At 49.2% G+C, this 139,290-nt stretch overlaps 5 protein-coding genes across 17 annotated transcripts; 2 read left to right on the top strand and 3 right to left on the bottom strand.

Annotated features, from left to right (window-relative positions):
• The first annotated feature begins 27,454 nt into the window (after positions 1-27,454).
• Positions 27,455-80,751, top strand: TNRC6A (trinucleotide repeat containing adaptor 6A). 6 transcript variants are annotated; one of them, XM_061600091.1, is made up of 24 exons: positions 27,455-27,691; positions 29,590-29,637; positions 39,614-39,704; positions 42,413-42,434; positions 52,535-52,879; positions 58,150-60,747; positions 62,730-62,894; positions 63,216-63,400; positions 65,014-65,094; positions 65,843-65,894; positions 66,468-66,610; positions 67,599-67,748; positions 69,525-69,656; positions 70,312-70,440; positions 70,515-70,604; positions 71,663-71,894; positions 73,190-73,321; positions 74,111-74,269; positions 75,581-75,721; positions 76,554-76,673; positions 76,902-77,120; positions 77,592-77,662; positions 77,773-77,912; positions 78,660-80,751. In XM_061600091.1, exons 1-24 carry the CDS (start codon positions 27,687-27,689, stop codon positions 79,036-79,038), a joined length of 5,829 nt encoding a protein of 1,942 aa, XP_061456075.1. In that variant the 5' UTR covers positions 27,455-27,686; the 3' UTR covers positions 79,039-80,751. The 6 variants fall into 6 exon arrangements, with proteins under 6 accessions (XP_061456075.1, XP_061456073.1, XP_061456074.1 ...); XM_061600089.1 differs by lacking the exon at positions 27,455-27,691 and adding an exon at positions 30,246-30,441; XM_061600090.1 differs by lacking the exon at positions 27,455-27,691 and adding an exon at positions 30,246-30,441 and having other exon boundaries at positions 76,557-76,673; positions 78,660-80,750.
• Positions 80,752-80,909: 158 nt separating this feature from the next.
• LOC133371984 (mucin-1-like) lies at positions 80,910-98,846 on the bottom strand. Of its 3 annotated transcripts, XM_061600095.1 has the most exons (11): positions 97,880-98,817; positions 97,463-97,771; positions 90,382-92,754; positions 89,663-89,775; positions 89,086-89,144; positions 88,247-88,395; positions 87,605-87,767; positions 87,297-87,488; positions 84,240-84,470; positions 81,906-82,050; positions 80,910-81,386 (listed from the first exon to the last, which is right to left on the bottom strand). In XM_061600095.1, exons 1-11 carry the CDS (start codon positions 98,673-98,675, stop codon positions 81,312-81,314), a joined length of 4,605 nt encoding a protein of 1,534 aa, XP_061456079.1. In that variant the 5' UTR covers positions 98,676-98,817; the 3' UTR covers positions 80,910-81,311. The 3 variants fall into 3 exon arrangements, with proteins under 3 accessions (XP_061456079.1, XP_061456082.1, XP_061456080.1); XM_061600098.1 differs by lacking the exon at positions 90,382-92,754 and having other exon boundaries at positions 97,880-98,846; XM_061600096.1 differs by lacking the exons at positions 80,910-81,386; positions 81,906-82,050; positions 84,240-84,470; positions 87,605-87,767 and having other exon boundaries at positions 87,348-87,488; positions 97,880-98,830.
• A 351-nt stretch (positions 98,847-99,197) lies between these two features.
• Positions 99,198-104,128, bottom strand: NDUFAB1 (NADH:ubiquinone oxidoreductase subunit AB1). The gene is made up of 5 exons (XM_061600099.1): positions 103,897-104,128; positions 103,527-103,646; positions 102,667-102,754; positions 101,219-101,328; positions 99,198-99,385 (listed from the first exon to the last, which is right to left on the bottom strand). The coding sequence occupies exons 1-4, from the start codon at positions 104,071-104,073 to the stop codon at positions 101,237-101,239; spliced, it is 477 nt and encodes a 158-aa protein (XP_061456083.1). The 5' UTR covers positions 104,074-104,128; the 3' UTR covers positions 99,198-99,385; positions 101,219-101,236.
• A 2,210-nt stretch (positions 104,129-106,338) lies between these two features.
• On the bottom strand, positions 106,339-120,718 carry PALB2 (partner and localizer of BRCA2). 2 transcript variants are annotated; one of them, XM_061600192.1, is made up of 13 exons: positions 120,452-120,718; positions 118,830-118,889; positions 118,614-118,713; positions 116,635-118,320; positions 114,619-115,349; positions 112,910-112,984; positions 112,185-112,346; positions 111,502-111,587; positions 110,020-110,184; positions 109,748-109,864; positions 108,725-108,812; positions 107,984-108,132; positions 106,339-106,668 (listed from the first exon to the last, which is right to left on the bottom strand). In XM_061600192.1, exons 1-13 carry the CDS (start codon positions 120,641-120,643, stop codon positions 106,422-106,424), a joined length of 3,858 nt encoding a protein of 1,285 aa, XP_061456176.1. In that variant the 5' UTR covers positions 120,644-120,718; the 3' UTR covers positions 106,339-106,421. The 2 variants fall into 2 exon arrangements, with proteins under 2 accessions (XP_061456176.1, XP_061456177.1); XM_061600193.1 differs by lacking the exon at positions 107,984-108,132 and having other exon boundaries at positions 106,555-106,668.
• A 186-nt stretch (positions 120,719-120,904) lies between these two features.
• On the top strand, positions 120,905-127,640 carry DCTN5 (dynactin subunit 5). Of its 5 annotated transcripts, none has more exons than XM_061600219.1 (6): positions 120,927-121,093; positions 122,076-122,144; positions 122,680-122,798; positions 123,162-123,273; positions 125,854-125,956; positions 126,103-127,640. In XM_061600219.1, exons 1-6 carry the CDS (start codon positions 121,046-121,048, stop codon positions 126,198-126,200), a joined length of 549 nt encoding a protein of 182 aa, XP_061456203.1. In that variant the 5' UTR covers positions 120,927-121,045; the 3' UTR covers positions 126,201-127,640. The 5 variants fall into 5 exon arrangements, with proteins under 5 accessions (XP_061456202.1, XP_061456203.1, XP_061456199.1 ...); XM_061600216.1 differs by lacking the exon at positions 120,927-121,093 and adding an exon at positions 121,146-121,754; XM_061600218.1 differs by lacking the exons at positions 125,854-125,956; positions 126,103-127,640 and adding an exon at positions 125,560-125,843 and having other exon boundaries at positions 120,905-121,093.
• The last annotated feature ends 11,650 nt before the right edge of the window (positions 127,641-139,290 follow it).

Below are 139,290 nucleotides of genomic sequence, written 5' to 3'. Positions count from 1 at the left end.
AAACAAATGCATCAAAACTATAGCAAATAAAATAGCATAAAACAGTAACGTAGCCATCTACATCTGGAGCAGCAAACTGCAGAACAAAAACGAGGAAGAGGGGTCATTCTTGGTCCAGGATCAGCCTGTCCAAGTTGTGGCACCGAGATGCAGGAAGGCTCCACACAGTTGGCAGCGCTGCTGTAAAAACCCAAGAGAGGCTCCAGATGGCTTGTTGCTTGCACCCCTCCCAGCGTTGTGGTCTCTTTTTACTACCTCCTTGATCTGGGAGGTGTTCCTTGGGTTGGGGGCTTAGTCATGTGCAGGCAGCACATTCTTCCCTCCACATTGCTAAGCAGGTTGCTGTCTGGGCTTCCTGACACTCCTCCTGTGAGCAAAATGGCTGTTTCGTAGCAACGCTAAAGGGCTCCTTGCCAAGTCTGCCTAGTTAAGATTAAGCATATGCAGATTGCCCCCTGGTTTTCAGCGAATGGCAACTGCATACAATTATTTGTCATGCTTTGTTGATTGGCAACGAGAAGACCGTGTGAGAATGGGACGTCTTCTTCCATTGGATTTTTGCATTCATGGTTGTGGTGGCTGCTGTGTGGAAGACGGAGCAACCTTTTTCAGGGGCTCTTGCCTTAGAATTCATAGGGACAAGGACGTTGCCTTATCCCAAGTCAGACCACTGTTGGCACTGACTGGCATCGGCTCTCCAGGATTTCAGGCAGGGGACGTTCCCAGCCCTACCTGGAGACCTTCTGCAGGCAACTGCCACTGAGCTACAGCGGAGAAGAGGTGACCTTAGGCATCACTCTTTGGGCCTAAAATGATTCATTGTTTTGCCCGTCTACCTCATCTTACTCCGCCCACTCACCCACTCGCTGCCTAGGATATGTCTGGACTCTGATTTACAACTGATTTAATTGTAGTAATAGTTGACTTTTATGTATGAATCTAATCTGCTAGAGTTTGAGGTACCCAAATACTGCTATTGCAGTGGAGCTGCTACTGTACAAGTGCTTGGCCAGCTCCTGGGTGATTTAATTCTTCCCTGGAATAAATGTACATTAGAAGCCAAAGAAGTTGCAGAATCATAGAATTGGGCAAGATCTTGGAGGTCATCTAGGTCCAGCTTCCTGCTCAGTGCAGAGCCTGCAATACAGAATGAGACAGTTGTCCTACCTCTGCCTAAATACTTCCATTGCAAGAGAGGCCAGCAGCTCCCAAGACAGCCTCTTCTCGCCATTGGGAGGAAGTAACAGCCGGGTGCCTCGGAATATCAGTTCCTGGAGATCAGACGTGGGTGAGTGCTGTTGTGGTCATGTTACGAGAAGGTAAGAAGAGCCCTGCAGCGCTGGATCAGGCCAAAGGGGGCCTATCTAGTCCAGCCTCCTGTTCTCACAGTGGACAACCAGTTGCCCTTGGGAAGCCCACAATCATGATCTGGGCAATCCGCAAAAGTGGCCCTGTTATAGGTGCCACATAATACTGTCTCCACACTTGTGTAAGAAATCACCCTTTTAGTGTGGCAGCACCTGCACTTTGGAACTCCCTGCCTATTGGCATCAGGCAGGTGCCTGCCCTGTATTCTTTTTGGTGCCTGCTTAAAGCAAGCCTATCCAGACATTGAGATGTTTATGTGTTTTCATCTCTTTTTAGTTTACTGCTGATCTTAGTTGTCTTTTAAAATGGTTTTAATTACTTGTTTTTAACTTTTAATTGATATTTTTAATAATTTCTTGTAAACTGCTTAGAGGTTTTACAATCAAGTGGTATATAAATATTGTTAAATAAATAAACTAGTACCTAGGAGATAGTTGGTTTGACATGACTTGTGTTCCATCAATCCATGATGGTTCTTAGTAATCAATATTTCATGTCCCGTGTTTGAAGGGGCAGGTATACTTTTTTCCCATTTCAGATTTTTTCTAGCAGTTCGGATATCTTGGGCTCTCAGGGTACAAAGTTTAGAATTCTTGGTCATGGCGGATGACCCTAACCATTTCAATACCACCATGAGCAACTTGACCAAGGCGGTCAGTCAGAGGGGCCTACAAATAATATGCCTCCAGGTTATGTACCTTCAGTTAAAGGCTAGCCACTTGCATAGGCTTATTTACCCAGAAGTTAAATCCCATTATACTGAGGACTACAGCCTTTGCTTTCTAACTGTACAATTCCCTTCTCTCAACCATAAATTATGATTTCAGTGTTTTGAATTTGGTTCCTCCCTGAGATGCTCAGCGTGTTAGCCGAGCTTTTCATGTAGCTGAACCTTATTGATTTCATCATTAAGACACCTTTGTTCTCCACTCTACCTTGATTAAGGAGAGGGGAATAGCCATCTATAGGCTACCATTTATTAATACTGACTTTAAAATGGGGGCGAGTTCAGTAGTGCTGGAGGGATGCATCTCTTTCAAAAGTGATGACAAGCTGAGAGCACATTGATCCATGAAGCAATCACCTTTGGACTTTTCCTTCCAGCACTGGCACTCATTCTCTCTGTATGGTAAGCAAACTCCCCTGGGTGCAACGACTGGGCACCCTTGCAGGCAGAGAGTTGGGTGGACTTGAGAGAAGCTAAGGCAGGCAGGCAGACGTATGGGAAGGAAGGGAGAGTTCCTTGCTATGCAAATAGCAAATAGGAGTTTCCAGGTTCATCCCCCCCCCTCGAGCTTTCTAACCACAGAGGGTGCTTTGTTACTCTTCAGTAGTTAATGATAGAAAATGGGCCTGCCTCCTGTTTGGGAATCCATAGTGCTCAAGCCATGAAAATGCCCAGAGCTTGGTATCTGTGGTTACATGCGTCTCCTCTGGCAATGCAGAGATGCACTTAGACACAGGAAGACAGGAAGCTGCCTTATACTGAGTCAAACCACTGGTCCATCTTACTCAATATTGTCTACACTGACTGGCAGCAGCTCTCCAGGATTTCAGGCAGGGGACACTCCCAGCCCCACCTGGAGATTCCAAGGACTGAACCTGGGACCTTCTGCATGCAAAGCAGATTTTCTGCCACTGGGCTACTGCCCTTCCCTCTGGCCTCCAGCAGCGCTGCAGCCAAACTCTTTGCGCTTTCTCTAGAATTCCTGTCTGTGGCTTAAGGGGATCCACCACTGAATGGCATGGACTGTGTAGCAGCCCACCTGGCCCTTCCCCTCCCTCCCAGAGGCACAGAGCAGCTCATCTGGGCTGACTGCATGCCACGTTCTGCTCTGCTCTCTTGGATGTTACACACCGCTCTCCAGGCTCGAGGGAGAGAGCGGCATCTTGTCCAGGTGGCATCACGCTGGGTCTCACGGAAGTAGCAACGGCCGGGTCAGCTGCATGCCATTGGCTTCCTCTGCGAGGGACAATGCTCAGGCGAGTCTCCCGGGACAAGAGGGAAGGAAGCCACTTCACATGCCATGGTGCCCGAGGCAACCTCACCGTGGCCTAAGCAAATGCTGCTGTGCCGGATGCCAGCCGTAGATCCCTTCGTGCCACAGAGATCCATTGGTGGGTGCAGCCCAGGATTTCTCTGGCATGCTTCAGCTGCCTCCCTCTCATTTTGCCCGCAGAGCAAGTAGAAGCAAGGCACCCTCTTCATCTCGCCCTGCTCGCCCGAGCCCATCGCAAAGGTTTCCCATTGGAACGGCCACCCCTGCCTGTCAGGCTGTTGCTCCAGGTGGCAAGAAAGCAGCTTGGTGCCGCAGTCCCCGGCCTGCCTTTTCAGAGGCAAGCAGATGATGTGCCTCAGCTGGGCATGTAGCTCTTGCCACCTGAAGGACCTCATAGCAAACTGTCCCTCCACGTGCTCCTTCTCAGCCCCTGCAGGGCACTTTCTGGGCTCCTTCTCTGAGGGCATGTTGCCTTTTTCCAGCCTGCTGTGTCAGCCATTTGGCTGAGCTGCTGTTGGACCCAGTTCAGTCTTGTCAGTCTGGTTATTGCTTATTTCCCGGGGAAGGGGTGTCGTAGCTCAGTGGCAGAGCAGCTGCCTTGCATGCAGAGGTTCCCCACTTCAACCCCCGATGGCATCTCCAGGTAGCGCTGGGAGAGACTCCCTGCCTGAAAGCCTGGAGAGACGCTGCCAGTCAGTGTAGACAATAATGGCCTAGATGGACCGGTGGGCCTGACACAGTAGAAGGCAGCTGCCTTTGTTCCTTCCTGACTTGCTTCTGCCCTAGACTTCCATGCTTATCTTTGAACAATTCCAAGACCGGCTCCTACAAGTTCACTGCAGTCTGGGCTTCTGGCTCCCATTCTCAGCAGCCCGCTTTTTCAGAGCTAGTCTGTGATTGTGCACAGGCATTCAAGATGGAGAGCAGCATCTGGAATTCCAGCATGCTTTAAAAAAAAAAGGTTCCCAGTCCCTGTAGCTGCCAAGTAGGCTCAAATGTGTGCAGACAGCAGCAGATGAAATCTCAGAAGCTCTCTCTCTCTTTCTCTCTCTCTCTCTCTCTCTCTCTCTCTCTCTCTCTCTCTCTCTCTCTCTCTCTCTCTCTCTCTCTCTCTCTCTCTGTGTGTGTGTGTGTGTGTGTGTGTGTGTGTGTGTGAGAGAGAGAGAGAGAGAGAGAGAGAGAGAGAGAGAGAGAGAGATTTGCAGAGGCCAATAGCTGGAGGCTTCTGCCTCCTTTATAGCTTAAACTTCCCTATGAAAAATTATGCAAACTGAGACTCAAGATACAAGTCTGCACTTAATTTATGTCATGTAAACAGACTGCCAAATTTAGCTTGACTGTGCAGGATTCCACAGTCCTGCTGAAGTGTGTGTGCCGGGGGGGGGGGCTCTCTGCTGTGGCACCTCCACTCTTCCCTTTTGTCCTGCAATGTTGGTGCTGTAAAACATGCGGAGTTTTATTCAGCAGCACCTGAAAGGTAGACGTGGATTACAAAGCTTGGCTGCCCAGTGCAGAAGAGAGTGAGGATGCAGCCAGCCAAGGAATGCACGCCTGCCCCAGATGGGCAAGGTGTGCTTGCTGAGTGCAGCATGTCAGGGTGTCGCATTAACATGGAAGGGGGTTCTTTCCTTCAGGTTGAATGGGAGCATGTCTGGGGTGTGTCCTTTTCAGTGCTCCATGGAGGAGGTTGTCGCCTCACTCTGACCAAGGGTCCTTGCTCTCGGGCCGGAAAAAGTCTGTCCATTTTGGTTTCTCTCTGTTTCTCCTTGTTCCAGTCTTAAGTCCCCCACATTTCCATAGCAGTATGCGATTTGTTTTAATCCTCATTAAAATTCATCAGCATTTTAGTGTGAATTTCTCCTTAAATTTTTTGAATGCAATTTTGCCCAATATGTATATATTTGCAAAGCAATTTTCTCCAATACAGTGAGTTTCTGCATGTTATTTTCACCAATATATGCATATTTATGCATACTTTCCCCAGTATATGCCCTTTTGTACACATTTCCTGGCTGGAGAACTTCATTGCAAAATACGGAGAAGAGCGACTTTTGAAGGAAGGCTGTGTTTTGGTTCATGTATTGCTTTGGAAAGTGCAGGTTGGAAAGGCTCACCTTTAAATGCAAACTGAATTGAATTTCTCCCTCCCAGATGGCCTGGGGCTCTCCTAAGGATGCCTGGCGGCTCAGTAACCATAATTCGCTGGGGGTCCTTGGAGTCATCTGGAGACTTGGACTGCCACCACCTGGCAATAGAGGATCCTCCAGGCATTGGGCTGAGGCAGAACGTGGAGGCTGACGTGGGAAAAGAAACCAGTTGTCCATCTGAGGAGTGCAGCTGCCCACTGCATGTGCTTACAGGTTAGAGAGAGGGTGTGGCATGTGGAGAATTCCAAGGGCCAGGTAGAGAGGTCTGGAGGTCCGCATTGGTCCCAAGGAGGCCTCAGATTCCTCACCCATGTTACCCACACAAACCAGATGCTCTGCCCCTGAGCGACGACCCTTCCAGACAAGCTTTATTCCCTCCACCTTCCTAGTGAGGTCAACCTCCCCCCTTTATGGGAAGGGCAGTAGCTCAGTGATGGAGCAACTGCTTTGAGTGCAGAAGGTTCCAGGTTCAGTCCCCCAATGGCGGCACCTCCAGGCAGGACTTGGACAGTCTCTGAACGCCCCTGCTGCCAGTCAGTGTGGACAGTGCTAAGCTGGGCGGCCCAAGGGCCTGACTTGTGGAAGGCAGCTTCCTCTGCTCCCCTAAGGCCAGAGAGGGAGAATGGGCTTGCTGGGAGCAGAGAGGGCCTTTCCCCACTCGCCTCTGGTCCAAGAGGGTTTGCAGGCAGCTCACGTGGGAGGAGGAGGTGCGTGCGTGCCCTGGGCACAGCGGCCCCTCTTCGGGGCTGCTTACAATCCCCTGAAAACACTCTTGCCAACATTGAAGCTGTTTGAATCCTGCTTCAGTGTAGACGTTCAATGATGTTCAGGTGCTGTTGGTGTGCCTGGAATGCAGATGAGCCACCCGGTTTTTGCCATGCAGCAAAGTGCCAAACCAGACTTGTCCTGAATGCCAAGTAATTGATGGTTTAGGGCACCCATCCCCAACCTGGTGTCCTCCATAAGTTTGGGACTACAACTTCCATCAGTCTCAGCTTCCTATCACTGCACGGATGGGCTGGGGCTGATGGGAGCTGGAGTCTAAAACATATGGGGGGCACCAGGTTGGGGAAAGTTGGTATATGGGGTCAGATGACTTTCACTGAAGCTATTCCCCAATTAGCTGGACTAATTGAGGGGTGAAGATGGATGTCTGTGACTCTGCAGCTGTGAACTTTCAGCAGCGTCCTCTGATCTAAATTGTCATTGAAAGCTAGATAGTAATTCTGATTATTTGCTGGAAGACTGGTTTATTGTTCATTGATATACCTTGAGATAATATGCTTACATCTATTATGTTCCATACTCTTGCTTCCCTTCTTTAACAATTTTTTTACATGTTTGGGACGTTATACGAATACTACTCCCTGATTTTGGAAATATTAAAGGTGTTCAGTTCTGTCTTCTTGACAGTGTAGAAACAGATTAAGATTGGCATACACGTGGGGGAGGGGAGCAGGGACCAAATCTTTACCAAAAATCTCCTTTGTTCTCTTCTGAAAGGAGAGCTCTCCAGCACTGCAGACCTTCACTTCCCTACACAGTGCTATCTTCTCTTGGCTTTAAGATTTTTTATTACCATTTTTTATTGGGGACTGAGGTGGAGGGGGGTTTGTAGAGCTGTTTAGTCTGGTCAGAGACCGAGGTGTCAAGTTGCCTCACATAATTAGCCATTAGCACAAGCTGCCTGTGCGCCTTTTGACAGAAGGAGGGGAACTGGTATTATGGAGTTATGCTCTGCCTGGTATCCTTTGTGACAGATTACAGCTTGAGAGCGCCACAGCGCTGCTGCGGACGACAGAGGCGTTAGTTTAGTGATCAACAATGGACGGTATTCAAATGGAGCTGGCACCAGTCCAGGGTGCAGTTTATGAGAAATCTAAGACCCGGGTATTAAATATTCATGGGTAGATTCACTGGCATTTTTCTGGCTTTTTTGGTCATACCTCTCCCCCCCACCCGCCCCCTCAGGAGCAATTGCTTAATTGCAGAGTTAAATGCAATCTTCATAAATGAATTCATTTACTGACACTCTAGAAACCATGCACATTTTTACAAACATATACATTTTAGAGTTGATTCAAGCAATTGGCAATAGCACTTCATCAGAGGGGGGGGGCTTTGTGTGTGTTTTTTGCCATGTGACTGGTGACCTTGATCACATGACAGCCCAGACTGATGCTAAAGGCAGCATGTGACTCTAAGAAGCTATGTGAGCTTTAAAAAAAATGAAATACAAAAATGTAAGCAGCTCTGCCCTCCCTCCCTCCCCCCCTTCACCTGCCCGCTTATAGTTCCATCCCTCCCCAGTTTTTAGTCTTAAAGGACCACCTGGGCACAGTACACCTCCCAGCCATATCTTGCCTGCGCCATGAAACTCCTGCCCTCTCTGTTTCTCTCTCTCTCTCCCTGTGCTCTGCACCACCCTGTTTGGTAAGTTAACAGATACTTTGAGCAATTAATTTACGCAGCTTTTCCCGGAGTAACTTATTAGCATGCGCGATGCACAGTTGGAGTGGAAATGTGTGTGCTGCCTTGTCAAATGAATGGGAAGCCACCCACCCCCTCTCCAGGGGAAGCACAGCTGCTGTCCAGCCACTGGCAGCAGCTCTGCTGCGGAGGGCACTTTGCCCGCTGTGGTTGCAGCTTCAACTTGGGGATGTGTGGGAAGAGGGGGAATGCCTTTTTCTTTCCATTCATTGGTTTTTTGGGGGGAGTCCTTTGTGCAGTGCAAGTGGGTGGGCTCTCGCCCAATGCGTGGTGCACTTTTGTGCTTGGATGTCGTCACTTTGAATTACTTGGCTTGCTGCTTTGGGAGAACATTTGGGGGGATGGCAGGGGAACTTGGGTTGCATCCAGATGGTGCTTATTCGCCCAACTGGCAGCTTCTGCAGATGGTGGCAAGTTGTTCTGGCTGCGGGGGAAGTGAGGAGAGAAGATTCGCATTTCCTCCCCCAGCAGTGGAATGTCAGTTTCCAGACAAATGCTTCAGCATCAAAGCAGTGCCACCAGCACCCAAATATCCAGCTGATGTCCTGGCACAGAACTTTTTGTGACGTTCCCCCACAAAGGGTGGGAAGAGCCACTCGTTTTTCTCCTGAGGTTTTAGCCCTTAACCTAACGTGCCCCCAGGTAGCGGGCTTGGAAAGACGGCTGGCCAGAAATTGTGTTCCTCTCACTTCCCAGGTCAGCCCTTCATTAGGATGCAACTCCACTGTCATCTCTGTGGAGACGGTCGGAGGGAACGGAGGAGTCGGCTGACTGAGCATGTGGTGTGGCTGGCAGCCATGCTCAGAGGAGGGCAGTCTCAGGTGGGCTTGTGAATTATTGCCCCAATGCACCTTTTGTTTCTTTGTCAGTAGAGAAATCTGGAAAGGAGAAGGAAATTTCATCAGGAAAACTACCTTGCTCCTTCCTGCACCAGCAACAGGGACAGGGAGTGGGAGTCGGGGAACAAAGGTGGGTGCATCCAAAAACCCATCTCCCCTCATTCCAGGATTTTGGCTTAATCCAAATCTGATGCACACCCCAGCTGGTTGTCACAGTTCCAGAAAGTTTTGTTTCCTAATGCTTCTCACCTCCAGCATTTTATCTGGAGCTCAGGGCGATCACCTTTGTGCAATATCATTCCTGGAGAGGGAAAGACAGGTGTAGATTTTGCCTCCAGTAGTTGCAGCACCAGGTTAAGGTTTTGCAGACGTACATATCAACATTTCTGAGTGCTATCCTCACAAGCAGCCATTCCAGAGTGAAGCTTCTCTGCCATTTTCGATCCAGAGACTGTATCCCTTTTGAATGCCAGCCACTGGGAAGCGCAGAGAGAGAGCCACGTATTGCTTGCAGGCTTCCCATTGGGGCATCTGGTCGGCCACTGTGATAGCAGGATGCTGGACCACCTGGGGCCCCTTTGGCCTGATCCAGCAGCCAGGCTCTTCCTATGTTCTTATATTATTTTCAAAAGAAAGTTCTTCTTCACACAGTTCATAGTTAATCTATGGAATTTGCTTCCTACAAGGCGCAGTGATAGCCACCAACTTGGGTGGCTTCAAAACAGGTTTAGACAAATTCATTGAGGATAAAGGTATCAGTGGCTACTAGCCAAGATGGCTATGTCCTCCCTCTGCTGTTGCAGTTGCTGCAATCACAAGTGGAGAGAGCACTGCTTTTGCCTTCAGGTCCTGCTTGCGGGTCTCCTGTTGAGGTGTCTGGCTTGGCACTGTGAGAACAGGATGCTGGACTAGATGGGCCCCCTTGGGCCTGACCCAGCAGCGGGGATGTTTGTTTAAAATATTTGTAAACCACTTTATGTGTGAAGATTTCCAAGCAGTGTATAGATATAATAAAGGCATACAGTAAAAAGCCGTATAAAATAATAACATGCAATGCATTCACAGTAATCATGACCACAGAAACAAGTGATATACACAACCAGGATTAATGGTCAGGGAGCCCCTGAATAGAGAAGTAGGTTTTTCTTAATCCTGTGCATGTCTACTCAGAAGCAAGTCCCATGGAGTTTAGTAAGTGTGTATGGGATTGCGGCATGCATAAGGAGCTGATGCAAATCCCAGTTAGTTAAGACTCTTTGGCGAAGCTGCTGTAACCCAGCGAGAGAACATCTAGTGATCCATAATAACTGAGTTGATTATTTCCACAAAAGGGAACTAGCAGAAAGTATTATTAAGGCTAAATGGTCAAAAATGTAGTAGGTCAAGTCTTGCTGAAGAATCAATGGAAACGTATGTTCTGTCCCACTCAGCTTTCAAAGTTCTCCAACAGTCTTGGTAAGTAGGTGGATAGGGGTGGTAGACCTTGTTCACCTGGGCTTTTTCAAAATGCGTTTGGCAAAATAACTCACCAAAGACTCCTGAACAAACATCGTCAGTTTGGGATGAGAGGAGCCATTCTCTGATGGATTGGTGACTAGTTAAAGGAGAGAAAGCAGATAGGGCAAATTAGAACTAATACTTGTTAATGTGTTCATAAATTGTCTGGAATTAGGAGTTAGCAGTGAAGTGGTAAAATGTGCTGATAAAGTGGTAAATACAAGCTGGGATAGCTAAGAGCTCCTAAAAGATCTCTCCAAACTGGGGAAATGGGCATTAAAATGGTAAACACAGTTCAACGTAAGCAGTTGCAAAGTGATGCACATTGGGGCAAAAAATCCTAACTTCACATATCGTGATGGGGAGACTGACCAGGAAAGAGATCTTAAGGTCAAGGCTTGAGAGTTCAATGAAAATGTCAACGTCATGTATTGTAGCTGTGAAAAAGGCAAATTCCATGTTAGGGATAATTAAAGAAGGTACTGAAAATAAAACTGCCGATATCACAATGCCGTTATACAAATCTATGGTGCATTTGGAGTGCTGTGTACAGTTCTGGTCACCTCACCTCAGAAAGGATATTGTAGAGTTGGAAAAGGGGATGGACTGACTCCCCTATGAGGAAAAGTTGCAGCCAAATGCTTTCTAGTTTAGAGAAAAGGCGAGTCAGAGGTGACATGAGAGAAGTGTATAAAATTATGCATGGCGTGGAAAAAGTAGACAGAGAAAATTTTTTCTCCTCCTCTCCTAACACTAGAACTCCTCAGGGTCCAATAAAGTTGAATGTTGTCAGGAGTCAGGACAGACAAAAGAAAGTACTTGGCTAAAGTTTGGAATTTGCTTCCCCAAGAGGCAGTGATGGCCACCGACTTGACGAATTCATGGAGGACAAGGCAATCAATGGCAACTAGCCACAATCACTATGTATGTAACTTTAAAGTTGACAATGAGGACACTGAATTTGTCAAGGATTATCAATACCTCGGCGCAGTCATTAACCAAAATGGAGACAATAGTCAAGAAATCAGAAGAAGGCTAGGACTGGGGAGGGCAGCTATGAGAGAACTAGAAAAGGTCCTCAAATGCAAAGATGTATCACTGAACACTAAAGTCAGGATCATTCAGATCATGGCATTTCCGATCTCTATGTATGGATATGAAAGCCCATGGAGAAAGTCATGCAGTCTTAGCCCATGGAGAAAGGTTTTAATGAGAAATGTCAGAGAACTGCCTTTTAAAACCAATGAAGCCAAATGTCAAAATCTAAAGAATTTTGTTAGGGAAAGGGGGAGAGAAAAGAAAGGAAAAGGGAAGGTGACACACAGACAGACTCACAAATAAAACCAAAAGAGTCATTCTGATATAGCTAGTTACATGTCACTTGCTTGAGGAGAGTCTTGGGTTTCAGAGAATATGCAGTTCCTTGCAGAAGGAGGTTCTGAGAGAGGGAGAGGGAGTGACTTTGGACTCCTGATCAGATGTTTACAGAAAGACAAAAGCTGAGGATAAATCCTCACATTTTGGGGGGAATCTGAGACCAGTAAGAGCCAGTCTCCTTCCTAAAATGGATTGGTGCTTAGCCAGTCAGATGTCTGTGGTTTTTGTGGCCCACCAGAAAATCACTGAGAGGCTAGTTCCACCTCCCTAATGACTCTGAACTTACAACACAAAGGCCTGGCCAGTTCAGAGCCCTTGAGCCATTGCACAGAAAGGCTTAGCTGGAGGATGTGTATTCAGAAACCATACAGTGTGATGGTTTTCTATTCAAGGGTACCTGCCGGGGGTAAGAAATCCCAGATGCTCTAGGTGGCATTGTTGAGCTGTATCCGGATATTGGAGTTTGTCCCTCTGGGGAACAACAGCAGGAGAGAGCTACTGCAGTGGCATCCTGAGATTGGCAGGCCGTTGGTCCAAGAAGGCCAGTACAACCCACACTGACTGGTAGTGGCTCTCCAGGTGTTTATTATTTATTTATTAATTGTCTCTCCCTCCCTCCCTCCCTCCCAGACAGGGGTGTTTCCTCAGCCCTACCTGTTGATGCTGAGGATTGTACTTGGGACCTTCTGCGTACAAAGCAGGTGCTCTACCACTGAGCTACAGCCCATCCCTTTAGGAGCAGAGCAAGCCTACTTTACACCAGGTCAGACCATTGGTCCATCTAGCTGACTGGCAGCAGTTCTCCAGGTTTCAAAAGACAAGGGTGTTTTCACACCTGGAGTTGTCAGGGATGGAGCCTTTCTCATGCAAAGCACTGAGCTACAGCCCTTTGATAGTAATGATCCGGCTTTTTTGTGGCTGTGTTTTGGTGTGCTGAGTATGGAAATATAGTGTACTATGATGAATGTATGTGGCTTGGTTTAAAATTATTATTATTATTTATTAAATTTATATCCCGTTATGCTATAGGATTGTGGGGTTGGTCTGGATGATATCTGTGAGTCGCCTCCCAGCTGATAATTCTGTGCCTGCAGAGATGAAGCATGCAGTTTTTAGAAGAACAACGTGCTGTGCTAGTCAAAGTAGTTCCTTTCATAAGTTAATCATTCTGGCCAAGCCAGACTGTGAGTTAATGGGCTTGTTGAGTGGCTAAATTACATACCAAAGGATGTGGTCCAGAGCAATCCTGTTGCTATAGGAACTCTGGGAGGTGAGTGATTTTCTCCCCCTTCCTGGGGTCAGGAGGTGGTTTGTGTCTGTTAAAGTTAGTCTTAGGTGAAGCTGGGAGCTGGAAACACACAGAGGCTTGTCTGTCTGTCTGTCTGTGCTGAACCCAAAGCTAATGGCTTTGGGAAGTTCCCTAGAAACCATATGGGGAAGCAAGATCTGTTAGACTGTTAATGCTGTGAACCCCTCCATCTTCCGCCCTGGTTGTATATATGTACAAATAAAACCATATATCCTAAAGTCACCACGGTCTCCACTGATCTTAATTCCAAGGAAACCAGACCCTGGGTAAGCACTGGGACCACTGAGAGACTGGATGGGCACAACAATATGTTTGTTATACATTGTCCTTTTTGTATTTTCGTGTAAGTCACTTTGAGACTTCTTTAGCGGTGAGAAGTAGTGCATAAATTTAATAGACCAGGCTAACTAAACTGTGGCACTCTTGTCCTGCTTGTGGACTTCACAGAAGCTTCTGGTTGGCTGCATGAGAACAGGATCCTGGTCTAGATGGGCCCCTTTTGGCTTGATCCAGCTGCAAGGCTCTTCCTATATTCCTGTTTACTGATCATCAACATTTGCTTTGACAGGGTGTCTCCTTTGTCAATAATCAACATATTCCGGTACTTTAAACAGGCCTGGCTTCTGGGAAAGACAGCCTGCTGTTTGCAAGGGTTTGATAACGAGACTCTTTGCTGTGCAGCTGATGAGGATGAAGCCTGAACTGATATATTAGAAATCTCACTTCTGCCTGCACTCTAGTTTGTAGTTGTGAGTTCAATCCCTAATCCAGGGCTGGTCTCAGTGGTTGGTATCCTTGGGCAGCTGACAAGAGCCCGGCACTGTGGCAGGGCCCACAGCTGATACATGCCCTGCGCCCCACTTACATTTCCTCCCCCCACAGCCCAGCACTCCAAGCAGTGTCAGGCGGCTGAATGTAGCTGCCCTTTTAATCTCCCACAATGCCCCTGACCTAGCATCACTCGGGGGTATTGTGGGAAATTCCAAATGTGGCTTGGCCCAGATGCTGGTGCTGTTTGGAACCACCTTAGCCAAGTATGTCCAGCAGGACCTACTGCCAGAGGAGGGGGGCGCTTTGCCCAGCCCCCTTCAAACCTGTCCTAGCATAAGGGGGGAGGGAGGGAAGGAAAAGTCTGCACTTAATGAGACAGTGCAGGATTCCTTCCCTGTTTCTGAATACAGCACACCTGCAATCTGATCAAGGTAATCAACCTCCAACTTGGATGTAATGAAAAGCCAGTTTAATAAAGTTGGCTACCTGTTTTTTGTCTGCTTGTTTTTCACAGGCAGGTCTAAGCAGGCGTGTCTCTGGATTGGAATGAATGGAGCCCAGTTATGAGGGGGATGAGAGAATCCAAGAGGCTGATCCCACAGAAGGCAGCAAATGGGGGGGGGGATGAATGAGCTGCCATAATCAGCGGCGAGATGCTGACAGGCTGCAAGCTCTTTGTGGTAATGAGGTAGTGCCCAAATCAAATTAACCCGCGCTGTTAAGCACATGGTGCAATGCGCTGCCATTGCATTCTGCCGCCACTGCCATTCTCAATCACAACATTGCAGTGTGACGCAGAGGTTCTGGGTTCCATACCCAGCAGGGCTACATCAAAGGCGTTGCTGTGGCAAGCTGAATCGCCACACTGAGTCTGCCAAGACCCAAGTTCAGATCCCAGCTCATCCACAAAGCTTAAAGTGCCACTTGTTCTCTCTCGGCCTCATCTACCTTGCAGGGCTATTGTGAGGATAAAGAGTGGGGGTTGGGAACTATGCATGCTGCTCTGAGCAGCTCATTAGAGAAATGATGGATTTAAAATGTAATGATGTTTTGTCTTGCAATAAAACAACTGCCAGACCTTTACAGATCTGGCTCTGTCATGAACAGGTTGCCAATTGACCAGAAATAGACTTTGGCTGCATACACACCATACATTTAAACCACATTTTCTCACCCACCCCCCATCAACAAAGAATTCTGGGAACTGTAGTTTGTCAAGGGTGCTGGGAATTGTAGCTCTGTGAGGGTAATCTACAGATCCCAGGATTCTTTGTGTGTGGGGCTGGTGTTCTTCAAAAATGTGCTTTCAATGTATGGTGTGGATGCACCCTTTGTGTAGTGGGTGGTGGTTGTCTGGTTTTTGTTTGCTTTTTTTGCAAGGCTGTTTTTTTTATGAGGATGATGATTAGTTTTAGCTGCACTACTTTGGCAAGTAGGAAGGTTTTGCACTGGCATCCTCCAATAGACCATGCTAGGATCCATACTCTGAGATATATCCCCAGAACTGTTCTGGTTTCTACCCCCCGACACCACCTCGGAACCAGAATGTTTTAGGCCGAAAATTCGCTGCATTCAACATGTTAAATTCAGGGAGAGGGATGTTAAAGGAAAGCTGAAGGTAAGAACTTGGCTTATCTTCTTATCACTTAACCTGGGACATCCCCACCCGCACGCAGGGCAAGCCACTCTGAGCTCAGTGGAGAACGAGCCCGGCAAAGAAGGGGCTGCAACTGTTGCTGTGAACAGTTGCTCTTCCTCCACCTTCACTGAGCTGTGATTTGTTTTTGTTCATCATTGTTAATAATCATTTCTCCCCATTCATGAATATTTGAAAGGCCAAAGGATGCAGGCAGAAGACCAGGAGCAAAACAGGGAAGACAAGAATCTCCATCTAGCTGCCTTTTGTTTAATTGTCTTTCCCCCCGTTGCATTCTTCTCTGGTTTTGTGCAAAGGCCTTGATGGATCTTAATCTGGCATATGGGTCAAACACATGCCCACATTCTCATGCTGTGCAACGTGTCAAGCCAATGAGGCACACGTAGGTCCCATGTGTGGTTCAGTATTGTACGGACACATTTGGAGACGGGCTACAGCCCAGTAGAGTTGGCAGAGCATCTGCTTGCAGAAGGTACCAAATTCAATCCCTCGCATCTCCAGGAAGGCTTGGAAAGATTCCCCACCTGAAGAGCTGCTGCCAGTCAGTGCAGAGAAGACTGAGCTAGATGGACTAGATAGTCTGACTCATTATAAAGCGGTTTCCTAGGTTCTATGCTTTCCTCTGATTCATTATTGTGTGTGTGGCCACACATATACCTATAGGACAATACCAGACTATTCTGTTAAGCTGTGTGTTGTATGAGTGGAGGAACTACCTTCCTAGTCAGAACAAGGAAAGATGTGTGCCTTGCTGAGATTCTGGGTGACTCCAGACTGCTTCTGTGTTGCAGAAGAGATTCAAACACATACCAGAACTTTAGGTTTACATAATTAAAGTGGGTTAAAGCATTCTTTTGCTTCAGTGCAACAAATCCACTTTTTAAAAATAATCGACTTTTAACTGTTTGGAAAATGATGGAGAAATGCTTTGAAAATGAACAAATGATTAATAGGAAAACATATAAACAGCCCACAAGCAAATCAGGATGAAATCAGGATGAATGCTGCTCATTGTCATATGACCACCCTGCAAACAAATCGGAATGAGTTAAAGAACAGGTATAATCTAACCTCTGCATAAGCTTTGTGTGAGCAAATTGGGAGGAATGCTGTATCAACAGGTCATCTGGAAGAATAAGGACACATCTGTTGCTGAGATTCTGTCATATCTCTTCCTCTCCAGGGGACAACGGCATGGCCATGTGTAGAATACTATGTGAAATTTTATCCACCTTATCTTGAAAACAATATTAAAAGAATGAGGAAGAGGTGCCAAAAAAGACAACAGAGTCTGTGCTCGTCTGATATGTAATGCGAGTTCCAAAGGGTAGATGCTGTGACACCAATGCCTTTTTTTATTCCAATGTTGTATGGAACTATCCTGATGAGATGGTACCTACAGGAGGCCGTCTTCTGCAGAGTGCAGTGATCTGTTGGGTATATAAGCAGTAATATCTGGTAAGATCCCACATAACCCCCTGTAAGTTTCACAGCTGCAAGATGCAGGCTGGCTTTGAGCCTCTGTCCTTATTAGAAGTTGACACAAGTCTTCAGATTTTGGCCAGGCTGGCTCTTTGACAGGGGAAGCAGCTGAAGATCCTCTCTCTGAAAGGTCAGCCACGAAATGGAGGAGGCTGTGGAAGCATTCTGCGTTGACCTAGCCAGGGACAGCCAAAAGTGCTCAGCGGGTTGCAACGCATTTGGGAGCAGAACGCTCCAGCAGAGGACACCCCCCCATGAGAATGTATCTTACAACAGTGCACTCTTAGGAGATTGGTGCTTGAAACAAGGTTAGTGCTGATGTGCTCAGGACCTGTTTGCGTCCTTCCCACTGGGGCATCTGGTTGGCCGCTGTGAGAACAGGATGCTGGACTGAATGGGCCACTGGCCTGATCCGGCTGCAGCCAGGCTCTTGCGATGTTCTTGGAGATGGTTGAGCTGTGAAAAGGAGTCGGTGGCACAGGATCACACTCCCTTGCAGGGGCCCAATTCACCAGCCCAACCAGCTTGTTGTAACCCAAAGGCTCTGCTTACTTTTTGTTTGTTCCTCTCTCCCTCTTTCTCTCCTCCCCTCCTCCATCTTGTAATGGAAAGAAGCCTGCAGAATGCTTCAAAAATGGAAGAAAAATAAACCTAATGCTTTTTAGCAGTTAACGGAGAAAATGCTGCCTGAGCAACTGATGTATAATTCAGGAAATCCCCAAGCAGTTTGAATATTTAAATTATATATGCTCAAAGCCCATAAAGATATTCGAATTGCTTCCTTCCAAGCCCCTCCCCTGCAATAGCCCAATGTTGCAGGTCCCCTCCCCTCCTTGGAATCACTCTCAGGAATGCACATGTGGACAGACAGATACACTCTTGTTGAATACATCTCTATCCCACCTTTCCACTCAACTTGAGCACATTACAGTATTGCCTCCATCCTCCTCCCACCACAGAAGTGGAGTTTACCTGCAGAAACATGCCTGCTAGTGCCAAACATCAGCACTGTTTTTTAATAAAACACATTATGCGCTGCAGCTTGTGCCAGAGGGTTGCCAGGGTGGCGGCTGAAGTAGCCTCGGTAGCAGTGGGGCATCCTTGCCTGGGCAGAAGAGACTGGCAACTGTCAGAAGCATCAGGTCCTGATTAGTCCCTGGCTTTGGGCCAGCTGGCCTCACAGCAGCACATCTGCCAGCTGCAGGTTGCCTCCATACCTGCCGGCTTGCCAGGCCCTCCTCTCTGTCCTCTCAGTGCCACCTTGGGCTCAGGTAGCCAATCTTGCAACAGTGAAGCTCTTGCAGAGGAAAAGTGCATGCAAAACATTTGCTTAATGTTAAGTTGTTAAGAGCCAGAAGGGTAGGGGGAAGGGGATGCTCAGAACTGGTTGAGATTTGAGGCACTGCTTAACTTAGAATGAGTTATTTATGCAAATTATTGCAGAGATACTTTATAGATCTCTCCTGCTCTGTGTCCCCAGCCCCAGGCCCTTCGTGAAAGGGAGCCAGAAATAACATTAGCCAAAGGTCTAAATATTGCAGGCAAGGCCTGTTTTGAACACAGGGTAGACACACACTTACTGTTCTGCCAATTCGAGTGCATCTCCATCTCCCTTTTCTGAAAAGGGCGGCATATCTGGGGAATGCAGAGATCATTCCTTTATTTTTGGAGTGTCTCCTGATTGGCACTTGACCACTAGTGTTCACTGGTAGAAGGAATGAAGGACCAGCCCTGGGTCATGTAAAGCATTAACAGGGAGAGTGCATTAAGTGTGTACAGCGCATTTCCCATCACTTTTCACCACTGAATAATCACTGCTTCCTGCCACACATTTTGTCTTGCATGGAAGGGGCAGAGATTGCCTCTTCATTCCAGCCTGCTGTGTTCTTTGCCTGCCTGCAGGAGGAGGCAAAACATCTTCTCTTTGCGTGCACATAAATGCTGTCTTTTCCACTATGTCTGCTTCTATGGCTCTTGCTTTTTTTTTACATGTTGCATCTTCTGCTCCATTCATCTGTTCTTACAGAAGGCTGTCTAGGTTCACAGGGCATTCAGGTGTGCCTTTATCAGTGGCTTAAAAGATCCCAGAGCTTTCCACAGCTTCAGTTTCACCTTTGACAGTGACAGAAGGTGATGTTAGACCTCTGGGATGCCTCCAGGTGCATGCTTAGTGTGGGATGGGTGCTCCTCATGCATGTAAAGTTTTGGGGTTTTTTGCAGTATCCGTACAGCATTATTGCCATAAAAATGCCAGACCATATTACCTTACCCACATTTAAACCAGAATTACCCTTTCTGGGGAAAATCCAGTTAGTTAAAAAAACAACGAAACCTGTATTCAATTATCTTTTTGCAATATCTGAATGGCCTGTTTCAGTATTAAGCCCCCATCTGGAAGCAGCCCTGACCACTTTCCCAGCATCTCTTGCAGCAATCAGAGAACACTACAAATCCACGTTGGCCCTTGCAGAATGTGGCCTTCCTTAGATACAGATTCCCACCTAAAACATACCTGATCTAATCTCACAATACCGGAAAGCTGCTGTTTTGCTTCTAAACTGAAATGCCTTTATTTATTGCAACTTCTCCTGTTACAGATAACAGGAAGGCATTTTGGATGGGAAAGGGCATGGCACGCAAGGTTGTATTTACTTGCCCATCAGGACTATAATTTCAAAAATGGATCTGGAAAGATGAGAGAGATTTCAGGCTGTGAATGCATAAAAATCTACCAATATTCTGAATGCATACAAAAGTATATCTGTATGCCTTCTATGCCTTGGAGTTCTAGTCCAAACTCTCTGTGTCACTTTGTTAATTTTTTAAACCCCTCACAGTGTTATGTCCAGATGAATGTGTACATGTGTCATGTTGGAAGCAGATCACTTTGGGGTTCAAGTTTTGTGGCAGCCTTCCCCAACCTGATGCCCTCCAGATATTTTGGTCTACAACTCCCATTAGTCCCAAGTATCCTATGGCCATGCCGGCTGGGGCTGCTGATGGGCTTTAAAACACATTGGTGAACAAAGGAGTATTGGCCCCAGCCAATCCGAGGGATGTGTGTGTGTGATTACTTTTTCCCTTTTGGGATCAAAATGAGAAACGCTTTGCTGGGGGGTGAGGGGGGGTGGAACAGGTGCTGTCCTCTTCTCAGCTAGACCTGACCTGGAGAGATTTCTGAAGCAGAGGGAAATTGTGTCTTTTGTTTTGAGGAGTGGTGGACAGTGTTGGAAGAGATTGAAACAGAGAGGTAACCTATTGCTACATGACATGTAAATGAATCTGGCTCCTGAGTGAAGGTTTGCTGGAGGGAAGGAGGGGAGAGTTTGTGCATGTACCATGAGTGTGCAAAGAGGCCGCCCTTGAATGAGGATGCGGCAGTCTGGGCACATAGTTATGATTTCCTTTCAAGAAAATATCTCATTTTCCATAAAAGCCAAAGGAAGATTTCAAAGACTTCCCTTCCTCTGTTCTTTTTGCTCTGCCTCTTTTTTCTTTCCCCACAAAGAGAAAAGCTGGTGAAAGCCTTCATGTTAATTCAAATAAGATAAGTTAGGTGTGTAGGGATAGCAAGGTGGTCCCTGAGCTGTTGCCTAGCAACAAGGTGAACGGAAGAACCTAGACCAGGCCAGGGTCCATCCAGGCCCACGCCCAACAGTGATCAGTCATCCTACGAGGCAGGTGTGATCCCAATGACCTTGTTTGTTCCCGGCACCTGCTCTTTGGTGGTAGACTGCTTCTATAAGGGGAGGCTCCATTGGGACTGGGGTGCCCATCCTCCTCCTCCAGCAGCCGCCAGTGCTGCAACTGGGCTCCGTGCCAGCATTCCTCCGCTTGCGGAAGGTGCTGCTGAGCCCAGCTGGAGTGAGCAGGTTCTCCTTCTCCCTGGCTGGGCCGCCTTGGTCTCCATGGCAACCTGCATTCCCTTCTGCAGGGCTTTGCCTGCTGCTGCTTGCTTCCAGACTCCCCCCACATTTGTATTCTGCTCCTTTGTCTCCTGTTACGGATTGGCAACTTGCCAGGCCAGGCATCCATTTCAAAAGCTGCCTTTGTTTTATGGGCAAAATGGCTAGTCAGGATCAGGAATGGCCGGGAGCCTGCCATTGCTGGTGAAGAGCGCAAACCCCTCATCTGCAGCAGGATAGGACGTAAGCAAGGCAGTCACCTGGTTAAGGAAATCTTAGTTTATTAATCCTATGGGCTTTAATTAATTGATTGATCCAGCCCTCCCTAAGGTGGCGCCCTCCACATGTTTTGGAGGATGGGAGCTGTAGTCCAAATCATCTGGAAGGACCCCGTTTGGAGGAGGCTGGATTAATCTGTCCTGAACATTTGGATGAAATTTTAATAAGCTGAATAAAACAAGGGTTTTGGAGAAACAGGATTATGTGTTTCTCCTAAGGTAGCACATACCATCTGCATGCTTTTTGGCTTGTAGCCAGCTAAGTCCTACTCAAAGTAGTCCCAGTGAAAATAATGGAACAAGTGTAAACTTTGCATTCAAAGCTCAGAGGTCTTTGCATTCAAGTGGCATATCAATTTTGTTAAATAAAATGTGCCTTAATTTAACGTGTCTGCTCTGAGTAGGAACTAATACTGGCTGTAACCCTTTATAAGTCAGTCCCTATATTTAAAACAATTAACCACTTTTAATTGCACGTTGCAGTTATTTTGGGGCACTTTTGTAGTCAATCAAATGACTTTTAGTTAGATTAATTTTAAGCAAGTCATCAGTGATGGCTGCTGCAGTGCTACTCACACTTCTCTGGGACCAAGAAGTGTTCAGTGAATCATAAATCTGAGTAAAGATCAGAGGATTGTGCTCTACATATTTATTTTAAAAAATTGTATCACACTTGTCAACTGACATCTTCAAAGTGGCTCACAAAATGTAACATACAAATTTGCTAAAAACAACAGCCTTCAAAATGTAACCTATCTATAAAAACAACACACGCTTCCATAGCAAACAAGACATCAGCAACCCAGAGGACCACTAATAAAAAGCTTTAATGCATCTGAATCACAATCCACCAAATACCTGGGAGAAGAGGAAAGTCTTAATCTGACTCCAAAAAGATGTTCAGTGTTGGTGCCGGGTGGGCCTCGCTGTGGTGAGCATCCCCCAGGTAGCCGGGTGAGGGGTGAGCAGAAAAGGACCCTTCCATTGTTCCACTTGTGCTTCTTTTATGAGGTGAAAGGCACGAGAGAGGAAAAACTGGCTGGCTGTAGCAGTGACCTTTAGACCTAGTAGAGCTAGCTATTGCCTGACAGCTTTTCCCTGGGCAGGCCAGGGCCACCAGTTTTGGGAAGTGTGTTGTTGTGTAAGGTGTCCTCACAAAACACTCCAGAAATTGAGGATCAGGAACAAGTACTGATGGGAGCAGGGCCATGTAACCCTTCACCTGTCTGCCACTGGCCCACTCAAAATTCTCCCACCTAGATGCTTTTCCATCTGTGGGAGAAAAGACCCTGGGACCCTGGACCTTTTCCACTTTGGGGAGAAAAACAATTTTGACTAGACAAACAGCAGGCAAGGAAAGAGTTAAGCAGCAGCCCTGCCCCACAGGTCAGCCTTCTCCTCCCACTTTCAGCCCCTCACCATCATGTGGAGTTTGGCCCTTAAAAGGGAAGCATTACATTCTCATTTCACTAGTCCTGCTTTGGCTCTGCTGTGTAATTAATGGTGATCATATTGGAGATGAACCAAAACAATCATAGGCTCTCTCCAGGCTTGGCTTCTTGTTTTGCTTCGGCAGCAGAATAGGTGACCAGGCTGATCCATACTGACTCAGAAGTAGGGAGCACTCTGAATAAGTGATGGGGTTTACTTCAGAGTTCACAGAATTGCAACCAAGGACCGTTTAATCAAAGGGCTGGCATGAGATTTTCCTCCCTCACCCCATCACTTCCCCCCCATTTTTTTGTGGCTACAGCCGTGCTGAGGAGCAGGCTCCAGTTCACCCATCAGCGATTTCTTTGGCTTTCTCTCCTTGGCCCCAACCAAATATGGGCAGGATTTGTTGCACATGATGAATCACCCACTTTGAACATTCTCCGAATGGATCAGGGGCAAAACAAATCTCATGTTAAAATTATGCTCATGGCTTTGTGTGTTAAGAACTTCAACTGCAATACAACTGATTCAGATACAAATCAAATGCATTTCTGGAAACAATCCTGTTTTGCTCCTGGCTTTTCCATTGTTCTGTCCTTATGATGCTAGATGTAAGCAGCAACAAATCAATCCCATTCCCTTGATTTTCCCCTGATGAGGAGTGTCTAACGCACCAAAGCTTTAACTGCAAATTGCAGATATAGGAAGTGTGTGTGTGCGCATGCATGTGTTGGGGGAGGAATAAATGTTTTGCTTGATATGCCTTAAGTGTTCTGCGAACCATATGTCCTTTGCATTTACATGCTTCTTTTGTATCCTGTAAAATTCTTAATTCAAAATAAATCACACTGACAGCTGATGATGGCAGGAATTATGTGATTATGGAGGGGAAGAGCGACTGATGTGAAAGTAATTACAATAGGAAATAGGCTACGATTAAATACTTGTGTTTCTTTCTCCTTTAGATTCTTTTCTGGCCATGATATTTTGACATGGGGTTGGATCCAGACTAAGCGATTGAACTTAGTCTTCACTGAAATCAAAGGAGAAAGACAATAAGGAATTAACTGAAGTCCCATTGATTTCAACCCATTTAATGTCATCAGCTTGCAAAGGAGCTCAACAGCAGCTCAGCTCTTGAGATGCCTCCAGACTATAACTTTGGGGTTCACGTGCACACCTGAACGTGAGTTTTGTGCAATTAAAGTAGATTAAAGTGCTCTGTTGTTCTAGAGCAACAAATCATTTTTTTTAGAAAAATGACTTTTGCAGTTTGGAAAGTGATAAAGGAAATTCACTAGAAAGTGGGGGATGAACAGATGACTTAATAAGAAAACACATTAACACCCCCACAAGCAAATCAGGATGAATGCAGGACGCATGCTCATTGTTATATAACTGCCCCATCAATAAATCAGAATGAATGCTCAAGAAGGACCAGGCATTGTGTAACCTCTGTGTAAACTTTTTGCAAGCAAATCAGGATGAATGCTTAACAAACAGGTAGTCTGGACGAGCTCTCGGTCTCAGACAAGGGAAACCCACTTCACTTCCAGTTGAAATCCCTCCTGGGCTATGAAGCCTGCTGAGAGACGTTGACCAAAGAACGCTCCCTCTCCCTCTCATAGCCTAACCTCATAACCGTCACAGGATGGCTGTGAGGCTAAAAGATACACTCTGAGGCTGTGCTTGCTCTAATGGGAGTCATAGTCCAAAACATCTGGAGGGCATCAGGTTGGGGGAGTCTGAAATAAACAACAAGGCTACTTGCACTTAACAGCAGTAATTGTTTAGAAAATAAATTGCATTCCTGAATAATGCTGGTGACATCCACAAAGAAATTTGCTTTCTTAGAACTTAACGTTTTGAAACAAAGCTTCAGAGCAACATGTAGGAAATGGTGATAAGCTCTCATCTCTCTGACAGGTTTATGTGCAGCAAAGTAACAGATTAATGTGACGGGCAGCAGAGAGAGTAAGCTTAATTTATCTAGATGTGTCATCTCTTAGAAGGTGGAGGAAGGAACAAGGGGAACTGCTATCCTTGACCTAATCCTGACCAATAGGGAAGGAGTGGAGGTGGCAGGAGCCCTGGTGGAGGGCAACAGTGGAATTTGTGTCAGAAAGGCATTGAGAAACCAAACACAGTTGAACATACACCATGGCCTTTAGGAAGGCTGATCACATACAGCACAGACAAAAGTTAAGTAAGATGCCACCATCAGACTTTCTGAGGGAGAAAAGGATGGCAGATTTGGAAAAATGAAATACTGAAGGTACAACAACAAACTATTCCAACAAGGGCATCTGCTTTGCATGCAGAAGGTCCCAGGCTCAATCCCCAACATCTCTAGGAGAGCCACGGCCAATTAGTGCAGATTACAGTCCAGTTTGCCTGATGCTGATACCAAACACAATTCGAGATGATTAAGATCGGATTGTGAGCATCTAGAAAAGAATGCATTGATTCCCAGGAGCCACCATGGATTTAATAAGTCATGCTGTAACAACTTTTTTGCCTTTTTTGATAGAGTTACTAATATGCTAGATTATGGGAATGCCATGGTCATAATGTATCTTGGTTTCAACAAAGCATTTGGCAAAGTTTCCTATGGCATCCTTCTTGACAAGATGGTACAATGCTGGATGATGCTACTGTTGGGTGGAGCCACAGCTGCCTGAGCAACTGTACCCAGCCAATGCTCCTTGATGGTTCTGTGTTAACCTGGAAGGAGGTCTTGAATGGAGCGCCAATGGGGCTCTGCCCTTTTGTCATTCAACATTTTTATAAATGATTTGACAAAGAGGGCATGCTTCTGAAATTAGCTGGACTGCTGTTATGCTTCCTGCATGGGGCTGCCTTTTCAGGTGGTACAAAATTAGGCTTCCTGGTTACTGGTTGGTCCCAGATGGTCAGAAGAACATACAACACCTCTGTTATACCAGCTGCACTGGTTGTCAGAGTATTTCTGGGTTTAGAACAAAATACTGATGATTACCTTTGAAAGCCCTGAATGGTTTGGGATCAGGTTACTTAAAACCAGCTGCCTGGATTTCTACCAAACTACCTGTAGCTTAAGATCTGCTTCAGAGGCCTTGCTTTAGGTGACTTTGAAAACAATCAGTTTGGTGGGCACACAGAATAGGCCCTTTACTGCATTGGTTCCCATCCTTCCAGGGCCTTGACAATTCAGGTTTTTACTATGGCTTTCAGTGGATGGTGGTAAACTGAGCTTTAGAAATGGTGCTGTGTTTTGCTTTTTTTGTGTTGAGGCTATCCTGGATTCATATTATGTTTGTTCTGGCCGCTTAGTAATAATTGAAGTAGACAATTGGCTTTAATTTATATTTCATTGCTTATGCTTTGACATGTATTTTATAAGCTGCTTTGGGAAGATTTTTTTTTCTGGAAAAGCCGGTTCTTATAAATCTATTAAATTAATAAATGATATGTGTGCAGCAGTAGGTTACAGTGGACAAACTGGCCTCTCTTTAAGGCAAAGGCTGAACAGTCGCAAATTGGACATAAAGAGCAACACTAGGAAACCAGCGAGTGATTGTTTTAATCTTCCTGGACACAGTGTTGCAGACCTCAGAGTTGCTGTTGTTAGGAAGGTCAAATCGGGTTAGCCACTGTGAGAACAGAATGCTGGACTGGATGGCCCTTTTGTCTGATCCAGCAGGAGTCTTATGTTCAAAAGGTGGGGGACACATGGAATGTGAGACAGCTAAACAGAGTTTGTACAAATTTGATTTTATCTATCAGGGACTTAATGGAGAGCACGGTTTCTGTGCAGGCTATATACATGACATATTACTACAGTGCCTTTAATAAGAGTTTTTGGATGTTGCTTCTCTGCCAGCTTTCAATTTATTTTCCCCACTTCCATCTCAGCAACTGAGGACGTTGGTGAAGAGAGTTTTTACTTTGAAAAATCTTTAAAAACTGGGATATAAAAATCTTAAATAGAATAAGCAGCAGCAGGTTGTCACTTATGAAACCTTATGCAGCTTTCTGGTAAAAACCCAATGTTTCAAGATGCCCTTGGAGACATTCTCTTTCTTCTGGTAGACCAATGCAGCTTTCCACACAGTATGAGCCAGCCAAGGTTTCTTCAGGAGTCGCACCCTTGTGGCCTTAACTCCTTTGAGTGGCCTTGTCTGAACAGCGGCTGTGGCTTGTGGGGTGCATGTGGGTGTAGGGGGGAGGGTGCATAGGTATGTGTGGGGTGCATGTGTTCCATGTGAGGGATGGGTGTACGTGTGTTTAGGGGGATGATGCACATATGTGGGGTGGCGCGTGTGTATGTGTGGGGCATGCATGTGTGCGCAGGGAGGTGTGCGTGTGCATGAGAGACAAAGAGAGAAAGGGTGCACTTGTGTGGTGTAGGATGTGTGTATGCATGGCTGTATGCGTGTGAGGTGTTGGGGTTGTACACACGCATGGGATGAGTGTTTGTGTGTGGGGGGTCAGGGCTGGTGTCCTGGCTCTCCGCAGACCAGTTTTCATCTCTCTCTCCTTCATAGTTGTTAAACGCTTAAGCTGTCTTTTAGGGATTTTATCTGATTTCTTTTTTACTGTATTGTATTTTATTCCTTGCTGTGAACCGCCCAGAGAGCCATAGGCTAGGGGCGGTATAGAAATGGAAATAAATAAATAAATAAATAAATAAATAGTAATACTACTACTACTAAAAATAATATTTTTATTATTGTTGTCGTTATCCATGAATGGCAGGAGGAGGGGAAGTGGTAGGATGCCCCCCCCAGTGAGCCTCAGCGCCTCACTCCCCCCCCCGCGCTCTCCGTTGCTAGGGCGCCATCTTGGCGGCGAGCGGGCGCCCCGGAAGTGCTTGCCAGGTAGCGGCGGCGACGGGGGGGTTTCTTTCCGGGGCGGGGCCGCGGCTGGGCTGCTGGGGAGTCTCCTCCGTGAGGGAGGCTGGAAATGGCGGCTGGGCGGGGGGAGAAGAAGAGGAGGCGGCGGAGGAGGAGGAGGCCGGCGGCGACGGCCACCGAGACGACCCTGCCGGGGCCCCCCTGCTCTGCGGCGCCGAGGCCGGGACGCCGAGACTGAGAGGAGGGAAGGAGCGGCGCAGGCGAGACCCCCCCACTCGCCCACCCCCCACAAAGCACATGCGGTGAGGAGGAGGAGGAGGAGGAGGGGGCGCCGGGGTCGGCCGCTGGGCCTCTGCGGGGAAGGGGCGCCGGGGAAGCTTTTCTCGACCCCCCCCGAAAAACAAACATGGCGCGAGGGCCGAGCTGGGCCGCGCTTCGCCCCTGCAGGCAGGAGCCCCAGCGCCTCTTCGGGGCTGCCCGAAGGCCCAAGCGGGGCCCCCTTGCAGGAGTGCGCGGGGAGATAGGCCCCAGCCCTCTGCCAGCCCTACGTGCGCGGGTTTGCCCCGGGGAGGGGGGGCTTGCCAAGCGATGCATGGCAGCGAGGGGGGGCGCTGGATGGGAGAGCGAGCGAGCGGATTTCTCCGGGGTTTACTTCAGCTGCAAATGCGGAGGAAGAGCATGGCGTGTGTGAGAGAGGATGGCTGGCTAGCAGTCTTCCAGCCTGTATTCGTTGCCCGCCGGAGGCTGTGGGTGCCTTCTGAAAAATGAGGACTGCTTGCAAGGGAGGGAGCGGGGGACCTCTCCTGGAGTAAGTTGGCATGCAGCCCCCAGCTACGTATCTGCAGGATGGAGAAAGGATGCTGTTTCCCTCTCTTACCCCACCGCACTGCATGTTAGGAGGACTGGGTGTACCAAGGAGGTGAGTGGGCAAGGGAGGTGCGTACAGTCAAGGCCCCCAGGGTGCTGCCCTTTAGGGAGCTGTGAGAGAAGAGGGGTGCCCTGTTGTACAGGTGTAAAGGTTTGTGGTAGCCGACTGGCGCAAGAGTGACTCTGGCCCCCTAAGGATGCGCTCTGCAGAGTGAGTGGCACTGACGGGTCTGGCCGACGCTGAGCCCTTTCAGTGCCAGCCCCACTCACTATTTATGTTCTGCAGTACCTGTTTATAATCAAACCAGTGTTGGTGAGGTATGAAAATGCCCCCTCATCTGTTTGTTGGCCACATCTGTGTACCATGGTAGCTGCATCTTTAGCCAAACAGCTGATACAAGCAAATATGTCCATCGCCATGTTCCGTTGCAGGCAGAGTTGGCTGAACTGCTAATCTGCCTCCTGGAATTCCTTTGCTGCAAGCCAGGAGGTGGGAAGCTACAGCAGCGTGGCCCAGTTGACCATGTTTGCCACTCAGCCGTAGGTGCGAATCCCTTTTAGGCTTCCCCTGGACCATATTATTCACAGTGCTTGTGTCTTGTTGTGGCTTTGTGTTTGGTATCTAGGGCTCTGTTAGATGTGGCTTACCCCCACCTACGACAGAGTGTTTCAAATATGGTGTACCCCGCATGCAACATTGTTCTGGGAGAGCCACATCAAGCAGTAGCAATTCTTGTTCAAAAATTGTATTAATAATACACTTTTTGTGTGTTCGGCTTGCAAATTGGTGCTGAGCTGTCTGGGCCCAACGTCTTGAGGGTAGGGCTTCAGAATATATGCTCCAGCTCTGTCTCCGCTACTGTCTTGAGTTTTATCACGTTAAGCCACCTTCACAGACCTCACATCTGCCACCTGCACCTTGTCTGTCATCTTCACATTCATGCATCTGGCAGAAGTGAGCTCTTCTGCCACAGTTTCAAAAGTGCTTGAAGGTGCTATAGAACTCCTTTCTTGTGTTCTGTTGCAAGAGACTGGTGTGGCTACCCTCATGTGAGTGCCAGAAGTAGGTGCTATGCTCAGAACGGGACTCATGAACGTTGCTGCTGCATCCCTGGCACCAAAGCACATGCTTGTGGGTGTGCACTGTTCTGCAACAAGCATTTTTCAGTCAGATAGTGCATACACTCATGAGGTCTGTGTATTATTCATTCCTTATTTAAAGGCACTCAGTAACACAGTCTTTTAAATTGTCGGTATACAGTACGGCTGTGTTTGTGTTAGTATGTTAACTTGTTTCTTTCTTGATGTGAATATTTGTGTTCTTGTTTTTCAGAGTGTTGGAAGCTAAAGCTACCAAAGAAGTTGAAAGAAAACTAACCAGGTATGTTGGAAATTAAAGGGCAAAGAAAGGCCTGAAGGGCATGTAGAAATTGGAAGCTTAGACAGTTGACACTTTGCATGATCGCCTTAATGGTTTTTTTTTTAAAGAAATGTGGTGAAATATATACAAGCTTCATTACAAAATGTAATTGAGCAGAGAGGTCCTCTATGAAGCAGTGTCTTTCACTCCTTTAAATATCTTGCGAATGAAAATATGTTTGGTTACATTTAAACTGTTGCCAGTAGCAAACAAGAGCAAAAATGAATGCCGGGTTTGTTTGGGGTGGGGTGTTTTTTCATCCTTGCCCAGCCAAATGGATTTTTATTGGCTGGGAATCATTGCCAGCCTTGAACTCAACACAAACCGCATCTTGTGAAATAAACATTTGTTCCTTTGTATGTTTTGTATTAAGGAGTGTGAGAAGCAATTGCTTACAAATAGCCAGGGTATTTAGAAACTTCACATTACTACACAAGTAATAGAAACTGCAGTGTTTGGTTAAGAGTTAAGAGATGTTAAAAATCTCTCCAAATTATTTTTCAACGCATCTGTGCTCTTGTTGAAAAAAATTAACATTAGTTTTGACATGTAGATATTCTTCCTTGCAGAAAACATGTGAGGTAGACCACTATTCCTATTTTGCAACTAGGCAACTGAGAGAGAGTGAGAGAGAGAGAGAAAGAGAGAGATGCACTGTGAACTTGGTCACTCAGATCAGAGACCTATGAAGTATCTGTTGGAGCATTCCAGTGTTGCCTGTTTTCTTCTGTTCCACTTATGCTGCATAATATTCATTCCATATTGGTAAGGAATAGATCTTTTAGTATGGCAAACCCATGCTCTGGAACTGTTGACATCAGGCAGGCGCTTTCTTGTACTCCTTTCGGCACCTGCTAAAAACATTTTTGTTTAGGAAAGCCTATATAGACATGCAGAAGTTGGCCTATGTTTTAATTTGTAATTTAGCATAATTGCTGATTTTAATTATATTCTGAAATTTTAAAAAATGTTTTTAACTTTGACGTTTATTGATTATTTTAATGTGTATTTCCTGTTTGTGTAAACTGCTTAGAGGTTTTATTTACAGTTAAGCGGTCAAATAAATAAATAGTCTGTTTCCTCCTCCTCCACCACCCCTCTCCTTGCTGTGCTTTGTGTTTGATAACTCATTGCTTTTTGTCTTTGTGTCCCCCAAGCTCAGCTAGTCACAACTTTGGCCTCAGCCAATAGTTAGGAAATCATTTATTTTAAACATCTGTATATCTCCTTTCAGTTATCACAACCTTCCAAAGTGTTCTACCAAATGTTGAAAAATTACAACAACATGAAGAAAGATTTATACTGTAAAAGCTATACATCCTGAAAAGTCTGGATGAATTAAAAAGCTGCCTTTTAGCACCTAACTTCTCTAAGCTAAGAGTTGCTGAGACAAGGCATCATCAGAGTTATTGGCTGAATGATGAATGGATGGCCAGGATTGACCATTCCTAATCAGCATTTACAAAGCAGGTAACTACTGTTACTGTCTTGAAATCAGGCCTACAACATCATGCCTTGATCCAGTGTTTTTTTAAAAAAAGTATTGTAACAGTTCTACACTTCACTAAAAGGTCAAGAAGAGTAGTTTATTGTTCATCTTTTGGATGCTGAAGTTTAATTCTTAGGAATAGAGAAAACTCTCTTGTATCAAGTCAGACCATTGAGCCCCTCCAGCTCAGTATCACTACTCTGACTGGCAGTGGCTCTCCAGGAGTTTTCCCAGGCTCTATTTGGAGATGCTGCCAGGGATTGCACCTGCAGCGTATTGTGTGCACAGTATGTGTGCCACCCCTGAGCTATGGCCCCTCCACTCTTACTGCTGGTAGTTGCTGTTCAGATTTCAGGTTTGGCTGCTCTTTCTAGTAATGCCAGGAGGTGAAGAGCTTCTGCTCCTTGCAACATTTTGTAATCCCAGGCCTGAGCTGCTGCTGAATGGCTACTTGGAGCGTGTTAACAGTGCATGAAGCCAACTCTGTTAATCTGCCTTTCCCAGGCTCAAGAAAACGGACACAAAATAAAAGCAACAGTTTGACAGTAAAATCTAGATTCAATAACATCAGCATAAAAACTAACAAGAGCATCCAGCCAGATGCCTTGTGCTGTCTCCCAGGTGAGGAGTAAATAAGAAGGAATATATGTACTTCCCTTCAAGGGAGAAATTTGTAAGAAGCAGAAGGGGGAAGCATACACTCCCAGTCTGGGAACATTCACCTGCAACCTTCCCAGAAAGTGCCATGTCCTTCCCTGGCCCCTATTCCTTCTCACTGCGTCTGTTCCTCTCAGAAGGAAGAACTGCCACTTCTTTCCTGGAAAAGAAAACAGTTTCTGATTTACATGAAGGACTTTGCAAGTGCAAACACTCCACTGAAGTACCCAGTATGGCCTTTGTTAATGTGAACATAGCCTCAGTTTTCTTGGTAAATGTTGTTGCTGCAGGTGTGTTTAAAGCAAAACTAGCAGTGGAGGTGCAGCATGTTTCATTCTAGGAAGATTTTTATATGGTGGCATGATAGTCCTATCCAGCTATTTGTCAGGTGTCTCACCAGTCACTAGAAGAGAGAGTTGCTTCAGTGCAATAGCATTTTCACCTCTTCAGTTCGTGTGCATATACGAGAGTAAATTCGAAATGATTGTAATACTGCAGTCACCCAGCCTGAACTCTCTGCTGCTGCATTAATAATTGCAAAGGCAGAAATACAGATTAATTAAAGATTAATGCCATCACAGCATAACTGGCTGCCCTTGGGCACTGGCACTCCCATCCCTGGGGTTTAGACGTGGAAATGACAGAGACTTTCCTTAAAACAACAACCTTTATTGGTGGTGCTGCATGAATACAAATAATAGAGTAAAGGTAACATTTGTGTGGACGATGTCTTAGAGAGATGTATGTGACCTAAGCCAGCTGGCTGAAGTTTAGAAACCCACACAAGGAGGTGGCTCTGTAATGAATTTTCAAAGTGTGTGTGTGTCTAATAATGGTCTGAAGCTCATTTCTTGCCAAATGGCTGCTGCCTACCACACTGGTCATGCACTGGAGTGGTTTGTCATAGACAGCCGATAATGTTGAGGCAAATAAGCATTTAGCAGAGGTTCAAACCAGGTGGTGGATCTTGCCGTTTGTAAGGCACTTTGCAGGCACTTTGGCTAAGGAGAGCACTGATCTTTAAGGGTCTGAACAAGCTCCTTTGACAAATAGTGCTCTAATGCAAATGTGTTTGTATATCCTATATAACTTTTTGACAAAACCACTTTTGTTTTGTTTGTTAAATCTCCATGAAATTGCCCCTCCCCTCCCCCAGTGTCTAATTTAATAGACTTCCGTGTGCCATATGACTTGGCACAGAACCTCATTGGATTTACCTGCCTGGCTCCTATTATGTACACCCTCCATACTACTTTATTTATAGGGTAACATATGCTCCCATATGCTCCCCACTTCTTGACTCTAAATAAGGCCCTCAGAGAGACTTATAGATCACATATTCAAGCATGAAAGAATGTTATAAACAAACAAACGATAGAAGCAATAAATCCCATCAATGTGAACAGCAGGGATGTACACGTGTGCAAACGCCAAATGGCTGCAAAGCATAAAAAAATCCAGAGAAGCTGTTTTGACCTTGGCCTAAATATGCAAAGTGAAGCAGATTGTGGAGCTCACTGCCCCACATGACCTGGCTGACTAGGAGCTGCTACCAAGAAGGCCTGATCTAGCGTCTTGGTCTTCTGCAATTCACAAGTTGGCAGGGCATGGAATGAGGTCTTTTCTGATGACTCTGTGGGCTAGGTTTAAGGGACAGTCTGCAGAGACTTGGCCTGTAGCAATTAGTGCAGAGATCGGCTAGGATTGTTTCTTTTATTGTTACGTTTATATTCCACTTTTCCTCCAGGGAGCTCAAGGTAGGGCACATCATTCTCTCGCTCCTCATTTTATCCTAACATCAGAGCTTTACGCTGAGGGATACTGGCTGGCCCAAGATCACCTGCTGGGCTTCATGGCTAAGTGGGGATTTGAACCCTTGTCTCTGAGGTCCTAGTCTGCTTATAGTGCTGCTACCAAAATGGTTTGTGTGTTCTCCCTCTGATGAAAGAAGCTGGCCTAAGTGGATGCCATCAGTGACTTCAAAGCGTTATCTGGAGGTCTACCATAGGAAGTTGTAGAGTTAGATGCAGGCACGCAAGCTAGTGCCTGAGCCTTTCTAATGCTTGTGTGGCACTTGGGTCAAGGGTAGCATTAGTAACCCATCTCTGCTCAGCTAGTGACGTTCAGGGGATTGTCCCCCCCCCCCCGTTGACTGCCACTGCTGTTTGCCCATAAGGGCAGCCCTAAACTCTTGCAAAGGCTTTGTTTACATTCTTTTGTGTGCCTTAAGTGCTCATGTTGCCACATGGACCAAATTTCCCCTTCCTTTTGTTTCATGTGTTCCACAAGTAAGAGCTAGCTGTGCAAATGAGCTGCCTGTTTTATGCTCAGCTCCATTGTTGATCTGTGGGAATCCTTGGGCCAAAGATGGCTAATGTTTGCTTAAAGATTTTGGTAGTCTTGACCTCAGAGCTTTGAACTAATCATTAGTTGTATTTTTAAGATGGGTATTTCATAAATGAACCAAGCAAAATGCACATATTTTGCATAGCAACAGCTGCCTTAAGGCCTGAAGTCCAGGAAACTCTGATTCTGCTTTAGATCCTTGGTTTGTCCTTAGGTTTGTTTTAATGCTTCTTGGGAGTGTTGGCTTCTGGCACTCTGTAGTGAATGAAACTGCCCCTCGAACCTTTGTATGTAGATTGTCCAAATACTCATCCCAAGTGCTTACACCAACAAAGTAAATACGGCTAACATATCTCTGAAGATAAAAGTATGAAGAGCTCGTAAGTGACCAGGGGAGAAGCTTGTATAGTATGGAAGGGGAGCAGTCAGAAGGAAAACCAAACAGGGTGCGTCTGTCACTGATAAATCGTGCCAGATGAACATTATCTGCTATTTTGACAAGAGTTGAAATTTGGGAAATCATAGAAATGCTGCAGAGATAGTATATCTTAATTTCAGTGAAACATTTGGCAGCTACTCCCACACTATCCTTGTTGATAAGTTGATTAAAACATGAGCTGGGGTTAGGAGGAGCCACAGCTGGTTGAACCCAGCAAGTCCTCCCTGGAGGGGAGGCCTTGGTGAGTAGCGTGCCACGAGGTCAGCTCTCATGAACGGCTCCGACGAGGGCATGAAGGGGTGCTCATCAGATCGCAGATGACATGGAGGTGGCAGAGATAGCTAATGCTGTAGAATAAGACCCAATATTCAAAGTTATAAGATTTGCAAGATCAGCCCTGATGAAGATGCATTTTTTGCAACAGCTGACCTTTGTCTTTATTGTATTTTTTAATGTTTTTTATTCTATAGTGGATTGTTGTTTTTAATGAAATCCAGCCAAGGGCCCTTCCAGTGCAAATGTTTGTTATCTACCAAAGGCCACCTCTAGTCTTTGGTTGCCTTCCGTGATCCATTCTCTGGAGGTATAAAATACATCGTAATTTATGAGTTTTATTTTTATTTAACAAAGTTTATATAGCACTTGATTGTAAGTAGAACTTCTAAATGGTTTACAGAAAATAAAACCAACCTTAACATTGTCAACAGACAAAGTTTTAAAAGGGCATCTTTTAAAAAAATCAAAATATAATAAAAAAGCAGTTAAGCTAAAAACAGATTAAAATACATCAAGTTTGTATGTCTGGACAGGCTTGCCTGAACAAAAGTGTTTTTAGCATGTACCGAAAAGAGTACAGTGAAGGCACCTGCCTGATGTCATGTGTTACCTGAGTAGTGATACTGCTTGAGTATCACCTGTTGTTTATTTTTATTTATTTTATTTATTTATTTTATTTAATTTATATACCGCCCTAAGCCAAAAAGGCTCTCTGGGCGGTGTAAAGATAAAACAAGCAAAATATATAAATACAGTAAATATAACAGAATCAAAAGTCAAAACAACAAACAACAACAACCAAGCAACATCAAAATATAACAATAATAAGATACTGTTTAAAATACACGATAAAAACAATTATTAAGATACATTTTAAAATGCCTGGGAGTATAAAAAGGTTTTCACCTGGCGCCGAAAAGATAGCAGCGTCGGCGCCAGGCGTACTTCATCGGGGAGACTATTCCACAATTCGGGGGCCACCACCGAGAAGGCCCTAGTTCTGGTCACCACCTTCCGAACTTCTCGATGGGATGGCACTCAGAGGAGGGCCTTAGATGTCGAGCGCAGTGTACGGGTAGGTTCGTATTGGGAGAGGCGTTCCACCAGGTATTGCGGTCCCATGCCATGTAGGGCTTTATAGGTCAAAACCAGCACTTTGAATTTAGCCTGGAAACAAATAGGAAGCCAGTGCAGATGGGCCAGAACGGGTGTTATATGAGTGGACCTTCTGGTCCGTGTCAGTAGTCTGGCCGCTGCATTCTGGACTAGCTGTAGTTTCCGAACTATCTTCAAGGGCAGCCCAACGTAGAGCGCATTGCAGTAGTCCAACCTAGAAGTTACCAGAGCGTGAACAACTGAGGCGAGGGGACTCTTTGCATGTTCTATTACGCTGCAAAGCACAGAGAGAGAAGGCAAGCAGGGCCGCTCCACTGGCTCTGCTGAGAGGCCAGCTGCTTTTGGAGCCTCCTATTTCCACCCCCAACTGTTTCCATCCCAACTGCTCATTCTAAAAACTCTGATTTTAAGAACTGGTGTCTTAGTTTGGTTCCTCCACCTCCTCCTTCCTCATCCCTTTTTCCTTTTGTCTTTCAGATTGTTGTAAGCCTGTGGGCAGGGGCTTTGGAAGCTTTTTGGCTAAAAAGCAGAGCCGGTTAAAAATGCTTTAAATAAAAGGATAGGTGCCTGCATGTGTTATGCCCCCAGGGTCCAGGAATTGTGGTTCCAGGGTTGCTGGCCAGTGCTTGGTCTTATACTCTCAATGCACTGTGTGGAATAAAACCAGAAAGTCTTGAATCTGTTGGACCAGTGGCAGTTGGTAACATACTGGGCAGCTTTCAAGATTTATAGAACTCTTCAAGTTGATCTTGAATGTGTGTATGTTCCTAGCCTAACCTAAGTTGGTCTACTAAGTGATCTCTATGCAAGCCTAGTTTGTTGTGCATAGCTTACTGTGCAAGACTGCGCCAGCCTTCAGCGCCTAATTACTTCCCTATGAAGCCAAGTTTGTCAGATGATTTATTGGGCTGCAGCAAAAAAGGTGTGGGTCACGTGGGTGCATTCAGTTGTCTGGGCTTCTTTGAACTCTGGGTGTGAGCTGAGCCCAGGGTGTGGTCTTGTGCTGGCAACCACATTATCTGTGGATTAAATCTCCTCCCTGTCAGGCAGCTCATGGCACTCTGCTTTATAACAGGACTAGGCCATCACAGTTTGGACTATCAAATCTTAAAGTACATGAATTGTGTTACAAGCGTGGCTTGCATAGGTAAAAAGACTTTTTTTAAAGGCCCCATTGTGATCGCCTTGCATCTGTTGTTGACTACTCTGGTAAATGCTACATATCTGTAAAAGGTTTTCAGTGGAGCGTATCGTAAGGGGGGAAACATGAGTGCTTTCGGTCTAATTTACTGTCCCTGTGATTGCCCTAAATTCAGACTTTTGGGTTGGTTGGTTGCAACAAGATGCGATAATTGAGGACATGCAGCACTTAAGTGGGTCAAAGTGAGGCTAATAAAATTCAGAGCGGGATTCCATTACAGCTGGAAGGGTTTCATAAAGCAACAATTGTCAAGCTGTTCCTAAAGAACCTTTGTGTCGGGCTAGCGCCATCCTGTGGGATCTGGTCTGATCTGTCTCTCAATGCAAGGAGCACATTGACCTGGCAGCTCTGGCTTTAAACGCACACCAAGCAACTGAACCCTGTTGTGGTGCCTGCTTGCCCTGCAAGGACCAAACTGTACCTTGCATACAGTTATGCGCCACTTTGCCCAACTCACACTAATAAATTAAAATCAGCCTTGGGAGTCTGCAGTCTTGAGCGGAGCACGAGATGGGGCAGGGAGGATGTTTAACCCTTCTTGCTGCTCTCTGTTGAAACTTCCCCACCCCCCGCTGCTTTCTCATCTATGGAGGGGGAAAAATAGGGGCCTTGGTTCTCTAGAGGAAGAAAAGCAGGCCTAGCAGCTGCCTTTTGTTAATGAATCCAGGCACTGTGGAGTGTCTTGGGGTTGGGGTTGTTTTCTCTTCAGTGTTTCACAATTGCCTTCTCCTGGGCTGTCCCATATGAAAGAAATTGTTTTGGGAGAAAAATCCACCTCCCACAGGAATGCAGAAAGTGATTTCCTAGGCTTGCAGGCTGTTGTTTGGTTTGGAAGGTTTCGACCTCACATCTCCCCTTTGCTATTAAGGCTCTTATTTTTTTTAGTTTCATCAATGTATCAACCTGTGTTGGCTCCCGTAGTTGTATGGCATAGGCGCCATTGTACTATTAAGCTACTTAACAACCTCTTGATCGGGAAGGCTCCTTCCCTTCAAGTTCATGTATTCTAAAGCTTTGTTGAATTCCACTCACCATTTTTGAGAAACTCTTCTCCCTCCTCAGCCGTAATAATAATAATAGTTTTTTCTGCCTCTTTTGCAAGGGTGAGGGGTATTAGGCTGACATTTTCAGGTGTGAGAGGTTTGCCATGGTGTTTAAATGTAATAATATTACAAATTGCCTTGGCTAGGAGTAGCAAGCTTTATATTTTCTGAATTAGAGCATATCACTAACCTTGGGAGTAGGTGGATTCCATGCCAGGGGCCATTAGAAAAGGAAATGAAAACAAAACTAATGCCATTGGTACTAATGCCATTATTTTCAGTATGTACACAAATCTCTGTTTTTTTTTTAGTTGAATGGGTCTATGAGTGTAATTAAATAAAATTTGAAATTTGAACTAATGCCATTATACAAACCTGTGGTGTGACTACACTTGGGAGTACTGTGTACAGTTCTGATCACCTCGCCTCAAAAAGGGTATTGTACAGTTGGGAAAGGTTCAGAAAAGGGCAACTAGAACGGTCAGTGGGGTGGAGCAACTACCCTATGAGGAAAGGCTACAGCATTTGGGGCTTCCTAGTTTTGAGAAAAAGTGTGTAAGAGGTGAGATGATAGAGGTGTATGAAGTTACACGTGGCATGGAGAAAGTGGACAGAGAAAAGTTTTTCTCCCTCTCTCATAACCGTAGGACTCGTGGACATCCAACGAAGCTGAATGTTGGAAGGTTCAGGACAGACAGAAGAAAGTACTTAATCTTCACACAGCTCGTAGTTAAGCTATGTAATTAAAAGGCAGTGATGGACACCAACTCAGATGGCTTTAAAAGATGATTAGACAAATTCATGGAGGAGGAAAAGGCTATCAGGGACTACTAACCATGATGGCCATCTTCTCCTTCCATAGTTGGAGGCCTCTGCATGCCGGTTGCTGGGAACCACAAGAGGAGAGAGGGCTGTTGCACTCCGGTACAGGCATCTGTTTGACCATTGTGAGAACAGGGTGCTGGGCTAAATGAGCCTCTGGCCTGCTCCAGCAGGCTCTTCTTACGCTCTTTAAGTCACTAGGTACAGAGTGTACTGTCTGACTTAAACCTTGTTGAAAGCTTTTCTAGTCTGAATTCAAGCTAAACTAAAAAAAAGTGCACTCCTTAATTTTTAAAAGATACAGCTAGTATGATTTTTTTAAATCCTGTCATAGAAACAGGCCCTCTCCCATCTTATTGTGTTGAAAAACATTAAGCACTAAACTTTTATGCAAAAGACCATATTTTAATCTTAATCCAGTGAATAAAACAGGATAAAACTTGCACTTCAGAGGTTTGCTGCCAAAAGGTAAGGTCCATGTCAAATGGAAAAGATGATGACTGTGCCTTCTTACTTACAAGGTCTAACAGCCTGCCTGTCTTTCTCAGGGAATTGGTGCAAGAGGAGGAAGAACAGTTGATGGAAGAAAAGAAAAAGAGGAAAGACGACAAGAAAAAGAGAGAAGGTGCTCAGAAGAAGGTGAGTCTGGAAGGGTGTGGCTCCCCTTGGGCTGCCTAGATTAGAGCTGCCAGAAGCAGGCGTATGTTCCAAACCTTTTTGCTTTGGGGAAAGAGAGGCAGGCAGGCAGGCAGGCACTGTGTTGCTGCCTTCGATTCATTGGGTGGCTTTTGTGCAAGTCTCGGGTCTTTCCGCTTCTGCCTCAGTCTGGGAGGAGGGAAATAATAGTGACCTGCCTCACAGGGTGATTTTTTAGACTTTGAGAACTCATGTTATAAAAATGGTAAATGATAGAAACACTTTGAAAATGAAGGTGCTGCATAAACTACCTATAGCAATACCGTTAGGGTAAACACATTATTTAACTCTCACTTGCTGAATATGTTTTCTTTTGAGTTCTGGTCGCTTCCAGTTCGGGGACAGTTTACAGCACGTGGTCTGGGCAGCTTTCCATTGCAAACTGAACACAGTGCTAATGTCTCTTGATCGTATGGAGTTTGCACCACCACCACCATCATCATCATTATTAGATAGCCATAGGAAAGGGACATGGAATTCTGAGTGATGGCAGTCCTGCACAGTTCCCCATTTGGCTGCTCATGCTTTCAAGTGTATATATCCCCAACTCTTAAAAGTTGGAAATCATTAAGAAGCAAAGATTTCTTAGGATGCAGAATTCTTTGACATTCATCACTTTTCCAGTAAAAGGCACATAGTTAACCAGTGGAACCTGCTACCACAAGATAATGATGGCCATGAACTTGGATGTCTTTAAAAGAGGATTAGACAAACACATGTAGGATAAGGCTACTAATGGCCACTAGCCACAATGGCTGGACTACAACTCCCATCATCCCCAACTATTGGCCATGCTGGCTGGGGCTGATGTAAGTGAGAGTCCAACGACATCTGTCAGGCCACAGGTGAGCCACACCTGTCCTAGATGCTCTTTAGCACGAAGGAGTGCTTGAAGCTTGGACTACCAGTGAAAGCCTTAAACTGACTTTATTTCCCCCCTTGTTAGTTTTATTACTATTATGTATTTACCTTTTTAGTCCCCTTTTAATATCACTCCCCTAGATTTCTTACCTGTATTTTTAATGTATTGTAATGTTTTTTTGTGTTTTTATTGTGTGTTATTTTATTGTGAGCCACCCTGAGTGCCCTATTTTCAGGTAGAAGGGTGGAATAGAAATATTCTAAATAAATAAATAATAAAGCAAATCAGCTGGCAGCTAGGACACTATTGATTGCGCTCTGCACACTTTGCCAATTCCCTGCGTTGATGTCCAAGAACTCAGCAGCGAAGGAGAGCCCTTATGGTGATGCTACTACAGTGTCATCATTTTTTGCTTAAAAAAGAAAATTATGTACCTGGTAATTAAGAAGTCTTGCTGCTTTTGGAATATATTCTTTGATCTGTTACAACAAGCAAGACTGTTAAAAATAATTATTCCCTTCACTTTTTTGGTTTTCTGTGTGTGTTCCCCTAGTTTTCATTGGTGTTTCATTAAGGAACTGTAGATGACAAAATCAAAGCAACAGCATCCCAATTGTGGATTGTCCTTCCCTTGAGACACCCAGCTGGCAGGGACCTTAATTGGTTTCCAGCACCAGTTAGAAATAAGTCTGTTCACCCAGGCCTGCCTTTGGTTAAACTAGCTGCTTCCTGACCTTATGTAGGGTTGTGTGTGATGTATATCTAAAGTTCATTTGGTTTGTAAATAATTGATTTTCTTCTATATTTTTACATTCTGTTTTGATTTTTTGATTATGTAATCCACCTTGGAAAGGGGGTAAAATTAAATACAAATGTTTCAAGGCACACTTCCTGTTTGTAATATAAAAAACAATAATTACTAATGAGAGTGTGTTATGGACACCAGTTTGATCATTCATAGAATTCCAGAATATACCAGGCATACCAAGAACATAGTCTAATGAACAATACACCCTTGATCAACACTGCCAATTACTGTATACTTACTATCCCAGAGGTCTATATCTTTGAAATTTGCACATCTGTCTTCTCATGTGTCACACATGACCTCTCAGGCAGGCAAGTCCATCCGTTTAACCTTTACAGGAAATAAGTTGTGCTCCTGACGCTGTGCAGTTCCCAGTTTTGCTGCTGCGAGACTTGGGGATGCTTGAGCATTCTTTACAGAATGTTCTAACTTATTTTTTTCCCAAGAGATGTTGCTAAAACAGATGGAAGGATTTTGCCCAGTGGGCAACAATACAGTGGAGTTCACTGCCACACAGTATTGTGATGGCTACCACCTTCGATGCCTTTAAAAAGGGCTTAGGCAAATGCTTGGAGGATAACAGCTTCCAGTAGTTCCCAGTCACAGTGGAGCAGCAGGAGCATCTGGCTGACCACTTGTGAAGAAGAGGATAAGGGGCTGGAGAGGCCGTTGCTCGGACCCAGCAGCATTCTTCGTACAGGCCTGTAATGCATATGTTTGTGCACCGTGCATGACATGTTTATCAGATACGTTTGGCCTTTAATGTTGGAAGGTCTTTGCAGAAAGGGCAGGAGGTGGGATCCTTAAACTTTAAAGGGAGCTGGCTGTGGTTTTAGAGGAAGGAGAGTACGTAACTTTGCTTCAACTTTAGAAATGAGATATATGCTGATAAAGCATATATTCGTGCTTCAATTTCTGTTCAACATTGGGCAAGAAAGTCTCTGGAAATCATTAATTTGGTTTTCTTTTTTTTTGTTCCAGGCCACTGAACAAAAAAACAAAGGTAAGTTTTTTTTATAGCTGTTGACAGGAGATAATTTCAGTATGAATCTTTTTTGTGTGGTGAAGGGCTTTGAGCATGCCATTGGTGGGCTGGAGGTTCCCTAAGAGAGCTGGTTTCTCAGTGATGAGGCACTTTGCATTTGAGACGCCACCTTTTTCTTTCCGGTCTTAGACAGGAACACATAAAAGAGTTCTCATCCTTGTGTGCCTCTCCCAGCCGTTGTCATGCTGTGCACTGCCCCACTGAGAAAGGCAGGCAGGAAGTGATAAGCAAAAAGCTTAGAAGGGCAGGCAGGCAGGCAGTGCATTGGAGAGAGATGCTTTCCTTTTTGTGGCTGTGTGTCTTATCTCTTGTAATTCAAATTTGTGTTAGAAATACTCCCCATCTTTCCTCCTCCACACCCTGGTTCTTAGATTCCAAATATTGCTGCACCTTTTAAAATCCTGTATTCACTGTCTTAAAGCTAGAAACTTAGAACAACATCTAAAGTTGTCTGCCTGCTTGTGTAACAGAAATCTGCTTCTCAGGCTGCCAGCCTCCCCTTCCAGCCTCTCTTGCACCCCTAAAATCTGCTCCAGAGGGTCCCCCAGCACTCTAGAGCAGAGTTTTGGGGCATGTGGGGAGCTTCAGGGGGAGGAATGGAAGGAGAAGTCCCATTGCCCAAACGGACACCTGCTTGCACTATGTTGGATCTCACCTTTTCTTCCTAAAAAACCATGGAATTCTGCACTCAGTACTTGCATTTCATTTGATTGCAGTACTTTTCTGGAAATATCTATAAATTGCACAAACACAACTCCTCTGCAGATGGAGAATCTCTTGTTTAGCAAATTAATATTTTGCGGACTCCCATGAGGTCTGGGGTCAAAGGATGTTTTCTTTCAGATCACATTAGGTGCAAAGCAGAGGAAAAGAGGTCAGTTCTGAGACTTAAAAAGAAGTCTTGCTTTCTTTTGACTGCATTTTATTTTTCTCATGGTTGAAATGGGCTGCAAATCCTGTGGGCATCACAGGTAAACTCTTGAGTAGTGTCTTTGGAAAGATTACACTACTCAAATTCATTAGGAAACAATGTTCAATACTGTATGCTCTAAACTTGGTAAACCTAAGAACTATGCATTGTGAATAATAGGCCAGTCTGCTTCACATAGGTGTGTCTGATGGAGGATCCCCCAAGCATCCTGGCCGCAAGCAATTTGGGCCCTTGAAAAATGATAAAGGAAAAATGGGTTTCTTTCCCTCATTCACACACAACAGGCATTAAAGCAGGCCTGTGTGTAGGGAAAGAGGAAAAAGGTCAAGCTCACCTTGCTGCAAATTCCTGAGCATCTTTCTCTGCCAAGAATGGCTAAAGCATGACCGCAGATCATTTATTTGTTGTTGTTTTAAGCAAATGCGTACAATCTCTTGATTAATATATTGGTTACTGTCTGATCTTGAAAACGAGGTTTCTGATCTGGTATACTACAGAGCAAAGGCCTCAGCTAAAGGAAGTCTTTATAACAGAATCAAGGTGGAAATGAGATAAAAATTTAGCTTGATACTGATTTTATAATAGCATGATGTGTATAATCTTTATTTCATAAATATAAGTGTGTTCTTGAGGTGAGAGGTATTCTGAGGTGGGCTACCTCCTTCATCCCTCCGTGTTTGATGGAAAGTGACTGTCTCAGAGTTACCCCCTTTCCTTTACTGTGTTCCCTAATCATTCTTTATATTGTGTGGCTTTCAGCTATAATATGGTGATTTAAAATTAATCTTTCTCTATAGCAATGTAATTATAAGTGGAATTTCATATAGAACTTCCAGTCACTCTAAGGAGAATCAAAACTTGGCCTTGCCTCATGGTATCACTCAAAAGAACATGTTGTAACGTCCTAGAGATGTTCCTGATTGACTGATCAGGAGCCATGACAGAATGGAATGTAGGGTACATATTGGTTTCAAAATGGTACAAACTTATCAGTAACATGACAGTAGAATATTGGTAATATCAGTCAAGGGGACAGATTGACATTAATCTAATAAGACAATGAGATGGGAGGTATCTATAAAACTATGAATATACATGAATTCATTAAAATAAAGCTATCTGGTTTGTTGGAAATATTTCAAGAGGGAAGAACTGTTACAAAGAACTTAGGGGATTGGTAAACTAATGTCATGTGTATTCAATAGAATCCCAGGATTCCTGAATGCCCTGGGGGAGTTCCTAGTAGATAGAGCAGGTGACCCTGTTGAAGCCCTTGTCACGCTGTGGGACAGCTAGGTGCGTTGGGCTCTTGACACGGTTGCCCCCGAGCACCCTCTCCGGCATTGTGGAGTCCAGTTTACACCTCTGTACACCAGTGAGCTAAGGGCAATGAAACAGGCTGGACGATGGCTAGAGAGCAAGTGGTGAAAGACATGATGTGAGGCTGATCGGGCACGAGTAAAACATCATAACCGTGCCTACTGCGTGGTGGTGAGGGCGGCGAAAAAGGCCCACTTCTTTGCCTTCATTACATCCTCAAGTAGCTGTCCAGTGGAGCTTTTCCGTATTGTCAGGGGTCTGTTGACATCAACTCCAGGAAATTGAGTTTTAGACCCATCGGAGGCCCACTGTGAATTGTTTGCAAGGGACTTTGAGGGTAAAGTTGCTCGCCTCCGTAGCAGTCTTGATGCCCCATCCACATCTGCTGTAGTCCCCAATGAGGTGTCCAGTGCAACATCTGCTGCAACTTCTTGGGAACAGTTTCAGTTGATGCGGCCTGATGACGTAGACAAGGTGCTTGCATTGATGCGGCCAGCAACATGTTGTTTCGACCTTTGCCCTTCTTGGCTTATTAAAGCTTGCCAAGGGGGGTTGACCAGGTGGATCCGGGGTGTGGTCAATGCATCATTGTGGGAGGGAGTGGTTCCAGCTGCCTTGAAAGAGGCAGTGATCCGAACGCTCCTGAAAAAGCCCATCCTGTTTTGTGACAACTACTGACCGGTTGCAAATACCCCCTTCTTAGGGAAGGTGATTGAGAGGGTTGTGGCGCAACAATTGCAAGTACTCTTGCATGAAACAGATTATCTTGACCCATCCCAGTCTGGTTCAGGCCTGGTTATGGGACTGAATTGGCCTTGGTCGCCCTGATGGATGACCTTTATTGGGAGAAAGACAGAGGGAGGTCAACCCTGTTATACTTACTTGATCTCTCAGCAGTTTTTGATATCATTGACCATGGTATCCTTCTGGGCCAACTTGGTGAGATGGTTATTGGAGGCACTGTTTTAAAGTGCTTCTGATCCTATCTCCAAGGTTGTTCTCAGAGAATAGCATTAGATGACTGTCTTTCAGTCCCTTGGCAGTTGTGCTATGGGGTGCCGCAGGGTATCTTCTTGTCCCCCATGCTGTTTAACATCTATATGAAGCCCTTGGGAGCAGTCATCGGGAGATTTGGGGTGAGATGTCAGCAGTATGCTGATGACACCCAGCTCTATTTCTCTGTAACATCTGAATGGGGAGAGGCCGTGCAAGCCCTGGACCGCTGCCTGGACTCGATGGTGGGCTGGATGAAGGCCAATAAACTGAGTCTGAATCCTAGCAAGACGGAGGCGCTGTGGGTTGGTGGTTCCCGAGTTTGGATAATTGGTCAGTTACCTGCTTGGGATGGGGTCGTACTCCCTCTTAAAGAGCAAGTGTGTAGTCTGGGGGTGCTCCTGGATCCATCTTTGTTTCCAGAGGTCCAGGTGACCTCAGTGGCTAGGAGTGCCTTTTACTAGCTTCGGCTAGTAAGACAGCTGCAGCCCTTTCTGGACCGGGATAGCCTGACCACTGTTATCCATGCACTGGTAACCTCCAGGCTGGATTACTGTAATGCAGTCTACGTGGGGCTGCCCTTAAGGTTGGTCCAGAAGTTGCAGCTGGTGCAAAATGCGGCGGCGAGACTGTTCACTGGGGCAGGGTATCGTCAACATGTCACTCTGCTGAAAGAACTGCACTGGCTGCCCATTTGCTACCAGGCCAAGTTCAAGGCTCTAGTTTTGGTGTACAAAGCCCTATACAGTACTGCTTGGGACCAGGATACCTGAAAGACCGTCTTACCCCTTATATGCCCAGCCGATCACTGTGCTCTGCAGGTGAGGTCCTCCTGCAGATACCATCTTATCAGGAGGTCCATTCTGCACAACATAGGAAACAAACCTTTAGTGTGGTGGCACCAACACTTTGGAATTCCCTCCCCTTAAATATTAGAGAGGCGCCATCTCTGTTATCTTTTCAGCGCCTATTGAAGACCTTCCTCTTCCAACAAGCCTTTTAAGTTGAGACGTATGTCTCTGTGTCTCTGTTGGAATTGCTTTTTAATATGTTTTTAAACCTTCTGTTTAAAAATGTTTTTAATCTTAGAAGATGTTTTGAAAGCTTTTTTAAGAAACGATTTTAAAGATGTTTTTGTTTTAATGTCTTTTGTTTGCTGCCCTGTGCTCCTGCTGGGAGGCAGGATTACAGGGCGGGATACAAATCAAATAAATAAATAAACACATGCATACACACCTACAATGGGGGAAACTTGGGCAGCTGTAGGATTGCTCTGCCAATCAGTCACTGAGGTTGGCCTTAAGGCTTGAATAAGTCTACCCTGCTGGAGGCATGTTTTGTTTTGTTTTTCTTCTAGCTGTGATGGATGGATAGCATAGCACAAAAGCAATAAGATAATGGAGTGAATGGCTTCTTTTGAGTGTGAGAATGAGGGGGAAATGGCAATATTCAGAGATGAACTTTGGCAAAGCCTGTTGAAAGCACCCTGATGTCGACTGGGGAAGGCCACTTTACAATGCTGAAGACAGAACAGGGATACGCTGTGTGCATTCTCTTCCCTTCCAGGGCAGCAGCCCAGACATAATCAGTTGCATCTTTAGAGCAACACATTAATAATCATAATATTACTAAGGGTGCTTGTTTTGTCAACAGGCTTGGATGAAAAATAGCTCTTGAGCTATTTCCTCAGAAATAGAAGAAAGTACCGGCTGTTGTTCAGATAAAAATGCTGGCTGTCTACGAAGCATAGCTTGTATTCCACTCGGCTAGATTCACCTCTTGATATGTGTCTCAGGTGCCTGGAGCAATGAAATGATTCTTCAGTTCTTCAGGGGTGTTGGTTGCCTTCATATGTTTTTGGGCTTCACCTCAGGGGGAGTCTTGATCCTACTGGGTATAGAACTGGGGAATGGACCTTGGGCCCAGGGGCCATATGTGGCCCTCCAGGCCTCTCTGCCTGGCCCTCAGAAACTCTCCCCAGGCCACACCCCTCATGAGCCCTGCTTCATGCTCTCCTTGAGTGTTTTTGCCTGCCTGGAATGTGTCTTGAACTCTCGGTAATGATTCTTGCCTGGAGGATAGAGAGGGGAATGTGTCACTCTTGCTGCAAAGGGTTCCCCACCCCAAGTGCAGAAGGTGCTGAAGCAGGAAGGTGTATAGGCCCATTAGGAGGGGCCAGAGAGCTTGGCACCTGCCCACCTGCCTACCTGCCTCTCTTTGCAAGGGTGGGGCAAGATAGTTGGAAGGGAAGCAGGATTATGTCCAAGTGTTTTGCAAGAGGTTGCTTTCTTCCTTTGTGCACTCTGAGCCCTGCCTGTGACAAATAACCACAAAAAAGTGCACGTGGGCAGTGTGGAACAGCTTGCGTGGATCTTTGTTTCATTTTTGTGCCACAGAGACTTGAGTAGTCCTCCAGTTTGAATAAAAGATCACGAGAGTTTTACAGAGAAGGTTGAACAGATCTGTTGGCATCTGGGAACGTTAAACGCTTTTTCCTGAGTAGCCAAACTTCTTTTCCTGTGTGCTGGGGCCATGTATAGCCATTGTATGTGCTCCTCCAAAATACTCTTGTACATGGCCGAGTAAATGATGTGATGATGGCACAGTGGGTTCTGGCAGTTATCAGTTGCTTCTCATTTGAACCATGGAGATGCTTATGCTTTCAAGCCCTTTGGCAAACAGAGGATTGTAGGAACTCAGAAATATTCAGCAGCTCTATAATATGTCAAAGCAGTCTTCTTTCACTTGTGCATTTCACAAAATGGAAATGGACTGCCTTCAAGTCGATCCTGACTTATGGCGACCCTATGAATAGGGATTTCATGGTAAGTGGTCTTCAGAGGGGGTTTACCATTGCCTCCCTCTGAGGCTAGTCCTCCCCAGCTGGCTAGGGCCTGCTCAGGTTGCCACAGCTGCACAAGCCAGCCCCTTCCTTGTCCGCAACTGCCAGCTGGGGGGCAACTGGGCTCCTTGGGACGATGCAGCTTCTCCACGACAGCGCAGGTGGCAGGGCACATAACCCCTGAGCCACTCCCTGTGGGGTATACTAGTGAAAATAATTCAGCTGTCTGTTTTGGGCTGGTGCACGGAGTTGGGAAAAGTGTCTTGAACCTAATTCAGAAATAATAATTGGCAATCTAAGTTTTCAGGGCAAACATTAAAACTTTCTTTGCAGAATCACACTTTCCTACCAAGTCCCTTCTCTGGTTAGAAAATAATTCTTACTGAAACTTAAGTCAGTTTCCTTTTGTGTCAACTCCCAGAAAATCTTTCACACACTCATAACTCTGCTTTGGAGAGCAATTGCTGTTTATCTGTGAAAGAGCAGGTATTTCCTGTCAAAAGTCCCCACCTAGCCTCATTTCCTGTTCCTTCTTAGGGCTCTGTGGGAGTTATTAATTCACCAGTTGTCCAGTAGTTGAGGGGACTTTGCCGATGCAGCCATTTCATCCTCCCCCTGTGCATGCGTTTGCATTTTTGAATTTTGCATGTCTCATCTTGGTATGAAACCCACATACGTCCTTCAGCATCCCTAGGCAGAGATGCCGTTGAGGCACTCCTGAGAAAAGAGCATTAGCATGTTCGCAAGTGAGAGTAAAAAGGGAAATGTTCAAAGGCAACAGGCTTTGTGCAGTAGAAAGGACTGAAACTAAACTGTTTCCTGTCTGCATTGAAGATGATCAGACGACTGTCGTTTTATTTTTGTGCCTGAAGTGGAGAGGAAAATGCTGCTTGCTAGCCCAGTAACCCTGTGCCTTTGTAGCAGCTAAGCAATGTTTACGAGATCTGCAGCATGTTGCATGTGCTGCTGCTAATATCCCTACCTCTACCATACAGTTTTTAAAATTAAAATATAAACAAAAGCAAGCTTGTACTTTATACAGATTTGCTCTTTGCTCTTCTTCCTTGCTATTAAGTTGTGAGGCAAGTCGAGGGCTTCAAATCTGCTTTTAAGGTATGCATTTAGTCCTGAGGAAGATCTCAGGCCCTGTTCAGTGTGCAAGCAGGCAGAAGAAGACAAAACTGCACCAGGAATTGAAGAGTGTGTCTCATGAAAACTTACTGAAGCCGTATTGGAGCACACAAATGTGTGAGTCTAGGTTGTGGTGGTGTTGAGGGGAACAGGAAGCTAAGCAGCCTGTGAAGTTAATATTTAAACAACCTTTTATTACTCTGAAAACCGCCTATTGCCTCTGCTGCCAGCCCACTTGCTGAGTTGCTGTGACGTCATGGACATCCACAGACTTCCATCATGCTCAAGGTTAATGCCCCATGTTAACTGTCCATTAGTGCACCTTTTTGTGGGGGCAGTGGAGGGTCTGTTTGGCCGGGAGGAAAACCTCACGTGTGGTGCAGGGCCAGGATGGGCTGTGTGCTCTGCTGGGAAGAGCAGGCAGGCGTAGGAGATGTGGCATCAGGATGAATAGGATGCCGGGTTCAGTTCCTTTCCATTCAACTGTGAAATGGAGTAGTCTTTGTGCGCTCCTGTGGCAGAGTAGCTGAAATCCAATAAAGCCTCCTTGCCCCCATTGAGTTGAAACTCATGCCAGACTGCATCTTCCCCTGCACCACCTCACCCTCTTGCTGCCATGCTGGATAAATAATAAGGGCAGATGTCAAATGTTCCGGGTGTGTAAAAGCTGAACCCCTCTTCCCAGGGGACGGAGAGTAATTGGTTAAACATCTGATGTGTTTCAAGCTTGCTGTTGTCTCTGGAATAGCAGCCAATACTTAGGAACTTAGGAAGCTGTCTGACATCAAATCAGGCCAATAGTCCTAGCTCAGGATTGCCTACCTTGACTAGCAGCAGTTCCTCAGGGTTTCAGGCAGCAGACATGCCCATTCCTGCCTGGAAATGCTGTCAGGGTCTGAAATTGGGGCCCTCTTCATGCAAAGCAGATGCTCTTGACGCTCAGCTATGGCCCTTCCAGTGTGGCATAGTGGTTAGACTGTTGGACTACGACCTGGGAGACCAGGGTTCGAATCCCCACACAGCCATGAAGCTCACTGGGCGACCTTGGGCCAGTCACTGCCTCTCAGCCTCAGAGGAAGGCAATGGGAAACCCCCCCTGAATACCGCTTACCATGAAAACCCTATTCATAGAGTCGCCACAAGTCAGAATCGACTTGAAGGCAGTCCAATTCATTCATGGCCCTTTCCCTTATTCTGCAAGGAGCTTAGTGGCAACTTGGTTATCCACAGGTGTGCGTCTTAAGGCGATATCTATGGTATTCCGTTGGAACTGGCTTATTATGTGCAATATTTATACTAAATGTTGACACTGAAGAGGATGCTCTGTTCAGTTATTTATTATAAATTGTGTAGTCTTGTTTGTATCTGTTTAAGAAGTTTTAACTTATGTTGTATATCACTTAGAGTTTCATTTAAATATAAGTGGTATATAAATTGTTTAAATAATAAATAAATGCCATTGCTGGCCATACCACTTCATTTTCACACATGGAATGTCCTATTTAGAGATAATAGCTTATGGTGTTGATAGAGCTCGCCTCCTCCGTGAATTTGTTTAACCTGCTTAAATAGATATAAGTTGTACATCCAGCTGTGGTAAACCACATATCTTTGTAGCCAAAAGGACTAGAAACCTCTTCTTCTTGGCAAGAAAAGAGGCCAAGGATCTTTGGATGTTGAGTTTTTGCATTCCTAAGAGTGGTGCTCCTCCCAGTGTCCTAGAATAGTTCCAGCCCTGACCATAACCAGGCTGCAGCTGTGAGCTTGGCTGAGTGTCCTGTGCCTCCCCTTTGGCTTTGCTGCTGCCTTGTCTCCAAGGCCAGGAGTAGGCAGAAGGTGGATTGGGATCTATTGGGCTGTCACTGGATGTGCAGCAGACTGACAAGCGCTCCCAACTCCTGTTTGTTTAGTGGTAGCAACAACAAAAAGGGGGTTTCCATTCCCCCCTAAATTAGGCAGTTAAAATTGCTCCTCTGTAGAAACTCTGATATAGATTTGTAACAGAACTTTTATTTATTTATTACATGTATATCCCACCTTTCCTCCGAGGAGCTCAAGGTGGTGTATAAGTAGGGTTCTCCCCCTCCTCATTTTATCCTCACAACAACCCTGAATATGAAGGTCATCCCAGTGTCTGGTTCATGGGGGGCAGTAGCTCAGAGGTGGCGTCAATGTGGTGCTTCCCAGGTGCTGCTGGACTACAGCTCACATCATCCCTGACCATTGGCCATGCTAGCTTGTGCCAGTGGGGGGCTGGAATCCAACAGCATCTGGAGGGCACAGCGTGGCTTCCCCAGCCTCCCTGAGCCACCATCTTGCATCTGGCTGCACTTGGTGGAACTTGGGGGTTCTAGTAACGAACAAAGGAGATCCTGCATACCCAAAGTCTGTCTGTCCTGCAACCTTCTTTTGTGTGTGTGTGGGGGGGGGGAGGGCTTTCTTGCTACCAACATGTCATTCTGCCTGGCCTGTTTTTCTCTGAGATTTGTCGTAGCCAAATTCTCATATCCAAACCTGCTCAAGTCTGTCGGTGTGCTATTGCTGACATTTTCCCTCTAGGCAGCTGGAATGCTTCAACGCTTGCATCCCAGCATTTCCATTGCCACTGGGGGACTGGACAGGGAAGAGGATGGTTATCTGGCAAGAGCATCAGCCAGTTTGTCTGTTATGTATATCTGTAGTTGAGGTTTTTCTGACCCATTGTGCAAGTTTTATGAGAACAGGATTATCTATTTTCGTCTCTTGAAGAAATGTTTCTCTCTTGTTTTTATGGTATCTTACACCATTAACTAACATACGCTCCCCCTCCCCCCCCCCCAATCTTGCTTTTGGCAAATGCAGTGCTGGAACCGGCCAAGCCTGGTGTCAATCAGCTGCTACCTGTCGCCTCCACTGCCGGCACGTCCACAGCAACCAGCGGTGTTGGTGGCAATAATAATGCCAAACGGGCTTTGGTCAGCAATCAGCAGCAGCAGCAGCCCTTGCCTCGCTACCCACCTCGCGAAGTACCTCCACGGTTCCGGCACCAGGAACAGAAGCAACTCTTGAAGCGAGGGCAGCCGCTACCAGGCATAGCTGCAAACCTGGGGGCAGCATCTAAACTGCTGGACAGCCAGTCCGAAGGTCGCCCAAGTGAGCAGCCTGCAGCTGGTGGCGAAGTGCAGCACAGCAGCAGAAAGCAAGCAGGTGAGGAGAAGGTGGAGGCACCCAATAGGCGGGCCGCTCCAAGAGGCGAGAGTCTGTCCCTTCTGTGGCTCGTTTGACAGGATGGCTGCACACTGGGAGGACACTGGACTCAGCTGTCCTTGGTGCTCCTGAAGACCTTTTCTCTCTGGTTTCCAAGTATCATAACTCTTCAGGTGCGGGATATTCTCTTTCCATGTCTAAGGACAGACTCGCGGTAGGAATGGTGGGCATGGACAAACCAGCAACAGAGCTTGCCATGGTACACAGCGCATGTTCTCCCCGCCTTCAGCTGTGTTACCTGCTTTTCCTCATGCACGTGGGAGGGGGGCAGGGACAGTATGCCTGCTCTCCTCAGTACTGCCTTATGTTTCTCCAGTAATTTAAGAATATATTTTTGTAATCTGGTCTTTGGTGATGCAGGAAGGACTGTCCCTGGATGTGGTGGGAAGGCCAGTCAGTCCAGTGTGCGCACCCATTGGGTGACTTGAAATTTGGGAGAGGAGCATAATTTGGGCTAATGGGTTCTATGCCAGCTGTTTATTCTCAACGTGATAAGAGCCTGAACACTGAAGGTGTCCACAAGGGGGAAAGCCTCAGTAGTAGGAGACATGTTCTTTGGGTTGGGACTTCAGGTCGCTTCTCACGGACACAGGGATGCAACTCCATTTTAGGCCTTTGGCTGGATTAACCTGTGCAGCCGAACGTGGTACTCTTGCAGCTTTCACCAACTTAGTAGCCTCTAGAACAGCCTTTCCCAACCAGTGTGCCTCCAGATGTTGTTGGACCACAACTCCCATCAGCCTCAGCCAGCATTGCCAATGGTCAGGAAGATGGGAGTTGTGGTCCAACAACATCTGGAGGCACACTGGTTGGGAAAGGCTGCTCTAGAAGTTTTGGACTCTGCAGACTGAGGCTGATGGGAGTTGTAGTCCAAAACATCTGGAAGGCACCAGGTTGTCGAAGGCTATACTAGAGTCTCGTGGTGGTGGCATATCCACCCAATCTGCATTTGTGAATGGCCCCCTGCAGCTAATTAAAAAACACCTCGTTCTGCAAATAAAAATCTAACATAGGAGGGAGAGGGCTAGGCTGGAATCTTTGCCTTGATGCACTACTTTTGTACTTCTTGAGGAGTTCTCAAGAGTGGTATCTCTCGTTGACAGTCTGAAGGTATACAGTTTACTTGACCACATCATGACTCTTACAATCCTTTTTCGTTTCTTCATTATGTACAGGCCTTGGTCCTAAACACAATTATTTGATTGTTGAAGGGCCCTAGCGCAGAATACAAATGCAGAATAGCCGCCCTGAGTGCCCTATTATAGGGTGGAAGGGCAGGATAGAAATATTTTAAACAAATAAATAATAAATGCAGAAGGTCCCATGTTCAATCCCCAGCATCTCCAGGTAGGGCTTCGAGAGACCCCCGCCTGAAACCCTGGAGAGCTAGGTGGGCCACTAGTCTGATTTGATATAAGTCAACTTCCTATATTCCTATTAAAATTATTGGAACATTACTGATCCAAGCTATCCTTAAGGTTGCAGAAATATTTTGTGCATTGCTTCCTAGAGTCGGGATGGTCTTGGCCACATCTCTATTGACGAGAAGCTTCATTTTGTGGTTTTAGGAGAGCAAAGGAGGATGGGCAGGAGGTGCTTGGATTCTCACCACCCTCACCCATAACGCTCCTGTGTGATTTCTTGCTTTTCCCCTTTGGCATGACTCCCACTTGGGAGTTGGTCAGCCACTCCCCTAACCGGTCAGGTGGTGCAAGCCTCTTTCCCTTTCATGTGTGTGTGTCTATGGTTTCTAGCTGAGCTCCTTGACTTGTTGCTTTGCTCCATCATTTCTTGGTTACCCCTTCTGTTTGTTTGGAAGTTCTCTCAAGTACATTGACTTCAGAAAGAGGTTGAGAGACTGCATATGAAGTTCATCCAGCTGTGCCTTAAAGTGATACGCAGAAAAAATAATTTTTGCTCTTATTTTAGCTCTAAGTTAGACTAGGTTTCTCTTATTATTGATTGTGATCTAAAGCATGGTTTAGCCTTCTCCTGCGTGGGCTTTTGCTAAACCCAGGGCAGTTCTTGTCTTTGAACAGCTGACCTCAGGCCATATTGCAAACTGCATTGGAAACTTCCCTCAGTTTCAAAAGCTGTTGCTTTGTTCGGGGTCAGGATGCTGTTCAAGGGTGGGGGGAACCTGTTGGATGGACTGACCTTGTTTAATAATTTGGATCTTGGCTGTGGTATGTGTGATTGTAGTAGCTATGAATGTATATTCATATGATGTATGAATGACATGATTTTTTATTTAAAAAGGCAGCAAGTGCTCTTGCAGAATGTGAACGTGAATGATCTGGAGAGTCATCCACACCATATACTTAAAGCATATGGCTTCCTCCCCCCAAATCCTGGGAACTGTAGTTTTTATTGATTGATTGATTAAATTTATTAGTCGCCCATCTGGCTGGCTGTCCAGCCACTCTGGGCGACGTGCAAAGTAAAAACATACAAATAAATTAAAACATTAAAAATCTCAACAATAATAATAAAACCTAACCCACCCCAAAAGCCTGCCTGAAGAGCCAGGTCTTCAAGGCCCGGCAGAAGCTCATTATAGAGGGGGCATGGCGGAGAACATTTGGGAGGGAATTCCATAAAGTGGGGGCCACAATTGAAAAAGCCCTCTCCCACAGTTTACCCCCACAGAGGCAGATTGAATGTACTATGCTGCCCTGGGCTCTGTTGGGAGGAAGAGCAGAATATAAATTTAGTGTAGTAGTAATAGTAAAAGGTAAAGGTGTCCCCGCACTTGTAGTGCAAGTTGTTTCCGACTCTTAGGGTGACGTCTTGCAACGTTTGCTAGGCAGACCGTATATATGGGGTGGGATTGCCAGTTCCTTCCCCGGCCTTTCTTTACCCCCCAGCATATGCCGGGTACTCATTTTACCGACCACGGATGGATGGAAGGCTCAGTGGACCTCGACCCCTTTTACTGGAGATTCGACTTCCTCCTTCCGTTGGAATCGAACTCAGGCTGTGAGCAGAGCTTCGGCTGCATTACCACCGCTTACCACTCTGCACCACGGGGGGTCTTAGTAGTAGTAAAAAAGCATGTGGAAGATAGGAAAAAAGCTTTTAGATATGGGGTGCACAAGGGCCCTTGCTACATTTCAAATGTACTTTCTATAAACAGCAACTTTGCCTGGACACATTTTTGGATGGCATATATTGCTCTATATTTTCTTTCTATTTTTTCCCTTTCTTCCTGTAATGAAATTTCTATGTAAAACATCAATTAAAAATTATAAAATATGTGGGGCATATTAGCCAAAGGCCTGTTTGCTCATTGAGTATGGAGAATTCCTGTAGCTGCTCTGAACTGGCCTTGCACCCCACGCCCAGGCCTGTGCCACTGGATGCAGGGGTGCACAGTTGTGCACCTGGCACACAACACAAATCACAGCATTTACCCAAAAGTCCCAGCTATCATTATTGACTCTTCAAGCAATGATCAACTCTTTGTGCCCACTGTGCTTACCTGCCTTTAATTGCAAACGAAATGCTTTATACAAGTGAGTCAACTGTTCAGTTGCTGGTAGACCACTTTGAACTTGCTGTAATATACGTCTTGAAACTCCTTAGAGTGTGTAAGCAAGAATCCCCACAAAGCTTCTTTTCTCTGCTCAAAACAAAACCATTCTGCTTGTGTTGGTGGTTTGGATCTCATATTCTCTATTTAGCATATCGCTACGATTTTATTGTGTTGCCCTGTGTATGTGTGTTTCTTGGGGATCTGGAGTGTTCACAAGCAACACTAAACATGTTGGGTTGTATTCATGCAAGTCCTACTCAGACCAGACCCGTTGAATGCAACCTAAGTTAGTCATGTGTGTTAACTGCAATGGGTCTACTTTGAGTAGGACTAGCATTGATTACCACTCAGCAGAAGTGCAAGATCCCCAGTAGGGGCCATCCTACACATTGACTGAGCCAGATCAGGAAGGCTGGGGCTGTCTCTCATCTCAGTCTTCAGCCTAGGAGTAGCTTTTCCCCTCTGGCTACATTTATTAAAAAGATTGGGAGGGTTCAAGGAGCCTGTGGGCTGCAGCTCTAAAAATGCAGGAGTTTCTAAGAAGTATTATTATGCTTTGCCTTTCTGTCAAGAACAAGGCAGCTTACGACCATTTAAAAAAATAAGTAGGAACAACAGCATCCAAGCAGGGAAAAAACGCCGTTAAAGATGATATAGCCATTAAAACAAGTTCTTCATTCTGCGCCAGAACAAGCAGGAGTCTGCTGGGGGTGGAGAGAGGCCTTTGCAAGAGGGCAGATTTGTGTATTATTATTTTATGTAGTGCTGTCTGTGTGCCGATGAGCTTACCACCTAGAACTCGGCCTAGGAGACGTAGGCAGGGAAGCCCTGGGCGGCTGTTCCACTTGCGTGGCTGAGGCTTGGTTGCAGGAGGGTGTGGGAACTGGGAGCTGTGCCCTAAAGGAGCTGAAGGCAGCAAGGAGGAGGTGACCCCGTGCACCTCTGAGCAGACAGTGCGTGATACGGGGTGGAGAGTGATGGTCTCGAGTAAGCAAGTGTTGGGTGATATAGGAGCAGAGGAACAGATAATAATAATAATAATAATAATAAATAATACAGGCACAAGGCCGTGGACGGAGTCTGAGGGAAAGGCAAGCAGCCTGGACTGGATCTAGGAGTGGCCAATGAGCCAGTGTGTAGGGGCTTGACATATGATCAGAGTGGCAGGAGGGGTGAATGATTTTGACACCGGTGTGCTGGATAGATGGCCAACATGAGACCGCTGTAGACCAGAGGGAAAGGCAGTAGTAGTCTAGGCAAGAGATGACCAAAATTTTTAGCCAGAGGGGCAAGATGAGTTCCACTGTTGAGGCATGAGCACAGAAAAGGCTCTCTGCCGCAATTCTAGCAGCTGCAACTCGGCTACCAGTAGGATGTGGTGAAGAGCCTCGTTAGTGGAGCTTAATGAGTAGATAGGACTTGTATAGGAGGAGGCAGCAGTCCTTTTAGGTATCGTGGCTCCTTTCACATGTGAAATACATGCTTAGACGTGCGCCTGCCCCTTTGCTAAGAATGTGGCAAGTACTTAACCCATGTGCCTTTGCAATGTCTTGTGGCCCTAGCTTTCCAAAATGCTGGGGAGTCCTTCATTTGCTTGTTCACTATACTGAATTCCATTAAGCTTTCTTTTCCTCAGCCATTTCCCTCACTGACGCTGTGTCTCTCGTCCTCCTAGATCTGAATCACAGCACACAAGGATCCCATTATGAGAACTCTCACTGGGGAACAACAGTCTCTTCCAGTAGTGGTGATTCCAGCACAAACTGGGATAAAGTTATTGTAGACGGCTCAGACAAGGAGGCATGGCCCTCAATTACGGGCAGTGACTTGGAGCTGGCTTCAGAATGTGTGGGCGCTGACTCCGCCACTGCCTCGAGTTCCAGCTCAGAGAGGAATCTCACTATCATGGCTTCCAGGGGCCCAGGCAGTGAAGTGAGTGGTCTGCGGAATGGCATTGGACACTGTCCTCAGGCCAAGTTTGTCAATGGCAGCAGCAGCAATAATGTGGGCAACGGGAGCTTGAGCAGGTCATGGGGTGGCGTGTCTCTCAGCTCCGTTGTGAGCACCGCTGCGGATGCTTCTGGCGGCATATCTGAAAGTAGCAACAATAGAACGAACACTTGGGGTGCTCTCAATTCATCCAATGGAGGATTAAATCCCAGCACTTTGAATCCAAACGGCCACCGCGGTGCCTGGCCTGCCTTGGAGAAGAATGGGCATGCCCTGGAAGGGCCCGGAGGGAGCGGTAGCTGCAGCACAGGCGTAGGTCACATAGCGAACAATCAGAGCACGGGCTCCTCCAGCCGCGGCGGCTCCTGGGCCAGCCTCCAGGAAAACTGTGATTCCCAAGCAAATGGTACAAGGAAGGCGGCGTGGAGCGAGCAACCTCAGAACCTTAACCCTGAAGGGAATGGACCAAATAATAACACTACTAACTTTATGACCTCTAGTTTACCAAACCCTCCTGGTTCGATGCAGGTGAATGAACCGGCGAGTAGTAATACAGGGCCTGGGGCCTGGGGTGTGAGTGCCAAGAGCAGTCGGTCTCCGCCCCAGGCCTCTCCAGTAATAAGCAGCACTTCCGTTTCTCACCTGAGCAATGGTGAAGCAAAAAAGGGTGGAACTCCTGGTACTACATGGGGTGCCTACGGCCCTGCTTACTCCGGAGACACCTGTTTCAACAGCCAAGCCAATAGCGACACTGTCAATGCAAACCTAGTGCAGCCTGGGCTCAGTGGGGCCAGCAGCACTAACTTTGAAATCAACGGGGAGAAAGGAGCAGGGGCCTGGGGAGCGGCAGGGGGGATGGCCAATGTCCAGAGCATGCCGTGGGGGGGTGCAATGGGAGCAGGCTCTGGAGGAGGGGGAGGGGGAGGAGGTGCCGGCAGCAGCAGCGGCAGCAGCCGGAGAGGCCCCGTCCAAAGCACCGACTTGGTGGTAGAAGGAGAATGGAGCAAACTGCCAAGCAACCAACGTTCCTCCAAGGGCAGCCACGGGAACAGTAAGAAGTTTACAAACATGCGGAAATCTTCTGAGGAGGAGAGTGTCGCTGTTGACATCCAGAATTTTGCAGCAACTCAGATTGTGGAGCAGAATGGCGGATGGACTAAAACAAGCATTGGGGATAGTGAGGGCAGCTCCGAGAGCCCGGAGGAGAGATCTGCTGCGGAAGGGGCAAGCCATGAAAGAAGAAAAGTTGACCAGCAAGCATTGCTCCAAAGCATAGTGAACAGAACCGATTTGGATCCACGGGTCCTTTCCAATTCTGGTTGGGGACAGACTCCCATCAAACAAAACACTGCCTGGGACACGGAGGTGTCCCCAAGAGGTGAAAAGAAGCCTGACAATGGGACGGAGGCCTGGGGAAGCTGCGGGGCCCAAGCCAGCAGCTCAGGGGGTCGTATGGAGAGGCCCAGCCTCAGTGGGAGCAAGGCAACTTTGTCAGGCCAAGGTTGGGGCGATCCAAAGCCTGCTACGAGGTGGGGGGACTCCAAAGTCTCCAGCACCCAAGCGGGGTGGGAGGAGGGCCCTGCTTCTGCTGCACAGACCAAGGGCAGTCAGTCATGGGGGAGTGGCAAAGATGACAGGGGCTCATCGTCGCCTTGGAGTGACCCAGAGAAGCTCAAACAAGGGTGGGGAGATGGGCCAAAACCAAGCTCCGGGTGGGCAGCTGCTGCTGTTGACAGCTGGGGGGAGAACTTGAGAAGCAATCATTGGGGTGAGGTGAAAAAGAATAGTTCCGGCAGCAGCGACAGTGACAGGTCAGCCTCTGGCTGGAAGGAAGCAGGCAAATCTGGCGCTGTGTCCTGGGGGACCAGCAGCAACTCCACCAAGACAGCTAGCTGTGCAGGATGGGAGGAGCCTGCCAAGCCAAGCCGCTCCCAGAGTTGGGGAGAGGCCTCCAAGCCCCCTCCTTCCCCAGACTGGAGCAAGCAACAAGACGTTGGGGGTTGGGGAGCGCAGCCTGCTGCAAGCAAACCGCCGGGCGTAGGATGGCTGGGGGGGTCGATGCCGGCACCAGCCAAGGAAGAAGAGCCCACTGGGTGGGAGGAACCGTCCCCAGAGTCCATTCGCCGCAAAATGGAGATTGATGATGGAACCTCAGCTTGGGGTGATCCAAGCAAGTACAACTACAAAAATGTGAATATGTGGAACAAGAACACCCTGAATGTCGGTAGTGGCTGTTCAGACCAGCAAGCGCAGGCACTGCAACAGGCGCTGCCTTCAAGTGCTGTGAGTGGCATGGAAAATGGCAGTGGCGGCAGCAGTTCCGGTAAGTCTCCCTTTCCCCCCCCCTTTTTCTTTTTTGGCATTATGTTCTACATTATTGAGGCAGCCCTCAAGCTCTGTGCTTTTAAAATTCAGAACGCAAAATCAAATAGAGAAGGGTGTCTCTTGAAAAGCATGTGATCTGAGGAAAGAGTGGGCAATATTGTTGGGGTGTGTGTGCAGGGATGCCACTTTAGTTCTGTGACTGAATTGCAACAGAGTGCAGTAATAGAGGAAGGATGGTGGGCACAGGGGGTGCGAGGGGTTTGTTGGGAAGGCCAGGCGCTCCCTTGTCAGTGTCGTCTAGTCTAAGAGTCTAGCACTCGCACACACTACTTTTTCAGTATTTAAAACTCCTCTGCCCAGCCTCAAAAGCCCATGAGATGTGCGAATGACTTCTGCTTGTTTGCTTAGAAAAAGTAATCAAAATGCCACCACCGTACTCTGTGAGGTGGTTCTCAAGGGACACTAAACCATAATTTAAAATAAACTATGGTTTAACGCAAATGAGTAGTGTGTGTGCAGCTGATCCAGCACTTGCTTTGCTCCTCCGCCACCGCTCCTGCTCCTGCTGCTGCCAGTTTGTCACCCAAAAAGGAGTGTAGCTTGTGACGTCCAAGCCAAAGTTTATGGTTTGTTTCTCTCCAAACAGCAAGCAGTAAGTCAAGAACATATCGTGGCTTCCAATTTTAGTTTGTTTGGAGAGAGAAATGGACATGGACTGCCTTCAAGTCGATCCCGACTTAGGGTGACCATACAAATAGGGTTTTCATGGTAAGCAGTATTCAGAGGGGGTTTCCCATTGCCTTCCTCTAAGAGGCAGTGACCAGCCAAGGTCACCCAGTGAGCTTCATGGCTGTGTGGGGATTTGAACCCTGGTCTCCCAGGTCCTAGTCCAGCAGCTTACCCACTACAAACAATAATCCCAGGTTCAGCCATCATGACAAGCCACACTCTGGCTCATTTCATGGCAGCACAACAGGAACAAAGGGGAGGAGTGAAGCAAGCACTTTGTTAGCTAAATACATAGCATACTGCTAATTTACGTTAAAACCATAGCTTATTTTTAAACTATGGTTTAAAGCTGCATGCAAACCAGACCTATGGGCTTATAAAATTGCATACAGAAACAGGCAGGAAATGGCTCAGCCGACACATCTTTGCAGTGTCAGATAACTAAAAAAACACAATTGCTGAAAAAGGGTCGTGGGAGCTTTTGCAAACGGTGGGCTGGCTTGGCTATCTTGCCATTCTGGCAATACAAAGATGGCCATCCTTCAGCTATCTCCTAGCTGATTCCTTCTTCAGTTTTATTTTAAATGCACGGCAGGAAATGAGTGAATTCATGCCCTTGTGTGCGAATGTGGTTTTTTGTGTGTTTTTGTTTTTGATGCACAGCTACCATATGTAGCATTTTCCTTTCTCATTTACCAACAGGCATTGCATTAACATAATGGGGTGGTGGTGGTGGTGATAATCTTACCAGGCCAATTTATGTTGGTGGTAGAGGTATGTGAGCTTTCCAGTGGGTTAGAACTATTTTTCTTCACATGGAAGTGGGATTTTTACTAATACTTTACTAAATCTTCCTAATTTTTACTAAATCTTTACTAATTTGGGGGAAATTAGCCTAATAATTGGGTGTCAGAACACATTAAACCAGACCTGTCACTAGAAGCTAAAATGATGAAACTGAGATTATCATACTTTGGTCACATAATGAGAAGACACAATTAACTACAAATAATGCTGGGAAAAACAGAAGGGAGTAGAAAAAGAGGAAGGCCAAACGAGAGATGGATTGATTCCATAGAGGAAGCCACAGACCTGAATTTACAAGATCTGAGCATGGTGGTTCATGACAGATGCTCGTGGAGGTTGCTGATTCATAGGGTTGCCATAAGTCGTGATTGACTTGAAGGCACATAACAACAATGTAGTTGCCTGGCTTTGGGACTTGCTAACAACGTGAACCTCTTTTGAAAGGTTGGGGGGAGCCACTTCCTGCCCCTGTCACTGTTGATAATGGCACGTCGGCTTGGGGCAAGCCTGTTGACGCCGGAACAAGCTGGGGTGAATCCGTCAGTGACACCATGAGCACCAGCAGCTGGAGCAATGCCCCTGATGGGCAACAGGGTCCTCCTAGACCTGGTATGTGCTGGAAACGACAAGATGTGGGTTGTGAATTTCACTGGGGAATTTGCTGGCAGCTGAGATCCTGGTGGAGAAACTGAGCTGCTTGAGTTTGCAGATTAGAGTAAAGATGAGGAAGGAGGCCCTGTGACTTGGGTCTGGGAGATCTGGGCTCAAGCCCCTCCCATATCACTGGCCTCAGGCAAGCTGCTGTTATCTTGGCTCCTGTCCTCTCTGAAATGGGAATAACAGGGCCAGGTAACAGTGCTACATCAGTGCTGTAGAGGTGGGGGCTGTATTTGATTAGAGTTAATTCTTCTTTTTTTTAATTGCAATCAGGACCTAAGTCTATGCAAGTTCCAGATGGCTGGTGTGGGGGTGATATGCCTGTGCCAGGAAGCCATCAGTCCAACTGGGAGGAAGAGGATGATGTTGAGATTGGAATGTGGAACAGCAACTCTGCACAAGATGGTAATGCCTCTTTACACTGGCCACCATACTCGAAAAAGATGCCGCCTTCTAAGGTAATTGGAGAGCAAGAGTGGAGGGGGACAGTGTTTTAAAGGCAGCTTTCTGCAATCCTGTTCTTGTACAGAGGAAAGGAACCAGGCAAGATAAAATGGGATTTCCTCCTCCTGAAGTAGAGGAAGGCAGAGCCAGCTGCCTTCCAGTATCTTCACCTATTTTATTTATTTATTCTATTTATTAAGTTTATGTCCCACCCTTCCTCCCAGTAGGAGCCCAGGGCGGCAAGCAAAAAACATTAAAATCACTCTAAAACATCACCTAGGGAAGATGCATCTCAGGCCCGTCCTTCTGACGGCTAGTCAGAAAGATTTCCATGATTTTGAGGCTGTTTGTAAAGAAGCATTGGTCTGCTTGACTGTGCGTTAGTTTTTGTACCTGTTGCATCCAAATTTGTCTGTACCTGGGCAATACCCTTCAGCTGTGACTCTAAGCCCAGAGGGTGGCAGCCAGGAATGCTGATGCCGACTCCTTAAGGGCACACACTTCTTCTTGGCAGGCTGGGATGGCAGGGAAGAGAATGTCCACTGCGCTGATGCCACCTGGGATGCAGCGGTCATTCCGTAGGTGGCTTTCCACTTTCCCCCTCAAAACGCTTGCGACAGACTGACCTGATACTACACGAGCCAGACTTTGCAGAGTAAATGGAAGCCATAGCAGGAGGCAGCTTTACTGCTACCTCCTGTGTTTGGACAGGGAGTCTCTCTTACCCGTCTCTCCCCCTCTTAAGTTTCTCCTCTGAATAATCTGCCTGATGGTAAAGGATGCAGACACTGCCTTTGTCAGAAGTGGAGGGACTTAGTAGGGGCAATGAAGTGGGGATTCTTTCTTGTCCCCAAATTCTCCCTCTGCTCATTGGGGCAAGAAGAGAAGATTGAAAGAGTACAGGCCCTCATGCCCTTAGGGTGTCCCCCCCACACACACACACACGTACACACCACTGCAGCTCAGATTCTCTGCCGGTCCTGCTGGCCAGACAGAGATGGGGGGATGGAGCCTCGCTGGTCCTTCATTCTCCCTTATTGCTCCATCCCAGAACCTACGTGTTCTACTTGTGGGCTTTATAGCATGCATGTTTTTTCATAGAAGTCCTCTCCCACTCTTAGAGATTAACACCCCCTTCACAGAAAATTTCACATTTGGTTGCTTTTCGTCTGAATCAGAGGACACATTCACATAATACAACTATTCCACTATTATACAGCTCATTAGACACCTTATTCCCCTCATAGAGATACAATTCCAAGAGTCCCCTGGGGAGAAGAACTGACTGTTAAACCACTCTGGAAATTATAGCTCTGTGAGGGGATTAGGAGACTCCTAATAACTCTCAGCACCCATCACAAACTATAGTTCCCAGGATTCTTTGGGGGGGAAGCCAGGGCTGTTGAAAGTGGAATGAAGGTGTGTGAATGTGGCCAAAGGAAGATGAAACCCTCTCCTCTCCTGCCTGCTTTCCCAGCTGCTGAGTAGGAGGGATTCTTGTGGTATACAGCTACCTTTTCTAAGCTACCTGAAGCCTGTGCCACATTAAAGTGTCTGTATAGGTGGGTACCAATAGCCCATATATGTCTAATATTGAAGTTATCCTGTTGGTGGTGGTTGGTTTTAGGGAACAATGAAAAATGGAAACAAACAAGATGAAACATGGATAAATCCATTTGTGAAACAGTTTGCGAATATTGGCTTCCATGTAAGTATTGAAATGGGAAGTGCTGGGTATGGTGCATTACGCACAGCTCGGTAACTCATTCTCTTTCTAGCCTCACTTTTTATTTTTCACATGTTTTATTAAGATTATCTACTATTATTCAAAATATAGACTGCTTCACAGCCTAAAGCCGTCAAAGCAGTGTACAAGATAAAAACAGAATAAAACTCAAACACAAGTTCTAAAACAGTGAAATCAATCCAGCAAACTCTAAAAACAATGAAGCCATCCCAACAAACTCATCATCACACTAGGCACCTGTTCGATTTCGGCTGATAATTGATTCCAGAGAGCTGGAGCTGCAAAACCCCAGGCCAAGCTCCCCTGGGCATCTGGTGCTGCCAGCAGTGCCCCATCTGAGAAGCGTGGTTGCTAGGCAGAGATATAGGGGTGAAGCAGGCCCTTGCACATCCTGGTCGCAAGGTGTTTAGGGCTTTAAATGCTAGAAGCAAAACTGCCCAGTGACATGTTGGCAGCCAGTACAGCTCCCTCAGCAGAGGCGTTGCTTGGTGCCAATGGGACACCCCAGTCAGCAGCCGTAACTGCTGCATTCTGCACCCACTGCAGCAGTTAAGCAGTAATCCAGTCTTGAGGTTACCCTTGCCAAGATCACAGTGGCCCTGAGCTGCCTTTAAAAGCAGCGTCCTTTCCCTTGTGAAAGGCAGAAGGACGGCATGGAGCATCGTCAAATGCTGACTGCAATTAATTCTAGCCTCATTTATTACTTTAGAGAGAGTCGCCAGAAGAAATGATGCAGAGCAATAAGACAGACATATCTGGAGGTAAGCACAGGCGTGGGGTAGCTGGTGGGGTGAATGCTAGGTGGCCATAGATTGAGAAGGGCCATCGTAGCTCAGTGGGTAGAGACCTTCTCTGCAGGCAGATGGTTCCAGGTTCAGTCCCTGATGGCATCTCCAGGCAGGGCAGGGAAGGACTCCTGCTCTGCAATCAGGATAGCTGCTCCCAGTCAGTGTACTCAGTACGGAGCTAGATGGGTCAGTGGTCTAATTCAGTATAAGGCAGCTTCCTATTTATTTGTGGGTTTTCCCCTAAAATGTGTGTGTTTCTAGCTCAGTTGGTTCAGATAAATATAATGGAACACAGCATTTCCAAAACAGGCTCTAGGTTTCACCTGTGCTGTCTTCGCAGGGGTTTGTTGTACTACTATTGCCGTACTGGCTGGAGGTGATGGGAGTTGTAGAAGGAAAGTCGCTTTAGGCAAACCTTGCATGTCTCCTGTCATGCACAGAGTTTTAAGCAGGAGATGTTAGTCTCTTCTGTAGAGGCCGGCATGAGGGTAGAGGATGTCTATTCAAAGCAGCTGCTGTTTGAGAACACTTTCCTGCCTCCCACAGGGATCTTGCCTGACAAACGGATGGAGATGGAGAAGCACAGCCTGAATGCTGGTGAATACAGCCGGGTGATAGGAAAGGGCCTTAGCTCCCGCCCTCAGATTTCCAAAGAGTCTTCCGTGGATCGAAGTCCTTATTTTGATAAGGTGAGAGTCTGTCTTATCCCAAGGTACAGTAAAAAGTAATTGCTGGCGTACTCAAAAGGCCTGCACTTCTGGATGTGTTACAAAAGATCTACATTGCACTCCTAATCAAGTCTACTGAAAAGTAAATCCTATTGAATTCATTGGGGCTTATTCCCAGATAAGTGAGGTCAGGATTGGAGCCATAGTGTGCTTTTGAAAATGGAAATGGGCTGCCTTCAAGTCGATTCCGACTTACGGTGACCCTATGCATACGGTTTTTGTGGTAAGCAATATCCAGAGGGGGTTTCCCATTGCCTCCTCTGAGGCTGAGAGGCAGTGTCTGGCCCAAGGTCACCCAGTGATCTTCATGGCTGTGTGGGGATTCGAACCCTGATCTCCCAGGTCATAGTCCAGCACCTTAACCACTACACCAAACTAACCCTTAATTTAATTCCTGTATTTTTACAGTTGATACAAACTGTTCTTTATATGTACCCTTGCAAATGTGTTGCTTTAGTCTGCGTACTGTTTGTCCTGCCTCTGTCCGAGTGAGTGATACTGGCTCCTGGGCCTCTAGAACCCAGAGCACAGGAGGATCCTGAGGGATCCTGTTGGGCTTTCACTGAATATAGTTTGCAGAGTCAGGGGTGAGGACAACATCTTCCTGTGCATCAAGTGAAGGAACAGAATCCTCCGTCTTGAGTACCTAATGCTGCTGCTTTCCTGTCAGCCTTAACTTCTTAAGAGAGGACTTTACAGCCTTCTTCTCTCGGGGGGGGGCATCTTGGGAGAGCAGTTTTGTTGGGTTTAATCTGCTATCTGCTTAGAGAACTGTCTGGCTCTGGACCCCAGTGACACTAACCTCCTCTCTCTCCTGTTTTTTGCCTCTTTTTCTTTTTTCCCCTATTGATGCTGGACTTGTCTGCTTCTTCCTGTCCATCCGTCTGTCCGTCCATCCTGCTTGGCTTGCCGTCCAATTTTTTCTCCTCCCATTTTCCTGCCCAAACAGGATGGCCTTGTTGTAGCAGACGATTCCCAGAACGTGCAGTTTGTGTCCAACCAGAACGTGAAGTTTCCCCTTTCAAACAGTGCACTACCTAACCAGGCCCTTGGCTCCCTAACAGGGCTGGGTATGCAAAACTTGAATTCTGTTAGACAGGTAAGGCTGCTGTGAGCATCCTCTTCACATGGTATTTCAACAAAAGTCACCAGATTCTAACATGCTGCTCAAACCCCATGAATTGCAGAAATGTAGTGATGATGAATTGCTGCTTAAGCCTTTCAGCCCTCTTCCAGCACATGCAAACAGGGTTAACAGAACTTCACAACCCTCTAGATGCAGACTTCTTGCAGCCTTTCCACATTGAGAGTCTTTCAGATCACATTTCCCTAATTGGTCCTTGGTGCCGAACAAGGTGGAGGGTGTGTGTGGTGCCATCATGCTCCCTGACCCCATTCCCTCAGGATAGGAATCTGTTTTGATGTGTTGTACTGACAGCCATGCTCAGAGAGCATCTCCCTTCCTTCTTGGTTATCTCATTTCACCACCTCCTCCTCTGCTCTGTCTGTGGGCACGCCTATTACTCCCCTTTGCTTTTCATTCCTAGCACCTTTAACTTCCCTTCAGCCACTGCCAGTGTGGTTGCATGAGCAGATGGAGAATGAGTGGCCGCTTGTGGGACCAAGGCCCTGGGGCAGCATGTCCAGAGTGGACAGGGCTTGTCTTTGCAGCCCCGTGCAAGGGCCCTGTTTGCATCTTGCCTTTTGTTCCCTTGTCTGCCATTGCAAGCCCAGGATTCTGCTTGGTATTCCGACTGGTGTTGACGTCTCCTTGAATGATGCAAGAGAATGGCCTGACTTTTTCCTTTAGTCCAGAAGGGGTGGTTTGGGTGAGGAGAGAAAAAACTCTGCCCCTGGAGGGTGTCTTGGGGGGGCTCCCCTTTCCTCAGCACCTCTTTGGGCTCCCCCCCCTCCATTAAAGAAGGATCCTTTAATTGGGTAAGGCCCTGTGAGCTCCCACTCTCCCCTCCTGCTGCAAACAGGCATGTCATAGGGATTGGGCCCCATTGTGGTGCTGTTGCTTATCTGTAGGTTTAAAAGGTGGGAGACCCGGTTCAAATTTCCACTGAGCCGTGAAAGGCCACCGATTGGCTAAGGCAACTTGCTGTGCCTCAGCCTACATCCTGCTTTCCTTGTGAGGACAGAGTGCATGTAGGCCCACACACGTGCCCCCCTCCCTGGCATGCTTCCCTCAGCTCCTTGCAGGGGCAGCCAGGAGGCAAACCAGTGCAGACTGGTGTGACGTGATGCCCACGCGTGGCTACCTGGACGTGTTGCCCAGGCCCCTTTTTTCTTCCAGGGCTTGAGAGTCATTAACATAAGGAGATAAGGAGAGCTCTGCTGCTGGGTCGGACTGTCAGGCCCAGCACTCTGTCCTCACAGCGGCCAACTAGTCATTCTTGTAACTCTCTCTGTAGAATGTTGAGGGAGATGGAAACTCAGCACTGTCATCTGGATTTGGAGAAGGGTTGATGTTTGCTCGCTGAATGTACAGTTCAGCTTCTAAGCTCACATTTTTAGAAATACCTCCTTCCTCCCCAGAAGCAGAATGTTACTAGGCTGAATCATTGTTCTTTTCCTTGTAAGTTGTGGTGTTTTAAAGCACTTGTTAAAGCCTCCATGAAATTAGCAAGAAGATTATTTCAGAGGTGGGGTGAGGGGAGGAAGAGTCCACATTGTCTCAGTCTGCAGAAGTCTCCTTTTTAAAAGGCCTGCGTGTGCTGAAGGCAAGCGGGCTCACTGTAGGTAGCAGGCAGTAACTTCTGCCACACTTCTGGCTTTAGCTGCCACTGGGGGCTGTTGCTGTTTGCTTCTTGTGCCTGGCTGGGATGGGGCTGGTAACACCTGCTCAGTCTTCCGGCTTTTCTCTCTGCAGAATGGCAACCCCAGTATGTTTGGAAACCTGGCAGCACAGCCTCGGAGCATACAGCACTCTCCAGCACAGCCTCTTAACTCCTCTCAGTCTAACCCGCGTGCTCAAGTGCCTCCTCCGCTACTCTCCCCTCAGGTGAGGCTGCAGAGAATTGTGGGAGAGAACTCTTGGCTTGGCACTGGTTGTGTGTGTGTGTACCCATGTGTGCACGTTTTACAAGAACATTCCTCTTCCAAAAAGGGTGGGGTTGTGTGTAACACAGGCTCCTGATGAGACATGCACACACGCATGTTACTGGCAAACCATCCACCTAACAGGCATTGTGTCCGCCTGTCATTTTTCTTGGATTGATGACTAGCTAGGTGCAGCCATTGATCCCGATGAACTGCTGTTGTCGCAGAGGTCTTAGGACAGCTGTACTGATTGGAGCTATCATCCAGAACACCTGGAGGGCATCAGGTTGGCGAAGGCTCTCTTAAGGCAGGCTGTTTCCACAACTGAAGCAGGCTGCGCCCCAGGAGGCCTTGCTGGGTGCCAATAGCAGCTGCCCTTGTAGCAGCGAACAAGAGTCATATTTTCAGTGTTCACACATCTCTTCTTTCTCACCCACTACAAGCTCTTTCCCCAGCTTGTAAAGAGCTTATTAAAGGACCTTCAAGCCAGACAAGGCTGCCAGGACCTCCTTGAGCAGCTCTTCCTGCTTGTTTTTGTTGTGTGTGTGTGTGTGTGTTGCGCTCTCTCTCTCTCTGCCAACTTGCAGCCTTCGTGTCGTGCTTTTTCTACTCGGTAGGTTCCAGTATCATTGCTGAAGTATGCACCAAGCAACGGGGGCCTGAATCCGCTCTTTGGCCCTCAGCAGGTGGCCATGTTGAACCAACTCTCCCAGCTAAACCAGCTTTCACAGATCTCCCAGTTACAAGTAAGTGGGGCACCCTTCCTCCTCCAGTGTAAAAAGTGTCCTTGCCCGCCCTGACCCTGGCTCCCTTTCCACAGCGATTGCTGGCCCAGCAGAGGAAAGTGCCGAGTCAGAGAAACGCGTCGGCTGCTGGCGGTGGTGGCCGCCCACCGCAAGAACAGCAGCAGGTGGGTCTGGGGGCTCCTTCTTGCTTTCTTTACGTTTTTAATAATGAGTTCTGCACTCCCGTCACCTGAATTGCTCAGGGGCTTAGCATTGAAATGGGTCTGTCTCTACAAAGCAACCAAGCAGGCCCAGTGCTTAACTCCTTTCTCTGCAAATCCGTTGTTGCCAGCTCAGAGCTGCTTGGTCTGAGAGTGGGAATATCTCATGGGAACCGTGGGCAGCCCCATGCAAAAGCTGGGATGCGCCTACTGCATCTTCCAGAGAGCTATTCAAGGCTGGAGTGAAGGGCCTCTGTTGCCCCCCACTCTCCTGCCCCCTCCGCCGCCCGCCCTGGATGACCCTGTCTGTGTGCCTCCATAGGCAGCTGCGTCTTAAAGTGCAGTATAAAAAAAACCAGACTCCGTTGTGGCAGAGCTTCCATAGTTACTGTTCTGCTGTCTTTGTTCAAGTCCAAGAGGAGCAATTCTTTGTTCTTGGCTGGATACGTTTTTTTCTAAAGGTCCTATTAATCAGAAAACTGATTTTTAAAGGACAGACAAGTGCAGCTCCTATAACATTAATGGTGGTCATTTTGCAGATTTTAAAAAATATTTTTGATTTGCAAACAACGGGTAGCAAAACACTATTAATATCCATTACCAGCAATATGTATATATCGCCCATTTTGCAGGTTTAAGACAGGTTGGCCATTTATGTTTTCTTAATTATCTCTGCCTTTGCTGTGTGTGTCTGTGGTAAGAATGGTGCTTCTGAGGGCAGCAGGGCCTGCAGAACGTAAGACTCACCAGACAGAATTCATCCCATCCACCCTGTGTGGCTGCCTGCCATGTATATTCCTAGAATAGTAGAGTTGGAAGGGGCCTGTAAGACCATCGATTCCAACCCCCTGCTCAATGCAGAATCCAGCTTAAAGCATCCCTGAGAGGTGTCAGTCCAGCTGCCCCATGAATGCCGCTGCTTCTGTGTTCCTGTCGCCACAGTCCTGGGCAGGATGCCTAGCCAGCCACTGGTGGCTTATGCAGGCCTCCATTAAGACTTTTGTCTCTCTCTCCCCTTGAAGAATCGCTCCCTCAATATACAGCAACAAATGATGCAACAGTCTTGTCAGCTTGATCCAAACCTGCTCATGAAGCAGCAGCAACAGCAGCAGCAACAGCAGCTGCCGCCATCCCAGCAGCAGCAGCTCCATCATTCCGCCATGAAGTCTTTCCTGGAGAACGTTGTTCCCCACAGCAACCCAGAGCTGCAAAAAGGGCCGTCACAAATCAACGCGTTCAGCAGCTTTCCCATAGGTGAGTCTTTCCTTCCCACCCGCCCTTGCTCATCTGCATCAGGTGGCCGAGGCTCCGTGGTGGGTCTCTGCTTTGGTCTCTGTCTCTCGAGAGCCACTGGTTCCCTGGCTAAGATGCTTGCGCCTCTGCTCTGCAGCCAGCAATACTCCTGCTAGTCAGTTAGCTTTCTTTATTTTGTCGCCTGACTTTGCCAGATTAAATGACTAAGGATGTTCACATGTAGGGGAAACCCCTGTTCCTGTTTAACTGAATCTACAGTTAACTGTGCAACTGAATCTACAGTTTAACATGCTTCCATTCAGTTGTCTCACCACCACCTCTCGTTTGGTTTTTGGTTTTTGGCTTTTCCCCAAATCACCGTATAGCATCATATTAGTACCCCTGAACCAAAGGCCTGACCAGTTCAAAAACTGGCCTGTCAGTATCAGGGAAGAGAGTTTAAAGGATGCTTTTGGTACAGACTTGAACTGGGCATAGTCGGTTTCCCATTGCAGTTCTGGTTCCTTCCCAAAATTCAGTCTGAATCCCACCCTTCACTTTGAAGGCCAGTTCTTGGAGCATTCTGAAAAGTGCCTCCTGTCACTGCGCAAGACTCCCTTGCTAAGGGACAGTGCCCCTGCTCAAAAAAAGTGTGTGTGTGTGTGCCTTCCCCATACTGGTGCCCACCACCTGTTTTGGACTACAGCTCCCATCAGCCCTGCTCAGCATGGCTTTTGTGATGCTCGGTCTGATGGGAGCTGTAGTCCAGAACATCGAAAGGACACCAGAGCATCAGGTTGTTCCCCGTGTGACCAGTGCAGGATATGGATCCTCCCCAACTCTGTCTGGTGTTCTGTTTACAGTGGCTGTGGTGTCCCCTGCCCTGGCTTTCCTGCTTCTTCAGGATACTGTCCCTGTGCATCTAGGTGCAAGGGAAGATGGTAGATGAGGCGGATGCAAAAGGAGGTGAACGGAACAGACAGATGGCCTCTTGTTGCCCTACAGACTATTCCCACTAAGCAATGTAGATGGAAAGCTATAAATGAGAGACTCGCTTTTAAGGGAGACAAAATATTTGCAAGACTGGGAAGCACAGACTTTTTCCTTTCTCTCATTTGATAAGAGGTAGCACTTTTTAACTCCATAGCTCTTCTGTGAATGTTGGTAGTGGAGGCTTATTTTATTCAGACAGTTAAGTCGGGAGTCGGGAGAGTGAACGGTTCCCCAAGCAACATCCTTGGGAGGCGTTGGGTGGGTGGCCAGCCCTAGAATGCCAGATGGCTGTCGGCACTCCTAACCTGATTTCTCTGCTGCAGGACTGAACTCAAACTTGAATGTAAATATGGACCTGGGCAGTATTAAGGAGCCACAGTCCCGGCTGAGAAAATGGACAACTGTGGACAGTATTTCTGCTAACACTTCGTTGGATCAAAATGCCAGCAAAAATGGTGAGTGGAATGCAGGGCAGGAGGAGCAAAGGGGACCCTAAAAGCTGTCTCTGCTGGATCTGAAAAGACCGTTTCAGAATGCGCCCCCCCCCCCCCCGGCCCTTGATCTCCTCAAGCAGGAAGAGGAATTCATTGTGAGAGTTTGCGTGCTGTAAACATTTCATTCTGACTAGATAATGCAAATGAGTGCAGTACCTGAAAGGCTGCCCATTTTGTATGCTTTCCCCCCTGAAATTATGAGTTGACGTAGAACTGAAAACACTTTTTAAGAGTTTGTTTGTGGTTTTGCAAAGAGTGATGGAGTGGCACGAGGAGACACGAATGGGCAGTAGCTATGAGTGATGAAGGGAAACTGATGGTGGGGGCCACCGGGGGGGGGGCAAAACATCATGCGGGATCTCAGTGCTCCTTCCCTGGAGTTGCTTAGGTCTGTGCTCAAGCATACCCCACAGTCATGTTGTTTTTTGAAGTGGTGAGGGGGAGGCGGCCAGCGAAAGCTGCCAACATTGGGATTTTGCAGCCGTTGCCTGCCAGATTCTGCCTTTGCAGACACGTATGGTTAGTTGGTCTTAGCTTCCAGCCCTAGTTCATGCAGAGGAGAAGGAAGAACTTACCTAACTGTGGTGACATCTGCATGCAGATAGGAATGCCATCTGCCGTGCCTCCTAGCCAGTTCAGGATGATGCTCCAGGCCGCGGGTATAAACGGAAGGAATGACCTCGTGGGCACTGCTTGCTGCAGCTGATGGCTCAGAAGCACGAGAGGCCAACCATCTCTCCTTTCCTCCAGGTGCTCTTTCAAGTGGCTTTAGGTTGGAGGAAACTCCCTTCGTTCCCTACGACTTCATGAACAGCAGCAACTCGCCAGCCAGCCCCCCTGGATCAATTGGGGACGGCTGGCCACGTGCCAAATCGCCTAACGGTTCTAGCAGTGTCAATTGGCCGCCAGGTGAGGTTCAGCAGGGACACGTTTGGGGCTGGAGACACTGGGAACCAACCTCTCCCCTCCCCTTCTTGGGCAGGGCAGGGAGCTGGAAGTGATGGGTTGAAATGGGACTTGATAAGCCTGAAGACATAGGCAGGAGTTGCCTTGTGGAGAGAGGAGTTCACCGACGTGCCTGCTGTTGTTGTGATGAGAAATAGCGGGCCCCAGTGGCAGCTAGAAAGGCCACTTTGGGACTAGGAAGAATACCTGCCCTGGAGTGTGGGTGGAGAGGCGGATTTGTGGGCTCGGCTTTATCATTGACTCCTCTTGGCATCAGCCACTCCCAACCGTTCCTGTTGCTGGTCTTCTCTCTCCCCCCCCCCCCAAAGGTAAATTTAGGGACTGGAGGGTGGGGAAGCGGCTGTCGGGAACGCCCGGGACCACAGAAGGCCCGTTTTTGAAGTCCTCCTTGTGTCCCTGGTGACGACAGGTAGAGCGCCTGCTCTGCCTCGCGTTCAATCCTCAGTGGCAGCATCTCTAGACAGGGCTGGGAAAGACTCTGTTCCTGAAACATTGGAGAGCTGCTGCCAGTCCGTGTTGACAGTACTGAGCGGGATGGGCCAGTGGCCTGCCTCTCTGTTGGGCAGCTTCCTATGTCCCTTTCTCAGATGTCTCCAGCACCACCAGGAATGCCAGCATCTGTCCAAAAGGAATTGGAGGTGCAGGCTCCGTCATTCCTGCTGGCAACGGAGGCTGTAAAACACACTCCTCCCACAATCCCCAGCCTTCTCTGCCTGCAGCTGGTTCCACAAGTTACGTGTGGGGTGTGTGTGTGTAAGAGACAGAGAGAGAGAGAGAGAGAGAGAAACAGACAACTGTAGCAACTGGAAATGGGGCCGATGAGGAGCTCTTAAGTTTGGGCTCTTCTTTCCAGAACTTGAAAGAATCCCATCTCTTCCGCTCCCTGTAGTCTGAAATGACACCGTCCCAAAGGGACCCCCGGTGATCCATCTGTGTTGTTCTGGGTGGGCATCTGTGATAAGGTCCCTTCCAACCTGGTCTCCAAGGGCATCTATCGCAAGAGATGAGGGATGGAAAGTCTTTTTTGCTTTTGCCTGGCAACAGAAGGCTCTCCCTGTGTTTGGACATGACTGTCCCTAATGAAGCATTGGATTCCAAGTCTCTTGACTTCTTGCCCCGTGCGTGGCGTGGGCACAGTGAAGAGACAGGAGAAATGCCCTCAGCAGTCGCTTGGAGGCAGAGTTGACTTGGGTGGTCCTCCCTCCCAAGAGATAAGCCCAACCTCCTGGTTTCTTTCTTGTTTTTAAATCCTAGAATTTCGTCCTGGTGAGCCGTGGAAAGGTTACCCAAACATCGACCCTGAAACTGACCCTTACATCACTCCTGGCAGCGTCACAAACAATCTGTCAATTAACACTGTGCGGGAGGCTGACCACCTCAGGGACAGGAACAGCGGTATGTTGACCCAGCCAGGGTGGGAGGCTGTCGTGAGGGGTTCTGCGCCACAAGAGTCCTGTCAGCAGCCCCTGTTTTGTCCAGCCTGATTTAAGTTCCTTGCCCTTTGGCAAGCCTCCAGAGGAAGGAAGTCCTACAGTGCTGAGGCACCCATGAAGCCCCTCTCTGTGCACAAACAAGGTGCCATGCAAAGGAGAGCACACAGAGAGCATAGTGTTGGCCTGACCTGGGCAAGGGGATTGCACCTGAGGAAGCCCCTCTTGGATTCCTCATGCTCTCCACCTGGAAAGATGGTCTGTTACACTGTTGTGCTTGGAAGCCAGATTGTGGTGCAGCTGTGTCCCCTTGCAGTTTGAGTGTGCTCCAGTCAGGTGCAGCTGGGTGAAACCAGGCCTGCATGCTTCTGCAGAACTGCAGTTGTGGTGCAGCACACTAGCTGAAGCGCGTTGCAGCAGAAGAGGGCGGGAATACCTTTCCCCGAAGGGCTCCTCCTCTTGTGAGCAGCTTGCAGCCGGCAGTGGCCTGATTCCCAAGTTGGAGTCTGTTAGTCTGAGCAGTGTGGTAGGAAGGGTCTCCCACGAGTGGGAGAGACCCAGCCGTCACATGCTGAGCTGTGGCTGGGTGGCCACAGTTGAGCCTATCTCACTCTGTGCTCAGGGGCCAGTTTGTGGCAGGGTTCGGCCCTGGGACCTGTTTTTCAGTGCTGTGGCACACACAGGTGCCTTTCAGCGCTACAGAATGTGTCTGCCCCTTGCTCAATGGGAGGGCCCGTGGCTTTCAGGAAGGTGATGGTGTCGCCCTGCCCTCTAAACTTTTGGTGCCTTTTCCCCAGCAGGGTCATCCTCATCTCTGAACACCACGCTGCCTTCAACTAGTGCCTGGTCATCCATTCGTGCCTCCAACTACAATGTTTCCCTCAGCAGTTCAGCACAAAGCACTTCCTCTTCTTCAGGTGAGGTCAGGTGCATCCCTGCCACCCTGGCCTACAGGGGGAGTCCATCCCCGTTCCTTCCCCAGGATGCCGCAGTGGCCTCCTGCTTCCCCTCCCCACCCTGGACCTTTGCATTGTCTGCATGAGCCCGTGACGGCAGCTGGGTGCCCCCAGGAACAACTTCTCTTTTCCAAATGCCTCCTTTCTCTTTCCGGTCCTGCTTTCTCCTCCTCCTTCTCCTCCCCCCAGCCAGAAACGCTGACTCCAAATCCACTTGGTCTCCTGCTTCCGTTAACAACACCTCTCTGGCTCATGAGCTATGGAAGGTCCCTTTGCCACCCAAAAGCATCGCTGCTCCGTCGCGCCCACCGCCGGGACTGACCGGGCAGAAGCTGCCTCTCTCCGCATGGGACCCCTCTGGGCGGCTCGGGGGCAGCTGGAGCAACTCTGACACCAGATACAGCCCGGGTAAGGAGGGCCTTCCTCCACCCTGCTGCAGGCCTTGCTTCAGGGAGGAGCGTCTGTGGAAGGCAGGAGGGGGAGGAGCTGCAGCCCTCTTGCTTGTGGAGCACTCCTTGGGGATGCCACCTGGATTGGGGGAGGGGGCAGTTAGAACCATGAGCCAGCAAACAGGAGTTGAGGTGGAGGCTGAAATTCAGACCCTTCCCTCACTCTGTCCTCTCCTACCTCCACCTGCTTCTTGTGCCACCTACAGTGCCAACTCTTGAATTGTCCACTGGCTGGGAATGTGGCAGCATGAGGGCATGGCTGGCAGCCTCTGAACTATAAAATGCTGACTTCAACAGAGGAGGCGAATGATAGAATCTGGCCAGTTGTGTGGGGTGGCAAAATCCCCATGTCCTTACCGTGTGTGGTGTGCAGACATGCTTTTCCACAGCTGCAGAGCTGGACCTGCTACTTTTTCTTTATTTCTGGCAGGTTCCAGCTGGGGTGAGAGCAGCTCAGGGAGAATAACCAACTGTCTTGTCCTGAAAAACCTCACGCCACAGGTGAGATGGGGCACAGCCTTGTGCCAGGAGACTGCCGGGTGGTTTGGGCTCTGCCCCCCTCGCCCCGGAGGCAGTGTGTGTGACTCTGCATCCCTTTTGCTCTCTTCCAGATTGATGGCTCCACCCTGCGGACGCTGTGCATGCAGCACGGGCCATTGATCACATTCCACCTCAACCTGCCCCATGGCAACGCGTTGGTCCGTTACAGTTCAAAGGAAGAGGTGGTGAAGGCACAAAAATCTCTCCACATGTAAGTGTAGCTGCAAGCCTGGGCTGTGAGCGCGAGGAGCGTTTCCAGCCTGTTGAGCTGGTGGGGATGCAGAAGGTGAGGGCTGTGGCCTGGGGAGAAGAGGCTGGGAGGAGAGGAAGCGGCCTTCCACAGCTCAGACCGGTGGGATCCATCTCGCTCAGCATTGCCTACTCTGACTGGCAGCAGCGGCTCTCCGGGGTTTCAGGCAGGAGTCTCTCCCAGGCCTACCTCGAGATGCCATCAGGGAGTGAACTGGGGACCTTCTGCGTGCAAAGCAGGGGCTCTAACCAATGAGCTGCAACGGGCCTTCCCAGATATTTAGTGTGGGCTGTGTCCCTGCTAATGTGTCTTACTGCTCAAGGAGGAGCCATTTTTTGTTTAAATGCTAATTTGTTAATATGTAGCTAAACAGTTTTCAATAAACTGCTGGGAACACAGTTACTAGAAGATGGAGGTTGGACATGATATGACTAAAGATCACAGAAAATTGAAAAATGCTTTGAGCACTTGTGTGTGTGGTGGGGCGAGATGGCCTGAGAGTTGCAGGTACAGCTGGCCCCTTTAACTGGTGTGTCAGCCAGTGCCTGGATGGAAGTGCCACATTGGCCGCAGTGCTCTCCTTGGGCAGGGGGGGCAGGTGGGCCCGGGTGGGGGGGGCAGGGAGACAAGATGGGGGGCATCCCTGGGCAAAGCGTCCCGTCATGCCCACCTCCTCCTCTTTCTGGATCTCTCTCTCTCTCCGGACAGGTGTGTCCTCGGGAACACTACGATTCTTGCTGAGTTTGCCAGTGAAGAGGAGATCAGCCGCTTCTTTGCACAAGGCCAGTCTCTAATCCCCTCCCCTGCCTGGCAGTCTCTGGGCACAAGCCAGTCCCGCTTGGGATCGATGGATGGCTCCCACGCATTCGCCAACCGCAATGACCTAAATAATCACTGGAATGGTGCTGGGCTGTCAGGAACGAGCAGCAGAGACCTCCACGGCACATCCCTTTGGGGGAGCCCCAACTATTCCACAAGCCTCTGGGGCTCCCTGGGCAGCAGTGACACCAGGGGCCTGAGCAGCCCGTCCCCTCTCAACGCTTTCCTTTCCGTTGACCATCTTGGGGTGGGGGGGGAGTCCCTGTAACCACCTCGTCCCTTTTTTCAGTGGATAAAACTGTGACCTCAAAGCAGCACTAAATGTGGATCCCCCCCCCCCGCAGCCTCTAGGGGTCACCTGTGGAAATGGTTAACCTTCTGCACATTTTCCCACTTTGTTTTAGCCCAAAACATGCCAGTTTGAATACTTGAATCATGCAGGCCAATAATTATAATGTGAAAAAGTTAATAGATTTTACACTTCCAGATAGTGCTAATATACATAGTTTTAAAAAAGAAGCTATGTAGGCTCAGCTTGCTCTCATGTGTTTCATCACTTGTTTTTTCTTGTGTTCATCATCATTATTATTGCAACTTGCTGGTGGAGTTTGAGCTTTTTAAGCTTTGCACAGACTCTGTCCTTCTCCCTGCCTCACAATAGTCCTGGTGGAAGTGGTGGTGGCAGCAGCAGGAGCTGATCAGTGGCGTTTCCTGGAGGACAGACAGGTGTCCCTTGCTCCAGACCAGGATGTGCCCCCCCATGCCTTGATGCCTACCTGCTCGCCCACCCACCCGCCCGCCAGCCATCGTGTGGTGGCTCTCCAGCGCCAAACAATCGAATGATTAGACTGACCTAGGAGTATGAGTGGAAAAAAGATTGCACCCGTCTGTTCACGTGGAATTAAACTAAAGAATGGAGCCTCTGCAGTTTCTAAAACTGCACGCACAGCTGTGACTTGCAACCCAGCCTGCTTCCCTGGGCAGGGTCCTGCACTTTTAATAGGCTTTTTGTTTTTTATTTTGGGGGAGGGGGGCTCCTCTGCTGGGGCGCTGCCTTGTTTACAGAAATCTTTTTTTCTTTTTCTTTGAGAAACAATGTTTACTCTTCCATCACTTATCTATTTTTTAAAAACAAAAAACGTGGATGATAAAAGATGCTTTCTATCTCTGGGAATAACAAGCAGTGTTTGGCCATGTTCCATTTGAGTTTTTCTATTTCCAACCTCCTAAATCGAAGAGCATGGCTCTCAGGAAAACCAAGGTCCCCAGGAAAACGCCTCCTCGTAGTTTCTTATAGGGAAATGACTTTTAGCACTGATTATTACTTGCTCTGTAAACCTTCTTCTGCCAAAAATTGCTTCAAATCGCTGGAGTTTGACATTCTGTGCTTTCCAATGCTGTCTTTTTAATAGTGTGGGGTGAGAGGCTGGTGCTTGGCTCTTAATCTCCAGTTTCCTCCCAAGTTTTGTAACGCCCCCCCCCCCGTGTTCCTCTCTCCTCCTCCTCCCCCCCTTTGGTGTGGCCCCTCTTCCTGCTCTCGTGACTGTGTTCAGTGTTTAACCTTAAAGCTGAAGTAACTATGCAGACTGTAACCAAGAATTTGGGCTTACAGAATTTTGTTGTATAAATTTTAAATGTTTAAAAAGTTCTTGCAAATACTTTTCTTGTGAAAGTGTTAAAATCATCTTCCTTTTTTGCCACAAATGGTATTAATACCTGATGCTTGTTTAGTTGGAGGATGAAAAACTAAACAAGGATAAAAAAAAAAGAAAATTTTAACTGTGCTGAAAGATGCTCTCATTTCATTGCCTTGATTCTAACTGTTGTGTCTGAAGATGCAAAAGTCGTCAGTGGCTTTTTAACTGTTTACAAATAGAGTGTGATTGTAAAATGTACAGTTTGGGTTGTGTTCTAATTATGAAGTTTCTCCAGATATTAATAAATCATGACATTTTTTGGCTGCTTACCATAGAACTGTCTGGTTTGTGACGTCTGTCATCCTCCCTGCCCCTCTCCCAGTCATTTGCTCTGGGGGACAAAGACTTACTATTTGCCTAGTTCCATTTTCCCATTTCAGAACCAGCTCAGGTCTCAAAAGGAACATATCACTGAGGAAATTGCTGTTTTTTAAAAGTAGTGGTGTTTAATACTTCCACAAAACAGCCACTTCTCCTCTTTACCCTTTTATCCAATAACTTATTTAGCTTTTTCTGTTGAGCAGATTCCTGTGTCCAAATAGGAAGTAACTCCTCAAATGTGTACATCTCAGTGGTGGATGCCAGCGCTATGCTGTTCCTCCAAGACTTGCTTTTTTAAAAAAAAGTTCCACCATTCAACACCAAGCCAGAAAGGGTGAGCTGAAGGTTGATTCTTGAGTCTTTGCATGGACTAAAACTGACATCAGCCACTGGCCTTGATGGATTTGTACTGCTCATGCTGGTTGCAGCTCCACCTCTGAGCTTGCCATGTGGACATTAAAACATGGTTGGTTTTGAACACGTTAACAACTGCTGCACCTCCTGAGTGTCTGTTGGGAAGAACTCAGGCTGTCCAACTTCTCTCGAGGTTGACCAGCTCCATCCCCTCGCAGTAGGAGTGCGGCCTCTGTGCTTTGTGCTGTGAAAGAGACACAGTGACCTCCAGCAACTGCTCTGCGGTGAGGCTGCCAAGGGGAGTTAGCCCCTCTCCCCCACTCTGTACTTCCCAGGACCATCAGGAAACGCTCCAGTGGTGCAACTGGGTGGGGGAGGATGGCTGGAGAGGGGTCTGGCAGGGAACAGACGCAGGGCAGGACTAGCAGCTGAAGAATGAACGGGGCAAATCTCTCGGGGTCAACAAACTCATTTGGCGACCTTGAGCAAGCAGGTCTCTCTTATCTCACTACCCCACAAGCAAGCTGTGTGAGCAACCCTCCTCTTCCCCCCCCATGGCCCTCGAAACAGAAAGTTTCAAACAGCATTGCACTGGGATGGCTGAACATTGTGCTTCATCAGAGTTCCTGTGCAGAAATATGCTGTAGGCCTACATGCCAGAATGCCACCGCTCCACAGATTCCGTTCTCTTTCTTTCCTTCGTAAGGTTCAAAGCCCCTCCCAGGCCCTAAGCCACAGAAATGGTGCCTGCTTTGAACCTCACCTCTTGCTGCCTGGAGAGGTGGTGCAGAGTAGGGAAGGGGCTCCACTGGATTGGTTCCATGGGCCAGCTGGAGACGGAGACTTCACTGGCCTTCCCAGAGTCGATCATGGGGTCGTTCATGCTGGTGGAGCTCACGTCCCAGTGGCTGTAATGAGCAAGCAAATAAAGGTGCGAAATGGAAGGACGCTCAGGCACCACAACCCAACCTCCAGTGCGTTGGCATCACCGGTCATTAAGGGCCACACAATCATGGCACAGGAAAGGGGTTACGCTCTTTGGGGGCGTTAAAACGTAGGGAAAACTTCCGGCTTAAAATATGGAATAACAACTCAGTTTCTTGAAAGGTCCTTTCTTGACCCTGTGAATGAAAGGGGGGCAAACCCTTTGCCTCATCCTGCTTAAAAGTGATTTGAAGCACAGCAGGTCCAGCTATGGTCCAGCTCTGGGGGGGAAGAGACTCCCTTCCACACAGAAAACTGGATTTTTAGGAAATGTCCTTAGAAAATAACAAGCAAGACAGACATCCAGGGTTAGAACGACGACCCTGAGGCAGCTGAATGTCACAGGCTGATGCGGACAACGCAGCCAAGCCTTCAGCGGCACGCCTGCAGCTCAGCGTGGGCCTTCTCCCCTCTTTTTGTGGCCTGTTTTAGCTCTTTATTAGCGGAGGCCTTTGTTTGGAGAGTCGCACACATGCACAAGCCATCCCTAAGTGGAAAGTTTATTGAAGCCGCCTGATGGTAGTTGGCCTTGAGCCAGCAATGGCGTTGCTCTTCCCACAGAGGTCCTCTGGGCCTGACTTGTCCTGTCCTTCAGGAGCAACTCTGCTAGCCACCTGCTCTGCTGTAGACTTGCACTGTTTAAATGACTCGGGGGGGCCTAATTCGTATGGACAGAGGGCAGCTGAGGCCACTCGTGCCCCTAGTTGCTCTCTCAGCGAAGCATTTTCGAAGTTGGGAAGGGGGCCTGAGATCTGGGGGTCAGTGCAAGAGCTTGGGGTCCCTGGACTAAGCTCCTGCTGTTTACCTACAGGTCAGCTGAAGGAGGAGGGTCTTCTGTTTCCTTGACCAGCTGGAGTAATGCCTCCCACCTAATTTGCCACCATGTCACCTCAGCTGCTTGGCAAATTATTCTGCGCTGGGAGAATGAAAGGCAATTTAGCTCCTCCATCCTGGCCCACTATCTCCTGGGCTAAACAGGGACTGCACTTTCAGGGGGGGGGAGCCCAGTCAAGGAACATGTGACAATGTAGCCCACTCATTCCTACCGATGTGGGGTGCCTACTGAAACCCCACCATCTAGGCAACAAATCTCAGACAACGGCACATGCAGGCAAGTCCTTTCTCGTTGATTTTTACTCTGCTCCAATTCCCCCATTATTGCAGTTCTCCCTCCCTCCCTGCAGCGAGCTGCATGTGTGAGCCATAACATTTCCTTCCATTGCACCCATATCAACTATACTGTAAGCTGCTGGGGGGGGGGGAGACCTGCTTTGCTTGCACCACTGTACTGGAGCCTTCCCCACCTGAGCGGCCTCCAGGTGTCAGGGACTTCCAATTGTGCAGGCTGGGGCTGATGGGAGTTGCAGTTCAAAGCATCTGGAAAGCCCCAGCGTGGGGAAGGCCGCTCTGCGGTGCCACACACAAATGATGGGATAATTCTGATTTTTGCGGTGCACCTTGTCACCTGCTCTGGGAGGCTGACCCAGGTTCAATTCCCAGTCAAGGCAGCCACCTTCTAGAGAAGGCCCTTAGCTCAACTCTTGCAGGCAAAGGGTCCTAGGCGAGGGCATTGCGCCAGCATCTCCGTTGCAGGGCTGGGAAAGGCCTTTTCCCTCACCCAACAACTTGCAGAGGAGCAGAATACACCAGCCTTCCCCTGCCACATGTGATGGGCTACAAACTCCCATCATCCCTGACTACTGGCCATTCTGGCTGGTAGTCCAAAACACCTGGAGGGCACCAGGTTGGGGAAGGCTGGAGTAGACAACACTGAGCTAGACGGGTCAGTGATCCGACTCTGTTTAATGGGTTTCCCTGTCAAGAACACAAAAGCTACCTTGGACTCAAGTCAGACCATTGGTCCCTACACTGACTGGCAGCAGCAGCTCCAGGGAGGGGACACTCCCAGCCCTACCTGGAGATGCCATTGGGGACTGAACCTGGGACCGTCTGCATGCAAAGCAGGTGCTCTGCCACTGAGCTACGACCCTTCCCTAAGACTACTTGGGGGTACTCCTACAGCACTATAGGTGAAAGCCTTGCCCCTGCTTGCCTGAACCTTCACCATACATGCCCACCCTCCCTTTCCACATGCAGTGGTGGCGCCAGTTACCTCGGCTGGCCTGCAGCGCCGATGCAGGGGGGGTCCTGAGGCTGCTTGCAGTAGTCACTGGGGGCCACACAGTTGTCTTGGCAGCTGCAGCAGGCAGTGTCCAGGATCTGTAAGTGAAGCAGCTCTTCTGAATTACTGAAGGCCGGGTTGTCCAAGGAGATGGCCGATGCCAGCCAAGGCTCTGACCAGTAATGTGCTGAGACGTCGTCGAGGCGACAGAAGCGGCGGTAACTAGAAAGGACAAAAAGACTTTATCTTAAAACCAAATAACTTTGCAGAGTGGGGGAGACAGCCTGGCTTCAAGGGATGCCCCCCCAAGGGCAGTTAACAAGGTTGAGGTCTGCCTAGAATCCACTTGCGCTGACCAGGGGATCTGTGCCAAGTGAGGTCCCTTGGGGGAAACTCCAGCTCAAGCCAAGGTTTACTTGACATGCACCTAGACCCCGGGCAATGTCTGGTCAGAGATGGAAAATCCTGTTGGCCTGCTTGGCACCTCCGTGTCCTCTAAGGAGTCCCCTGAAAATCTGTCCCTCTGCATTAAAAACATCCTTGGGTATAAACGTTGACATGGACTTCTCTCCCACAGGGTCAGCCCAGCCGCCTTCTGTAAAAGGCAGTCACAGATCTCAACAATTCCAATGCTGATGTTTGCTAGCCTCCCACCTACACAACATACTTAAAGCTGAGCTATTTACGTATTTATGTTTTAGTTAGTGTGTAATCATGAGCTCTAAAATTTAACATTCATTCTTTGCCTAATTGTTATTTTGAAGACAACAGCAACGAAAACCATTTGCAAAGAAGTTGCAAAACTGCTCCGGGTGTTGTGGGTGGGTGGGTGGGATTAATGGTGTCATAGGGCTAGCCTGGTTCTCCTGAGCTCAGCTCTGAGCAGAAAAGGCACGTTCGGACAAACCACAGCAAATGTACTTCCACAGCAGCTCAGCAGCCCAAATAAGGTAGGTTTCAGCATTACACCTGGTGGTTCTATGGATGTCCTCATCCACATATTGGAACAGCATTTTCCAACCTGGTGCCCTCCAGACTGCTGGGGCTGATGAGAGTCGTAGTCCAAAACATCTGGAGGGCATCAGTTTTGAGAAGGCTGTATTGGAAAAACAGAGAGACAAAGCACTCAGTTGAAGCCCTCAATCCCCACCAGTTCCCACCAGGCTTAGGCAGGCCATTTCTGTGAGCACGCTTGTCACCTACAGCAAAGCCACACCTGGACGGGGAACAGGTTGATCTGCCAATCAGTTGCAAAATCTCTTTGAAATGAATTTAAGAAAATACTTGCACTGACCCCACCAAGTTCTACAGTAAAAAGGGGCAGGGTCTGACCAGCACCATGTGCCCCGTTTTCAGGAGAGAGAGGTGGAGACCAGCAGCACAGGGAGGGTGTCTCCACCAGGGCTGTGAAGTCGGAGTCGGGAGCAATTTTGGGAGAAGTCGGAGTTGGAGTTGGTAGAAATGTACTGACTCCGACTTCCAAATAAATTTTGATTGACAAGAAGCGATTTTGGGTGGAGTTGGGAGTCGGACAGTAGAAAAACAGAGGAGTCGGAGTTGAAGGTTTGGTGTACCGACACCACAGCCCTGGTCTCCAACCTTTAATTAGTCGTCAGTCGTCAGTACAAAGTCACACTGAAGTGGCCGTTTGTCAGCAAATCCATTTATTATTAGGTGCAGCTTATTTTTTCATTAATAGCAAAAGGGGAGAGGCATCATTTCTGCGATGCCTGGAGCTCCCTCAGCCGATGGTCTCTGCGCCCCCACCACCAGCAGCTGGCAACTGATCTCTCCACCAGCTTTAACGCTCAGCGGCCTCTCCCTGCTCTCTCCAGGGGAACTGTGAGCATCAGCGTTCTCTGGCCTCAGGATGCTCTTTAGCAGGACATTCCCCTCTGGAAGGAAAGGGCCTGGCGGGCAGGTGCTAAGCACATCCCAGGCACTGAAGGGGCTTGATGGCCAAGGGCTGGGGCAGCTGCAGCAGCACCACCACTTCCCCCTCAGGAATGTGCTCCTCCTGGAGACAGGCGCTGCACAATGAAGGGAAGCGAGGTGTGTGTGTGACAGGCACCAAGGTGGTGGGGGTGGGGTTAGGGGGGTCGTCCTTATGCCACTTGCAGGACTCGTACAAGCAGCCACTGTAGCACCAAGAAGGAAGGGGGCAGGCGAGTGGGGAACGCTTCTGGGACGAATGTAGCCAGCACCCTGTCGAACCCATCTCGTCTAAAGCATCCTGGCAGATGCTCAGGGACATTTGCCAGAGAAGTCCAACATGCCTGGCCTCAAAAGAGGAGGAGATGGTGCAGAAACGAAGAGATGTTTGGGGGAAAGGAAATTGGAAAGGGAACGCCAAGAGGGTCACATCACCCCAGAATGCTTGTGGGGCTGTCAAAAAGCACAACAATAGCAGCTCAGCTGGAAGATGCGCCGCAGTTACAGGGAAGAGCACCACCAAGGCCAAGAGGATGCCAGCATGGTTAACAAGCTGAGTCAGGAAAGCTAATGGAGGCCTTCTGCCCTGCCACCTAATTCTAGAGGTGTAAAAAGGGGTTTGCACTCTGCATATGGTCAGACCCCAAGGCACTCACTTCATGCCAGAGAGTCAAGCCTGGGGCCCAGTGCTGAAGTGCTCTAACTGAAATTAAACCTTGCTCCCCTCTGCCTCCCTCTTTCAGCACAAAGCCCGGATTTCCCTTGGAGCTCAGCCAGAAACTACTGGCTTTTCCCTCGAATGCAGCCCTGGGGGAAGGAAACGGATCCAGCGGCTCAGCCTGGCCCCCTTGCCTCCCCTTCTCCAGCCCCACACAAGATGCAAATGGGCAAGGGGCACAGCCCTGCCCCTCTGACCCCACACAACAGATGGCAGAGCTGCAAACAGCCCCCGGGGGCACTTTCGCACCTGAAGAGGCTCAATGGTGAACACCCTGGATAGGGAAAGATGCCATGGAGGCAGCGCGGTTGTAGTGCCTGACATTAGCAGGCAGGGAAGGCAGACCCCAACATAAACAGCCCCCCATCCCCCACCTTCATGGAGGGGAGGGGCCTCACCTGCTCTTTGTCTGATCTGCTCTGGCCTCCAGGAGCAGCATCCGGACCCGGCGGATGACCAGCCCAGCAACAGCCGCCCCGACCACCACCAGGCTCAGCAACAGGCCGCCAGCGACTCCCAGCAAGCCCTGCTGCGTCACTTTGTAGTCACAGCGCACTCCCAGGAACCAGAAATCGCTGCCCACGGGGCACCTGCAAGGCCAAAGGGTCGAAGAGTCAGGTGGCCGCCTGGCGGCGGCGTGAGGAGTCAGACACAAGCCCGTTCACAAAGTTGTCAAGAGCAAGGCCCACAGATCACGGCCACTCACTGGCAGACAGGTGTGTGGTTAGCCATGTGGGTGCAGATGCCCTCGTTCCTGCAATAGTTCCGGTGGCACACGGAGGTGCAGACGGGGGGCCCGTCCTCCCCGGCGACACACTCGAAGCCAGCATGGCAGGCGAAAAGCACGGAGCACAGGTCCAGATCCCTCTCTATGGGGCAGAGAGAGAGAGGAAGGGCCGGGGGGGGGGTGAGAGGCAGGCAGAGCCAGCTGCTTTGCATGAAGGAGGCCCTTGGCTGGATCCCCGAGGTCATCTCCAGGTAGCCCTGAGAAAGACCCCTGCCTGCCAGTCAGTATAGATGAGCCTTCCCCAACCAGATGCCCTCCGGATGTTATGGACTAGAATTCCCCCTGCTTGGGAAGTTGTAGTCCAAAACATCTGGAGTTTCTGCACACACTTGGACACACCTCTGTAGCCTCCATCAAGACGTGCAAGGGCTGCATTTGGCCCTGAGGCTTTCCCGATTGCACCAGCCGCACGTCCTGCAAGGTGGGCAGGCTGGCCACAGCAAAGGCAGCGACGCCTCAGCTTCCAACTTTCGCCAGACATTTTCTTGCCTCTGCTCAGCCCTCTATTCCACCCCACACCTGGTCCAGCAGCGTAAGGCTTGCTGCTGTGCAAAATCTTACCCTGCGTCGTGCTCTGCAGCAAGCTGGCATTGGCAACCCACAGCCCTGATGGCAAGCGGTCCGAGAGGGACGATCGATTCAGAGCAGCCCACAAGCCGGGAGCCTCTGCCAGGAAGAGGGCATCAAACGCCACCACCACACTCCCGGGCCTGCAGAGAGAAGGGGCAAAAAAGGGGAGGAGATCACAACAGTTTAAGCCCCACAGCATGCACGTGCACATGAATCCCAGCAAACTATGCTCCAGGGCCTGGCCACTATGATCTACAAATGGCTAAATTATTTCGCAGGATTCCTGGGGCAGATTGTTTGTTTATTTAGACAATTTCTATACCACTTACATGTAAACAAATCTCTAAGTGGTTTACAACATAAGTTAAAATGTCTTAAATAGCAAATACAAAAAAAAACCCCAAATAATTTCAACAATCTATTTTGGAAATGTGACTAATACATGCCACACGTATTTTTTTAAAAAGGCTTGAGCTCCACAAATTTTAAAGCCTTGGGTTGTATTTAACTAACTTTAGCTCCGAGTAGACCCAATGAAGTTAATGGACCTACGTTAGGCACAGTCATTAACGACAGCCCCTTATTGTGACCTTCGAGAGATCAACCCTCTGGGTGATGCCCTCTCTGCGCCAACTTTGCCCCAGGAGCTGCCAAGGAGGCTGCTGTCTGTTCTGAGCAACTCCACCCCCTAAGAGTTGCTAAGACCTTCTGTTGTAAGCTGCCTTTAAAGGAGTCACTGGGATAATCGTCTATTTTTGTGTTTTCGCCTGCTCTTACCCTCCCCAGGCCCTTACGATATGAAAGACTAGAGAAACCAGAGAGAGAAATACCGGATTGTCTTCACTTCCAGTCGCTGAAATCCAGGCAGAGACTCAAAGAGGGGAGTGACCTAGAAGAGAGAAGAGTAAGGGGGTAGGAATGATGATCAATCAATCAATACATTGATTTATGGAACTATGACATCAGGTTATGCTGCACTTTGAAGCCCCAATTGTTGGGACTTCAAAGCACAATGCAAGGCTGTTTGCAAAGAGCTTTCAAACATCCCAGGGTTGCTCTTTGAACCTCCATCATGTAGGATGTCAGGTGTAGGGCAGGAGTGTGTGGCTTGCCCAAAACAGCTTCACAGGCCAAATGGGGAGATCTTGCAGGCCAAGTTTGGCCCATGGGCTGGAAGCTCCCCACCCTGTTGTCATTTCTTAGGCTATTCCTTTTCGTAAGTTGCATCCTCTAAGCCGAGAAATCGTGTTACTCCCAGGTAAGAGCCATCAGCTGACAGCTAACACAGCTGCCTCCCATTTTGTCAAGAGACTCTGTCCCAACACAGTTCCAGACATCAGCCAGTGGAAGCATTGAGGAATTTCTGCAAGAAAGGGTGCAGGGAGTTTCACCCACTGAGCTACTCACTGTTTCATTGATACTGAGCACCAGGCCCTGGTATTCGGGTGTGTCGGGGTTCCGGAAGCTTCTGGAAAACTCCATGGCCAGGACAAGCTCACAAGGGATATGCAGGAAGGTGGCTGAGGAAGAAGAGGAGGGAGGAAAACAGGCCCACCTCAGCCCAAGGGGGGGGGGGAGAGAGAGAGGGAATGAATTACCTTCAGGTCACCCAGTGGTGGCCGCATGACAGCATTCACTGGACAGTCAGGGAATCTGCATGCTCCACACACATGTGGAGCACAGAGGCTACTTATTCACAGCACTAAATTTATAAAGTGGATCAGAATTTTATCCTTCCCTCCCAAATTGAAAGTAAGGACAAATGGAATCCTTTGAGATCTGCTTGATTTAGAGAGGTACACAACAGGGGTGCCCACTTTCTTCACTGATAGTTGCTCCATGTTTGGAATCTTTGGCAAATTGGCACACACAATTAGACAGAACATGGAGAAGCCATTTCGGATATAAGCGCTATATCAATCAATCAACAATGATACTTTCTGGTTTTGTTTATGAGCAAGTGGGATTTAAACTAGCTTTGCATGTAGTTGATTTGTTACTAGACCTGAAACACCCATCCTGGGATGAATATTCCCTGCTTTCCCTCCCCAGCTGGCCAACCCCACCCAGACCAGCTCCTCTGCCCTCCTTGGAGTTGGGGGAAAAGGGAGAGGTACCCCACTGACCTTTCAGGAGGGGTGGCTGATTCTCCACCACAAAGACCTGGGGCGCTCTGGGGCGGGCACCCCTTGGCACGGCAGGCACAAGCTGTGTCAGGGCCTTATCCGGCGTGGCTGATGAGAGCCGGGAGCCGGTAATGAGCAGGCCACCCCTTGTGACGCTCTCTGGTTCAGAGGCTGGCGAAGTCGTCCAAGTGTGCTCGCTGCTTCCTGGCAAAGATTCTGCTGGAGCGGCTGTGGTTCGGAGAGGCCCCCTCGGGCCATAGGGAGAATGGGTGGCCCCTCTCACCGAGCCTTCAGCTGGAGCCCGGGGCCTTGGTCCCCATTCCCACTGCCAAGGCCTGCCTGGAAAAGTCCACGGTTGGTGGGTCACTGACGCAGAGCCAGGCATTACAGTTGTGCCCATCATGGGCCCAGCCGCTTCAGAGGCCAAAGCAGAGGAAGGAGCCATTTGGGAAGGAAGCTCCGGATCCACAGTGGGTGCTGAACTCCCAACATCCCCCTCCGTAGGGAAGGAGGCAGCCATGGAGCTCACTGGGGGCACAGTCGAGCTGGGGAGCCAGTCAGCACAGTCACCCCTTCCTGGAATCCTGCGACTGAGCTCTGCCACTTCAGTGGCTGCCCCCACAGATGCCTCCCTTGGGGAACCCTCTCTGGCTGCCTGCTTTGTGGGGAGAGTTGTGGGTCTGTGGGGCCCCTTCCCAGAGCCAGTAGGAGCCCCCCCACTTTCTCCATGACGGACTGAGGCCCCAGGTGGGCTGGACGCTGCGCTGGAAGAGGTGCCCCCTTCTGCCTGCCACTTGGGTGGAAGCTGTCTCGGCCAAGAGGAGGACTCTGCAGGATCACCCCCTTTTATATACCACGTGCTGTAGGGCTCAGTGGGGCTCTGCGATCTGGGCTCTTCCCCTGTGGCTGTGGAAGCACCAGTAAGGGCAGTCTCCGAGACCATGAGAGGGCTTGTGGAGCTATGAAATGTGGCTGTGGCCCCACTGGCATGCGGACCTGCAGTGGCACCATCAGGGAGCCAACCTAGGCCAAAGGGCAACGTGAGGAAAGTGGGCCCAGGGCTGAGGCTGCTGGTAGAGGGGGCATCTTGTCTGCTAACCGGATGGGTGGTGGGGCCCACTGGACTCAGGAGCAAAGCAGCCCCCAAGTGGGAAAAGAGAGAGGGTGCCTCCTCCATTTGCCCTGCAGCCGGGCTGGGAGTCCCTGCAGAAAGCTGCGCATCCTCTGGCGGCTGCTCGGCTCTCGTGGCCTCGGTGGTCCTGTGCGACGGGGCTCTTTTGCTGGGAACAAAGTTGCCTGGAATTATCACCTCCTCAGTTGTCTTCGCTGTGTGATCCAACCCTGCCCTCGATCCCGGAAGTGTCGGGGATTGTTCTGGGGCTGCCTTGGCGAAGAAGTGTCCCACAGCAGTCCAAGACTCATGGGGTCTGGTCTGTGGCTCTGCTGTGCTGCCCCCTGGCTGCTCCAGGAGTGCCTCAGATCCTGTTGCAAATGTGGCGGTGCTCCAGTCACGGGGCAGCAGCTGTGCTGTGATGGTGGCAACATCCCATTCCTGCCCTGAGGCTGCAGAGGGGGTTGGCAACCAAACAGACTCTGCCTCTGGAGTAGCCTTACCTGGGCGCTGAGTAGAAGCCAGAAGGAGGGTCCCCTGGAGCTCTGCACCAGGGGAGGATCTGGTCTCCGGGGACCTCTGCCTGCTTGATCCTGCGGGCATCTCTAAGCCCTCTGCAGGGACTGGGCTAGAGGCCTCATTCCCAGCAGCTGTAGCCCCCAATGATCTCTCACTCTCTGGCCCCGCCTCAGTCTGTGTGACTGCTAGCCTGTTGGAGCCCAGAAGCAGCAAAGCCCTAGTGGGCTCAAGGGCTCTCTCTCCGGTGCTCCAGCTAGAGAATTCTTCTGAACAAGATGATGGGCAGGAAGTTTGGCCTGCAGCATCCACTGGAGAAGCAGACACAGGAAGCCACACTGGCGTGGGCAGGAACGTCACAAACTTGCTTGTGATGAGCGGTTGGCTTAGCTGGGGCAGCCCGCTGGCCCCTGCAGCATTTGGTGGCTCAGCGCTCCCTGTTCTCCCTGCTTCACCAGCGGGGAATTGCATTCTCCTTGCAGTGGTGCCCGGAGAGCTTTCTTCGCTGCTTTCTTCCACATCTGTCAGCCAACTCACCATTTCGTCCCGACTCGCCTCAAGAACAGCAGATGATGTTGGCAAGGTTGGCTGCAACCCAGTGGGGAAAGCAGAAGCCCTGGAGCTGGGCAAGGGGCGATGCCAGGTGATGCCAGGAGGCTCAGCGCTGCCAAGGAGGAGGGTCTTCAGGGTCTTCGCGGTGCTTTGCCCTTGAGGCAGCAAATCCCCCAGCCTGGAAAAATCCAGCCCTGCGGTGGTGGAGAAAGCAGAGACAGCGAGCTTCATAGAGGAGTCATGATGCAGCACAGTTCCCTCCCGGCAGGAAAACTGGGGTGGTCTCAGGATTGGAGGTGCAAATATCAGCAGCTGCCCTTGTTCAATCCAAAGCAAGAAAGCTGAAGCATGCACATGCACACACACACAGAGTGAGGAACCAGGCAGGCTTTTTTCTATGCTGAAGGCCTCAGTTAGGACAGGGGTGGCTTGCTCTGGCTGGAGGGCTGCATTCATCTTTGGCCACCCTCCAGGGCCTACGTGCCAGCAGCGTGTGTGGCTACGCCATTCTCTTGCATGCACACAACCCCACAGCCCCCCACCCCCGTGGCTGATCTGTGCAGCTCAGCAGAGGAGAAAGTGCTATTGCCCCCCCTCTGCTCACCCAGTGACAGATCTGATGGCCAAGAGAGAGAGAGTGACATCTGCAGCAGGGGATCCTGGGTGCAACAAACTGTAGCATTGCATTTATCGAAGTTTTATTTATTTTCTTGCCACTGGCAAAATCAGTGGAGTCTCGTGGGGCGAGAAAATATCCTTTTGGGAGGGTGTGTGTGGATCAGATGCCTGGACTGAGGGCTAGCCACCGCTGAGTGAGGAGGAGGGGATTCTCTGCAAAGGGTTTCTCACGCAACTGCGCACCTCAGATAAACACACACACCACCTGGGTGAGCCTCTCTTGTAGCCCACCATCTCATTAGCCAAGGGCAAGGAAGCCTCCTGTTGAGCTGCCCAACAAGCTCTGCAGGTGGCCCAAAGATGTAGAGGGGAGGGGTCCAAGGGAGGCACAGAGAAGAAGGATGCAGCCTCTTGGGGGGGACATTCATAAGGGCAATCACACACACACTTTTAAGTGAATCAATCATCCAAAGGATGATTCCAGACGGAATTTTCAAGTACAGTCTAGCAGAAGTTTGCCTACAAACGGCAGCCCATTCAGCAGAAGCCCAATTAATTTTCCAAAACAGGCCCTCAAGACAAGCCACCCGGATATCCTGCATCACCATCCCCCCGTTGCCAAGGCAACAGGCTTTCTCCAGCATGGACCGCTATCTGACACAATCAGTTCTGAGGAGTCTGGCATAGAGTCTGCTATGGAAGGGACCCAAGCTGGGTACCAGGAAGACCTGGATCACTGCATTCACACGCACACGTGCACCTTATGTACTACTAACACTTTCCTGTACATTAGGTTGGAATACAGACCACCAAACCAGTCTAGGAACCTGAAGTTCTTGCTGATTAAGAGTTGGGTGAAACCTGAAATCCAGCATACGCCCATGTCAATCCACATTTGGGCAAAGGGGAGGGGGCTCATTTCATCAGCATTGCATCTCTTAGCCCAGGGATGGGGGACCTCAGGCTGGGGCGGGGGGGGGAGTGAATGTGGTCCTCTAGACAGCCCCTACTCCTTGTCCTCTGAGCACTGAGAGTTGTTAAGAGACTCCCCCTCTTCCCCTACAATCCCTCCAAAAGCTACAATTCCTGGAGTGGTTTAACAAATAGTCCCTCTTCCCAGGGAACTCTGGGAATTGCAGCTCCGTGAGGGGAATGGGGGGGGGTCTCTTAACAACTCCTCAGCACCCTTCACAAACTATCTTTCCCAGGACTCTTTGGGGGAAGCCAGAACTATTTAAAGTGGCATGACACTGCTGTAAATGTATATAGCGCAGATGGGGCCAAAGTCTGCATTCCATCTCCTCCTGGGTGCTGCTTTGGAAAAAATCGGCACTGCATTACAGCCAGAGTTTAGGGAACGGACAAGATTCAAGTGTGGGGTACTCTGTCTGGACAACTTTCTATTTACAGGTCCCTGGGGGCAGTCAGCAAAGTTGCTGGCTCATGCATTATGCCATGTGCTCTGAACACTCTGAAGCCCCGACACAAGCACCGTGTGTGATGATGGTTCTGTTTATCTGGGGACTGCCAAGGAAAGGTTACCTGGGAACCGGGAGCCCCATAGAGGTGTTACCTCCTGCTGTTGCCCTGATGCTGCTTTGCAGAGTATTCCCACTGTTGCTCACACAGTCTAGTACACAACTCTGAGAAAGACTTGGCAGCACACCAATGCCCACCTCCCACAAAACCCGCATGCAACTAACTGCACGCCCACACAGAGACAGATTTCCAGGCGAGGCGGTGGAGGAAAAGGAGGAGAACGCAAAAGGCAGCCAGAGAAGGGGAGGCCCGACGAGAAGCCCCTCCAGCCACAAGGGCAAAGCTGCCTGTAGGCAGGCCCCCTGGAGAGCAGCCCTGCCTGGAGCCCACCCTGGTTGTACTAACATTGCCTTGTTCTATAAGTAAAGCTCCGTTTATGCTGAGATCAGTCATCTATTTTATTTATTCATTTTAATTGTGATTTTTGACACTATATGGAAATCTTTTAGTGTTTTCTATCTATTTTTGTTCATCAACAGTCTTTGACAGACCAACTCTTCCAGGAACGTGTCAGGGGAGGATAAAGAAGAGGCATGCCCAGACTGCTTCGCCCTCACCACAAAGGAGCCACAACTAGACCCCAAAACACAGCCCAGATCAGGAAGAATAAGGCCTGGCAATGATGCATCTCTCCTTGGGTGGCGCAAGCTATGGGGCAGAGGTCCAGGCGCCCCCACTCAGCAGAAGGAGCCAGAGGGCCCCCAAACACAGCAGGACATCACATCGCACCTTGAAGGATTATAGAGTTCCATCTTTAAAACGGGGTGAAGGTGAGGAAGCTACAAGAAGCTACAAACTGCTCAGACTAAAATTACCCAGCTGCACCACTCCTCGTTTTGCTCTGTTGGAGACCCAACAACTCTCACTCCACCCGTCTCTTTGCCCCACAGGGGGCTGCTCCATTAGGGCAAATGGGCCATCACTCAACCAACCTCAGTGTGCCCACAGGCATCCCCCCCCCCGCCGCTGCCTGCCTCCTACTCAACAGCCAGCCAAGGGGTGGCAACTTCGGCTCTTTGTCTCATCCTCCTCGGCCTCAGTGCTGCCCCCTGCAGAACTCAGCAGGAGAAAGAGGATGGGGCAAAGCCAGAAAGCATTGGCTCCACCTCTCATCACCTCTGGCTCCGCCCACTATTGGGCTCCCTGCCTTCCACCCTGCCACTACCACTGGGCACCAGCCACCTTTGCAAAGAACGTCCCTTCCTGTGGGCACAGGCCATGCGCACAGCAAGACAAAGCAAAGCAGCCGCCCCGTGCATCAGATTTGGGGGGCCATTAAGAGAGGCAGGCAAAGTGCAGGGTGTGTGTGCAACAATCCACCAGGAAGTAGAATAGGAGGGGCCGGAGCTCAGAGGCAGAGCACCTGCTTAGCATCTCCAGTTCGGGCTGGGAGAGCCTTCTGCCTTCAGCCCTTGAGAGCTGCTGCTGCCAGTCTGTGCAGACAGTATAGCGCTAGACAGACCACTGATCTGCCTCTGCCTCAAGGCAGCTGCCTTTGTCCCTAACTCTTCTGGGAAGGTGTGTTGTCCAGCAGCAAACCGGGTCATGTGCTAGTCAGCTGGCTTTCCACTCTCCCTCCCTCCTGTCCGGACCAAATCCACAGCACCAGCCTGCTGCCCGGAAGCCTCACTGTGGCCCTCCCCCTCGAGTCCAAAATCCCCGTACACCCGGGACCCCTTGAACCCCCCTCCCTCCTCCCAGGTCAACATGCCTCCTCCACACGGCTCTCCTTTGGTGGGGTGGGAGCATGTTATTGCACCCCACTGGCTTCCAGGCACAACACCCCTCCTCACTTTGACAGCCACAGGAGCTGATCCAGACAGAGGTAGGGCGCAGGCCGGATGCCCCCTCCAACATGCAGCTCTGCCCAGAAATCACTGGGTGGTATTAGGGAAAGCTTAAAAGAAAAAAACCCTCTATAATACAGAGATGATGGTGATGACACTGTCCTACCTCACAGGGTTATTGCCAAGATTAAAATATCTGAAAAGTGCTTTGAACCATCCTTATTATGTAACAGCTTAGAGAGTTGTTTTTTAATTTAGTATGACATATAAATCTTGCTAAAAAATAAAAAGGATTACAAACACTAATAACGGTTGGATGTGGCCAGGAACACTCCTTGGTGAGGCAAAGTCTGCCTCCTGGTAGGCAGGGTACCTCCACTGGGGCCCACCAATGTGGCTGGCCTCTGACTCCCACCAGCTGAAACCAGCAAGGGAAGGAACAGCAGTCCAGCAGCCACAGCTGGAGGGCCACAGACGCGCCCCCCTCCAGCGATACTGGCAGCGGGGGGGGGGGTTGCAGAGCCAACAACTGGCCCCCACCCCCTCTATCCTGCCAAATCCCTCTAGGCTCGGGCTGGGGGCTTGTACGTTCCGGCAGGCAAGAAATAGCCAGGCCAGGCCACAAGTGGTGGAAGGTGGCTTTAGCGAGCGAAACCTTCTAGGGACTCCCTGCCGGGGGGGCCACCATGCTGGCCAGGGCGGGCGACTTTCGGCTCCGGCGCCTCAGCCAGCGACACTGCTCTCTCCCGACCCCTGAAGCGCAGCCTCCCGGAGGGGCCAATGCCGTCAGAGAAAAGGGGGGCCCTCTGAGCCCGTGCAGAGCGCCACGCGCCTTGTCCTCCCTTCTCAGATGCCAGAACGTGAGAGCGAGCGCGAAGGCGTATGTGGCCGCTCGCCAGCCGACCTTCCGGAGCTCCGGGGGGCGAGTGAAGGGACGGAGCGCGAAAGCAATCCTTACCGGAGTTGCCGACGGCGAGGCCAGGCTGGGGGGTGTCAGAGACGCGGGTCTCGCCGGCGTCCGGCTCTTCCACGAAACGCCCAGCCGCCGCCGCCGCCGCCTGGCCGAGCCGCCCGCCGCCCTCCAAGCCCACCTGCGGAGGGTCGCGCGAGGCCGGCGGGGCGTGGGGCGCCTCTTCCTGGCCCTCGACGCGGAGCTGCTGGCTGGGCAGCGCCTCCAGGAGCCCCGAGCAGGTGGGGCCCGGCAGGAGGGGGCCCTCGGCGGCGGCCGAGGCGTCGTCCAGGGGGCGCTGGGAGTCTCGGGAGCGCCCTGCGCGGAGACAGAAAAGCACAAGAAGAGGGGAGAGCCGCCGTGCCAGCAGACCCGCCGACGGACGGAGCACCCGCCCCGCTCCGCGCCCCCTCGCCTGCGCCTTACCTGGGGCGGCCAGCAGGGCCAGGAGCGCCAGGAGGCGACGGCAGCGGCGGTCCATGCTGCGCTCCCCGCGAAGGACGCCGGCGCCAGGAAGCGAAGCCCCCCGCGCTTGCCTCCGCCTCCGTGCGCGACCCGAGCGAGCGAGCGCGCGGCGAGCACAACAGGAGGAGGAGGAGAAGTCGCCGCCGCGCCGCCGCCTTCCGAGGCCGGCACAGCGGAGCCGCTCGGCGGGGCGCTCGCAGTGGCACAGGCGCTGCCCGGGCCTATTGCGTGACAGAGGCGGGCGAGGGAGGCGGCGGCACCAGCTATCGGGGCTAGGCCGGCGCACGTGCCCAAGAAAAAGAGTTCTGTGAGCACGTGCAGAGTGCGCTGCCTCGCTTTGCCCTCGGAGGGTTAAGCGGACGGCCGCAGGGGCCTCCACCCTCCCCTTAGGGACTGGCAGGCCCTGCTGCTGCACCACCGTCGCCTCCGCCACCGCGCGAGGGCAGGCAGTGGCCCCTTTCTGGGGGGCCCTGGGAGTCGTTTGCGGGGGAGGCGCTTGGGGGCTTCGGCTGGGAGGCACCACCGTGCCGGACGGGCGTACGGGATGCAACCGCTGCTCGCCGGCGCAAACGTCCGGCGCTCGCCGCCGCTGCTGGGAGAGCCCACGAACCCTGCCTACGCTGCGCGGCCCAGCTTCTCGGTCAGGTCGCCGGCTCCTCTCCGTCGGGCTTTTACGCAGCCAGCCACCAGCCAGGAGTTGAGCCAAGCGCTCCCGTCGGCCCCGTTCAAAGCCAGGCGGCGGCTTTTCGTCGCCCATGTGGGACCCAGGGGGCACTGGGAAGGCGTGCAGAAAAGCTGCCGCTCTAATACGAGGAAGAGGAAGCCTGGGCCACGTGAGGCCCCAACTTCTCTCGCCGGCAATTCTCACCCCATCCCCTTTCCTCGAGTAATGCCTCCTCCAACTCTGTTTTGCCTAGGTGGATGATAGAGCAGTGCTAGGGGCAGGCCTTAGCTCAGTGGCAGAGGGCCTGTTTTGCGCAAGGAAGATGGGCATGGCCCCTGCCTGGAACCCTGGATAGCTGCTGCCGGACAGGGCAGACAATACTGGTCCAGGTGGGCCAATGGTCTGACCCCACTCCTGGCCCCACCCACCACTGGCATGTGGCCTCCAGGCTACCCAGAGGGGAATGTGGCCCTCTGGCAGAAGGCTGCCCGTGCCTGAACTAAGCTCAAGAGATCTTCCCACCTACAGGCTAGGAATCCTCACTGCCCCCCCCCATGCTGGTGGGGCAGAACCCACATATAGTAAGGTACAACAAATTCAGCCAGAAGTGAAAGATTGGAATAAAGAAGTACTAGTCTTATCTTTATTTTGAAGGCCAACATATATTTATACAGCTTTAAATACAGCAGCCAACAGAACTATTCATATGAGCGCAATAATGATTCAACACAGCACAGGGCTTCCTTGCCAGGCCCCATCGTTCTGCTGGCATAATCCTAGCCCTCAGGGCAGAACAGAATTGCCTGTGGATGGGAGAAGGGAAAAGACATTTACGGGTTAGAAACTCAAAAAGATCACCGAGTAACAACACCAGTAGTGAAAGCAGGAACCAACAAATATTGCCAAGAACAGCCAGGACTATAGGTGCAGGTTCACAAATAAGAAAGCATCTTGCTAGAAGGGCTCTTTTTCCCACTAGCTAGAACCAGCCTCCAAAACAATGCCACCTGCCCAAAGCCAAGGCCAATCTTCTGATCCACCCAAGGCACGGAAGGCAGAGAGTGCCAATAACGTCAGGTCATTGGAGCAAGCAATCTGAGCTTTACCAGAGCACTCAACCTTCATTTTGTCACACCCTTCCACAGTGGTCTCACTTTGTCTGTAAAAGTCAGCAACAGCTGGATATCCAGGACATGATGTGCTGCCTTATATGGAGTCAGATTACTGGGGACCATTCTTCGTCAGTATCGTTTACACTAGATGTGGGAGACCTTTGGCATTCCAGCTGCTAAACTATAACTCCCATCAGCCCCAGCCAGCACGGCCAATGGGAGTTGCAGTTCAGCATCTGGAGGGCCAAAGGTTCCCCACACCTGGTCTACACAGACTGGAAGTGGCTCTCTAGACAAGTTTCAGGCAGGGTTCTCTTGCACCTCTACCTGGAGACTGAACCTAGGTCCTGCATGCAAAGCAAGTGCTCTACCACTGAGCTATTGCCCTTCCCTGCATCCTGGCTCTCTTGGCCTCGGCCTGAGAACCTACTGGTCATGCCTACATTTGAAAGCTGGGGGTCTCCAAGGCAGCCCCTGCAGGCTACAGGTACCACAGCACCTCCTGCACCCTTCTTTGGCAGCCACCAAAGCTCCCCTGCCCCTCCCAATTTTGTTTTTATTTATATTTATAAATATGTATATATCTCACACTGGCAGCCTTAAGTTTTTTTTAAAAAAGCAGCAGTGGCCCTGCCGCTGCCTGGTAAGCTGGGAGTTTATCTCCCTCCAACATGCCATTGACAGATCATAAAGGAAGGACAGGTATCCATCTCAATCTCTCATTCTAACCTCCCCACCACCACCACCACCACCTTTCCAACTTCCAACACTTCCCCCTCCTTTCCCCAGTGAATGCTGAAGAATCAGTGCACAACTATTACTGGCCAGTTAATTGTCTCACTTCTCTCTCCTTTCCACTCTGGGACAGCCTTCATTAATTTGTCCTGCAATTTGCCTTTTGTTTTACTTTATCAATAAAGTGCTTCCTTTTCCAGAGCAGTTCTAGTTTTGTCTGTTGCACCTTCCTGCGTGCATTATGAGGGCACGCTGATACCTAGATCTAACATGACCTATGCTGTATGTGTGGGGAAATGTGCTGGGCCAGCCCACAGCTGCCTGACCTCTATCAGAACAGAGCCAGGGCCACCAAGGGAAGAAGTTCCCTTAGCACCAGAGTAATTTCCCCCAGGGTGTGTTTGTTCAGAAGGGATTGTTCCCTGAACATGGAAGAGTGAATTTTGGGCTCGTGTCTTCAAGCAAGGAGGCATTGTAACACAAGCCTCATAAGAGCAAGGGCAGGCAACAACACACTCTCAAGCCCTTCCCAGGCAAAATGTGAACCAATCACTCCACTCTCCAATAAAGTTTTAATGGCGGGCATCCCTACACTGCCTAGGATTCCATTTCTAGCTGGATTCAGAGCCTGGTGAAAAAGGCACAAGATCCTCTACAAGCCTTCCACCCTCCACGTTCTTTGCTGGACTCCAGCATCAGAGGCCTTCTGAACAAGAGTAGAGCGTCACTCCATGCAGGTTTTTGTCACAAGACGGTTGCATGCTCCTCCCCCCAGGAACATCTACTTACTTGGCTTGACACAAACAATTATTCGTACACGTCCTTCTTATCAGCAATGTAATCTATAATTTCTTGTGGACACATCAGCTTCTCTGCGTCCACATCAGGAATTTCAAACCCTGGAAAAGATTTGGCCTCTTTAGTCCAGAGATGAAGGGTTCTCAGTGAAAACAGGGTTACCACAATGCAGTCACTTTGCTTATCAAAGTAGGGGCAAAGGGGAGAGGGGCATGGAGTGCACTGCTTAATATGCAGCACTGAGGACTGTAACGGAATGATCAGTGTCCCCCGGGGGTTGGGGTGATGAAGCACACAAGCACATTATTGTTTATGAGATTCTCACTGGGACTCCTTTAAGTGCTAGCGGGGGGGCAAAGCAAGGTTGAGGGAAGTATTCTGTGCAACTGTCAATGAGCATTACTACCATTCAGGGAACTGGACCAAACCCCTTGTTTCAGGGGAGGAAGGTTGACAAGTTGGGCTGTGCCAAAATGCATGACCTCCACCTTTTTCCAGTGCTCTGGGCAGAAAAAACAGTTGGGGGTGGATCATAACTCAGTGGCAGAGCCCCCCCCCTTTTTTTTGCATGCAGAAAGTCCCTAGTTCGGCTTCCTGGCATCTCCATTTAAAAGGGTCAGGTAAACCCATGATAAAAAAGCTCGTGCTCTCTCCCTCTCTCTGCCTGAGCTGCCGCCAGAGTAGCCAATACTTGACCAGATGGAGAAATAATAAGACCTGCTGCAAATTCCCACGAGTCCAAACTCTTTCATTTCATTTTATTTACTGCCACATACAAACAGCCCAACTCGCACAGCAAGAATCTGGGCTACTAGAAACAGAACAGTGGGAAGCGTTGAGGTGAAGCTTGCTTTTATCCACAGTTAAGAGGTGTAAAATGGCTGACTCTAAGCCATATGCTGTTAGCACCTTGGCCAGAAAATGAAGCGGTGCCATGACCTTTGATGCCATGAAGCATCAAGGATTTTGGGAAACACCAGTCTGGAAGGAAACTAAATGAGCGTGAATTTATATTAAAAGGTTAAATAAGAGAGAAGAGGGAAATGTGTGCAGATCTCAGAGGAGAATGAAAGAACTATCATGTTAAAGTCTGGTTTGGCAGTTTGTATAATAAATCCCCCAAATACTTTGCTTGGTCCAAGCAATGCCACAGAGTGGATGTTCTCTGCCACTGGGACATTAGCACCAGTGCTTGGCTGGTGTTTAGCTGACGACCTTACAGAAGACTCAAACCTTTGTATGCCAAGCCTCATTTTTAATGACTAATCTTTGGTGAACAGAAGATACTCTGAGCAACTGCCCAAGATTTTAGGTAGGAAATCACCTGGTTTTTATCAATCCACACTGACCTCTAGAACAGGCACACTATGACCTTGTGAGCTACAAGCACATCTTGAGATTTAATCACATACATCAAAACAGCAGAGTATCCACATTACCAAATTCATCTTCCATCGCCATGATGATCTCCACTTGATCCAAGCTGTCCAAGCCCAGATCCTTCATGAAGTGGGAATCTACCGTGAGCTGGGAGAAGGGAGGGAAAAGAAATAGTGTTTCAATAGTGTGAAAGGAAGGAGATCAGCAGGGTATTTCACCACATAAAGTTCTCTCTCACTTGACAGTCACAGAAAACAGAGGCCTCCCCTCCATCCCACCATGGCCACGTTCCCATTTATTCAGAAGGCTATATTGATAGTGGGAAACTGCCTTCTACCAAGTCAGATTCTTGGTCCATCTAGCTCTGAATTGTTGACAGAGGCTCTCCTGGATTTCAGGTGGGGAACAGTCTCGGTCCTACTTGGAGGTACCAATGACTGGCTCTGGAGCCTTCTGCATCAAGGCAGATGCTCTAGCACTGAGCTGCGGGCCTTCTCCAATCCTGACCAGATGCTCTACTAGCAATGGCCCTTCCACTAGCCACACGGTCAAGACAGAACTGGAATTCAAGCTATGACTACCACAACATCGTTCTCTCTTTGTTTCCAATACTGGACAGCCATCTCTTTCAAGTGAGACTGTCCCCATTGCTGGTCATTTCCTATTTCCTCTTGGTTGCTCATTGATGACCTGTTGCGCCAAGCTAGAGAGCTAACTGCCTTCCTGCCATCCGCTGCAGCCACAGCGGGTGGCCTGTTTTGGTTGGCAGCACTCTCTGGAAGGTAGGAAACACACCTCTGGGTGGTATTCAAAGCTCTGGTGTTCTTAAGTGCAAAATATGTTGTTTTTAGTCATATATGTGATGGATACAGGAGTCTGGAAAAATAGGATCAAGACAGGCTGCAACAGAGTTACTCACTTTTTCTGGATCTATCTTGTCGTATAGTTTTAGGACGTAAATGACCTGCTCTCTGATGCCACCCAGGGTCAGAGGAGGTGCACAGTAATGGCGACATAACTTAAGGAACGTTCCAGAGACCTAGAGGAGAAGCCAGATGTATTTATTATATGGGAATATCCTCAGCACCCTCAGCCAAATTTATAACTCTTTATAACCAATGCCTAAAAGAAATACCAAAATACAAAATACAAGCCGAGTCCCTCCCACTCCCTTTGGCTGCGCTCCAGGTCACCCCCCGGAGAGACCTCAGGCGGCCTGCGAGGGCAGCTCCCCGGGCGACCAACGGAGGAGAGCTGCACCGGACGGACTCCCGCCTGCCTGCTTTCACCTGCGGCGTGAGGCTGGCGGGCCCCGGCGGGAGGGTCGAGGAAGAGAGGAAGGGCGGGTGGCCGAGGCGGGCGGCGGGCGGCAACGACAGGCCGTGGCGCCCGAGCGACAAGGAGACGCTGTTGCGGCTGCAGCGCCGGAGGCAGCCCGAGGAGAGCAGGAGGACACGCGCCGCCATGATGACCCCACGTGTGCGCCTGCGCCGGCCCCCACAATACCCCGCGCCGGCCGCTCTCCAAGGGTATTGGGTCGAGGGGAGGCTCCCGGCATGCACTGGGCTCTCTTTGCATATGCAAAGCAGGCCCCGCCCTCCCTACCGCCTCCCTGGGAGAGAAACACGTGGCGGCTGAGCAACCCGCGCGCCTCCTCCGCCCTTCCCGGGGACTGAACGGAGAATTTTTTTTAATGCAATTTCACCCCCCATGAAAATTTTTCTTTCTCTCTCTCTCTCTCTCTGCAGAAGGAACGCCAAAGACAAAGCTCCGTCCAACTGGGAAGGCGGTCTTGTTAAGCCGCTTTGAGACTTATTTTGTAGAAAGCGATTGACAAATGTAAATAATAAATTACGCAGCTGAATTTCCAGTTGTTGCTTTTTAACTGGTTTGTTCCATTGTCTGTTATGATTAAGTAAGTTTTAATGTTTTGTGATTTGGCATTTTAATTACGCATTTTGTTAATCATTTTATGCTGTAAACTTATTTGATTTCTATCCCCCCTTCTTCCAGCAGGAGTCCCGGGAGGCAGCCATTGTGGCATGTAAGAGGTATATAAATCACCACCACTGTCTATACTAGTGCAATTTGTATCTACTTACTCAGTGCCTAGACAGCGCTGTAGCCTGGAGCCACTATCAGTCCGAGTTCACTCAAATACTGCCGCTTTCCTGACGCGGGATAGATAAGCGAATACCTTTTCCTTCTAGGCCTTTGCTTCTTTCCACCCCCACCCGGCGTGCATGTTGCCTCCCCAGGCAGTTTGCTCCACATTTGCATGCAGAAAGCCCCAGGTTTAATTCCTGTCAGCCCCAGGCAGGGCTGGGAATGTCCATGGCAGAGGTGCTGCCAGTCAGAGTAGATAACATTGAGCTAACTGCACCAGCAGTAGGGCACTTACTGTGTTGCCATTTAAATCAGCCCTTTATTGCAAAACATGAGAACTGGAATCTTTGCTTAGTCGTAGAGAATTTGCTTAGCATGCCAAAAGGCCCAGATTCAATCTGGCTGGCACCTCCATGTAGACATGGGAGGGGCTCTTGTCTGAAGCTCTGGAGTCAGTATAGAGCAGTCAGTATAGAGCAGGGTGGGCTAGTCAGCCCCAGGCCTGACAGACTAGATGCAGCGCTTCTGGGGACCACGCCACAAATGGATGCGGCTGTTCCCACAAGTGCAAGAACACTCTCCCCTCCTGAGGCTCCCGGCAACTGCCGGCATGCTGCCTCTGACTAGGGTGGCACAGCACAGCCATCATGGCTAGTAGCCATTGATAGCCCTGTCTTCCATGAATTTGTCTAATCTTTTAAAGCCATCCGAGCTGGTGGCCATTACTGTGTCTTGTGGGAGCAAATTCCATAGTTTGACTATGCGCTGAGTAAAGAAGTACTTCCGTTTGTCTGTCCTGAATCTTCCAACATTCAGCTTCTTTGAATGTCCACGAGTTCTAGTATTATGAGAGGGAGAAGAACTTTTCTCTATCCACTTTCTCAATGCCATGCATAATCTTATACACTTCTAGCATGTCTCCTCTGACCCGCCTTTTCTCTAAACTAAAAAGCCCCAAATGCTGCAACCTTTCCTCATAAGGGAGTTGCTCCATCCCCTTGATCATTCTGGTTGCCCTCTTCTGAACCTTTTCCAACTCTATAATATCCTTTTCTATTGTGTACAGAATTAAGATTGTGAGGCTGGGAGAAAGGACTATCTTATGTTTTAATACACATATAGCACTTAGAAAATTTTAGGCGCTTTATATTTAATAATAATAAAAAATGATGCTCAGAAGCCTTCTCCTGCTTGCAGTCACTTCACTGATGAGTGGCTCAAAAAACATTGAAGCTATGACTGTGCAAAAAGTATGCAAGAAGAGTAACAGCATTATGAAGGGCAAGGCAGGGCCACCCTTAAGGGTACAAGGGGGGGCGAGGGAGCCGCTGTTCTTCCCTAACAGAAAAGCCTTCTACCTAGAAACCTTAACTTTTTTTGAAAAAGGAATTTTAATTGTACATTTAAGGCGCTCCAGGAAATGTTTTTAACAGGACAGAGTCTGCACAAAAAGTCAAACAGACAGAAGAATGCACAGTGCTAGGCCCTTATGTAGTTCCTGTGAATCCCCAAGGGCTTGCAGATTCCAGGTGCATTGCGCCCATTATCAACTGCTCAAGACCAGCCATTGGCTGTTTTAGACCATCTCAGACAAAACCAGGAGAAATGGCACTTTTGAGAATCACTGAAAGCATTTGGCCTCTCAGAGAAAATGATCTAGTCCTGGGAAGTTCTTCAAATACAGGAAATTTTGTCCAAAGCAACTCTTCTAACTGAGAGAGTTCCTCAAACCAGAGTGTGAGCTTCCTGTGTAACTGTAGATGTAAACATTGCCATCTTTCTGCCCAGCCAGCAAACAGGTATCTGTGACCGACCACCTGACAAGAGACCAGCTGCCCTCAGGGTTGGGGGGCAGCACAGCTGTGCACTGTCCCAGAAATAAATCCCACACCGCAATGGTTCCAGATGTTAGCACAGCTGCTGCTGAAGCACCCTTCACTTCACCTTCCGAGTACCTAAAGCCAAAAAGAACATATATTCTTCACTGATTTATCTTTGGTATTTCTATGCCACCTCATAACACAAAGTTCTACAATTAAAAAAGTATAAATGTAAGCCACACAAACAAAGTCAAAATTAAAGTTTATATTCAATATTAGTCCTACCCAAAGTAGATCCTTTGAAATTAATGGCCATGTTAACTTAAGTCCATTGATTAAATTGGGCCTACTCTGATTAGTTGGATACAATCCAAAATTTAACAAGAGCACACAGCACTCCCAAGATTAAAAACAGACTTTTATAAACTTTTTTTTACAAGCCACTTAAAATCAAAATGGACCAGGTATATTCCTCCTTTCAGAAGGCTTTTCCAAATCCTAGATACTGCAACCCCAAAAGCCCTCTCCTGAATAGCTTCCCACCTTCACCTTGGCTAGTGGCAAAACCAAACTATACATTTGCTTTTTCACTGGACAACTCCAGGTGGCTAACAAACAGTCCTGATGAATACGTAACATCAAGCCATGGTTTATCAAGTCATAGTTTGTTTGAACATCTGAACCCTGCTCTGTGGCATAACTAGTTTGTTTTTTGCCAACAGACCATGATCTGGAGCCATTGTCTGTTTTTGGCTGGGGTTGATAGGAGTTGTAGCTCAAAACATCTGGAGGGCACCAGGTTGGGGAAGGGCTTGCTAAAGTCACCAACAGGCAGCCTTGGTAAAGAGGATATCAAAATGTCAGGCCTCTGAATGCCGAGTTTGTCCCCCAGAGCTTTGCTTTCAAAATCTTAAGTGGAAGTTACAGCTCAAGTGTCACTGATTCTCATCGCTACAAAAGACAGCAGCTTCCAGCAAAGATCCAGGGGCAGATAAGGGGGTGGGCAAAAAGGGGCTGCACCTGAAGGATAACCCACCATGACACATGCTGGGACAGGCTTCAAGAGGAAGCGGCTCCCTTGGCCAGAGTCCAGGAAGCTCCAGCACTTAAAATCAGGTTTACATAGGAGGCTGGCAGGAAGAACACAGGGCCCTCCTGGTGACCTGCTGCTCCTGAGACATCAGCAGGAATGCAGCCCCACTGGGCTGGGAAGGAAAGGGGTGGGGAGCATGTGCCTTGTGTTCAGGACATCCCAGTCCTTGCTGTGCCCAGTTAAAATTATTGGAGGGGGAGGGAGAGCTTCTGCCAGCCAGAACTGAGCTAGCTGGACAACCAATGGCTCAGTAGAAGGCAGACTCCCAGGCTCAGAGCATACTGGCAAAATCTTCCAACTGCTGTTTTTTGGGGGATCCACAAAAAAAGGCAACTCTCCCCCCAAGCAAGAACTTGCCTTCCTGCGATCCCCATGGGAAGTGATAAGAACATTAGCCTGGTGCTCCTCGCTGTCTTGGGGTTGAGTGCAACTACCTGGAAGGCAGGGTTCCCACATGACTTGCTCTCCTTGGCATGCGGGTGACTCAAAACTACGAACAGGAGGCCCTGATCCACAAGGAAGAAAGCACAAATGGACAAGGCAATTCAGCAACCAACAAAGGTAACTACAGTTGGTGGTGGGAGGAAGTAGGGGGTTCAGGAAGGCAGTAGCGCCCCCTTAAGAAACACACTGCAGTTTAAAAGCAACATACATCTTGCTCAAAACCTGACTAGAAGCAGGGCTCATGTTAAAATCTCACACCTTGAAACATTTAAGCCTGGCTCTTAGAAGCCAGTGCAAAACATCTTGCCACATTTCCAGAAAACACTCAGGATTCAGCAGGGGACCCCCCCCCCCCGAATGAAGGCCCATTGTTTTGGTGGAGCCAAGGAAACTTTGCTGATCTCTGAGAATGCAGGAGGGAAGGCAGCCTCCTAGGAATGTGGAGCCAGAGTGATTTAGAGCCGCCTTCATCGAAGCAGGACCTTGACAGTGTCTAGAGGGAAATAGGAAGCCAGGACAGTACAAAGACCAGAAGGGGTGGGTGTGGGGTGGGGTGAGAGTGTAGCAAATGCACGGGTGCAACTTGAATCCTAGAGTCCCTTTTCGCAGGGGCCAGCCCCAGCAGCAATGCAGAGCCTGCTTTTAGAGACGTACCGAGTCAGAGTAGGCCTTGTGGCAGACAGATTGTGGGTAGCAGCAGCCAAGGGGCACCTTCCTCAGCAGCTGACCTGTTCTCAGGTTCCTGCAGAAACAAAAGCAAACGTCACCAGCTCCCGTTGCTGTAGCAAAAGAATGGATGGCCACAAAAACATCCTAGGAAGCACAAATCCCTGCCTCTGAGAGACGGGCACCAGTTAGTGGCAGAAGGTATCTCCCATCAGCTATAACGTGGAGATTACTATTTACTGAGCAGAAAGCCTGCGTGGCCCATTAAGGAAGAATGGGCTGTGGATCTGCAAGACCAGAGTTCAAGTCATAGACCTGTGGCAAGTCACATTCTCAGCCTCAGTTTCCCACTTGTAAACTGGGGAGAATAGCGATCTACCTCCAGGGGGATTGTGAGGGGGAAAGTGTGATGCAGGCAGCAGAACAAATTTACAGGTTAAATGTAGTGGCAGTTCTAACTCCCTCTAACTTTGCAGAAGCTTTGCAGGAACTTTGCAGGAAGAATTTTTCCTTCTAAATGAGTCTCAAATACAATTGTGTATGGTGGAAAGATTCCATGGCCAAAAATGGATTATTTCATAAAACTAACTAGCAACAGATGGACACACCATCAGTGAAATCAGGTGGTTCCAACAGCATAATGACATCTAGAAAGTCATATTAAACAACTTATTGAGCCTGCTAAAATTGACATGTTGAAAATACTATTTTCCATGAAATGCAAGACGAATGAATGCTGTTGAGTTACCAGGACATTTTAAAAAAAGTAATTTAAAATATTTAATGTGACATTTAATTTGCTTTACTGATCCCCCACCTCAAACAAATATTTCGTCCCATGGGGGTGGCAAATTATGTTTATACAATTAATAAAACAAATGCAGTGTTGTTTTCGTTTTACTTACTAAAATACAGGTCAAACATCAGAATCTAATAATTTAGGGCACTGGAAAAAATTTAAGATTCAAATTTCCAGCAGTGAAGTGAGTGAACTCCAGGACAGATGCTTACCAGATCACCAAAGAGTTCAAGGTGGTGATGCCAACTAAAGCCTCTGGCATCCCATCCACTTCAGCAAAAGCCAAAACGGTCTCTTCAGGAGGCATCAAAGCCTGCCTCCCATTGCTCCTACAAAACAAAAAGAAACCCCCGCTGATGTTGAAACTGAGCTCAAAGTAGAAGACATCTCAAAGACAGCAGGAAGCCTTTTTATCTTGGTGGCTGCTCTGGGAGAGCAGAAACACCCTCAGCATCAACTCCTCTTTCATGTCTGTGTGTCTCACCTTCCTGCCTCAGAGAAAGAGAAGACTTCCACTTCTTGCTCTTGGAGGGACCCACAGCCACTGACCACCAGCCTGCTGTTCTTCAGTCCAAGAACAGTGTTTATGTTTCCAGCTTTCATAAGTGATTCTTCAACGCAGCCATCTTCAGAAGACTGGAACAAGAACCTAAAGGAAAAGGTAACCAGTTAGCCTTTAGTTCTGATTACAAGTATGCTTGCTTGGAACAAAGCCCTGTTGATGTCAATGGCACTTCAGGTAGGGTATACTTACAACCACAGCCTTAGAAATGCCACTGTATTACTGTAAAAGAGAAACAGGGTACTTGATGTATCTCCCAGAATACTTTGCAATTTGTATTGTGAACTTCTGAGACTTGTGCTTATGGCTCTGTACAAAACGAAAAGAGTCTGTTTTGGTCAACTCTTTCACAGAACACTACAAGGAAATTGTGTACACCTGATTCTTCCAAAGGCTACAAAGCCCTTGATGAGAAATTTCCTGTGTCTTTTCTATGAATAACTGCGATACCACTGAACCTGTAACACAGCTTACTGAAAAGTTAAAAGTAGCCGTGTTGGCCCATAAGAAAAATCCCAAAAGCCTTATTAGGGCAATACCTTTATAAGGCCAACAGAAAGGTCACAAAACATTGCGCAAGCTACCGAGTTCTCCAGAACTAAGAACATAAGGCCCATTTCATCCAACATCCTGTCCTTACAGTGGTCAGCCAGATGCCTCTAGGAAGCAGAACACGAATGCAACAGCACTCTCTCCACCGGCATTCAGAGGATACTGCCTCTGAGAGCGGAGGCACAACACAGCCATCGTGACTAGCAGCCATTGACAGCCTTGTCCTCCCCTGTCAAAGCCATCCAAGTGGCCATAACTTCTAGGAACTCTCCATCAGGCTAGATGACAAGCAATGCCGGATGGGGAAAAAAAGGCTAATAGTGAAGCCCATCTTCACCTCTGTGTTTTTTATCATCGAGTCTGACGGGTGAGGAGCACTCAGAAGCTGGCACGCTACTTTGCAACATTTCAGCTGGCCTAAGAAAAGGACCCGACTGACTCCTTAATAGCTCAAGAGCACCGCATCGGGTTATAAGGAGGTCAAGCGCATTATGCTTAGCAGCACTAACTCTGAAGACTAACTGCCGAGGTTGGGCACACAGGAAGCTGCCATCTAGCTCAGTATTGTCTGCCCTGACCTGCAGCGGCTCTGCAGGGTTTCAGGCAGGAGTTTTCTTCCCAGCCCTCCCTGGAGATGCCGCTGGGAGTGAACCAGGGACCTTCTGCATGCAAAGCGTGTGCTCCACCACGAAGGGCCTTTTCCGAGGCCTCAGGTTGCTTCCTGGAGCTCAGAGAGGCAAAGGCAGCCTTTACTCAGAGCATGAAAAGCCTGTTTCAGGTATCACTTAATGAAGATACTCTGCGGTTATGCTGCTGAGGGACACACAATCTCTGACAGCCAGCACAGCTCACCTGATTTCTGCGATCTCCAGACCTCCCAGTGCAACACATACAAGGCTCTTGACACCGGGCAGAGGGACAATCTGGATGACTGGAACCTGGAGAAGGATCAGAGCAAAGGATCAACGCCGGTAATCCCTGGACTTTGCTCACTGTGCAAAGGTAAGATTTACATGTGTTGCTCCGCCCACTTTTGCTCCTGGTTCTGCCCATCACTGCCATGTGGTCCCCAGAAAGGAACGTGGCCCTTGGGCTGAAAGAAATCTCCCCCCCACACACACACACAGGACGGCAATGTCAGGGTTAACTGCCACATACATAGATGACAAACCGGAGTGTACCAAGACGCATCTCAACTTCATAATGACTCTTCAAGAGAGGAGAGAACAGGAGCTGGATCCAGAGATGACCGGGCAGGGTGAAGGCCAACGCTACCCCTCAGGGCCACAGTCCCTCTCCCTTGCCTTCTCATTGCCTCTCTAGGCAAGAGCCTGGCTGCAGCTGGATCAGGCCAAAGGGTCCCATCTAGCCCAGCATCCTGCTCTGACGGTAGCCAACCAGACGCTCCAATGGGAAACCCACAGCCGTCTCGGTTTCCAAGAATGGCACTGGTGCCGGAGGCAGGTGATGGCCACTAGGGGGCAGACCACCCCCAGATTTCTTTTCTGCAACAGCCACGGCCCCTCTATCCTAACCTTTGTGAAGTGCCAGGTGTACACTGCGCCCCAGTGCCCGGGCTCCAGGTGCCTCCAAAGGGAAACGGAAGCCTCGCTAGCTGTCACGATACACAACTCCGTGAAGCCAGCAGCTTCCCACCACACGGTGCCCACATCCACTGAAGACGAACCAGAGCAACTCTGTCCGAAATGAACGAGAAAAAGAGTCAGCAAGGGGGCGGGGGTGGAAATTGTTCCAACACAGGCAAATTGTGTGCCCCACAGAGCTTCCAGCAGTGAGTCAAGGGGATGGTGCCTGACCTTTTGTACAATAAACACAATATCCATTGAAACAAAAATGCAATCTACAACCAGTAAAACATAATCTCTAGAGTAATCTGCTCAGATAATGAATGTAATATTAATTAATGCCCACCACTGACCACAACAGTTAGACTTGACTTGTTAAATAACTTACCTCTTTGTGAGTGATATATAGACCCATGGAATGTATGCAGGAGAGGGAATAAGGGATTCTTTTGAGTAAAAATATACACTTACTACTGAAAATGCACAAATAAATACTATTTAAAAACCACTGAAACATATAAAAGTCTGCAGAAGCAAAATCATGAATCAGTTCCTAGCGAGTATGAAAAACACCACCTTTGCAGGGCCCAAACCAACAGAAAAAGGCGTCTCTATGAAGAAGTAGATAAAAATCTGTTGTTGTTTTGCAATTCCACATAGTTTTCCTCTTTTACCTTTAATTCTGAGGTCATCCGTAAGCTCCCTTTCCTCTGGCTGTCCTCTGCTGGGTCTTCTACTGGTATTCCACTCTGTGATAAAACATCAAAATAGTAAAGGCAAGCCACGCAGCTTAGCTCACGCCTGCCTCTGAACCTCCGGAGGGCTGGAATGCTTTCCAAACGGGTCTGCAGGAACACGATTTGGGACAGACAAGGGTGCCTTAATGGGGCTCACACACCATGGTCCCAAATCAGATTCCTCCAGAGCCATTTGGAAAACATTCCATCCCTCTGGAAGCACGAACTCTCAGTATTCCAGCCCCTTGAATGACATCTGTACAAAGACCCTGCCAAAGGCGGAAGGTTGAACAAACCTGCCTTCTCCTGGCCATGAGAGTCTCCCATGTTGGCAAAAAACCAAGTGACTTGCCCCCTGCTGAGATGGTCTTGGAATAATCATGAACTTTCCAACTGTTCAGAGGAAAGCTTTCAGCCATAGAATGCCGGCAATCAACGCAGCTTCTGTGAAGTAAGTGAAACGTCTTTTGGGCTAGAAGGGGGGGTGGAATCTCACACAGGGCTGACTGGCTGGAGAGGGGGGTTGGCAGGAACAAACTGAGCAGGCAGGAAGGCGGAGGAACAGGAAGCTAAGTGGACCCAAAACATGGAGGAATGAAGTTCCTCTTTCAACAAGCCTTTTAACTAGAAACCTTATCCTAGCCTGAACCTGCACTGGAATTGTTTTTAAAGGTCTCTTAAAGCCTTTTTATTTTTAAGATGTTGCTAGTGTTTTGTCACCTGTTGTTTGTCACCTGGGCTCCCTCTGGGAGGAAGGGTGGGCTATAAATTTAATGGACAAACTCCAGGGGAGCGCAGCAGCAGGGCAACCGAAGAAAGGGGGCGGTAGGCAACAAGGCCCTGGTGGGTGGACTGAACAGGCAGAGGCCCAAAGGGAAGAGAGAAATGCATGAGGCAGGGAAGCCAGGCCAGGCCAAGACACAGAGAGGGGCAGAGATGAGGTAGTGTTCAGGAGCTTGTAGGCAGCAGACAGAAAGGAAAGCAAGAGGTACGCGGAGGGCATGAATGTTGACGGTGTCTGCAAGCTCTGGAAGGTCATGCCCGCAACTCAGGCAGGGCTACCTCTGCATTCTCCTGGGGCAACCCACAGACTTCTCCAACTCTGGCCTGAAGAAGAAAACAACGGGGCCCATCCTGCCCCCCACCCTGGGCTAGACGGAGGGATAGATGAATTGGTGGTTTATGTGTTTGAATATAATAATACGTAGCTTACTTTTTAGCTGCTGTTTTGTCAGTTTTCTTAATTTTTAATTGTTTTATTGATGATTTGTTAATCATACCTTGTACTAAGAGAGCCGGTGTGGTGTAGTGGTTAAGGTGTTGGAGTAGGCCCTTGGAGAGCAGGGTTCGAATCCCCACACAGCCATGAAGCTCACTGGGTGACCTTGGGCCAGTCACTGCCTCTCAGCCTCAGAGGGAGGCCATGGGAAACCCCCTCTGAATGCTGCTTACCATGAAAACCCCGTTCATAGGGTTGCCATAAGTCAGAAGAGACTTGAAGGCAGGCAATTTTTCTTGTTTGTGCTATAACTATGATATTCTGTTCCCACTGTTTGTTGCTTGTAAGCCGCTTTGGGACTCATTGAATGGAAAGTGGCACAGAAAATACATTAAGCGAATCAACCGGAGGCTCCTCCCCTTTCTACCTGTGTGGGAGATTCCCTGAAGGGTTCAACAGACTCGCCCGCTGGCAGCTGCCTCTCCTCCCCAAAGCTCCCAACAGCCTCACCAGGGTCCCAGCTCACTCCCTTTTGGCCTGGCGACAATGAAGGCGTCCTTCGGCCACGTCGCTCCTTCTCCTCCTGCCCGCTCCTCGACAAGGCAGAAGCACCTGTAAAGTCACCTGGCGCACTTGCGGGGCATGCTTGTGTTTGCACAGCAGATTCACAAAATGTGAGCGGCAAGGCCTGGGAGGCCGGGGTTGCCCCCACAAGGGGGAAAACTGGGGCAGGCAGCTGGGACTCTGGCAGACTGCTCACACCCTCCAAGGCAGGAGAGGAGAGCAGCTCAGGAAGACCTGGAAAGGGTGCCCGGATTGGTGCCTCTTGCTCTAGAGGAATGAGATTCTCTTCCAGTGCCGATCCTTTGTCAAGGGTGCTTTCGCCAGCATACGGGAGGCACTCAGCTGACTTGCCACTGTCAAAACTCTCCAGTGGATTCACAGCACTGGCTTTGAGCTTTTCCAATTTAAGGAGCCCAAATTCATCTTCAGGTAGGTGGAATTCTTGGAGGTCCAAGCTACAAGGCAGCCACTTCAGACTGGACGCCTTATTATCCTTGGCATGAAAAGGAAGAGGGAATTTGCCAGCATCTGTCCCAGAGAGGCAAAGAGAAACAGGATCCCAAGACCTCACCGGCGGGCCAGCTCCTCTTCTACCTGCAAACACAGAAGAGAAATGACTTAGCCTATCACTGAATGCAGCCATGAGGATCTTACTCTAGTCTGTAACAGAAGACTCCTTGGATCCTTAAAGCCAGTCTGCTTCAAATCAGCAGCAGACAACCTGTTGGTTCAAAACACGTGCTCTCAAATGCCCTGTGTGGAGTGCACCTGGACGCTACAAGCTGAGACCTCCTCTACATCTTGGCAGCAACAGGCAGACGCAAAGCACTCAGGTGTGCTTCCATGTGCCTTTTTAAAAGTCTTGCCTTCCACTCCCACCCCTCAGCACTCTTACACGATGAAGAGCCACGACCCTGCATTGAGCACGGGGCTGGACTCGATGGCCTTATAGGCCCCTTCCAGCTCTACGATTCTATGACCCCAGGCAGTGGTGGAGAAAATTCAAAGGCCACTTATGGTGCCCAAAGGTGGAAACCCAAAAGCCCTCCCCACCAATGCACGTGGAGAACACTCAAGCTGGAAGCTCTTCTGGGCACGCTCCACTGAACCGGAGTGGTGCAAGGATGCTTGCATGCTCTTGTCCAGCTCCTGTGACTTGCTTCGGAGGGGGCTAGTCATCCCTCTTCTCCTCCACCCTCAAAACACACCCGCTGAGGGAGCTTCCCCACCTTGCCTCATGGGAAGGGGGCCTCCACAAGAAGCGATTTTGCCCACAGAGCAAGTCCAGTGGTTCAGTGCAAGAGGAGTTGCTCCCCTGAAAGGCTCTTTCCACCAGCCAAAGAAGGGCAGGAAAGGCCGGACTCTGCTAGGAGCTCCGGGAGGGGAAAGGCGTTCAGAACGTTAGTCTGGGCAATCCCCTGCCTTAATAGATGTCTCCTGCCCCTAAAAGATCCCTGGCAGGTCCCTGTCCAAGGAAACCAACCTCCCCTTGAGCAATTCAAAAAAACCCACCAAATCCTACCATTAATTGTCGAATTGCTCTCAGGGAGGTCACTCTAATGTAGGAGTCGGCAACCTTTTTGAGCCAGTGGGCATGTTTGGAATTTTGAGAAAGTGCCGGGGGTGTGGGGTGTGCAGCATAACACCAAATGGCTGATGTGGGGGGTGTGGTAGAGGCCGACCCAGTGCAAACAGAAACTGAGCAGGAAGAGAACCCAGTCTCTCATGCACCGAGAGAGGACATTTACAGAGTCCTTTCAGGGCTTCCATAGGAGATACTGGTGGGTGCTCACAAGCACCACATTGGCAACCCGTGCTCTGATGCGACCAAGCAGGAGTCCATCCCCCAAGCTGGGATCCTCGCCTGGGGGGCACATACCTTGGGACGCTCTCAGCCCCTTGCCTTTCAGGAAGGCAGCCAGGGTCTCACAGTGAGGCAAGGACACTTCACCCGCTTGCACCAGACTGGCCCCACTCGGCCCAGGAGGCTGACTCTCAGGAAGACACGTCTCACTGTTTCCTTCCAGGCTCCCTACAAAGCTGGCGCCAGCCCCAGCCCCCACATTCGCCACCTCAGCCTTATGGGGTACGGCAGCAGAAAGGGAAGACACTGTCGGCCATTTCCAGCCATTCTGTTTTGCTTCCATGCTGCCGCTGGCTGTCTCGCTGAGCACCCCGGCCTTGCGTCGAAAGCTTTCCTTCATTTCTTGAGCTTCTCTCAACGCGAGACAGCCGTCCCCCTTGGGAATGGCCAGCTCCAAGTCCTCTGCTGGGTCTTGCGACAAGCAGGACAACGCTCTACGGTGAGACCTCCTTCTTGGCCTTCCCCTTCTTCTGTGCTGAGAAAGACCCGTCCTGTGCGCAAGGCCTCTGCCAGAAGCTGTGCTTTCGTTACAGAGAGACTGCGGAGGAGGAGCTTCCTTTCCAGGACTTGCATCGGCACCAGGAAGTGAGGAAGGAACAGCCCTCAGTCGCTCATCACTTTCTGCCGGCCCATGGAAGGACGACAGGGCTGGATCTGTGTTCCTCTCCTTACTCTTAATTCTCTGCCCTTTCCGACTTTTCCCCAGCTGGCTTTGAATGACGGCCACCAAGTTCACCTCCCTCTGGTGGCTGGATATTCGCCGTGTCGTCCTTATATAATACTCAACAGGAAACAGAAGACCCTCAACCACTGTGCAAGAGCCAAGCACATCCTTGGCAGGTGTGGCAGCAGACCCCTCCAGGAGGGGAGACCCAGTTTCTTCAAGCCGATCCCCTAAACCCTTTTCACTTGGCTTGCTGGTAGGAGAGTCTCCATGACCAAGGACTGAGCTCTGAGACGCCTGGCATTGGCTTCCTTGTTTATGCATTTCATCCCCACAAGCATGAGGGGCAGTTGGGTCTCCCTGGGAAGTCCCCCTGGTCACAGCTAAATCTGCCAGCCTGCCTGGCTCTTCCTCATCCATCCGTGCTTGTGCCATCTGGGGAGATTCATTCTGCGCGTTTGCAGAGATTCCTTCCTCACAAAGATGCTCAGGTGTGGGCTCCTGGTTTTCATACGACAGGGCAAGAAGAGATGGATGGGATTCTCCAGGAAAGTTGGGTTTCCCAGGTGTTTCCTGGAAACTTCCCAGCGGCAGTAACACAGGAGGAACATCAGTGCCTCTTCCTTTAACTGTGACCACTGAAGAGGCCTTTGGGATGTCAGGGTCAGGCTCCAAAATGCTGCTTCTCGTGAAGACCGGCGACCTGGAGCCCTTGACACTGGCCGTTTCACACCCTGGCTGGCATGCAGCATTTCTCCGGGTGGCTTCACACAGAGATCCTCCTCCCTCCCCCAAAGCCAGTGATGCTCTCTGTCGCTCTTTAGTTCTGCTTCTTGACACAAGATCCTGGCTTCTCTCAGGAACAGACCCCACGGGACTAAAGAGCACCCGTTTGCGGCCCTGGTTGCTACACAGAGAAGTTGAGTTTTCTGGCAAGCAGCCTAGGCTGAAGGGCTCAGGCTTGAAGGCAACAGATGTCGATTTTGCACTGCACTTCTCGGAGCAGGAACCATCTGGAGATGTCTGGCTGATGCATTCTGTGAAAGAAAAACAGCTTTGTCCTATCAAAGAAGCACACAGCACAGCAAAATGAGGCACATTTTAACAAAAAGTTGAAAAGTAACAAAGGCTATAAAAACAGTTTTAAACTAGCAGACGAGCATGTTTCACTTCCTATATCAGGGGAGAGCAGACTTCAGGCTTGCGGGATCTACTTCGGTTTGTACTAGAACCCAGAGATCCACCAAGCAGAGCAAGATACAAAGACACTTTACAGAATTCAGAGGCAGACACCCACAAAGAGCCCACACCTGCCTTTCCAGACTGTTACCTGCAAGGTCCTTTTCAGCTTCCTCCTGCATAAGGTACAGGTTTTGCTTTGCGACTGTTTTCTTGACATAGTTTTTGACTTTTTCAGCTCTTTCAGCACGCTGTGAAGAACAAGAAGCATGGGGGAAATCAGCACTTTGTAAATCAGACGTTCTTCATTCCCCGTTTACAGAAATCAGTCACATAAAAACCCTTTGATAGACCATTATTTACCTACCTGCAACCTGTGGAATGTTTTGCTGTATTCTCTTTTCAGTAAAGCCAACTTCTCTTTCAGCTAGAAGACAAAAATATTACAAGGCAATCACCGCAAGTGCTTTCAAAGCAATGTTTGGGTTCACAGCAGCTATGTAAACTGCATTAACAGTGCACCTGGTCTTCCTGGAGGAAACAGGTACACAAGAATGCACGCCAAAACAAGGTAGTCACACACAGGAAAGTTCTGTATAACCCAAAAACTCATCCCCAGCATTACAAACCAGCCTTCCCCCACCTGGGACCCTCCAGATGTTTTAGAGTGCAACTCCAACCAGCCCCAGCTAGCACAGCCATACTATGCTGGGGCTGATGGGAATTGAAGTCCAAAATATTTGGAGAGCATCAGGTTGGAGAAGGCTGGATTAAACAGAACCCTAATAATAATCTATTAAAGGCCACATGATAAAGTGCCAGACCATCAGTCCATCTAGCTCAGTAGTCTGCCCTGATTGGCAGCCGCTCTCCAGGGTTTCAGGTAGGGGACATTCCCAGTCACACCTGGAGATGCCATCAGAGATTGAACCCGGGACCTTCAGAATGCAAAGCAGATGCTCTATGCTTGAGTTACGGGCTTTTCCCAGCTACTAAAGTTCAGTAGACTAGTAATCAACTTTATTGCATGTAGCTAAAGGCCTTTGCATACTTCCCATCTGTTGATACCACAGATTAACAGTTTACAAAATAAAATGTACATAGAAAGTGCATGTAAAAATGTTACATAGCTAAAATGTAAAAGCATGCACGTAATTTCCGGCCAGGTTTGGCAAATAATGCCTCTATATAGTCATGTTGGTCGAGCAAGTGGCTTTGCTGCACAATTCAGCTTTTCTCAGAACTCTTAAGGCAAATTTGGCTGAAGTAAAGATTCCTTTCAAATGCTGTCATCCCACAAACTGCTGTTCATCCACTCACAGCACCAGGGAGCAAGAAGTCACTCTCTCTTTCTCTCTGGTAGTCCAACCAGTTCTTCTCTCGGTTACCTTATACTGAAGCATAATTCCTAGATTACTGTTCAATTGTTTGGACCTCACCCATGGTCAAAGGGTTTCAGACAACCTGCACCATAGAAATCATGCTTCCCCACTTCACCGGCCCTGCAGGACCTGCAGAATTATCATTATTATTTAGATTTATTAGCTGCTTGATATCCCAAGTGACTTACACAATGTTGAAACCAAAACCAAATAAAACACGTTATAAAAACATAACAAGCAGCAGCAGCAACCAAGGAGGGAGTCTGGAAGAAGTTTCCTCCTCACCACGCCCAGCGTGCGGCTTTCCACAGCGGGGGCGGCCTGGAGGTCCCAGGAGCCCACAAAAAGGGCGTGAAAGCAAGAAGGAGCCCCTAGCCTCCCATTCGGGATCCACAGATAGACTGCCCCCGAGACTAGAAGCTCCCTCCGGGGAGGGCCCATAGGCGGCCACCGCCTGCCAAGCCCCCTCCTCAGCTCTTCCCCCCGCCGCCCCCCTTTAGCCCTCCCGGCCTCATCTTGTGGCGGCGAGTTCCGTCAGTTCAGCAGGCGCCCTGCGAGGAAGCTGCCCGCCCTCGGCCTCCCTCCACATGGGGACCCGCCTCCCCACCTGCGCCTTCTCCTGCGCGGTCAGGGTCGGGAACTGGCCCCGCGGAGACTCCATTCCGACAGCGTTTCCCGCTCCCTCTGCTGCGCCTGCGCACTGGCTGGGCGAGCGAAACGGCGTCCATAGAGACGCGACAGGACAGCTTCGCGCATGCGCCTGTGGGCGCCGAAGCCATGACACAGGAAGTGCTACCATAGAGACGGAGGGCAGAGGGGTCCAGACTTAATATGACATTTTCCATTCTCCTCTCCCTGCGGCTGCCCCAGCAGAGCCTGGCTGATAATGGCTCTTTTCTAGCTAGCGCCAAATATCGGCCACAATGCGTGAAACAGGAAGCAGTAATATAGAGTTTCAGGCAGGGAAGTGTAGACCTCCCCATCCTATCCATTTCTGGCGGTGTTTCCACACCGGAAGTGAATGTCCGCTGTCATGTGTCAGCTTCAGTAATTGGCTGGAGATAAGCGGGGCACTCAGGAGAGAGCTGCGCTGATTGGCTGCAGAGGCGCCGGCCGCTGAGCGGGCGGAAGTGGGAGATGTGTACGGGAAGCCGGTTGGACCAAGAGGGCTGGGAAGCTGTTGCGGGTGTGACGCTTCGAGATGGAGCTGAGCGAGATGCTCTACAACAAGTCCGAGTACATCGAAACGGTGCGCGGTACACCAAGGCGCTAGTCCTCTTTACGTCTGCCGGGGAGCCCGTCCCGTGGGAGGAGCCAGCGCAGATAGGGCCAGGCGGGAGACCCGCAGAGAAGCCGGTTGGCAGCTACAGCCACGTTCTGCCAGGGCGGCTCCTCGGGCAGAAAGAGCAGCCGGGACCCCAACGCTACGGCCCAGAGTAGCAGCCGGGGGCCATGCTTTGATCCTCCCGCCCAACCTCTCCCCTCCCCCCATTTTGTCCTTTTTTCGGGAGGGGTGAGGGCGCGGGGGGCTGCCTTTTGCTTCCTCCTTTGTTGTAGCTGAAGGCGGGTTGGGGGGTTGTGGGAATTGGGTACGCGGACAGGATCATCCACGTGGCAGAATGCAGGCTGCGATGGGGGATCTGGAAGGGCCTGCCCTGGGGAGCCACCACCAAGAAGGCTCTATCTCTGGACTTCCTCCTCCCTGGCCATGGGGGCAAAGTAGGCCCTTCGGGTTCTGGCTTCCAAGCCGGCAGAGGCTTCCAAACAGTCTTCTCCGCCCTGGGGCACTCAGATATTTTGTAGTCCAAAAAGAAGTGGAGGGTAGCCGGTTGCCAAAAGCTGCTTTGGAGGCAATAGAAACTGCTGTTTTGGAAACGAACCAGCAGCCAGTGAAGCTGTTTCAAGCACTGGTGAGATGCGTTTCTGGTGGCTGTTCCCAGTTCATAACCAGGAATTAACAAGGGAAGGGCTGTAACTCGCTGGGAGATAGTGCCTGCTTGGCATGCAAAAGTCCCCAGGTTCAGTCCCTGGCTTCCTCAGGTGGGGACCAGAAAGAGCCCCATCTGGAACCCTAGACTAGAGAGAGGCTGCCAATCAGTGCTGGCAATACAGATGACCTCTTGGTGCTCCTGCCCTTCTGGGCCCCCTCAAGTCCCTTCTCGGAGGCCTGAATTGGGGATCCAGGTGCCGTTGTTCTTACTGACCATTTCTGCCTTTCTCCATCTCTTTAGGCATCTGGGAACAAAGTGAGCCGGCAATCTGTGCTGTGTGGGAGCCAGAACATTGTGCTGAATGGCAAGGTGAGAGGCCCTTCAGGTCCAGGGGCTGCTGAAGGAGTCGGGTGGAAGGGATTTAAAGCCCATTGCGAACATTTCATGGCCTGTTGATTGTTACAAAGGAGGAAAAAAGGAGACCTCTTATTTGGGCAGGTGATCTGGATCGAGGTGTGCCACTAGTGTTGGGCAGGGTTTTATTCCTCCTGAAAGGCCGTGAACTCGGTGTCTGAGGCATCAGTTCCCAGAAATGCCTTTTATAAGCTTTGGCTGATTCACAACCTGCAACTCTGTCTGAAGAAAATGGATCTGACCTATTCTTTCCCTGCTCTGGTTATATCCTGATTAGTTTACTGTAGTGCACTCTACGCGGGGCGGGCTTGGAAGCTTCAGCTGGTGTAGAATGCAGCTGCCCAGTTGCTTGTGGGAGTTGCTTTGGTGCCTAGAATGCCAGTTCTGCACTGACTACTCTCCAAGGAGCTCAGGGTCCCATCATTGCCATCCTGCTTTGGGAAAGATCATCAGAGCTCAATCTGCAGTGACTCTCTTCTTTCTTATTCAGACAATCGTCATGAACGACTGCATCATCCGAGGGGACTTGGCCAATGTGAGGGTCGGGCGCCACTGTGTTGTCAAAAGCCGAAGTGTCATCCGCCCACCTTTCAAGAAGTTCAGCAAGGGGTAGGAGTTTCCTTGGACAAAGTGGGAGGGCCGACATGAAACAGGGTAGTGCTGAGTTTTGAGTTCAGGGAGTTGGGATTCTTCTGTAGACTTACACAATTCCAGGCTGATCTGCTGTCGGCAGACTTCTTGATTACTTTTGACATATTTTCTTCCTCTTTTGTGTACCTTTGGGCAGAAGTGACAACTATCCATAGGAGATGATGGAGAAACTGAGAATTTTAGCACAGCCTTGACTGGGCAGCAATATGTTTCTCTCCCCCTTGCTCCCCACTCCAAACAGTAGAAGCACAGACAGAAGTTTATGCACTGTTAAACTCGGCTGCATGCAGACCGTACCACACACATGCCTTTCTTCTGCAGAGTTGCTTTCTTCCCTCTGCACATCGGAGACCATGTCTTCATCGAGGAGGATTGTGTTGTCAACGCAGCTCAGATTGGCTCCTACGTCCACATAGGCAAGAACTGTGTCATTGTAAGTGCCTGTGTGGTCCTTCGGGTAGATTTTGGCCCACAGTTTACTCCATAGTTAAAAGATCTGCACATGTGCATGGAACTTCCTAACCACATCTTGGAGTTTGGCTGGGGAGGGGGGAGCTGAGGCCCACACACGGGCTGGGGATCTCCACTTGTGGGGCAAACCCCTCTGCCCTTGGTGTGCTGCTGCTGCTGCTTGCGGGGGCTGCCAGCCTTCAGTCCAAGCTGCCACATTCCCCTCTGGTCTGTAAGGGAGCGGGTTGAGTGGGGAGGGGAGCACCAGAGAGAGAGGGGGGGGGGAGAGAGAGTGAGAGAGAGAGAGAGAGTGTGTGTGTGTGTGTGTGTGAGAGAGAGAGAGAGAGAGTGTGTGTGTGTGTGTGTGTGTGTGTGTGTGTGTGAGGGCACTGCGAAGGGATTGGGAGAGGCTGCCCTTCACACTGCAAGGGTCCATGTGGTGCAATGGCAGGAATGTTGTCTTGCGGTCAAAGCTCTTTTTGTGTTGCGAGGAGCGATTGTGACTTCAGACTGAGGGCGCTGAGAAGCAGGCCACACAAAGAAGGTAATGAGAGAAGTGGGTGTACAGTCTGCACTGGAAGTGGCGAGAGGTGTTCCAAACCATCTCTACGCACCTAGCCCTGGAGTACCCCCAATTAGCAGCCTAGGATTCATCTGTGTGTATATGCGTCTGTGTGTGAGAGAGAAAACACACACACACACACGATTTTGTGTGTGCAACGTGACCATAAATTCTACCCACGTGGCCTTTTGACAACACGTTGGAGCGCCTGCCTCACTTCCCCCATAAAGGCCCGACCGTCGCAGCTGCTGCCTCCTCCTTTCTCTGTCATCCATCCACAGTAACGCAAGTCCTGTGTGACTCAGTGTTTGCCTCGGGTGCTTTAAATGCCACTTAGCTCACCTGCTTTTTTTAAAAAAATTGTCAATGGGCATTGCAGCAAATCCCTCCTTGCTGCATCCCCTTTGTCAAAGCAGCCTTGGCCCAAGTGCTGTGGGCTCACAGAGGCAGCCATGAATAGCTCTTTGTTCCCAGAGTTGGCAAAAATTAAAAGGCCTTGACGTGTCAGGGTGGCTGGGGAATTGGTGAAGTGAGGAGGGCAGCCAGCATGGATCTGTCCAAGATCATCCCACTGTGGCTTGGCACATGTGAAGGTCTGGAGAGGAGGCCACTTTCCCTGCAAGTGGAGGTGGATTGTCTGCCCTAGGCTTCAAGCCACGCAGGGCACAGCCTGATCTCGAAGAGCGTCTTCCTGATGCAAATTGTTTTTCCCCCACAGCTAAGCCAAACAATAAATTTCAGTTAAGAGGTAACTCGAGAACTCTCTGAATCTCTCTAGCCTTCCCCACCTGAGCAAACATTATTAGTTTTTTATTTGCTGAGAGAATGGAGCTTCTTACTGTCTGGCAGTTCTGCTGTGTGGGACCTGACTCCAGCAGCCTCCCTGTCCCAGAGCCTGTGTTTACCACCACACCTAAGCAGGCAGGTTCCTCTCATGCCTGACAACGGAGGCCTGGGGACACGTGAGGTGAAAGCACACTTGTGTCGTGGGACAAGAAAAAACTGTTAATCGCCACACGTGGCTCGCCTGCTAGGCAGAGAAGCCAGTGAAAGGGCATTGGAGAGTAGGAACCAGAGGAAGGGTGAGAAAGACCTGGCCTGCCAGATGTAGTTGGACTACAGTTCTCACTATGCTTGACTCTGCGCCATGCGGGCTGGGGCTGATGGGATTTGAAGTCCAACAGATCAGGAGGGCCACATCTTCCCTACCCCTGAACTTGAGTGTGACACACACGCACCAGCCCACGTACCTGTTTAGTGCCTTTTGGGTTTTTTTGCGTCTTAGTAGGTGATCTACGGGCCCCACCACACCCTCTTTTGCCTTCCTTCTACTCGTTCATGGTGGCTGTTGGCTCTCCGTGCTTTCCTTGTGCTGCACGGGCATCTGGAGGAAGTGCAGGAGCCAGCCCTGTGGCAGTGGCAGCCCCATGGCCCTGGAGTCACTGTGCCACCTGCTCCTTTGCATGCAAAGAACCTCAGAAGAGGCCTGCTGCTGGCTCAGGCCAGTGTCCAGCATCCTGTTCTCACAGTGGCCACCCAGCTGCCCATGGGAAGCCCACAAGCTTAGAGTAGAGCCACAACAAGAGCAGTCTCCCCTCCTGCAGTTTCCATCAACTAGAATTCAGATGCATACTGGCTCCAGCAATGGAGGCAGAGCACTGCCATCAGGGTTAGTGGACATCAAAAGCCTTTTTTTGTTATCTCCAGTTCTGCAGGCGTGTTGGCTGTGCCCACTGCCCCAATTCAAGCTCCCAGCACGGTGTGCCCACTGCAGAATACAAACAGGGAGGCAGCAGCAGTTTAATTCCTCCACCTACCCCCAAGATTAGTGCCGCAAACCACACAGAAGCAAAGTACTTGAAGTTGGTGAGGCTGCAAGTTAGAAACCAAACCACCACCTTGGATGAGGTTAAGGATTGGGCCCTGCAGGTCCAGGGCCTGCATATGTGGGGGGGGGTGGCTGCTTTAATTCCAAGCTGACTTGTGGGGTGTCCCTTTTAGGGTCGCCGGTGTGTCCTAAAAGACTGTTGTAAGATCCTAGACAACACAGTGTTGCCTCCAGAAACGGTGGTCCCACCTTTTACAGTCTTCTCAGGCTGCCCAGGTAAATGGACAAGGGGGGCCATATGGGGGGCAGCCATGAACCTGCATGTGCCTCACTCAAAGCGGGCCAGTTAGCAGCTGTCCACACACAAGCAAATGATGCTCTTTTGGGGCCAGACTAGTGCTCACTCTCTGCTTCCTCTCCAGGGCTCTTCTCCGGAGAACTTCCGGAGTGTACACAGGAGCTGATGATGGACGTCACCAAGAGCTACTACCAGAAGTTCTTGCCCCTCACCCAGGTCTAGCCCGCTCCGTCCCTCCCATGCCTCTCTGCCGTGGGAAGACGCTTTGGCCCCAGCTTGTAGGAGTCCTGCAAGTGACTGGTTCCAGATGGACTCTCCAGAAAGCCTCCTTGTAACAATGCCTCCCCGTTCTGCGTCTCACCCCCGTCCCCCCCATTACTTTCCTTCCCCCCACACTGTTGTTGCCCATGATCCAGACTGTCCTGTTCCATGATGGAGGCTTTTCCTATTGACCTCCGAAGCCCTGGGCATTGACCAGCCCTGACCTATCCTGCCGTAAATGCCCTCATTTAGCAGAGGCTCACATGTTATTTATTCAACCCCAACTCCAGGGCTTACTGGCGCGTGAAAAAGGCCTGTGATTGAGGGTGTATCCATGTGCTGCTCCTCCTGTCATTTCTCCTCTTCCCGCCCAGCACATCCCTAACGAGGGGCCGCTGGCCACTCAGGTGGAGTCCCTGCAGGTCTATCCCCAGAGGCCCCTTGGCACCCTCCCCTCTAAGCAGGCATGTCCTGAGTCCTTCCTGCCTCCCTGGAGAGCAGAGCTGCACTCTCACCCCGAGCAGGATGAGAAGATGACAGTCTGGGCTGCAAAACAGGCCATTCCTCGTGCAGCTGTTGTGAAGGCCCTGGCAGATATGGAGGGGGGCTGCGGCCCAGACCTTGATCTTTCCTTTTGCCAGGCAAAGAGGGTGAGAGATGTGACTCAACAGTGGTGGCACTGAGGGAGGTGACCTGGCGCTTGGCAGCAGGAACCCACCCTTGGCGGGAGCAGAGCTCATACTCCAGTCCTCAGCCAGCGGCTGCTTTGAGCCCTTTTCTCCTGCAGGTGGCGGCTTTGTGAAGAGTGATCCAGAACAGAACATGGTGGCTTCATCGGCTGTTCTGTGGGGACGGTTTCCAGCACAGGGTTCTCAGTGGGTCATCCTGTGTGGTGTGGAAGGAAGGGTTTAGGGTAGGGACTCTGTGGCCCTCCAGATGTTGCTGAACTCCAGCTCCCATCTTCCTTGACCATTGGTCATGCTGGCTGATGAGAGCTGGAGTCGCAACATCTCTATGCTGAGTTCAGGGGGTCATTTGCAAAAGGAGGTTGCAAACAGCTGGGGCGCATGAAGGACCCAGCACCCATCTGCCGGGTGAGCCAGAGCCACCTCTCACCTTTTGCCCTCACCAGATCAAGCCACCTGTCAGCTGGTTTGGTGGTGATCCACATCTCTTGTTCTCACCCAACTGCTTTCTGTATGTCAAGACTCCAGCCCAGGATACTGACAGGCCGGTGTGCACGCGTTTCCATTTGTTCCACAGCACATACAACTCTGCCACACATCAACCAGCTATGGACTATCCAAACACAGAAGCAGGTAGCAACCGCTGTTAACCATACCGTCATTATCTGGCTTGTTTGTATTTTGCTGTACACAAATTAAAATCCTCTTAAGTGGGTCAAGTGCTTTGGAAGTGGTTATTTTCCCCAATAAAACCTGGAAACAGTGAGAAGGACCCACTGGCTTCTATGCCGCTGCTTGTGGGAGTCCCAGCTACATCTGCCCTTGGCCACGCTTGCTGCTGGGACTGATGGGAGCTGAATTTAGGCAATATCTGGGGGGGCGGCAAAGGTTCCCCTCACCTGTGATGGGAAGACACATGTGCAGTGGGGGGGCCTTACCAACCAGCCATGCCAGCAGGGCCCCTGTGCCTTTGAAAGCTGCGGGACAGTACAGGATAAGTGAACAGGTTCAGGCCAAGGCTTTCCAAAAAAAGGAGAGCCAAGGTCCAGCAGGCTGCTTGTGGGAGGACAATCCACAGCACTGGGGCCACTACCAAAAGAGACACTGTTTCTGGTGGACAGCTACCTCATCTGAACGGCCCTTAATCAAGGAAGATGGCCAAGTCCAAAGCTGCCTTGGGCTGTAAAGGTGTGGGCCCACCCCTTTAGGAATTCCCATCACCCCATCCAGTGCCAGGCTGACGGGGCGCACAGCTAGGCGGGTGCACCCGAGGGTGGAACAGTGCAGTCAGGGGACTTGATCTCAGGCGATGCTGAGGACTCCTTTGCAGCTGCCCACAGCTAACCAAAGGACGGTGTTACAAGCTAAAAACCACCTTGCCTGCAGACAGCTCTGCCCGAAGGCTCTCCGGGTTGGTACCTGCGGACAAATCTTCCTATCGGTCATGCAGTCTCCCTGAGTGTAATCTGTGTTCTCAACTGAACATTTCCTGGACAGTGCAAACAATAGGTGGCCAAGTGGAGGATTGGCCCTTACAGAGCATATTGGAAGGGCTGCGGGCACCTTTGTCGCTGCCAGCACCATGCCCTGCTGCATGCTTGCCACATCAGGGCTGATAAGGGCAGCTATCATTGAAGGTGGCTATCAGAAGAAATCAGAATAAACAGTTGCAAAAAAGGCAAATGGAATTTATGCTGAGCTGGGCAGATTACTTACAGAAAGACCAGGCAGGGCTGGAATGAGCCAGTCTATCCAAGGATCACTGGAGGGACACAGACCACTCTTCAGCATTCAACTTACAAGCAAAGCATAAAATGTGTCGCTAGCCAGCCTTGCACTTCGGCAAGGGAAGAGCTGCCCCTCTGGGGGTAGTGGCTAGTGGTGGGTCCACTCCAGGAGCCCTGCCCTCAGCTGTCCAGCTATAGCCCCCTGGTTCCAGCCCTCTCTCCGCCTTGGCACAGACCTTTGCCCTTACCTGCAGCCCCATGCTCATGTCCAAGGGAATTTGGTCCACGGCAGGCTGCTGTCGCAGGCAACAGCAGGAGAAGTCAAATGTTAGCAAAAAACCCCAAAACTGCTGGGATTGGAGCTCAGGTACAGAGAGAAGGGATGCTTCCGTGGCTGAGAGCAGGGGCTGGCACCTTTTGTCATTCTCAAGAGCTATGTTCCTTTGGGGCAATCTGCTGGAGGACCTGCATGCAGTGGGGAGGGTCAGAACCGAGGATGGGCAGCAACAGCGTTAGACATGGGTGGGGTCACCCCTTCTCTCCCCACCCAGTGGCCTGCCAGAAGAGAGGGCAGATGGCACTTGCCACAGTCTGAACTGATTGCTTGCACGTTCTGAAATGAGACCAAGGTCCCCCATCATCCCCCCCCCCATCTTGGCAGGAAGGCAAGCTCCCTTGCAAGAGATGGCATGGTGAGGCTTTAGACCCCCACCCCCCTGGCCAGGGTACAATACCCCCCCGCCCGCAAAAGCACCCAGATGAGCAAAAAAACCTCACAGGTGAACAATGAAAGAAGAAGGCCCAATTGGTTCTCAGGAATACTGTACAACGGGACAAGACCACGACTCCTAGATGAAGCTCCCACATGAGACCACTCAGTCATATCCTCAGAGATCTGCAGCCCATTCAGGGCAATGATGGGCAAAGCATTTGCCTGCTTACGCACAGCCCCCTCACCTAAAACAGCTGCTCGCCAACAAAACCAGGCCACATAAGAAAGCTGTGGATACTCGGAGCACCCTCTGCAATAAAAATCCACACCACCAGCGCATTACCCTTGAAAGGTTGCCCAAGAAGGAATGTGGCCCTCAGCCTGAAAAGGGTTCTCCGGCCCAGCCCTGGTCTTCACTGACTGGCAGCAGGGGAGGGCTGTGGCTCAGGGGCAGAGCACTGCTTTGCATGCAGAAGGTCCCAGATTCATCCCCGACGGCATCTCCAGGAAGGACTGGGAGAGACTCCTCCTGTCTGAAATCCTACAGAGCTGCTGCCAGCCAGTGTAGATAGTACTGAGCCAGATGGACTAAGGGTCTGACTCGGTATACAGCAGCTTCCCAGGTTGCTACTTAAATCAGAAACCATGAGGACTAGAATCTTCTTTTATTTATTTATTTATGAGATTTGTTAGACGCCCATCTGGCAGAGGTTAATCTGCCACTCTGGGCGACTTACAACCAAACACAAGTACATTTCATATAAACATAATCAAAATCCTAAAAATTAGAAATTAAAAATTAAAAGCTTAAACATTTAAACCCCCCAAGATCTGCAATCTGCCAGCCTAAATTTGAGTTTAAACCCCTCAAGAGCTGCAATCTGCCATCCTAATGCCCTTCCCACATCTGGGTAAAGAGCCAGGTCTTCAAGGTCTGCCGAAAGCATAGCAGGAAGGGGGCCTGACGGAGGTCAGTTGGCAACAAATTCCAAAGCGTAGGAGCCACGATAGAAAAGGCTCTAGACCTTGTCCTCACCAACCTCGCCTCTTTTACTGGGGGTATAAGAAGTGAGCCATTCAAGGACAATCTTGTAAGCCCCTGGAGTGAGTGAAGGCGACTCTTTAAATAGAGTGGGCCGGCCTCATGAAGAGCTTTATAAGTTAAAGCCAGGATCTTAAATTTGGCCCGCGCAACCACAGGTAGCCAGTGCAATTCCTTAAGGACTGGGGCGATATGGTCACGGCAGCGACTGCCCTTAATCAGGCGAGCTGCCACATTCTGCACTAGTTGCAGCTTATGAACCGTAGTCCAGGGAAGACCAACATATAAGGCATTACAATAATCCAGCCGGGATAAGACCAGACCATGTACTACTTTGGGAAGCAAGTGGCTCGGGAGGGAAGGGCGCATCCTTCAGACGAGATGTAGTTGATAAGCGCCGCCCGACTGACGGCCGCTACCTGCGCCTCCACAGATAGAGGGCCATAGCTCAGTGGGAGAGCATGTGCTTTGCAGAGCAGAAAGTCCCAGGTTCAATCGCTGGCAGCTGGGAATGTCCCGTCTGAAAGCCTGGAGAGCTGCTGCCAGCCAGTGCAGCTAATCCTAAAACAGATGGAATAATGGCAGCTTCCTCTCGAGGGTTTCCAGCGGGGAGTCTTCTCTGGAGCTCCGGGGACTGAACTTGGCCCCTTCTGCCTGTGCAGCGGGTGCTCAACCACCGCGCTAAGGCCCTTCTCCCCTCAGTCCCTCCCTGCCGACAAACCTGCCCAGGAGGTGGCTCTTCCGCTCTGAGACAGAGTCAGAGGTGGCCTTAGGGGTGCTGGAGGGAAGGAGCAATGCTTGTCAGGGGACTAGCATCCTACTTAGTTTACTTACAACTTTGCTAAACTTTCTTTCTTCTATATGAACATTGGAAGCAGCCATATAGTCAGTCAGGCCCTTGCTCCATTTCTCTCAGTATTGCCAACACTGACTGGCAGCCAGGGATTCAAGCAGGGGTCTCAGTCCCAGCCCTGCCTGGTGCTGCCATTGGGGACTGCACCTGGGACCTTCCCAACGTGCAGCAGAGGTGCACCTGCCTCTCCAACGCTCAGCCCTTTCCTGGTGCAGCAACAGCCCCAGGCAAGCCACAGTGCCGAGGTCAGCTTCTATGATTCCCTTCCCAAAGTTAGTAAGGCTGAACACCCCCTCCCTTTCTCAGGGCACACACTCACATCTACATCCCAGCCCCACCAAACGTACCGCAGTTCTAAAAATACACGCCAAGCAGATATATCTTTCCTGCCTTGGTTTTCCAAGTGTCAATACTAGCAAGATAAAGGCTATAATAAAACCCCTTTTCAATTACTGCTGTTTGCAGATCTCGGGCCCAAGTGTTGCAAAGGCCAGCCTGTCATGAGGAGCCAGGTGGATTGCTGGGCAGCGGAGCTTGCCAGGAGCTGGTGAACAGCCAGCATGAGGCACGGGCAGCAGAGAGAGGCGCTGGCTTAAACAAGAGAGAAAAGAGCACGAGCACTCTTGGGGAGGGCTGCAGCTCAGTGGTTCAGTCCCCGGCAGCATCTCCGGGTAGGGATGGAAGTGTCCCCTGCCTGAAACCCTGGGCAGCTGCTGCCAGTCAGTGCAGACAATACTGAGCTGGATGGGGCAACGGTCTGACTCCAGATACGGCAGCTTCTTAGGCACTGTTGTGCAGCCTTAACAAGCCTGAGTTGAGAAGAGGCACAGTCAGTTTCTTGATCGTTCAACTCGAGAGCTACACTTGAAGGCCGCTGGCAAAATAACCTCCTTCTTAGAGCTCTATTATGTTCTTGGTCACATCTCCCAGCCAAGTATTGACATCAGTGATGAGAAGCAATAGCTCTGGGGGCCAGTATGCATCTGAAAGTGGAGAGAGAGTGCTGCTGTGCTCGTCTCCTGCTTGCGGGCTTCCCGTTGGGGAATCTGGCTGCCCGTTGTGAGGACAGAACATGGGACTAGATGGGCCTTTGGTCTCAACCAGTAGGGTTCCACCATTCTGCAATGGCTCCACTACTGCAAGCTACAGTATATCATTACCTCCAGTATCAGAGGCAGCATGTTTTGCCCATCACTGCCCTGAATGGGCTGCAGATCTCTGAGGATATGACTGAGTGGTCTCATGTGGGAGCTTCATCTAGGAGTCGTGGTCTTGTCCCGTTGTAGAGTATTCCTGAGAACCAATTGGGCCTTCTTCTTTCATTGTTCACCTGTGAGGTTTTTTTGCTCATCTGGGTGCTTTTGCGGGGGGGGGGGTATTGTACCCTGGCCAGGGAGGTGGGGGTCTAAAGCCTCACCATGCCATCTCTTGCAAGGGAGCTTGCCTTCCTGCCAAGACAGGGGTGTGTGTGTGATGGGGGACCTTGGTCTCATTTCAGAATGTGCAAGCAATCAGTTCAGACTGTGGCAAAGGCTATCTGCCCTCTCTCCTGGCAGGCCAGTGGGTGGGGAGGGAGAGAAGGGGTGACCCCACCTGTGTCTAACGCTGTTGCTGCCCATCCTCGGTTCTGATCCTCCCCGCTGCATGCAGGGCTGCCAGCAGATTGCCCTGAACGAACGTCTGGCCCCAACCAGGCCACATTTTATCCCAGTTGAAAGTTTCCAAAGTGTCTTTGAAGGCAGCCCCCTGCAGAGTGCATTACAGTCGTCCAGCTTAGATGTCACTAGTGCACGTCTAACTGATGCAAGGTCCACTCTCTCCAGAGGACAGCACCTCTCAAAGTAGCCCTAGCTGGTAAGAGGCACCCCTGCCACCGCTGTTGCCCTCACCACCTGAGTGTCCCAGTTAGTGTCCAGACAGGGAGCACTCCCAGGCGGCAAATCCTTCAGGGGGAGCGCAACTCCATCAAGGGTCAGTTGCAGTTCTCAGTCCTGAGGGTGTACTTCCCCCATCAGTGTTGTTTTATAGCACTATTTCTGATGCAGTTTTCATTGTTTGTTGACGTTTTTTCAGCTGTTTTGAGAGAGTTTATTTAAACAAAAAGGTGGAACAATTCCTAACCCAGGTGTAGCAGCAGCTGCAGGACTCAGAAGGCCAGACCAGCAGGAGGAGGTGCGGGGAGGGGGGGAAGAGAGAGAGAGAGAGAGAGAGAGAGAGAGAGAGAGAGCGCTTGCTAAGAGAAGCAGCCCCTCACCGTAATATGAACGACATAGTATTTGCTGTGGCAAACATAACATGATGCCACACAGGAGACTGAACTGTGGAATAAACAAACTTTCAGAAAACTGCAACCTTTGCTACCTTTTGAATTCCCTCCCATTACATATCAGGCAGGCATAGCCAGCTCTATTGTCTTTTTGGCACCTACTGAAGACTTTCCCTTTTTAACAAGCCTTTTAAGCAGAGGCCCTTATCCCAGTGGACATCTGTGCTGTATCTGAAATTGTGTACACACACACACACACACACACACACAATTTATTTGTTCCTATATATGAAATTTGTTTTAGTACTGTTTTATTCTTGATGTTTTTATTGTTAAATTGCTTTGAGATATTTTATAGGAAGCAATTCATAAATGGAATGATAAATAATTCCACAACTGATCTCAAAATGGCTGCTATTGTAGAACCCGATTCTCTGCCGGTGTCTCCTAGAACTCCCCCCCCCACGCCCCCACTCAGGGATCACTTTAGTTCCTAATATTACAATTACATTCACACACTTTAAAAAATATAGCATTTTACTCTCTATAGTGCTGTTGTATTTGGGCACAACAATTTTCTTACGTTTCAGAGTGGAGAAGCAAAACCACCTGTAAATACTGCATTTAATTGTGTGTGTGTGTTAGGAACTATTTTTGTGATATGGGGGGGCTGTCTTACACACACACACACATTTTGTAGGGGACAAATGGCCCCATTATAGTTGGGGGGCTATTCAGCCCAGTATAGTTCTGTGAGGATAGAACAATGGTGCTATCTGTGCTTTTTTGTTTAAAAAAATGAGGTGCTGGTACTCATAGGTTGATAAAAATACCATGGGTGTCATCACAAAATGGCTGAGGTGCCAAGACTCAATACTATCACACACACAAAAGCCTTGGTGCTCTTGCCATTAAAAGCTGTGCAGATAACCCTGCATATCCTACCAGGGTAGTTCTGCAGTCACTTAAGTTGCTAAGATGTGGACCGAAGTTTTCCAGGTCCCAGTTTCTTCAGAATCCACTTTACTGTTTGAATGTCTCTTTCTGCTATGCCATTGCACTGTGCAACTATCATCATCGTCATCAGAAAGTAAACAAACATTTCAAAGCAGTGTAGAGAAAATACCAAACAATATAAACAATAAAATATTATAAATAGAATTAGAACAAGAGAGATAGATGATTAAAAAATGGCTAAGCTGCCAACCCAAGAATGCTTAGGAAAATCAGAACGTTTTTAATATGCATGTCTGATGTCAGCAGGGCAGGTATTGCACCAAAGCAGGGACCACAACACTAACGGCTTTGCTGTATGTCACTGCAGAGCAGACCTCAGAAGCATGCAGGAACACCAGAAGGGCCTTATCAGTAGATCATCTCAGTGACCTGGCAAGTCTACAAGAGAGAAAGTGGTCTTTTAGGTAATCCTAAATACATACCTAAGTCATTTAGGGCTTTGTATACCAACAACAAAACTTTAAACCTGCCCTGGTAGCATATTGGCAGCCATGCAGTTCCGTCAACAGGGGTGATATATGCAGGACGTGATGTACTGTGAACAAAGTCCCATTCTTTTGCAAATGTTCTGAAGTCCCTTGAGGGGCGTAGTCACTCACAATATCTTCTGGCATTCCATGCCTTGCAAATATAGATTTGCAGTGTTTGGTTACTGATTTACTTGTCATGTCCTCAAGCAAATATACTTCCATACATTTTGAATAGTAATCAACTGAAAGAGAGACTTGCTTTTAAATTCAAGCAACTCAAATCCCAGTACAAGATCATAAGTTTGGCAAAAAATGGACATTTTTTTTTCATTTGAAGGCTCAGATCTGTTGAACAATGGGCATTACTCATCAAGAGATGAGGAAGTCCCTAAATTATTGCAATAATTAGTTAGTCATTTAGAAATTTAAAATCAGCCACATAAGTACTTAGATATCATTTATTTATCTCACTAGCCATGGCCACCATTTTTTAAGATGGCATCCAAACACCAATATTAGAAAAACTACCTCTGGGCTAAATTTTATCCTGACACCTCTGATTAAATAAAGTCTCCTAAAAAACACATGGGCTTTATCTGTGTTATTTCTGCCTGGTCCAAAATAGCTGCAGGTATAGATCTTGATGCGCTGCTTTTGTTTCGTTCCTCCGATCAGTCCCAATTCAGACAGGCCTGCAGGGTGCCACCAGCCCTGTTCCAAGCAGGGCGCTCAGCACTCTCCCATGCCACTGGCAAATGCTGTGCTCAACACAGAAACACATGCAGGCACCCATTAGAGCCAGTGTGGTAGAGTAGTTAGAGTGCTGGACTTGGATGTGGGAGACCAGAGTTCAAATACCCGCTCAGCCATGAAGCTCACTGGGTGACCTTGTTGTAAGGATAAAATTGGGAGAGAGAGAACTATATTTGTATGCCACATTGAGCTCCTTGGAGGAAAGGTAGGACATACTGTAAATGTAAGAAATAAATAAATGCCCATGACTGGTGGCTTGGCCCTGGTACCACAGGCACCTCCCATGCACTGAGCCCAAAAGTGGGTGCTGCTGGGAATGGACATCTGGAGGGCTTGCAGGGGGTGGGGCCAAAGGGTTGGAAGGACAGAGCCTCCCCCTCCCAAAGGGCCAACATACTCCTTCTCTTGTTGGGTGGGAAGATCTTCTGGCAAATGATCCAGAGAAACTGAGAGGTTAGCCCAGCCCAATGGCAGCAGGGATGCCTGCATGTTGCCCCAGAAGCCCACTGGACCTACCCAGAGACCTCTGGGGCACAAGTGCCTTACCCGTGGTCAAGTAGGAACTGCAGGGTGCTCCCTTCCTTCTCAATTAATTTGCTTTCTTTACTTGAATGAGGAGGAGAGGCACAGGTTGGCAGAACCATCCCAGAACCTAGCTTAGCGAAGACGCACTTTACCTAGTCCCTCTCCAAGCAATACTGGAGACTCTTTTCCAGATCCATGGGCTGGGTCACGGAGGCCCAGGATGAAAAACAAAGTGCCAAACTGCGCAGGAAGTCAACAGAGTTGTTTTTGCCTGCCTTCTGTTCGCTGGCAGAGATAAGGAATAGCCAAAGGGGATAAACAACAGTTGGCTGGGTGAGTGAGTGGCTGCACACTTGCCAACTCTACCTACCCGTTTCCTTCTGACACCGAGTACCAGTTGGTGGCCATCACCACACGGGCAAGCCTCCCCTCCATCTCAATCTGTCTGGCTCCTAGGATCCCAACTTCCATACTCATCAAACAACTTTTTGCTGATATATGCTTCATTTTGAAATTCTGAAAACCACAGCTTTCAGAATATTACTGTTCTGTTAAAACAGATTAAATATTATTGTTTAACTTTGATTTTATTTTTATATATTTCTGCCCCGGGACCTTTGGGTGAGAGCAGGAAAGTAAGTAAATAATGGTGATGGTTTTCAGCCTCTTAAACGTTGGGGGATCCTTTCCCTGCTGAGGAAGGCCTGTGTGAGCGCCACAGGACAGCTGCATGTTGCACAGCTGGATTGGTGAGCTGACAACCAGCATCCCAAACCTGGCCCACGGCGCCTTTTCATCCGACTGGAGCTTCTCCTCCTCGGCCTGCCCCCTCTCTTCAGTCCTGCACCTCCTCCTCTGATTGTGCAATCTGGGACGGAGGTGCCCAGAGTGCCTTTGCCCATAAATCTAGCTACTACTCAACACTGGAGTTGTCTTCCAAATCCTTTCCAAATTTTCCAAATATTTGCAAAAAGTGCAATTGGGTATCCCAAGATATCAAGCAGAAAAGCCAAATACCAGCAGCCTTCGCCAACCTGGTGCCCTCCAGATGTTTTGGTCCACCACCACCATCTGCCGCAACCAGCATCAAGTTGGCGAAGGCTGCCTCACACACTCGCTAACACAGAGCACAAATTCCCAGGAAGCCTCATTGAAAAGTGCACGAACTGTGCACAAGAGGATGCACAGCCTGTGGATGTAAGGAACAAGGAGACCTGGGCAACTCACAGGAGGATTCCTCAAGCAAGACATACAGCTGAAATGCTTCATAAGGCAATACAGGACCAGGAGAACATGAGGCATCTTTGCTGGTCCCTGTTAGGAGTAAAGCCCCAACACATGTTACAAGTGACCTGAACCGGGGGAGAGACAGAAAGGCAAATTATTCTTCCCTTTGCTGATTCCTCCTCTAAAGTGTGTGTTGTTTTTTTGCAGGCTTTGCTCCTCCCCTTCTTCCCTTCTCTTCCTGTCTTTGTTCTCAGTTACTTAGTCATGGCTCCCTTAGTGCAGGCTGCATGGTTGCTTCAGCATGTATGATTTTATCTCTTTATAATAATAAACCTTAAGTTCCTTTATTCTTTCAGTTGCCAGTCTTAACAGACCAGTTATCTTAACAGTCCCAGACACTCCGTCCTCCCCATCTGGATTTGGGCCTGAAACAACCAAGGAAAAGTGTTGGTGTGTGGAGGGTAAGTTGTAAGCAATTTGTGACATTGCACTATGCTATCACTGATTGTGAGGCATGTTTGTAAAGGTATCCATCGCTTCCAGTTCTCCAGTTTTGTGGAGCCTAAGCCAACATGAGACAGCCTTAACTCTGTTATTAAGCCATCAGTGTTTCGTGTGTGTATCTTTAAAACAAGAAATCACTGAATGGACTGTAGCCCGGTTGCACCCGGAAACAATCTCATGCCCCCTGGGCTGCACATTACAGCAGAAGCTCAGCCAGAGTGGGCCAACTAGTGTTCAGGGGAAGCTTGTCTGCTATGAACAATGACCTCCTTGAAGGATCCCCCCCCCCCAGTTCCCTTGAACGGAGTTTGAAAACCCCACTGCACCACCTTGGCCCTCCTCCGTCAGGGCCTGTGAAGCTGGGAAGGCAGGCAACAAGTCAAGGAAAAATGTCCCAGCTGTGAGAGAGGTATGACAATGGCACCAATGACCGAGGGAAGCGGTGGGCTCTCCAGCACAGGAGGCCTTCAAGAGGCAGCTGGGCAGCCACCCCTCGGGTGGGCTTTAGGTTGGATTCCTGCATTGATGGCCTTACAGGCCCCTTCCAACTCTACTACTCTATGATAAACAAGCCAGTGCCAACAGGGAGTGCACACAGCCCAAGAGAAAAGGCTTGAGCCTGCAGCCTCTCCTCCCTCCATTTCCACTTGGGCTGGCAAAGCCGTTTATCTCTGCAGCTCCGCTCTGATCTGTTCGGGGGACGTGTGCCCTGTTGGGTGCCGGATCTGCACCCTAAACAAGGAGCTGCCACAAGGAGGGATGAAGCAGTCGGGCAAAGATCACAGCTGATCACTGGTCATAGCAACCAAGAAAATGCATGGCGAAAGCAGAAAGCTGCCCTTTAGGCCAGACATCCCTCAGCTGGCGGCCTCCAGATCAGCCCATCAGCTCTGGCCAGCAGAGCTATCTGACTGATTATTTATTGATTTAATTAGTTTATTAGTCACTTTTCTTCATAAAAATGAACCCAAAGTGACACACAATAAAAAGATTAAAACCAATATAAAACTAACACAACTGAAAAGTTAAAAAACACAATCCGTAGATAAGAGGGTGAAACGACCCAGATTGGGCCCAATGGGCCAACTCTGGCCATTCCTGACTCTGCTGCCCGGACCAACACCCAAAACTCTTGCCTCTGGTGCCAAGTGGGACGTGACAGCCACCCTGCCTTCCCCTCCTCCCTCCCTGTTCTTCATCTTGGCATTTGCCCCTTTCCCTTGACTTGTGCCAAAGGGATTTAGGAGGCAAATATTTGCACAGGAGAGA

The sequence above is a fragment of the Rhineura floridana genome, chromosome 17 (assembly GCF_030035675.1).
Source record: "Rhineura floridana isolate rRhiFlo1 chromosome 17, rRhiFlo1.hap2, whole genome shotgun sequence".
NCBI classification, from domain to species: Eukaryota; Metazoa; Chordata; class Lepidosauria; order Squamata; family Rhineuridae; genus Rhineura; species Rhineura floridana.
Note: the sequence above shows the minus strand (reverse complement) of the source record. Positions and strands in the feature narration are given on the sequence as shown.

Coding starts and splice junctions, on each gene's coding strand:
- PALB2 (XM_061600192.1), bottom strand. CDS start 120,643: ATGGTAGCACTTCCTGTGTCATGGCTTCGGCGCCCACAGGCGCATGCG. Junction 115,350..116,634: donor GGGGCTGAGAGCGTCCCAAG/GTATGTGCCCCC, acceptor CTGTGTTTGCAG/GTAGAAGAGGAGCTGGCCCG. Junction 106,669..107,983: donor CCCATGGGGATCGCAGGAAG/GCAAGTTCTTGC, acceptor TTTTGGCTTTAG/GTACTCGGAAGGTGAAGTGA.
- LOC133371984 (XM_061600095.1), bottom strand. CDS start 98,675: ATGGGCGACGAAAAGCCGCCGCCTGGCTTTGAACGGGGCCGACGGGAG. Junction 88,396..89,085: donor CTGGAAGTGAAGACAATCCG/GTATTTCTCTCT, acceptor TTCTCTCTGCAG/GCCCGGGAGTGTGGTGGTGG. Junction 87,768..88,246: donor GCTGCAGAGCACGACGCAGG/GTAAGATTTTGC, acceptor TCTGCCCCATAG/AGAGGGATCTGGACCTGTGC.
- TNRC6A (XM_061600089.1), top strand. CDS start 30,326: ATGCACTGTGAACTTGGTCACTCAGATCAGAGACCTATGAAGTATCTG. Junction 39,705..42,412: donor GAGAAGGTGCTCAGAAGAAG/GTGAGTCTGGAA, acceptor TTTTTGTTCCAG/GCCACTGAACAAAAAAACAA. Junction 75,722..76,553: donor CCTCAGGGACAGGAACAGCG/GTATGTTGACCC, acceptor CCTTTTCCCCAG/CAGGGTCATCCTCATCTCTG.
- NDUFAB1 (XM_061600099.1), bottom strand. CDS start 104,073: ATGGCGGCGCGTGTCCTCCTGCTCTCCTCGGGCTGCCTCCGGCGCTGC. Junction 102,755..103,526: donor ACAAGATAGATCCAGAAAAA/GTGAGTAACTCT, acceptor CCCTTCTCCCAG/CTCACGGTAGATTCCCACTT. Junction 101,329..102,666: donor GGCGATGGAAGATGAATTTG/GTAATGTGGATA, acceptor AATCTTTTCCAG/GGTTTGAAATTCCTGATGTG.
- DCTN5 (XM_061600215.1), top strand. CDS start 121,464: ATGCAGGCTGCGATGGGGGATCTGGAAGGGCCTGCCCTGGGGAGCCAC. Junction 121,755..122,075: donor TGAAGCTGTTTCAAGCACTG/GTGAGATGCGTT, acceptor CCATCTCTTTAG/GCATCTGGGAACAAAGTGAG. Junction 123,274..125,559: donor TAGGCAAGAACTGTGTCATT/GTAAGTGCCTGT, acceptor TGTTATCTCCAG/TTCTGCAGGCGTGTTGGCTG.